The following is a 144,179-nucleotide window of genomic DNA, read 5'->3' on the forward strand; positions in this document are numbered from 1 at the left end:
GATTCCTTTAACTCAAATAAGAATTTACGCTATTGAGAATTAATTATTCTAAAAGTAAATATTATAGGTACTATAAATACTTTAATACAAAAAGGAGAAAATGAAACTTATGGAGCTAATTGTTAGTTTTCCTTAAATTAACTACCCATTACTAAAAACTAAATCCCACTAAATTCTCCTATAATTCATCTAAGCTAAGAGACAAATAAAATAAAGTGTTAGTCAAAACAACACAAGTTAAATGCAATAAATACAAAAATAAAATAAAAATAGAAGCCCAGGAAATGTAAATAAATGGGCTCAGCCCCATTTAAAGCTGCTTCGGTCTGTTTCGCTACTGTTGGGCCTCAGCCCAGCAGATTTTATAAACTGCTGCGGATGGGCTGGACATGAAGGAGATTTCGTTGGGCTTTTAGCCCAACATCAAATGTGGAAGAAGGACGAGTCCCTCGGACTCGTATGCGAATGGTCATGCACAAAAAGAAACAGAGAAAAGGATTAGTACAGATGAAGATTTACCAAAACCCACACTTCAAATAAAATGAAGGCAATGGCCGAAACAAACAATATGTATAAAAAATCATGTAACTAGTGAAACAGGATTGAACAAGCAGCACACAACAGGTCTCTTCGAAACACAATAGCATGCCTAAAGGAAAAAAGCTTTCCGCAACAAAAAGAATGTGCACTTGCTGGTTAAAAATAAACACGCTTAGTCTTCAAATTTCGAGATAATACAATGGAGTATTAATCAAAACAGATTGTGCCTTAATTAGCAGCTATCAAACATCAATAATACACCAAAATGACATAGTTAGTTAGCAAAAGGGAGGTCTTTCAATCTTGCATTAACATTACTTGACCCTTTCCAAATTGACAAGTCACTCGTAGTTGACCACTAAACAGAGAGAGCATCCTTTGTTCTTTATCAAAATTGACAAGCTACCCATGACCAAATACTAAACAAAGAGCACAAATATGAATTCCACAAAAATAAAAAAATGAATCCTTCAAACCACCTAAGGGATAGTGACTCAAACATGGAAGAACCTAATTCTTTTAGGCAGAAATTAAGTTTAAACCAACTCCTAATATAAAGATATAAACAACAATCTTCTTTAGTTCATCAAATGCTAAGCTTTTGTTTGAGGAATCAGAGTGCAACGCTAATCGAGCCATACTCCTTATAGGCTTAGATGATCAAAACCAATCTAGAGGGGGGGCTAAGAGACTGATCACTTATAGCATTTGGCTTACTAGATTACTTTTGAACCTTAAAATCAGCTAATTCCCCAAATTGCATATATTAATAAGCCTATATTGTCGAAGCCGTTACAGGTCTTATAACTGAATGGTATCGCTTAGCATACAGTTATAACTGAATGGTATCGTAAATGATGCACACTTCTCGATTCGCATACCAAAACTGCGTAATACTTATCAAATCAACCAAAACATGCTGAACTTTAAACAGGTAGCAAACAAAACTAAAAATTGATTGAAACTGTCAGGATAGCAACAGAACTGGAAACAGACAGGAAATGCAAAATACTACACCCAGATAAGGCTGAACATAAAGGGAGGAGGAGGAAAATTTATTTTATTCAAATAACACATCGTTTGAGAATCCTAAAGGACATGGCCTCTGTTCGTTGCAGTCCGACATATTCAGCAGAATAGCGTATATTGCACATTACCGGTGAAACAGTTTTCTTATAAAAATGTAAACAACATGCTACATCCGAAACATATTCCCACAAGTCATAAGCATTCTTTAAACTAGTAAAGAAAGAACACCCATCTACTAGGCTACTAACCTATTAGGCGTATTCAACTAAAATCAAACTGAACTAAGGCTAATACACAAGCATATTTCGCTGCATTAAACTGCTAAACCTGCTTATTTAAACAAATAAACTCAACTTGACATAGGAACATGCTTAAACACATAGACTAACTAAATTAAACACGACATGATTAATACAACTAGATAAACTGCAGACAGACTAAAACACGACTAAGCAGACAGATCACATAAACAATTCAGGGCAGATGCCATCTTCTATAAACACTAATAGCGAAGTGAAAATGGAGATTCTTTACTATTTTCTTCTAGCCACACTTTAACAGGACTCGGTCAAAGAAGGGACCCTTTAAATCCTTTAAGACAACATTTGACTAGTAAACATCCCGATTTATGTTTCAAACTAGTTCTCAAGCAAAGAAGGCAGGCCACCAACAGAAACACTTAAACTATATTTTAGAATGGTCAAAACTTCATGGCAGCCCAAGTAATCAACATAGAATGCTTACTCATCATAGATACTGACCCAGATGACATTTTAAGGTAGTTAATCTAACAGGCTGGACCAACAACCAATTCAAATCTTAATATAACAGGTTGTTACAGGGAATAAGCTAGGCATTATATGAACAGCACATTAAACTGGACGATGTTAATATCAACAAGTAACTGACCTAAAAATCAATAGCTAAAAATACCTACTCATGCTGAGCTACTAACATTCATAAGTCTGTTAATAGCAATAACTAATGTCTATTAATCGTGCTTAAATCATTGCTAACAGAAGATAACTAGAAATAGCAACTAATGCTCATTAATTATGCTTAAACTATTATTAGCTGGAAATTAAATCAAACAGCAACCAAGCATACAACAACTAAGGCATGACAGAAATTAACAATTAAGACTAAAATAGGAGGAGAAACAACTAAGGAAGATTTACCGACCTTCTTCGGGTGCAGCGAAGTGAGGCGCGGGGTTTCCAATCTAACTCGAAGAATACCAAATCCGAGCTTGCGATGCTCGGATTCCAAGAGACACCAAGACAAACGAAAACAAGAATTGATTTGGTAATTTTTGACTCGATATTAGAACAACATTACAACTGCTAACAGAAATTGTATTTTAGGGGATTCTATGCGGTTAAAAGGACTTCTTTTCCAGGGGAATTTTTGTGCAGCTCTAGAACTTGTATTTTTGCCAGGAATTTTTGGGGTTTTCAAAACCTTGTGATCCCTTTTAGGGGATTTTTGCCGCTCCAAACAACAACAAAAAAAACTACAAAATAGGGGGGTTTTGGGGTCCAAGAACTGTCTTTTCTTTTCTTCTTTTTTCTGCGATTCTAACCCTGCTATTTATGGGGATTTGGGGGGTTCTTTTGTGTTGAAGAAAAACAGGGGGAGAGGAGCGGGGGAAAAAGGAAGAGGAGCGTGGTGGGGTAGCGGTGTGGGGGTCGTCGGCGAGGTGGGGACGAGGTGATGAAAAGGAGCGGCGGTGGTGGGGTAAAGGGAACGGCGGGGTGGGGGATGGAGATGATGAAGATGATGAAGATGATGAATGAGAAGAGAGAAAGAGGAAGGGAGCGGCGGAGGAAAAAAAAATGAAGGGGAACCCTTTTAGGGGTTTCCCTTATTTCGTCTGAAAATGGGTCGGACCCAGTCCATAAATGGACTGGGTTGATTTTTTAGACCGGATATTAAAAGAATGGGTTAGTGAATTAAACATGGATTGATCAAAAATTGAGATAAGAAATATGGTTTAGTCTAAAAAAAACATTAGGAATTAATCGGACTTTGATTTGGGGTCCGGTAAGTCAAAATACGGACCGAGTGCAAGAAATAGTTTGGCTTCTAAATTTGAATAAGAGACCTATTTAAATAACTTGTGTTAAAATATTGCTCAACATGAAATATGCAAACATTAATGCTCAGATAAAAATGGCGTCGTAATAGTCGTGCAATAATATTTCAAAAATCCACAGTAAGATAAATACTATTATTTAATTATGCAAAGATAAATGTGATGCGTGTGCGTAAGCTGGTAAAGTACTGAAATGATAAAAATTGTGAACTGTAATAATAATAATAATAATAATAATAATAATAATAATAATAATAATAAGAGTAACTGCAACAGAATAATAAAGTGCCGGTATTGATGAGAAGTTGATAATTTAGTAAAAAATGACTATATATATATTTTAATTTTTCTAAAAATATTAGAGGCGTAAATAGGTATTTTGGAAGAGAGGCGGGACAAAATTGGGTGTCAACAATACCAACCTAAGAATATTCATCCCAACTTCATGCCCGACATCCCAACTTCGTACCCGAAGGCTTAACATGCTTTCTCCGTCAATAACTAACTCTACATATGCTTCGCTAACTAGAGTCTAACCAAAAGGTAAGCCGTAACCTACCTCGCTATCGAGCTGGTACCACGATAGGCTATCCAAGATCGCGATAGGCTCTTCCTCATAAGACAGATTCTCATCAAGCAACACGGAGTCCCAACGAATGATATAAGAACCGTCTGAATGCTTCTTCAACATGGAAACATAGAATACCGGATAAACACCTGATAGGCCTAGTGGCAAAGCTAAATCATAAGCCACTTCACCAACACAACGAAGAATATCAAATGGACCAATTACCTCAGGGTCAACTTTCCCTTCTTCCCAAATCGCATGACACCTTTCATGGGTGAATTCTTTAGAAGAACCTACTCACCCTCCATAAACTCCAAATCTCAAACCTTCCGGTCCGCATACACCTTTTACCTACCCCGAGCTGCCAGAAGCTTTTCTTGAATCGACTTCACCTTGTCCAAAGACTCCCTCAGAAAATCTGTACCTCGAGGTCTCACCTCAAAAGCATCAAACCATCTAATTGGAGGACGACACCTCCTACCATATAAAGCCTTAAATGGCGCCATATCAATATTCGAATGGTAGTTATTGTTGTACGCAAACTCTGCCAATGGTAAGAATTGGTCCCAATGACCACCAAAATCAATAACGCAACCCCTCAATATATCCTCAACTACCTGAATGGTCCTCTCAAACTGACCATCGGTTTGCGGATGAAACGTTGTGCTAAGATCTAACTGATTACCCAACTCACTCTACAAAGTCTTCCAGAAATGGGAGGTAAACTGAGTACCTCGGTCAAAAATAATGGAAAGAGGAACCTCATGCAATCGCACAATCTCTCGGATGTAAATCCTGGCCAACTTTACATTGTGTAGAATTGATGGAAGAAAGCATGATTAGGCCTTCAGATATGATGTCTGGTTGGATATTACCTAGGTTGGTATGACTTATGACTATGTGGGCTTGTCGCCGTTATTTACGCATTGTGATGGTGTATTTGTATTCGTACTGTGGTGATTTGGGATGGTATTCTATTAGGTTGGTTGATTGTGGGTTGTTGCCCTGTTATTGTGATTAGGCTTATTGCCTTAATTGTTGTGTTGTGATACGTGTTGCACTCATTTCTCTCTTGTCATGTCATTTATCATCGGAGAAACGAAGGATGATGAGATTAGGCCTGAATCGTGTTGTATAAAAATGATAATATCATGCATGGCATACATTCTCATTTCACATGTATATTGATATATTGAATTATGACTTGGTACTGATGATGATACATGAGAAAATGGAGCACTTTGGTGACATAAGACTTAGTTGTAAGGTGTAATTCTTATATTTGGAAGTAAAGGGTGTCATAGACTCTTTATGTTGATTGAGATGGTTTGTATGATTCATTCCATGGTTGAGCTGATTTATCTAAGTCCTGATATGACTTATGGCATTGTGACTCGTACTTTCATTAGCATTTGATTTCATTGATTTATCATGCTTACTTTTGAGTTGGTGTTTCGTATTGGGGTTCTAGACTTGAACCACATTTTGAATACTCATCTTGCATACAATATATGTATATGAGGCAAATCTGACAGGGGATGAGGATATGGCCTATATATATATAGGCCACATATATGTATGTATGTATGTATGTATGTATGTATATATAAGGCACATTTGACAGAGGGTGAGGATGTGGCCTATTTGTGAACTCGTGATCCGAGATCTGTTTCGGAGTGAGTGGACTCGTGATCCGAGGTATATTCTGGAGCGAGAGGTGTATGGACTTCATGGGTCCCCCATGGGTCATGACTATTGGGCTAACAATGCCTTTAGCATGTGTGTACAGGTTTGAGGTATTTGGCCAGTGCATTGCATTGCAGAACATTGCATTGTATTGTGCATCATCATATGGCTTTTCACGTCTGATTTGGTATGGTCTGTTCGTATCATTGTGGTGGCATAGATTGGATTATGGACTGGGTCAGATTTCGGAGTAGTGACTCTGCCTAGGTTCAGAACTTGGTTTGTGATTATCGCTTGAGATTATTGAGACTCAACAGACTTGTGGTTTAAAAGTTTCATCTTAGGTTGTGATTCGGTTATGGGACATTCTGTGACCTTGGTTTGGGTATTATGTGTCTATCTGCTTATCTTGTTGATTTTTTGCTTATATGCCTAAAGTAGTCTTAGTCGGCCTATGATGTTTACTTAGTACCTATTGTTTGTACTGATGCTACTCTTGTTGTACTCTTCTTTTGAGTGCAGAGTCTGTTACAGGTTCTATTTCTGATCCTCGAGAGTGTTTCCCGAGACAGTGTTGTTGGAGACTTAGGGTGAGTTACTAAGTCAGGAGCCAAAATGGCTTATTTTTGCAGCTATTAGCCCAAAATAGTATGTGTTTTTAGACCAAAATGGATATTTCGTTGGATAACCAACGAAATACCCACACTCACACAGCGAAATGCAATAATTTTTTTTTTTTTTTGCAATTCGTGAAACTAATGAAAAAATTTGTTTTTTTTTTTGCATTTCGTTGTGCAATTCACGAAATATGCTTTTTTTTTTGCAATTCGTGAAACTAATGATTTGTTTTTTTTGAATTTCGTGAATTGATCAACAAAAAAATAATTTGTTGCCTTCCAAAAAAACAGTTTGGCCGAAAAAAGAGATTTTCTAAAACAAAAACAGTTTCTTTCATTTATATAAATAACATACTTGGCGAAATACAAATTTTTTTAATTTTTAATTTTTTTTTTTTTTGTATTTCGCTAGGTTACTAGCGAAATGTAATTTATTTTTTCCTTTTTTTTTAAATCCACTTTTTCGTGTGTTGTTTTTTTAAGTTTCCTAAAATAAAATTATGAAAATATAATTTTTTTAACTTTATAAAAAGTTATGATAATTTATAAGTGGATTTTTTTAAAACAAGCGTGTTTATTTTATTTTTCTAAAATAAAATTATGTTTTGATTAAAAAGTAACACGCTTGTTTTGTTTGAAAACTTTAGGTTTAAGTGTTTTATTTTTTAATCAAAACATAACTTTATTTTGAATATAAATCTAATTCAATTAGATAAAAACATAGTTAAAAAATATAGAAGAAAGAGTAGTTGTAAATTGGTGAAAGAGTAGTTGTAAATTGGTGAAACTTTAAACAGTCATAACTTTGCGCTCGGATATCCGATTTATGCAATTTTTTTTATTTTGCATATTTTTCCGAGATCTAGTAGCGCAAGCTGCCGTAGCCGGACTGATTTTCTAGAAAACCTCTTTTTTCCCTTCCAATTTTAATTTTCCCCCAAATTGGCGGGAAATTTTTAGTTTTCTTTACTTATAATATGATGATGCGCAATAGACTTCAACATAAAAATTTCGGTGTAATGTAGCTGTGAATATCAATTTCACTTATGTGGTTTCAATTTTAGAAAATAAAGCTGACTAATTTTCTCGACATATAGGATAAAACTAATTTTTTTATATTATTTCATTTTTTAATACACGAAATGCAAAAAATAAATAAATTATAATTTCCTATTTCGTTGGTATATCAACGAAATACAAATATATATATATATATATATATATATATATATATATATATATATATATATATATATATATATATATATATTTCCAATTTCGTTTTTAGATGAACGAAATAAAATAAAAAAAACTATTTCGAAAAAACTATTTCGTTCATTGATTCACGAAATGCAAAAAAAAAAAGCCTATTTTGTTGATCAATTCACGAAATGAAAAAAAAAACAATTTTTTTCATTAGTTTCACGAATTGCAAAAAAAAAAAACATATTTCGTGAATTGCACAACGAAATGCAAAAAAAAAAAAAAACAGTTTCTTTCACGAAATGCAAAAAAAAAAAAAAAAACAGTTTCTTTCACGAATTGCAAAAAAAAAAAAAAAATGTTGCATTTCGCTACATGTGTAGCGAAATGCAAGAATTCATTCGGCACCGGAACAGTGTGAGTGTGGGTATTTCGTTGGTTATCCAACGAAATATCCATTTTGGTCTAAAAAAAAAAAGCATACTATTTTGGGCTAATGGCTGCAAAAATAAGTCATTTTGGCTCCGGACTCGTGAGTTACTGCCAGATCAGCAGCTCGATTTTCGATTCTTCGTATACTTGTCATCTATTTCCAAACAGTATTCTCTTTGATGTTATGAGACTTGTATGGCAACATTCAGACAGTTCTTGTTATATATTCAGACCTATGTGTTTATTAGTAGCTCTTGTGCTGACTTAGACCAGATGTCTTGGGTAGAAGATGTATTCCGCACTTATTCTCCTTTAATTGATATTGAGATTTATTATTATTACATTGTTCTTCCGCATTGATAGATTGCAGCGAAGGGTTCGCCTACTAAGGTGGGAAATGGTAGGTGCCTGCACGGCTAAGTGATTTTGGGTAGTGACAGAAAGTTATGATTGTTGAATAAGAGATGGTGCCGCCTCTAGAATACTGACCCTATTATTCAAAGTTCAGAGTTAAATTTGGATCATTTTGCATAGTGCAAAAGCAAATTTCGCCATTTTCCCTTGTTAAAAAAGGATCAAGTTTTGGGAAGCTTCTTCTATTAGTCAGTAAAGGTAATATCTAACCCCTTTTAGTAAAGACGGGTAAATTTGACCACAAACTATTGACGTAGGACAAATCTACACTATTTCACATTTTTAAAGGGCAAATATAACCTTTTCCTATTATAAGCATTACTTCATAGAAAAAGATAATAAAAATCAATAATTGAGCCACGAAATTTTATCCAAACTGACTCTCAAATTGGAGCACCAATCTAAACGAATAGAACATTCAGCCACGTACTACCACATATTTAAGTTCAGCCACGTACTACCACATATTTAAGACTGATAGTAGTACTAATTTTAAGTCTTCTGTCAAAGTGGAAGCGTATTGAAATAGAAAAAATGAGGTGTTTAAAGAAGATACATTAATGCATTTGCTTGGTTGCTACTTGCTACGTATGTTGTTCGGACTCGGTGTCAAGTGTCGGATATGAGTACGGATCTAGAGGTCGGATTCGGCATAATCTAAATTTTAAGATTCGGGGGTACGGATCTAGGTGCGGGGATTCGGCTAAAATAATTCAAAATTATAAGAAAAATAACTAAATCTATGCCTAGAAATAAAAAACAAAAATAATTTTTTATAGTTATGTTTCATTTATAATTAAATTTTAATTTTTAATTAACTTGAAACTCTTCTAGATACAATAAGTGTCCACTCTTCAAGAGCTCTCCGTTTCTTTCAATTTAGCCTCAAATTTTTTCTCAGATTGGTCCATGGATTTGGTCAAAGTATCCAATGTCGTTTGACCAGATCCGACACGAATCCGGTGTCGGTGTCGTGTTGTGTCGTGTCGTGTCGGACACGAGTACGGCAGCAAAAGTGAAAGGTCCGAGCAACATAGGTTGCTACTCACTCTGTCTCATTTTAAATGTCATTTTAGCTCTTTTCAAGCTCATTAAGATACAAGGTACTCTCTCCGGATAAAAAAAAGTGTCCACTTAGCCATTTACACAACCCTTAAGAAAATACTAATTCCTAGACAAAAATAGGTAATTTGACTAAACTGTCCCTAATTAAATAGGTATTGAAATTTGATCACATAGCACTCAATAGGGCAAACCTGAAAAGATAAGGTTAATTATTTATTGATTTGATAAGTAGATACTCTTTTTGACCCAAAAAAAAGGCTAAGTGGGCACTCTTTTTATCCGGAGGAGTATAGTTTACTAAGTGACTCATATTTAATTAAGGTAGATTGATTGCTCCTCTTAAATATTATGCATACTTCTTTAATGTTAAGGATATAGTTGGAAACAATTGTCAACTTTAGCTTTGAGTTCCTTAAGTGAGAATTATTTTGGACAAACTTTATGAGCTAATACAACAGTCTATAGGGGACGGAGGAAGTACAACACATGCATCCCTGTTTTTACCTCTATAAAAGAAGACTAGAACTCAAGGGAGAACTACCACATAAAATTCTTCAATATAGTAAAGCAAAAAACAGAGAACCAAAGTTGAGAGATGGCAGACGTGAAGTTGCTTGGTCTATGGTATAGCCCATTTACTCACAGAGTTGAGTGGGCTCTAAAGATTAAGTGTGTGGAATATGAATATATAAATGAAAATCTAAGAAAAAAGAGCCCTCTGCTTCTTGAATCCAACCCTATCCACAGGAAAGTCCCTGTTCTCATTCACAATGGCAAGCCTATTTTTGAATCTATGGTTATTGTTGAATACATTGATGAGACATTTGAAGGCCCTTCCATCTTGCCTAAAGATCCTTATGACCGTGCTTTAGCTCGTTTCTGGGCTAAGTTCCTTGATGATAAGGTACTATGCTATATATTCCGAGTAGTTGAGAATACTGAATGATTTTTTAAGGATTTTTATCCATTCAGAGATTTATATACTAGTAGAAAATTTCAAGAAATTAGAAATTATAGTACTTTTATAAGATTGGTTTAGGATGATCTCCAATGTAGCGACACAGTTAGTGCAGATTTATATAATCGATCCTAACTTGCTTGAAGTTGAGATATAGTGATAGTCAGTGACGGGCTAGGATTTTTACTAAAGGGTGTCAAAATATAAAAAAGTAAATATACGACGAAATTAAGAGGGTTTAACACATAGTATATATACATAAAAAGTTTTTTTTACATATTTACACAGTGTGATGTTTTGGCGAAAGGGTGTCGGTTGACACGCCTTGGATGCATGTGGCTCCACCACTGGTGATTGTTGTTGTATATAGGATCTGCAGAATTGCGTAAAATTTTGTATTGAAATTTATGTTTTGAGTGTAATTTGCAGGCGGAAGCGGTGATTAATTCTTTCTTTCGCAAAAAAGGAGAGGAGCAAGAGAAATGTAAAGAGGAAGTTTGTGAAATGCTGAAAGTTATTGGCAACGAGCTCAAGAATAGAAAGTTCTTTGTGAGTGACAAATTTGGATTTGCTGATATTGCTGCAAATGTTGTGGGACTTTGGCTAGGAGTTTTTGAAGAAGTCTCTAGAGTGGTTTTGGTTACAAGAGAAAAATTCCCAAATTTTTGTGCTTGGAGGGATGAATACATTAACTGCACACAAAATAAGAAATATCTACCTCCAAGAGATGAATTATTAATTCCGCATCTCAAACCTCGCTTTCAAGCTGCAACTGCTCCCAAACGACCACCTGCTTAATCATCTTTTCAAGTTTCGACATTTTTGTGTGTCAACTGTTGGGTATATACCATTAACTATGCGTTTAGACATGGTATATTATAATAATTGTCATGGTTAAAAGTCTAAGAGGGAGGTTGTTGGATATATACTATTAATCATGTGTTTGGATATAGTATTTATTATAAGACAAATATTTATTCATTGTTTAATAAAGAATTAAATAGATCATGTACTAGTATGTGTGTCCTTTACTTATATAGTAGATGATTTAGTGTATAGAGTTTACCTTATACACGGAAGATTAAATCATCGGTTCTTATAAGTATAAAATTTATGTTCACAATCTAAGATGGAAATTAGACAAAGCTATGATTGTAGCCCAAGATTAATATAATGTATCTTCATTATGAGAACGGTATAGTTCCGTCTTCTTGTGCTAGTACATTTTGTATGTATTGAACGGACCAAGTAGAGATAAGTGTTTTTGCACTGAATATATAAAACAAATTATCTAGTTCATTAAATGTACTTATACTCTTAATCTTGATATAATTATTATGATCAATGTGATTTGTTCATTATTTTGATTTATTAAAAGGTACGACTCAATTGCGGGTCTATGTATTCCTGGTGAATTGGATAATGGCAAATTACATTTGTGAAATAATAATTAGTTGATAAAATCCATGTCTCGACTTTGAGATTGATGATACCCCTTTATGGATACTTATAAGTCTCATGTGAAAACCTTACCGTATGAATCTCCATAACAGCATATGAGCATTATTTTATTTTAATAATATTGTGCTTCCTGACATGTGTTTTAGTTGTACATATATTGAGAACTTATGATTGATTAATTGATATCATCAAAATGGTCTATTAATTTTGGATGATTGAAAAAGTTTTTAATATTTTAAACACGTGATTTTATATCCCACATTGATTACATGAGTATTATTATCTCCTCATAAGTGTATAATCTTGTATAAATAAGAATTTTATGATAAATAAATAGTGATTTTCGAGTTGGTCTATTTATTTGAGATTATTGAAATTTTTTAAAGCTTTATACATATGAGATTATATTGATATATGAATTGAGAATTATGATTTCTATATAGGATTGACTGATGTGATTTATTTATTTGAGTCATTCGATATTCTCATGTATTGTGAAGAATTGTCCTGAATAAGTGTATACTAGTGGTGGTGTTTTATCTACAGATAGAAGATGTGTCTTTAGATACTAGTAACACTTAATTAAATCATGAGAAGAGATATTGAGGTTTTCATTCAAAATGAGGAAACATAATATTTTGGATTCTTAAGTGTATTAATCGAGAGGACAATTTGTTGTAAGAAGGTCTTGTGTGCCTTACCTAGAAGAAGGGACACATTGTATGCCTTCAACTCGTGGGATAATTATAAAAGGAGAATAGAAACTTGAATCAGATTATTTAATCCTTAGTTATGCCTAAAACGGTTATTTTGATGAATTTGGTTAGTTGTGGAGATCAAGAATTTCACGAACTCTTAATTATTCACCTGAAATTTGGTGTGTTCATTGGAAACGCCCAGTAAGGAATAATCTTTGAGGCTGTTTAGATGGGTTTTATGTTGTTCTTTCGGATTAAAACGAGTATGAAAAACTACTCTTCATGTCAGTTTTGTTTATTTTAAATCTAGAACATGAATACACGTGATGATTTAATATGAATTGATATATGATAAGAATGTAGGTCATATTGTTTAATTCTTAAAGATGCTTGAATTGTTTTGAATCTGATTTTGGTTATAGCTTTGGAGATGAATTATTTTGCAGACTTCAATTAGCCTGAAATTTAATAGATTCATCGGAAATGACCCATTAAACAATACTCACTGTTATGATTTGGGATTGTTTAAATGGTGTTTTAGGCATTTTTTCTATTTCTTGAAAATTATTTTAAGGAAAAATAACTCGGTTATGATCTAATGATGATAGAGATTCTTCCTTATGTTTTTCATGTCTAAATACTAGTGAAATAATAAATTTATGTGTTGACTTTTGGTCTTCCTCCCCATCGGATGGATTTATTATGGGTTGTCACTAGGTATAATCACTAGTTATTGATAATTTGTATTAACTCTCCATCTGAGTTACATGTTGGGTCAATGAAACTAGAGATAATAATAATGATATTCACTTGGCTTAAATTAGCAGCATACTCTTCGTTTGAGTTAGCTCTGGTTTTAAATTTATGGAGTGAATATCTTGCATCACATGTATATGTTGTGTGAATTGTTCTCATATATTGAAATTTGTTGTTCAAGATGCATGGATATCTATGTGGTGTGTTTTGAATTTTATATTTAATGATTACATAAACATGTTAATTTCGAGAAAGCAACACGAAAATTATGTAAACATTTTTGAAAATTTGTTCGTTGTTCTTGATTCATGTATATTAGCATGCTAATGATGATATGTGATAAGAACTACTGAACAAATGTATATGTTTTTTAAATTCTATTTTGGCTAAAAAAAGATTTTTTTTTTAATCCAAATTGGTCATGGTTTCGGAATTCTGATTTTTGACGAACTCCGATTGACTCGAAATTTGGTAGGTTCATCGGAAACGACCCACTGAGCAATACTCACTAGCTTTACTTGTGAATTGGGCCCTTTTTGTCCATCCGGGGTCGTTTACATGGGTTTTTTGGTCGTTTTTCTATTTTCTGGAAATTTTTTGTTAAATAAAAATTTTATTTCTTCAAACAGTGGTGGTAGGGTTCATTCTCTATGATCTCCATTGTATATAACAGTGATATAATGAGTTTACATGTTGACGTAGGTCTTCTTCCCCATCGAATAGATTCATTATGGTAAATTATTGTGCTTCAATCCCTAGTTAATTGATAGCTTGTCTTGACTCTCCAACTGAGTTACACGTTGGTTCAATGGAACTAGGGTTATATTTACCTAACTTAAATTAGCAGTTTACTCTCCATCTGAGCTGGTCCTGTTTTAATTTATGGGGTGAATTATCTGACATGACTCATATAGTTTGCATGAATAGTTAAGTTTCCCTATCGAATCTAGCTATTCAGTATGCATGGTTGTATGTGTGATGTGTGTTTTGAATTTTATTATTCTTACTACATAACTAATGATCTATTTAATGATTATATCTCAAATTCTCAATAGACTTTATCCAGCCCACTTACGACTAATAAGGAATTTCTTCTGATAGAGATAAGACATTAATTAAAGAATGCATTATATGTAACTTCTGTTAGAAAGAATTTATTTTCAGTTTCTAACCAAACAAGAGATAGGTAGTTAGTTTATTTTTCTTGTAACTCTTGTGTTATTAAGTTTGATAAACATTTTATCTCTTGTGGTACATTGATGCGTGGACACTTTAAATTAATATCTCTTCTGAACTGAATAATGTTAATTTGTCTCACAAGAGATTTTTTTTTTCTTCTTTTGGGAATTGAATGAGCTTATCTGCTAGCACTTGTGTCTAGGTCATTTTAATCTGGAATGAATTCAAAGTTGGTCAAAGGATGAACTTTCAATGTTCATTGAAAGTGGAGGCACTACCAACTTGTGAGTCCTATTTAGAAGGAAAAATGACTAAGAGATCTTTTCTCTTAAAAGGAAATAAAGTTAATGATAAGTTAAGTCAATTCATTCTGATTTGTGTGGTATAATGAACTTCAAGGCAAGAGGTGATTTTGAGTATTCTGTGCCATTCATAGAAGATTACTCATGATATGAATATGTTTATTTGATGCTCTGTAGGTCCGAATGCTTTGAAAATTTCAAGGTATTTAAGGTGAAAATGAAAAGCATCAGGGAAAATATATTAAGTCACTGCGATTTGATCGTAGTGGCGAGTACCTTTTTGTAAAGTTCATTAGTTACTTATTAGATAGAGGGACTGCATTTTCAATTGTCAACACCAAGTATTCTACAATAGATTGTTGTGGAAGAGAAAAGAAATATGACTCTTTTAAAGGTGTTAAGATTAATGATTGACTTATTTATATTTGCTTTTTCGTTTTGGAATATGTCTTAGAAACTGCGAGTTACATTCTTAATTTAATTCCTTCTAAGTTAGTACCTTAGACACCCATAGAACAGTGGATTGGATGTAAGCCAAATATGCAACATATTCGGATATGAGGTTGTCTAGCACATGTGTTCAAAGGGAAAACAAATAAGTGGGAATCAAGAACGGATGTACGCATGTTTATTAGATATCCAAAGGGAAGGAAAGGAGGTTTATTTACTGTCCTAAAAGAAAAAAAAGGTAATTGTTAATACAATTGCTAGATTTTTAGAAAAGGACTATTTAATAAACCAGGTTCCTAGAAGTAAACTAGTTTTACAAGAACCGAGTAAAAAAATTGCAAATGAGTCACCTAAAAAAATTTAGAAGTTCAAGAACATCTAACCGACAAGTCAGGATTGACGTTCCATTGCATTTAAGTAGTTAGAGAAACGTTAATAGGCGTAAGGAAATTCACTACTTTTAAGTAGTGGGAGTGATGTTGAGCAAATAACGCTATATGAAGTCGTTAATATTTCAATACCGAAAGGCAATGAAGATAATATTAAGACTCAGGAATATGATAGTGTGACTATAGTAGTTGTAGTACTTAGTCGTAGTGGGAGAATAATAACCAAGATCGGTTCGGTGTATACTCTTGGGAGAATTTCATGATAGGATTCCTTAAAAGAAATACATTTTTTTTGGAGAGTTTCATGATAGGATCCCTGAAGATCTTAATACAGAACCGGTCAGTTACGACGAAGCATTACTAGACGAAGTTGTATCAAAAAACAACTTGGTAAATTAATTTTTGCAAGGAGCTTAGTCACTAAGACTTTTGGTAGTCGTGTAAAAGGAATACATGTGAAAGTTATAAATGCATGGTTAAAAGTCTAAGTGGGAGATTCTTGGGGTATATACCATTAACCATGCGTTTAGACATGGTATATTATAACAATTGTCGTGGTTAAAAGTCTAAGTGGGACATTGTTAGGATATATACTATTAACCATGTGTTTGGATATAGTATTTATTATAGGACAAATATTTATTCATTGTTTAATAAAAAATTAAATAGATCATGTACTAGTATGTGTGCCCTTTACTTATATAGTAGATGATTTAGTGTATAGAGTTTAGTTTATACACGGAAGATTAAATCATCGGTTCTTATAAGTATAAAATTTATGTTCACAATCTAAGATGGAAATTGGACAAAGTCATCGGTATGATTAAAGCCCAAGATTAATATAATGTATCTTCATTATGGGAACGGTATAGTTCCGTCTTCTTGTGCTAGTACATTTTGTATGTATTGAACGGACCAAGTAGAGATAAGTGTTTTTGTACTGAATATATAAAACAAATTCTCTAGTTCATTAAATGTACTTATACTCTTAATCTTGATATAATTATTATGATCAATGTGATTTGTTCATTATTTTGATTTATTAAAAGGCACGACTCAATTTCGAGTCTATGTATTCCTGGTGAATTGGATAATGACAAATTACATTTGTGAAATAATAATTAGTTGATAGAATCCATGTCTCGACTTTGAGATTAATGATACCCCTTTATGGATGCTTATAAGTCTAATGTGAAAACTCTGCAGGTGGATTTTGTATCCGTCACATGATATAAGTTAAGCGGAAATATAAAGGATTCAATTAATCAATGAATTAAATTGTCAGTAATTTAATTTAATTAATTGGTATCTGTAATCTTAACATGGGGAGTTAAATAAGTTTTAATGTATGATTTCGAAATTGAACTGAGGAGTGGAGTACAATTTTTTGTGCAATAATTCGTAATTTATTATGGTAGGATTAATTCAGATATTTTGAATTAATTCCATAATAGGAAGCCTCGTTAATTAAATTCTGTGGTCCCTGCTGTGCCCGAATAATAAAGATTTAAATGGAATATTATTTCTTGGCGGAAAATAAAGACCCAACAGATTTTGAAAAAAGGGAAAAACCCTAAAATCTATAGTTATAAAATAGGGGTCTTATTCCATAAGAAGACAAAGGGTTTTAGAAGTTTCTTCAACTTTTTCATAGAAATTCGCCCATATGAATTTCGCATATTCTGGTATTATTCGGGTTACACAGTAGAAGACTGTGGAACTGAATAATGAACACGTGGGCGGGGTGTGTTCGTGGTTGAAGATTTGATTTGCAGCCGCGGTTACGCTCCAAGAGATACGTATCAATTTTATGTTTGATTAAAATCTTTGATTATGTGTTGTCTATATTACATGCAAGTTCGATCCTGGCTATTTGCTTCCGCTGCGTATGCCTGTATTCCATCACCAACAAAAACAGAGATGGAAGGATGATTCCGTTTATCAAACCTCGCTTTCAGGAGATAAATTATTCCAATGAATACATTAACTGCACCCAAAACAAAAAATGTCTACCTCCAAGAGATAAATTATTGATTCCGTTTATCAGATCTCGCTTTCAGGCTGCAACTGCACGTTTATCGAGACTAGTAAAAAAAATTGTCTATAAATATACTAGTACCATTTTCATAGAGAAGTACAAGTTCGATTTCTGCTTCGCTTAATTAGAACAAGATTGTAACAAGGCTTAACATAGATGTCTTTGATAATTTTATTTTAGATCTGTATGGGTCCTAATGAGTTAAATTGCGAGTCACAATCCAATCCACCCAAATTAAAATTATCAAAGATAGGAATAATAGGATAATTTAATTTGTTAAACTATTTGTTGTCTTTTGATCTACCAGTAATTCCCACATGGATTACACTTAAAACAAAATTTGAACTCAAATTGCAGACATCTGTTTCTTAATAAAATATTTATTACTTAAAAACCAAATACAATTGTATGTATAATACCCAAATTCACGAACATCAAACAAAATTCCAAAATCAATTTTTTTATTTCAAACAACTTCATGAAAACAATTGTACTATGAGAAAGAATAACAACATCAACTAGGAAATTACCCATTTCACCAAAATAATTTAAGGATAGAGCTTACAGAAAGCAAAGTAGTAGACCCGCTAGAGTTTTTCACCTTCTCTGAAGATGAACATTGTTACTTTGCTATTCAGTACAAGGGTTGATTATTGACCCATCAACTATCCCAAAACGACCCGTATAGAAGACGGACCAGCTTGGGTTACAACTCAATTAAACCCGTCAAGAAGATATCATTGACTCAACCCATTAAATTCCGAATGGGATGGGTCAAATTTGAGAGTTCGGAGCCTAAAGGGTATAAAAATACACGGTATAAACCAAAAAGGCATCATCAAAATTTTATATACCAAAAGGGGTATAACGTGGGCTGATTCACGTTATACCCCAAAAAACTTTTTCCGTTGTCAGATGCCATCAACGAAAAATTAAAAAATAAATAAATTGTATAACGTGGATCAGTCCACGTTATACAATTTATATTTATAACGTGGACTGTCCACGACTCTTCATCTTTATGCCCTAAAATTTTCAGTCTCCTCCGCCGCTTCCTCCATTAAAAAAATTTACAGAACCTCTACCTCTCCATCTCCTTCTCATTTTCCTTCTCCTCCATTTATTTTCTTTTTAAACCCTGCATTACAATCTAATTTTTGGAGCAACTTCTTCATCTTTATCTTTTATTGCTATTTAAATTAAGGTATTTTTTCTAACTCATATAATATTGTATATTTATAGTAGATGTAGATCTGTTTGTCTTATATATCTTAATTGTTATTTTTTTTTTGTGTTATTTTAATACGTTTGTGTTATTTTAATAAGATATATGTTTGTATTATTTGTGTTATTTTAATTTGAACTTAAGATATGATTGTTAGAAGCATTATTATATAAAAAGTATGATTTGTTTAGTAGCACTTTTGAAGAAATTTGTTGTTATGTTGCTGTTATTTTTGTGGATTGTTATATAAAAGATCTGAATAACTAAACAATATATTTTGTTATGGATTGTTATGTTACTGTTATTTTTGTGGATATTTGTAAAACGTGGACTGATCCACGTTATACAAAATATATTGTATAACGTGGATCAGTCCACGTTTTACAATATATAATTGTGAAACGTGGACAGTTCCACGTTATACAAATATATTTTGTTATGAATCGTTATACAATATATTTTGTTATGGATTGTTATATTTTGTTATGGATTGTTATACAATATATTTTGTTATGGATTGTTATACAATATATTTCATTGTACCTTTAATGTGATATTTATATAGCCAGAAAAGTGAAACTTAATTGATGCCTCAGTAGCCCAAAAAAAAATACTTAAAATGTCATGATAATGCTTTATTATATGGGACCTAAGTCTAAGTGGGTGGACAATTATTTTGTCTATACCTTATAGGTATTAATGTGGTCTACTATCAGTGATTTCTAAATAAGGCGTATGGAAGTTGGCTTTATCTAGCCAGTGCATATTTGTTCTGCTAAAATTGGAATAATATATTTTTTTTAATAGTGAGTTACTCCAAATATCTTGATCTGGACTTAATTTTTTTTTTATATAAGGTATGGAGTTTCCACGGGTATGCGTACATCCGGGGCCAGAAGTGTACGATGTGTTAACACTCCAGGAGAAGCATCGATCAGAGGCTATGTGGGATGTTTCCTTGAGAGGACCGACCGGATGCCTGTTTCCTCACCGCGCGGATATCGAATTTTGAAAACACGTGAGGCGTCATCCTTTTCATCCTCGCATCCTTGACTACTTTGGCCTGTGTGGATTTAGGGGAGTGGTGGAGGTAGGATGTGTATCATATGATTGGGCAGTCATCACTGCACTTATAGAGAGATGGCGTCCTGAGACGCACACCTTTCATCTACGTACAGGTGAGGCGACCATCACATTACAAGATATTGAGGTCATGTTTGGCTTGGTTGTTGATGGTAATCCCTTGAATGATCTTAATGCTAGAAATATAGATATTGTTGGGTGGCAACAATTGATCCATGAGCTTACTGGTTGGGCACCCGGTCTGGATTGTTTTAATGCTGTTAGTAGGTTAGAAGTACATAAATTAATTGAATATATTAGAGGCTTAGATGACATTACAGATCAGACCCCAGAAATTGATGTGCAACAGCGGGTTAGGTTGTACTTGCTATGGCTTTGTGGCGGCACGATATTTCCGGATAAGTCCGGTGACTTACTTAATTTAGACTATTTGCTTGACATGCGTGACCTTAGCGCAATGAGTAGACAAGCTTGGGGAGCGGCTGCATTGTCATATTTGTATACTTGTTTATGCCGCGCTTCGTTGAGGAAAGCCAAGGATGTGTGTGGATTCATTTCCTTATTGCAGGTACGTGACCTTTAAAATTATATAATTTTATTTGATTGTCCTATTTGATAGTTATATGGTTATTATGTATTTATTTTAATTTTTTAATATAGGTATGGGCTTGGGAGCGCATTATACCAATGCAGCCACCATGCAGGGCTCTTCTGCCACACACGGCTCTTGCACGAAAGTGGACTCATCGTAAATCCCGCGAAAATGAGGCACGTGATGTGCTACCCATATGTAGGGATGTATTGGACAACCTAATAGATGGCCAGGTATTTTGTCATAATTATGGTTGTTAATGGCGTTTTGATATAATAGTTATGCTTATGTGTAATTTATTTATTTTATTATCATGTAATTTTATGTTCTTTCTATCGTAGTTTGTGTGGCAGCCTTATTCAGAGGCCATCATTAATAGACTCCCTGAGTGGTGTCTGCGTCGCCGAGATATTTGGATGGCGCAGGTTCCCCTTATTTGTGGGATCTATCGAAAGTGGCACATGGTAGACCGCGTTCTCAGACAGTTCGGTAGGAAGCAACATATTCCGGGTCCATGTGCTGAGATTGATCCTTTTCATTACAAACGTGACAAGCGGTATGCTATAAAAGTGGAGGATCACCAAAATTTTACAGAAACAGACTTTTTGTGGGAAAATCATCGACAAAAGGTAATTCTGGCCGAGTATGAAACTCAAGACCCAGAGTCATTATCAGAGTATTTTTGTTGGTATCGACGTCACTCCCGCACATTCATAGGAAATCCTACGCATAAAGTGGATAGAGGATACCAACACATGGCAGAAAGGCATGAGGCACTGGTACGTACATTACATTTCATTAGATGTTTGATGTCTTTATATGTGTCTTAGACCACTATCAAATCTTGCAAATTTTTTTTAGGCTTTAGGACATCAAGAATCGTACAGGTTGGCTCAGCAGACTATCCAAGATCCAACCAAGTCTGATGAAGTGAAGGAAATAGCAGAGATGTTTAGCCACAATAATACAGAGTCCATGGCTGCTGCCTCTCTGGGGACGATGTTGAGTTTCGCTCCCAATTATACACCACCGGCAGAGTATGTTGAGCCGCCTACAGTGCAAGTGCCTCGTCATCAACGTCCTAATGTACCAAGACCTGCGGCGCGTGGTAGAGGACGCCAATCAGGTAACAGACTGGGTCGAGGTCCCGTGGATCACCAGTTGGTTGATGAGGAAGAGGTTCGTTTTTATCAAGATATGCCCAGCTCAACGATGCCTGCAGTTGATGATGCATATTACCCAATAATAGCTTTTATGTCCAGCTCATCGACGTTTGCTCCCGAGGTTCAATCACCAGCGGTAATCAGAAGTGAGGGGCCTTTTCAGGCATGCGCATCGTCTGAGCCTATTAGCCTCGCAGTTATGGCCCAACAGTTTGGTGTTCAGACAAGTAGCTCTTATGGGATGACTGAGGGGCCTTTACCTGCATTCACTGGACAGAGCTCTTCAATTGGGAGGAGACTGAGTTTTACCGACGTGAGTATTCTAACCACTCAAATAGCTTGTATCTTGTTTAATGTAATGGCTACCTTATGTGTCTATATTATTTATTTTGCATAGTCTCCCATGGCATTTGATGCTGGATCCTCACACATTCCTGTGCCGGATGTACAAACTTTAGAGCCACAGGTTAGCTTTTAATTCAAAGTTTTTGGAGACTTGTGGTTGTTATGTGGTGTTTTGTCTTGGTTGCTTTGGTTATTTGTGTTGGTATATGGTATTGGAGGAAGTCCTTGTTACAGGGGAGATGCTGCCCGATTTTACGTACACAATCAAAGTAATTGCTAAGAAAATTTATCATACAAAAATAACTTCTATTTTTTATGGCATTTACAGGATGCAGGTGCGATACAAGAGGAGGTTCACCAACGTAGATCAAAACGAGAGCGCCGGCAAACTCGGTGTGGCACGGGGGGGGGGGGGGAGGGACACTGTACAAATTAAAGTTTTATTGTATAGTGGGTAACTTCATGTTGAAGTATTAGTATTTAAACTTTATTCAATTGGAAAAAGATGGACATGTTTCTGTTTTTATTTGTCAAGTGTCTTTTTGCTACTGTGGATGAATTGTGAAAAAGTTGGTTTGATGATGCTGGGCTCCACCTGTTTGATAAACCAAAGTCATAACTCATTAGTTCTTGGCATTTTCTGACTGTATAGAATCAGGTTCATTTCATTTTTGTATATTTTACTCTGCTAATGTATAACTAGAGACTACATTTTTTTAATATGTGTCATTATTTTGTTGCAAAAACGTTGGCGGCCAACGTTTTTCCTCCAAAATATGAATTGTTGTAAAACGTTGGCGGCCAACGTTTTTCCTCCAAAATATGAATTGTTGATTGGTAATTGATTCTTGCAATAATAGATTCTTGAAAAAAAATTTACGCCAGAGAATCGTTGCAGTCGTCAAATCACACATGCAGCTGTAAAAGCAAAAACGATCAATAATTTGAAAAAATTTTGGTGTAAAATCGTAGAATGCATGCAGTCGTCGAATCTGTCATGCAATCGTCAAATCAAGCGTGCTTTGCGTAAAATCAAACAGTAAATATATTTTTTCAACATCAGCATTATGACATTCAAAGGTCCGTGAATGATTTGTTTTATATACTAGTTAAGATTTGTATTCTGCATATTTCCCTGAATTCTCCACTTCTCTATTGTAGACATCATTTTTGACGAATTCTCAACTTCTCTCTTGCACTCTCCATTAATTTTTACTTTTGTATTCTGTTGAAAATAATATGGCGAAAAATTATGTAAGAGTTAATTTATATTGGGGTGGTGAAGTTGTGTACGAAGAAGGTTCAGTGAGATATAATCGTCGTCCGGGAACCGTACAAAGGTTTCCAATTTCCCTCAAATACGATCGTCTACAACGTGTTTTCATAAGCAAAATGGCCATATCTGATCCTAACCTTTCAGTGGTTATCACTGGACGATATCCAACATCAATTACGGCTAGGGGATTTCCCATTTACGAGGAAACTCTTATTTCGGACGATGACTCCTTATCGTTATTTCTTCGAAGTCCTGATATATTTAGCAATCATATCAGTATAGCGACACTTGACATGTATGCAACTGTTGGACGCTCTACTAATGTTGAAGCACCCACTGACGATGAGTTTGATATTCGGGGTACTACGTATCTTCCCGCTATGAATATTGGGCTTCAAAGAGGTACACTTCAACAGGAAACAATGGTAGGAGTTGGTAGCCAGTCACATAACTTTGGTTGGACTATGCAGAGCTGTGATATTCCTGGACCGAGTAGTGCTCCAGATATAAGTGAATTAGGTGGCGGGAGTATATTTCGATATCGCCCTACTCAAGTGGAGTCATTTACAGAAAGGTAAATATAACGATGTTTTTTTCGCTTAAACTAGGAGATTTCTAACTAATTGTTTCTGAGATTTGAACCCCTTGAATTTTCCTATATTTGTAGGTGTAACGATTTTGAAGAAAACCCCGTATTAACTCAGCTCACACAAATTGTGAGCAATAATGATGTAGCTAATGATCACTCCCATGAGTCAGATAGTGACATCCCATTAGATCACACAGAAACAGACAATGATCAGTCATCTGATGGTGATGGTCATTCTTATGAAGACATTACTACTCCAAGTGATGGTAAAGTTAGCTACCATTCTAATGCGATTCCATATTTGGACAACACAGAAGAAGGCCCGGATGATTTTTCCTTCATGAGAGATGACGGTCCAGTTCAATCTGCACTTTGGGATTGTAAAAAACCTGAATTTATCAGATCAGGTTAGTATGGTGGCAATGAATATTCTTTTTATTTGTTGGCCCATTTTTAAGGGGTTGATAATTTTTCTTGTATTATGCAATTAGGTATGTTATTTCAGAACAAGCAGGAAATGAAAGGCGTAGTGAGACAATATTGTCTCAAAGTAAAAGAGTTCATTTGTGATCAGTCCAAAGGTAAATTTTTTAGGGTTATTTGTAAGCATCATATGTTGGGATGTGAGTGGATGATCCGTTTCAGAGAAATTTCAAGTGGTATGTGGAAGGCAGGCAAAGCGGTTTTCCACCACAGTTGTCTCACGGATGATTACAGAAAGGATCATTCCAATTTGAACAGTCACCTAATTGCTACTACGTTGATACCATATGTTATGGTCGATCCATACATCAGTATTAAGTCAGTTCAACAAAAAATAAAAGGATTGCATTTGTTTACTCCTAGTTATAGTAAAGCACAAAAGGGGCGTAAGAAAGTTATTGAAATGGTATTTGGTGATTTTGAAACCTCTTTCAAGACATTGCCCCGATACATGGCTGCCTTAAAATATTTCAATCCGGGGACCGTCGTTGAGTGGGAGCACCAATTAACTACAATGCAAGGTGAACACATCTTCAAGTTTCTGTTCTGGGCTTATAAACCAAGCATCGATGGATTCAAAAGTTGCAGGTCTGTCATCTCAATAGACGGTACTCATCTGTACGGTAAGTATGAGATGAAACTGCTAATTGTTGTTGGAATTGATGCGAACAATAACATTTTTCCACTTGCATATGCTATTGTTGCACGTGAGAGCTTTGAGTCCTGAACGTGGTTCCTTGTGTTGTTGTGGAGACATATTATTCGTGAGAGACAAGGAATTGGACTTATTTCTGACCGTCATCAGGGCATCTTGCAATGTGTCCAAACACATGATTGGTTACAACCACCATCCACACACCATAGGTTTTGCGTTCGGCATTTGAAAAGCAACTTCAATAAAAAGTTCCTCAGCAGTGACCTTGAGAAGCTAATGTAGTTGGCGGCTACAGAGCACCAGAAGAAGAAGTATAAAATGAGGATGGAACAAATCAAAACAATGTCACCTCCAGCGTATCTGTGGTTAAAAGCTCTTCTGGAGGAGAAATGGACATTGCATAAGGACAACGGTCATAGGTGGGGGGCTATTACAACGAATGTCTCCGAGTCTTACAACGGTTTATTGAAGAAAGCTCGTGGATTGCCCGTTACTGCCATGGTCCGTTATACATTTAAAAATCTTGTTGATCGGTTTGTTGAGAGAAGCACCCTTGCTGATTTGTTGATTGCGGATAAAAAGTTTTGGCCGCGCGCTGTTGAAAAGAAGTTTGATGAATACTGGGAGAGGTCCCTAAAGCATACTGACATGCAGCAATACAATGCAACTGAAGGGGTCTTTGAGATTCTGACATTTGCACACCAAGGTAAGGGCGGAAATATCTATAAAGTCTTTGCCGAAGGGAAAAAGTGTTCGTGTGGAAAGTGGAGAAACTACCATATGCCATGTTCACATGCAATTAAATTTTGTGATATTCGCGGAATTCAACCAAAGACCTATGTTAGCAAGTACTACAGTTGCAGGTTTTACAAGCAAACGTACAGTGAAAATTTTTCACCGTTGGGTGATGAGGCATATTGGCCACCTTCTCCCTTCAGTTTAATTGCAAACACTGAATACGAGCGAACTTCAGGAGCGCAGAGTTCAACTGGAAGGAGAAATGAAATGGATATAGCTCCTGCTCGCATGGCTAGAAAGTGTAGTACGTGCAAGCAAACAGGTCATAACAAGAATCGCTGCCCCGACAGAAATCAGTAGTTGTTGTTGCTTGTTGGTTTTTATGTTTTTTCTTAAGTTGTACGATTGTTGTTTCCTTATGTAATCTTCCAAGAATATATAACATGTCTTGTGCCATTTAATAGTTAGTATGTAATTTAACATTTACTACTCAGTTAATGTGTGACGTTTATTTAACTTATATTTTATTTTTTATTTTTGTTCGCATATATAACACATTTAATTATTGCATGTGTTAAAATATTTATTTGAGTTAATCACTGAAATTAACTATATGCTTTAAAAATTAAAAAAATCAATAATTTTTTTTTATTAAAAACACAACCGAATATGATTTAAATAGAGGCAACGTCTTACCAAGTATTTGTAAAACGGAAAAAAAAAATTGTATAACGTGGACTGATCCACGTTATACAATTTTTATTTTTTTTAATTTTTCGTTGATGGCATCTGACAACGGAAAAAGTTTTTGGGGTATAACGTGAATCAGCCCACGTTATTTCCCTTTTGGTATATAAATTTTTGATGATGTCCTTTTGGTTTATACCGTATATTTTTATACCCTTTAGGCTCCGGACTCTCAAATTTGACATCTCTACCTATTATACATATAAAAACAAGGGAAAATTTCATAAAATGACTAACTTGGAAGCCTTATTTATGTTTTAGCTACATTTTGCCTATTTACATGACATAACAAACATATAGCAAAACTCAGCACTTGTTACTTATTGTATTCGCGTCGCTGTATTCATGAATACAGTTATTAAAATTTACTGAATTTTGTATTCAATTTAAATGTATTCAACTCAACTGTATTCATTGTAGCTACTTTTACCCTCACTTTATTCACTTTATTATATTTAATCGGTTGTATACGAAACACAAAATTTTGCACTAAAAAAATTAACGAATTCACTCAAAAACTGAATACAAGAAATAAATTTAACTCTATTCATTTGTATATGATTAAAAATTGCCTGTATACATTTGTATACAAGAAATAAAATTAACGAATGTACACCCAATGCTAAAAAATCAATGAATACACTGAATTGTATGCTAAAAAATTAATGAATACACTAAAAAAGAAACACGATTTTTCAGATCCGACATCAGAATCTGACCGGAAAAGCCACCGTCGGCCAGATCTGATGAATACACAGATCTGACCGTCGTCATCGTCATCAACATTGGATACGCAGTCCGTCGTCACCGCCATCGTCATCAACACCGGCGAACAACAACAACAACACAACATCTTCGGATCTGTTTCCAGATCCGGCACTGCCGTTCAGATCTGATATGGCAGATTTGTTTTTCAGAATTTTTTGTCCTACAATGTAATTCCATTGCAATTTTTAGTCTTGTGAATCTGATTCTTAGATTTTTCTGCTAAGCGATGATTCAAATTTCACTAATGTTTACCTGCATCCGAAAAGACATAGTGGACTTGAAGAACATTGAACATTTTTCATGGAAGAGAGAGAGAGAGGGAGAAAAACTGAATAATTAATATGTGGTGGTTCGTCGGAGACGGCGCTCCGGCGTCTCCGGTGGTGAAAGACAGAAGTGAGAGGAAGAGGAGAGAAAGAGAGATGAGAGGGTTGGGTTGGAAGTAAATAATGTGATGTTGGGTATATATATATAGCTATAAGTTGTATTTAACATATTATTGTTAGCTATGAGATGTAATTATTTTAAATTATAGCTACTAAATATAAATATATAGTAGAGTTAGTTATGCCATGTAGTTATTCCTAAAAACAATCAATTCAAAAAATATTTAGTGCGTGAAACTCAAACGCGGATGATACCTTATTTATCAACTATAGTCTGCTCATTCGGTAAGACTGTATGAGAGTTGAGGAAGTTTTGATAGTTTTCACCAATTGTGAAATTTTCATGTTTATGAGAAAAAATTGAAGTTAAGAAATTCAAATTGTCTATCGAAACAAAATTTCAACTTCAAATCAACATGATTTCAAATTATGTCGAAACATGCCCTTATAATACAGTTGTCACTATTAATACCCAAAAGAAACATGTGCTGCCAAATGTAGCTGTTAGAAACTTAGATTTTGTCCACACTTCCGGCATTAGTTGGACCACCAATATTAACAATCTACCAGCTTTTGCCTTGTAGTTCTAGCTAACTTTGTTCCACCAACGAAAAAACCTCAAAACTCTCCGTTAGTGAATGAGAGAGACTGATATAGTGAAAAGTGGAGCCACGTCCCACGTGAAAAATTATACTACACAAATAATTAAAAAAAATCTATAAATATACTATTATTGTAAAATGAAGTTAAAAGAGTCACAATATTAATGGATGAAAACCATAGAAATAGAATGACAAAAGAGGAGAGATTTTTACTATTCTTCCAAAATGTTTTTACAAGTGTATCTCATATGAAAATTTATACCTCTATTTATAGTGATACATATGTATTTAATATATGAAATGGTGGAAGAAAATGGGAGAGCCATTAACATGGTGGAAGAAAAAGGAAGAACCATTAACATGGTGGAAGGAGCATTATATTTGAGAAATGGACATTCATAATTTCATAACACTCCCCCTTGGATGTCCATAGATGATGTGCATCGTTAAAAACCTTATTGGGAAAAACCCTGTGGGAAAAAGCCTCAATGAAGGAAATAGAGTACACATATCTAGTAATACGCTTTGAGAGTTGCCTCATTAAAAACCTTACCAAGAAAACCCAATGAGACAAAACTTGATTAAGGGAAAAAGAGTACAACGCGTATTTTCACTCCCCCTGACGAAGACCAAGATTCAGATGTCGGAGTCTTCGCATTCCAATCTTAAATATCATCTTCTCAAGAGTTGAAGTTGGCAAAGATTTGGTGAACAAATCTGCGGGATTGTCACTTGAACGAATCTGTTGTACATCAATATCACCATTCTTCTGGAGATCATGTGTGAAAAATAACTTTGGTGAAATGTACTTCGTTCTATCTCCTTTTATAAATCCTCCCTTTAATTGAGCTATGCATGCAGCATTATCTTCATATAATACTGTGGGTATTTTTGTATCATACTTTAAGCCACATCTTTCTCTGATGAAATGTATCACTGATCTCAACCACACACATTCTCTACTTGCTTCATGAATAGCTATTATCTCAGCATGATTCGAAGAAGTAGCAACAATGGACTGCTTTGTGGATCGCCATGATATAGCAGTACCTCCGCATGTAAACAAATAGCCTGTTTGAGATCGAGCTTTATGTGGATAAGATAAATAACCTGCATCTGCATAACCAACAAGATCTGTACTACCTTTGTTAGTATAAAACAGACCCATATCGCTAGTTCCCTTCAGATATCGCAATATATGCTTAACTCCGTTCCAATGTCTTCGTGTAGGAGAAGAGCTATATCTTGCTAGCAAATTAACAGAGAACGCTATGTCAGGTCTTGTAGCGTTAGCAAGATACATAAGTGCACCAATTGCACTAAGATATGCTACTTCAGGACCAAGAAGCTCTTCATTTTCTTCTTGAGGTCGGAACGGATCTTTGCTCACTTCAAGTGATCGAACAACCATTGGAGTACTTAAAGGATGCGCATTGTCCATGTAAAATCGTTTTAAAACCTTTTCGGTATAAGCAGATTGATGGATAAGGATCCCATCTGTCAAATGTTCAATCTGCAAACCAAGACAAAGTTTTGCTTTTCCCAGATCTTTCATCTCAAATTCTTTCTTTAAATATTCAATCGCCTTTCTTCTGGAGTTCCAATTAGGTTTATGTCATCAACATAAACAGCGATTATAACGAACTCTGATTTTGCTTTCTTAATAAAAACACATGGAAAAATGACATCATTTATATAACCTTCTTTTACCAAGTACTCACTGAGGCGATTGTACCACATGCGCCCTGATTGTTTTAGACCATACAATGATCTTTGTAATCCGATTGAATACATCTCCCGAGACTTTGATTGAATTGCTTCAGGCATTTTAAATCCTTCAGGAATTTTCATATAGACTTCATTATCAAGTGATCCATAAAGGTATGCTGTAACCACATCCATCAGATGTATTTCAAGGTTTTCATGTACAGCTAAACTGATGAGATATCGAAATGTTATGCCATCCATAACGGGTGAATATGTTTCTTCATAGTCGATACCGGGTCGTTGAGAGAATCCTTGTGCAACAAGGCGTGCCTTGTATCTCACAATTTCATTTCTCTCATTCCTTTTTCGCACAAAAACCCATTTATGGCCAATTGGTTTTACACCATTAGGCGTTTGGACTACAGGTCCAAAAACCTCACGTTTGGCAAGTGAATTCAATTCTGATTGAACTGCCTCTTGCCATTTTGGCCAATCATATCTTCGTCGACATTCTTCGACAGATTGGGGTTCCTGATCGTCAATGTCTTTCATAATATTTAGTGCAACATTATATGCAAAAACATCATCCACCATAATCTTCGATCGATTCAAATTTATCCCATCACTAGAAGAACTCAATGATAGTTCTTTATTTACTTGAGTCTCGGGTTCCCTAATATCTTCAGGAGTATCGGGATTAGTCAGATCTTGAATATCTTCATGATATTCTTTCGTAGTGTCATTTTGATCATTTTTCGTGTTTCTTTTTCTAGGATTTTTATCCTTAGAGCCCAATGGCCTACCACGCTTCAGGCGCGTATGAGATTCAGAGGCTATGACACTAGTAGATTGTCCCTTTGGGACATCAATTCGGATAGGCACATTCTCTGCTGGGATATGTGACTTAGTTATCCTTTTCAAATCAGTAAATGCGTCTGGCATTTGATTTGCTATTTTTTGCAAGTGAATGATCTTTTGGATCTCCTGTTCACATATGGGGGCACGTGGATCAAAATGAGATAGTGATGGAACTTTCCACGCAATTTCTCTTTTAATTTCTTTTTTCTCTCCCCCTAATTGTGGGAAATTTGTTTCATCAAATCGACAATCTGCAAATCGGGCAGTAAATAAATCTCCCGTCAATGGCTCAAGATAGCGAATAATAGAGGGTGATTCAAACCCAACATATATACCTAACCTTCTTTGGGGGCCCATCTTAATACGATGTGGTGGTGCTACAGGCACATATACAGCACAACCAAAGATTCGGAGATGAGCAATATTTGGTTCATAACCAAATACTAATTGTGATGGGGAGTATTTATTATAATGAGTCGGTCTGAGACGAATAAGAGATGCTGCATGTAAGATAGCATGTCCCCAGACGGTAGTGGGCAACCTTGTTTTCATAAGCAGTGGTCTTGCTATCAATTGTAGTCTTTTAATAAATGACTCAGCAAGGCCATTTTGGGTATGAACATGTGCTACAGGATGTTCAACTTTTATCCCAACTGATAAACAATAATCATCAAAAGATTGAGACGTAAATTCTCCGGCATTATCGAGGCGTATAGACTTAATGGGATGGTCTGGACACTGTGCCCTTAAGCGTATTATCTGTGCTAATAATTTCGCAAACGCCAGGTTGCGAGAAGATAGGAGGCACACATGAGACCATCTTGAAGATGCGTCTATTAGGACCATAAAATATCTAAATGACCCACAAGGTGGATGAATAGGTCCACATATATCCCCATGTATACGTTCTAGAAAAGCAAGAGATTCAATGTCAACTTTCATTTGTGATGGCTTAGCTATCAATTTACCCTGATAACAAGCAACACATGAAAATTCACCACTTTCAAGAATCTTCAGGTTCTTAAGTGGATGCCCATTTGAATTTTCAATAATTCGTCTCATCATTATTGATCCAGGGTGACCTATTCGGTCATGCCAAAGCAAAAAATTACTTGAATCATTAAACTTCTGGTTTACGATCGAGTGTGCTTCAATTGTACTAATTTTTGCATAATACAGTCCAAAAGACAAAGTTGGCAATTTCTCCAAAACATATTTCTGGCCGGAGACATTCTTTGTAATAGCAATATATTCATCATTTATTTTGTTTAATGTCTCAGCGTGATACCCATTACGGCGGATATCTTTGAAACTCAACAAGTTTCTTGGGGATTTAGAAGAGAATAATGCATCTTCTATAACAAGTTTCGTCCCCTTAGGCAGAAATATAGTAGCTCTTCCGGAGCCTTCAATCAATTTCGAATTGCCAGAAATTGTATTAATATTTCCCCTTTTTCTACGCAAGTTAGAAAAGTATTTCTCATCTTTGAATATGGCATGCGTTGTTCCACTATCAATCACACAAATATCTTCATGATTGGTCATTGATCCAAATAAAATTTGAGGAATTTCCATAGATTCTTCAAAAATGAAATAATAAATAAAGTGAACATCGAAGTAGATATTATGATTAGACAAAGTATTACACACATTTTATTATATAAATATGAAAACATAACCACATACAAATGACACTTATAAAATATCTAAGTTTTCACAGATCCATCATCGATCAAATGATCTATTTTCCTTTCAGGGAGTTCAAAGAAATCTGCCACATCTAGATGCATGCGCTCAATATTATCTTCAGAAATAAAATTTGCTTCAGCATCTTTTTCTGCCTTTTTGAGAGAGGCTTGATACAGATCAACTAGGTGCTTTGGCGTACGACATGTACGTGACCAGTGCCCCTTTCCTCCACATCGGTAGCATTTATTTTCTGAGTTTTTCTTTTGCACAGCTTTATGCTTTTCATCTTTCTTTTTTACACTGCTGGTGGTGAAAGATATTATTTGGTGCAAAACGAGAATCATGATTAAAATTTCTTCCTCGACCACGACCATGACCACGACTGGGGCCACAATCTCTTCCACGCCTAGAATGGCGAAAATTTGCCTCATTCACTTCAGGGAATGGGGCAGTACCAGTGGGTCGGCTTTCATGATTTTTCATTAATAATTCATTATGTTGTTCAGCCACTAGAAGATCAGAATATTTCTTGAACTTCATTTCTCGGTATTGCTGCTGCAGGAGCATACTCGAGGCAGGAAAAGTGGAGAATGTTTTCTCCAGCATATCATGATCAGTGATATTTTCACCACATAATTTCAACTGAGAAATAATTTTAAACATGGCAGAATTATATGCTTTAATAGATTTAAAATCTTGTAGCCTTAAATGGAGTCAATCAAAACGTGTTTGTGGAAGTATGACCATCTTCAGGTGGTCATATCTATCTTTTAAATTATTCCACAGAGTAAGAGGATCTTTAACAGTGAGATATTCCATTTTCAAGTCCTCATCAAGGTGATGGCGAAGGAATATCATTGCCTTGGCACGGTCTTGGTTTGATGCCTCATTTTTATCTTTGATGGTGTCTGCCAGACCCATCGCATTAAGGTGAATTTCGGCGTCAAGAATCCAAGACATATAGGTATTGCCGGATATATCTAAAGCTACAAATTCACGTTTGGTAAGATTTTCCATTAGTAAAGAAAAATAGAAAATCAATACCTTCGAGGCTTTAAAGTATTTTCTCGGAACGGCAGAGTCTCGTGCTGATAACATGTTGTAAAATGAAGCTAAAAGAGTCACAACATTAATGGATGAAAACCATAGAAATAGAATGACAAAAGAGGAGAGATTTTTACTATTCTTCCAAAATGTTTTACAAGTGTATCTCATATGAAAATTTATGCCTCTATTTATAGTGATACATATGTATTTAATATATGAAATGGTGGAAGAAAATGGGAGAGCCATTAACATGGTGGAAGAAAAAGGAAGAACCATTAACATGGTGGAAGGAGCATTATATTTGAGAAATGGACATTCATAATTTCATAACAACTATTACCATTCTCGTAGAGAAGTACACAGGTTCAATTTCTGCTCCGCTTAATTAGAACAAGATTGTAACAAGGCTTAACATAGATATCTTTGATAATTTTATGTTAGATCTGTATGGCTCATAACGAGTTAAATTTCGGGTCATAATCTAACCCACCCGAATTAAAATTATCAAAGACAAGATAATTCAATTTGTTAAACTACTTTGTTTTCTTTTGATCTACCACTAATTCCCACGTGGATTTCACTTAAAACAAAAGTAGAACTCAAATTGCAGACATCTATTTGTTAATAAATATTTATTTACTTATAAAACAAATAAAATTGTATCCATAATACCCAAATTCACGAATATAAAAAAAATCCCAAAATCAATTTTATATTACGAACAATTTCACGAAAATAATTGTACGATATGAAAGAATAACAACATCAAAATCAACTTGGAAATTACCTATTTCACCAATAATATAAGGATAGAGCTTACTGAAAGCAAAGTAGTAGACCCGCTAGAGTTTTTCACCTTCTCTGAAGCTGAACGTTGTTACTCTACTATTCAGTTCAAGGGTGACCCATCAGTTATCCCAAAATGACCCGTATAGAAGATGGGGTCAGTATGAGTTGCAACCCAATTTAACCTGTCGAGAAAATATCATTTACCCAACCTATTAAATTCTGAACGGGTTGGGCGGGTTACACAGTTATGGGTCAAATTTGACACGTCTACCTATTATTCATATAAAAACAATCAATTCAAAAAAATATGGTGCGTGAAACTCAGGCGCGGATGATGTGGCTGAGAGGTGAACGAACGTTGAAATGGGGCATTTGAAGGGGAAATACATAGATTGCACCATGTAGTTATTAGCAATGTTTTCAGGGCGAGCCCCAGGGCGGGGCGTACCAAAAATGTTTCGGGGCGCAAATGAAAAGCGTAGATCCATAGGGCGTATGCCCTAAAATTTGGGGCGTAAGTCCCAGGTGCAAAAGCGTAAGCCCTGGGCGTAAAGGCGTACGCCCGGGCCTTAAATTTGATTTTTATTATTTTAAAAGTATTTTTGCTAAAAATTATATAATCGTATAATGATATTTATACTTTATGTTATTATGTTGTAATGATTTTTCCTAAAATATATAAATAAAGAAAGCAACTCTCAAAAAAAATAACACTGTCATAAATTGCTTTTTTTTAATGATTATGCCTGAAATAGATATGATAGAAATTTCATAGCACTATGTTACTGAAGCAACTTTATCCATTTTTTGTCATTGCTTACACTTTTTGCCCTTCTCCTTCTTTGAATATATAAATAAAAGTCGGTGCAAATATGAGTTGAGGTCCGGAAGGACTAACAAATCTAGAGATTGATGATGAAGTAAATGAAGATTTCATTTTGAAGACTATCTAGGCTATTATCATTTTTTGTGTTGTTACCTTTCTCAAATAATATTCATAATAATCTTTTTAAAATGTTATTGGTGATTTATTTAAATTTATTTGCAAAAATTTAATGAAAACTTTACTTTCGCTTATTTTTTAGTAATAAAATTATAAAATTGAAGATACATGAGACATATGTCTTGTAGATCCATGGGACTTACGCCCCGTGTCTCGGGGCTTACCCCTTTCCCCGTGCTGCATAAAACGCCTCGCGTCGCACCCTCGCCTCTTAAAACACTGGTTGTTAGAAAAAGTAATTTACACATTTAAAATAACCTAGCGGCCTAACAACCCCTATCATTGTTCAAAGTGAAATTAACACCACCTCAAAGGCTGATATGTCAAAATAATTATTATTTTTTAAAAAAGGAAAAAAAGGCGTAGGAGTCAGATTAAAACCAAAAAAATATATATTCACCCCTTCTCTTCTCCATCGACAACCCTGCTCTCTTCTTCTTTTTCTTCATCTCATCCCACTTCTTTTCTCCTTTTCTTTTTTTTCAAAATTACAACCACCTTATTTCTTTAATTTATTTTTGTGAGTTCAATTTAATAATTGATTTTAACTCGAGTTATGTATTCGTAAGCAAAAACTATTTAAAATGTGTGCTTGCTTGATCACCCTTATTCAAAACTTATAAGTCTACAGAGATCCTAGATTGCTAATGAATAAAATTATTCCTTCTGTTTTATTGTATGTGATGCCATTAATATTTAGAGTCAAAAGAATTGTTTTGAACGTTATTTTTCTGTATATTTTCTAAATGTTTTGAATTATTAGTTATTGAGACTTATAGTATTTTTATATAATTTTAAAATATATAAATTTTATTTAAAAATTTTATGTTTGAATTTACGTCGAAAATTAAATAATTGTTCTTCTAGCCGAATCCTTTAAATAAATGCTCATCAACCCTCTAATTTGAATAATCAGCATTTATTTCCTCACCAATCTCCTTTATTGCTATCCTCTACGTTGACTAGTAATGGTCCCCAAAATGCTGACACATGCTCAAAATCGAAACGCACATACTGAAGAATGCGTAAACCCAATTTGACAAATCTTGCGAATCAAATTGAACAAGCAAAGATAGGAGTCTTGGATATATTTTGCAAGAAAAAAGGCATATAAATTTTAAATTTTGCAAAAAGAAACGCACGTTAGACGTGAAGAGATTGTATATACTATGTGGAAGGATTATATCAAAGAATAGCTAGCTATTAGGATAAATTTCATAAATGATTACTTAACTATCATTTTTTTTTTCATAAAAGTCACTTAACTATAGTTTCTAATACAAAAGTCATTTAACTTTGAGTATACTAACACAAAAGTCACTAAACCACTTTCCAGTGTCATTAAACCACTTTACGGTGAATAACTCATCTTTTACTCTTTCTTTTTTTAAAAAAAAAATCTATAAATAAAAATTAACTAAAAAGGTTCAACCCGACCCGGCCCAAAATTAATTATTACTCCATGTGTCCCAATTTATGTGACACGGTTCGGATTTTGAGAGTCAAAACAATTTAATTTTGACCGTGAATTTGGGCATGTAATCTTTAAGTTTTTTGAAATAAAATATTTGGAAACTCCGTAAAAAGTTCTATAAGTCACGATAATAGACAATTCAAAATATTTAAAAGATATATGAAAAAAGTACGATCAAAGAAATACTTGTTTGAATCTCAAAATCTGAAAGCTGTCACATAAATTGGGACGGAGGGAGTAGTTGCTTTGGGTCGAATTGAATCTTTTTAATTAATTTTTTATTTATTAGATTTTTCTTTTAAAAAAAGAGTAGAAAATGAGTTATTCACCGTAAAATGGTTTAGTGACACCTGAAAGTAGTTTAGTGACTTTTGTGTTAGTATACTCAAAGTTAAGTGAATCTTTGTAAAATTATGTGTATATAAAAGTTTGTAACAACATGTGATCGCAAGATTTATTTATAAAGGAATATAGAGTTTGGTGATTTATTAATGTGGTGCCATAAGATAGTTTGATACCTTGTTTATCAACTATAGTATGCTCTTTCGGTAAGATTGTATAAGAGTTGATGAAATTTTGATACTTTTCACAAATTGTATGATTTTCATGTTTATAAGAAAAAATTTAAGTTAAGAAATTCAAATTGCAGATCAAAACATAATTTCAAATTCATATAAACATGATTTTAAATCATGTCTAAACGGCCCTTATAATACAATTGTCAATATTAATACCCAGAAGAAACATGTGCGGCCAAATGTAGCTGTTAGAAAATAGAAATTTAGATTTTATTCACACTTTTTGCATGAGTTGGACCACCAACATTAACAATCTGCCAGCTTTTGCCTTTAGTTCTAGCTAATTTTGTTCCACCAACGGAAAAACCTCAAAACTCTCCGTTAGTGAATGAGAGAGACTGATATTAATAAGTGGAGCCACGTGCGATGATGGAGAATCACTTAAATTATTTTCAGTGAAAAATTATAGTAATATACAAATAATAATAATAAAATACCTATAAATATACTAGAATCATTCTCAGAATCCGTGACTTTTGTAGGACAAAAAAAAAAGTTGAACCAAACTAACACAAAAAAAAAAAACATAAGTAGATTTCACGCACTAATTTAGTGTGCGAAAGGACCAAACTGCAAAAATAAAAGTGTGTGAATGAGGCCAACAAAAAGTCATGCGTGAATAGTGTACTACCCCTGCTTTGGCAGCATTTGGCTTTAATCTTTGGTCCTTTTCTGAATAGTGAATAGTGTACTACTCCTGCTTGGGCCCATCATAATTGGTGTGCATTGTATTTTGTTCAAGGATTTCTTCTTGACCTTTACGTACATTAGATTCATTTTTTTGCGCGAATTGCCCTGCTTTTGGCATGGTCTTTAGATTTTGCCCCTTATATTTGTGGTATTTAAGTTGTACCCTTTGGCAGAAAGCAAGATTCAATAGTCTAACACTCTTACGTCTAAAATCTATTCGGGTAAAACCTGTTTTACCCTTCGCGTAGACGTAACAATGCTAGACTGTAGGCTGTAGGTGGAAGCTAACTCAAAATGCAGTGGCTCTGAATAGATTTTAGATGTAAGAGTGTTAGACTATTGAATCTTGCTTTCTGCCAAAGGGTAAAACTTAAAGACCACAAATATAAGGGGCAAAATCTAAAGACCACGCCGAAAGCAAGGCAATTCACGCAAAAAATGAATCTAATGTACGTAAAGGCCAAGAAGAAATCCTTGAACAAAATACAATGCACACCAATTATGATGGGCCCAAGCAGGAGTAGTACACTATTCACTATTCACTATTCAGAAAAGGACCAAAGATTAAAGTCAATTGCTGCCAGAGCAGGAGTAGCACACTATTCACGCATGACTTTTTGTTGGCCTCATTCACACACGAATTTCGTGCGTGAAAGGCCAAACTTTTATTTTTGCAGTTTGGTCCTTTCACGCATTAAATTAGTGCGTGAAACCTACTTATGTTTTTTTTTTTTTTTGTTAGTTTGGTTCAACTTTTTTTTTGTCCTATAAAAGTCGCGGATTCACCATTCTCATAGAGAAGTACAGGTTCAATTTCTGCATCGCTTAATTAGAATAAGATTGTAACAAGGCTTACCATAGATATCTTTTACAATTTTATGTTAAATCTGTATGGGTCATAACGAGTTAAATTGCGAGTCTTAATCCAACTCACCCGAATTAAAATTATCAAAGATAGGAAAAATAGGATAATTCAATTTGTTAAACTACTTTGTTCTCTTTTCATCTACCACTAATTCTCACATGGATTTCACTTAACACAAAATTATAACTCAAATTGCAGACATCTATTTCTTAATAAAATATTTATACACTTGAAAACCAAATAAAATTGTATCTATAATACCCAAATTCACGAACATCAAACAAAATCCCAAAATCAATTTTTTTATTTGGAACAATTTCATGAAAATAATTGTACTATGTGAAAGAATAACAACATCAACTAGGAAATTACCCATTTCACCAAAATTATATAAGGATAGAGCTTACAGAAAGCAAAGTAGTAGACCCGCTAGAGTTTTTCACCTTCTCTGAAGCTGAAAATTGTTACTTTACTATTCGGTTCAAGGGTTGATTATTGACCCATCAACTATCCCAAAATGACCCCTATAGAAGATGGTTCAGCTTGGGTTACAACCCAATTTAACCCGTCAAGAAAATATCATTGACTCAACCGATTAAATTTCGAATGGGTTGGGCGGGTTACACATTTATGGGTCAAATTTAACACCTCTACATATTATACATATAAAAACAATCAATTCAAAAAAATATGGTGCGTGAAACTCAGACGCGGATGATGTGGATGAGGGACAATGAATGTTGACATGTGGTATTTGAAGGGAAAATACATAGATTGAACCATGTAGTTGTCAGAAAAAGTCATTTACATACATAAACTAATCGAGCGATCTAATACCCCTATCATTTTTTAAGTGGAATTAACACCACCCCAGAAGCCGATGTGGCAGAATAATTAAAAATAAAAGAAAAAAATGCATAGGAGTCAAATTAAAAAAAAAATAGAAATACATTCACCCCTTGTCTTCTCCATTGACAACCCTTCCCTCTTCTTCTTTTTCTTCATCTCATTCCGTAAAATAATGGATCTTAGGCCTAATTCAAACTCAAAAACTAGCTCATGAAGGGAGAATTGCTTAAGCAATATTAAAGAGACCACCCTTTAAAGGGCCAATGTGGGATTCTTAACACCATCCCTCACGCCCAGGATTGGACATCTGATGTATGGATAATTTAATATGGGTGTCCAACACGTAAATGAAGATTGGATGAGCCATGTTCTGATACAATGTAAAGTAATAAATCTTGAACCTAACTCAACCCAAAAACTAGCTCATGAGGGGAGGATTTGTCAAAGCCATAATGAAGAAGTGATTTTTTTTTTAAAAAAATCTGACCTAATAATTAATGTGGCAATGACATGACGATGATGTGCGGGCAGCGTAAAACACCTCCAATTATGTGACTGGTTATGCATGTGTTAGGGGGATGGGCTACTGTTAATTACACTTGAAATAATGATTAAGGCGTATTAAGTCGCCCGATTAGTTTAAGTGTGTTAATGATTTGTTGACAACTACAGGATGGAATCTAGTATTTTCCTAACATTTGAATCCAAATAATTACTAAAACTGAATTTTGAAATTTTTTCAAAAACGGCAAAGGGCCAGATCTGCCCTTGGACTATATGATATTACACGCATATGCCCCTATTTTAAACGTTGTCCCAGACGTGTCCTTACCGTTATGTTTTGCACTCGGTACCCTTGATTTAACGAAAATATATTGGAGGGCATATTTGTTCAGTTTCGTATAGTATAAGGGCATGTCTAATTTATTGAAATTCCTGAATATTATGGCACAAAAATAACAATAAGGCACAAAATATCATTGCATTCCAAAACATAAAAAATATTTGCAATTACAATCCATCCACCATTACATTACATCTAAATTATACAACTAAAAGATCAAATGCAATTCTTTTAAAGATTGTTTTCACAAATATGAACACCAGTTTCCCTTTTCAAAAGTTTTTTTTTTTACTAATGATAACATCCTTTTTATCTTTCATCTAGTGAATTTATCTGCGCTTCGCGCGAAAGTAATAAGATTTATTAAATTTTAAAATTAAATTTTTTGTAGTTTAAAAGTATAGAAGATAAAATTTTCCTATAAAGCATACAACCTATAAGTTGGATAAATCACTAATATAAGTATTTTTCAATCTACTGCAACATCCTCCATATCATTTAGTCTTTTTTTTTACTGCATCCGGTGTCAGATATCAGCATTGAGGCCCTGCAAATATTTATCAAAGGTAACTCTATCAAATACACAACAACCACTGAACTAAAAGGGTGAGAAAATTGTGGCTTAAGACAGAAAACTCGATCTTGTAAATCAACCGTTACTGGTAAGAAAGTTTTGAACTTTTTAATCATTTATATTGACTTTTCCAACACATATAGTCACTAACATATTTGTATCTGTTTATGATATATATAATCTAATTGATTCGAGTGAACCCAATAGTTTTTACATTTGAATTTGCCACCCTTATTGTAGATTCCTATTGGTAATGTTTTTTCATATGGAAGAAGCAACTTATCAGTAAAGAAACTCAAACAATGTAACATGAAGGAAATTGGAAAGGAGAGTAGAAAATACCCATAAAATTTAACAGAAGAAATACTCCTCCTTACTTCCAAACTTGAATTCAATGGTCACTCTCGGACCATGTTGGCATGTTCTATCCTCTTTTCTTTTTAGAAAGACTCCTCTTTTCTTTTTAGAAAGACTCCTTCATGCTGCTAACAATGTTTACGGTGAGAATATAAGGACCAAGAATTTAGTATTCATGTTTTTGTCTTTTCAAATTCACCAACGCATATTGGCCAAATTATATCTATGAATTGGTTTCTTAGAATAAGCTGCAATAGGTAATTATATAAAAGATATATTTTACAATGACCTTAAGTACGGAAGGAGTGAAGAACCCACTTCGTTAGAGATTTTTGGCTTATAGTCATTTTTGCAACGAATGGATATCATTTTGTCTGATAAAGGTCATCTTTTAATTGCATTTGTCACGACCCAAATCACTAGTCGCGCGGGCACCTACCCTTTCCCACCTAGTAGGCGAACCCATCCCTTAATCATTAATCCAAACAACAATTATAATAAATAGAAGCAGTAGTAGTCTAAATCATAAATAAATATAAGTGCGGAATCTAAATACAACCCCCAGCTCTGGTCTGAATCATACAAGAGCATCTAAGTAAATGTCTAGAAATACAAGTCCAAAAGTGAAAAATATTTGTCTGAATGGAAGTAAGTAAAGACAGAGATAGATGAGTCTCCGGGCAGCGCGTTCGTCAGATGCTCACCCTGGACACTCGAATGCTGGCCTCGGGATCACTCATGAGGGGTCGAAGTAGAGCTTGTCACGAACTCTACATTCAGAAAAAAAGTACAACAAGGTAGTATCAGTACAAACACTATGTACTAGTAGGTATCATAGACCGACAACAGTTAGATAACATATATAAAGAAAGAATCTAAAGAGTAGACATGTTTGCAATCAAGCACAACCACAACATAGTCCAACAACAAATACCACATGATAGGAATATCAAGTCAGAATCAGTATGATGTATGAATGAAGTAATGAGTGCATATGCAATGCAATGATATGCACTGGCCAAATGTCTGTCTCCATACACACATGCTACGGACGGAATACCTCCACTTGTCGATAGTCATTACCTATGGAGGACCCGCGAAGTCCATGTACTAGTCACTCCGCACACGGTCCAGAGATAGACTTCACAACACCAACCACTCTGCACACAGCCCAGAGGTGGTTCCATATCACTAGCCATTCTGCACACAGCCTAGAGATTGCTACAAAATCATGTCCAAAGAATCTCAGATGTTTCCTTTTCACTTATCATCATCAGTACCAATCACATGTAATATCTATGTATCATGGAAATGAGGATGAATGCAATGCATAATAACAATATCAAGTGAAATCATATCAATCTCAATCGTGCCACACATGGACACATATCACAATATCAATATCAAATCAAGCTTTTTCCTCTATCCATGATAATGTCAAAATAAGTGAGAGACAACCGTATCACAACCACAATATGGAAACTATGAAATGAGTCAAAGATCGCACAAATGGCAACAAGTCAATACACAACAAAGAGGCGACAAGCCCACAAATCAACAACTATAACAATCCTAAGTAATCCATCCCAACTTCATACCTGAAGGCGTAGCATTCTTTCTCCAACAATAACTTACTCTACATATGTTTCGCTAACCGGAGTCTAACCAAAAGGTAAGACGTAACCTACCTCGCTACCTCGCTGGAGCCACGAATAATCAAATCTAAGCCTTGCCATTCTGAACAACCTCCAAACACCCAAAGTCTAGCCATTATTGAATTCTAAGTTAAAAACGGGAAACAACGATACCCATATTGCTATACATTCCTTTGAATCAAAATCAACTAAGTAAATGAGGGAAACGAGCCCACAAGGGTAAAACGGGTATTTCAAAGATAGAATTGGTAACCCAATGTTCTAGAAGTTTAATTATACTCTCCAATTGCTAATTTATCTCAAGTATTGGTCAATTTCATCATTCAAGGCAAAACCCCCAATTTGGGTATAAACCCTACCTTTCAACATTTCAATTTCTCAACTAGAATGGAAGATTTAAGCCTATTGGTTACTAATTCAAGAAATTCCATGCTTAGATTAGTCAAATCCATCAATTAATCTCATATTGGAAGACAACAAAGTACAGGTCAATAATCATCTTCTTTCTTTAGTTCTATAGACTTTCCACCGTTGATTCAAGCTTAGAAAGGGTAAATAAAGGAAAGCAAGGTTGGAAACTTACCCCAAGAATAATCCACCTGAAACCTTTTCAAATCGCCTTGAAGACACTTAGGAGAATTAATTTTAGGGAGGGTTACATTTAGCATTAAATACTTTCTGAATCGGCGTTTTCCGCCGCAGCAGAAATGGTATGCTACAGCGGATCTGATCCAGCGGTTCACACTCACTATAGCACATCCGCTCCAGCGGAATACCGTCCGCTGGAGCGAATTCCTCAAGAAACCAAAGATCACGCGCCGGCGGACCAGGCGTCATCGAGGCTAGTCTGCTGTGGCGCACGATGTCTCGCTGGAGCAGGACATGACATACTAGTAACTTGCTGGTTTTTCACCAGTTTCTTCCCAAAACCCGACAATCACCCGAGACCTTCCAGATGCAAACCAGACATGTAAACATACATAAAAATACGCTATGGACTCACTCGTGATCTCGGAATTCCCAACGGAGGTCTATTTGACCGGGTCAACACCCAATGGACAAAAACTAACTTTCCAACCAATAACCCAAAACGCTCTTGAGTGCCTCGGGAACCGAACTGAACATCCCACCAAGTCATAATCAACCCTTTGGACCTCTCGAAATCGACAGATTTTCGAAAAAAATCCATTTACCCAAAAGTCAACTATCAGTCAACCATTTTTCACTTTAAGGCTCTACCTTTAAGTCATCATAAATCTCGCCCATTACCTCGAGAACAGTGTCACCCATCTCCGCGGGTCAAAATCGTACTAACAGGGCTCGAGGAAGGGTCAACGGGGGTAAATAGGTCAAAAGCATTATAAGGATTGTTATACCCTATTTTAACCTAAGTCAAAATAGTTTATAACATTTCGGTAATTCCGGGGTTATTTAAAGTTAAGAGTCGCCACCTAATTACTTATGGTGAATTAGAACACCTAAGTTTAATTAAAGTAATTATCTAAAGTTGATTTGTTTTAAAGTCTACGAAACCAAATGATTCTATGTACGGGTTCAACTAATCCAGAGGGAAGGTATTAGGCATCCTCTAAATTCCATTAACAATGGTTAACCGACCGGACTTAGGTGAATTAATTAGGCTAAGTGTAAAGTATAGATATATATAGACGCTAGATATCGAATTGATATTTAGTTATGAAAATCCAGTTTTAGTAAAGACCTGAAATGATTTTACAAGCCCACAAAAACTCCTCTGTTAAATATAGCCTCACGTTATTGACCTGAAAAATCATTTATATTTGGAGTTGATGACCAAAATAAAACGTTTATATTTGAAAAGAAAGAAAACTGATTTTGTTAGCAAGAAAGACGACTGATTTATAAAATATGTTTTCTTGGCATAAACACTTAGACTCGACTTAAGGGATAAAGTTAACAGAACATGCCATCGGCCGACTGCCTGCTCAAACTTATCATCTTTTATCTAAATGTCGTGTGTTCCATTTAGAAAGGGGGATAACCGATTGATATCTAAGGCAAACTCAGATGAAGCTTAGTCTTAAATTGTAGCAGCTTAAATCTCAGCAAATAATCATACAAACAGATGTTAGTCACACCAAACATATAAACAAAATATCGGAGAACGAAAATGAAATGATGAAGATGATATAAAGGTTAAAAGCCATTTTTTGACTTTCACAAGAGATTGAGATGTTCTGTGATTTTCGGTTCAAGCAAGATTGGGACGCAGACAGTGAACGATACACAGACTTCATAAGCGGTGTCGTTGAGTTTCGAAGTGACACTCTTCGGCCCCGGTTGCACATGCGAAAAATAATAGAAGAATAGAGTAACGATATGATTCTTTTATAAAATAAATAAACAAAGTAACACTATCGTTCAATTTACAACTCATAAATTCAAGAAAAAGTCATATACTCGAATGAGAACTTTAAAGACGTGAACAATTAATCAAATTTCCACATCAAATAAACTAAGAAACGGGCTCTATGGGAAGTTGCAAATGCATAAGTAATCTTATGAATTCATTAAACTTTTGGTGAATCTAACATTTATGCGTTGCTCTCATGTTGGCCAATACCCAAACAGAATGCCCATAAAACTGAAAAGATAATATCTCTTAACTGACACTCATCAGGACTCTAACGAAATCCATGTGTTTAAAGAGCGTTATCTTAGCTTTGTCTCGAGTGGCTTAAAAATGAACATTACTACAATCCAAGGTCTACAGCCATGGTGTTTGCTAATTTTGATTATACCTACTGCCTGCTTTGGGAAGATTGACCTCAAAATTAGGGAAAGGGAAGCACAACCCAAACCAAAAACATTCCAGAGTCCAACTAAAGCTAGATACTCAAAAATTCAATCAAGAGATCTGAACTGAGATCTGACCGAAGCAGGATACAAAGCCAAACATTTACGACATCAAACAGACGCAGGACCAAAGCTGAAGATGACAGGACGGGATCAACATAAGATTTCGGGATTTTTCAGCTTATAACATCTATTACTCATATACAATCAAGCCGGATCTACTTATATGAATTCAGGGGATGATTTAAAGTAATTAAAACAGACCAACACAGCAAAACACAACAAGCTATACTATGCAGAGAACCTCAACAACTCTTATCACCAAAACAGTTCCATGGACATAACAGTCGAAGCTAACTAGCTAAGTCAAGTTCATCGTTATTTCGAATAAGCAAATAGTCATACGATATGCATTGGATATTTGTCATTTCTTTTTTAATTTTAAACAGCCACAAGCAATGCAAGACGTGTTAATAGCTACTGTTAACCACATAGAGGGGATGAACAAGTTCTGTGGGCAGTTCATTGGCTTGAACCATGCAGAGGCAGCCGCATAGAGGGGATAAACAGACTGAAACTTGACTGAACCTAATAACCATGCTAGTCCGGGCATAAATTCTATGCTAAACAAGTGATAAGATTAAATCATACTAAGCATGATCACTAAACTAAACAAAGCCTGAATACTACGCACATAACTGAACTAATCTATTAATGAAATGAACATGATAAAACAGAATTGAGCACACAAAACACAAAGTACACAGGGGAAAGTAAAAAAAATGCAGAAGACATAAAAGGGAATAGAGTATTAGACAACACAAAGCATATGAACACTCTCAAATGTTTGTCGAACACTCATACCTTAGCCGATACACAGCCCGACAAGACGATCTTAATTTAAACGAATAAATATGACTTTACAACATCCGAGAATACAAATCCCGTAGGCAAAATTTCCTCGTAACATTTCGACAACATGGTTCAAACATAGCAAGAAACCAGATTCCAAATTAACCAAACTAAAACAAAACAGTAATCACGTTTCAACTATCATTCACTTCATTTTGCCACGATTCGGACTGAAGACATAACGGATAAATGGATTGTATTTACCTCTCGTGGGTGCAGTGAACTGAGGTGCGGGATCACGGATCTTCGCTCGATCACGACGAACCCGAACTCAACAAAACAGAAAAAAACGTAGACTAAATGTAGACTCAATGGAAGTCGCAACTGAAAATTGGATTTTGTTGAAACCCAGTTATATTTTGTAAAAACCTCAATATTTTAAATGCATATCACCGAGATAATAGTGATGAGAAATATAGAAATTTCAAGGCGGCTCTAGGCGGCTGAAAAGAGCTCCCTTTGTTGAATCAAAACGTGGGTATTTATAGGATGATTTAGGGTTTTGTCCTTCAAAAAAAATGAGCGGGATTTCAAGTGATATATCCGTTTGAATTTCGATTAAATCGCTGTCTCTTACCAATCGATTTTCAGAAAGGCATTTCGTCTCTTTGTGTTGACTCGATTGCTGAAGAGAGCAGACTTGTATAGAAAGGGAGTAGCAGGTCTGTGAGGGTGAAAACAATCTGTGAATTTTGCCAAGTTTGTCGGGTAGAGAGAGAGTGAAGGAGAGAGAAGGCTACGTTGCACGAAAATGGATAGGCAAAATCTGCCATTGCTAAAGGGAGAGTAGGTTTCAACTTAAAATGGAAATGGGGGATAGGAGAGAGGGGAGAGACGCGTGAAGAGAGAGGTAAGAGAAAGAGCTCAGGCGGCGTTAAGTTGAAGGGGAAAAGGGACTGATCGGTTCACTTAGGTTTAGGGGGGACGAAATAAAAGACTGGGCCGGGTCGGGTAGAGAAAATGGGTAATGGGCTGGTCTGTTTTGGGCTGGTTAGTTCGGATAGCAGGGGAAATGGGCTGGTACCGAATGGAAATAGTAGTGGACTGATTTGGGCTCAAATGTTGATCCAAACATATTGATCTTTTCTCCTCTATTTAATTATTCTTGGGCTTTTAACTTAATAATTAGTAATTAGTACAATATATATAATATGAAGATAAATAGTAATTAATGTATATAAATTAAAAATTAATTTAACGAGTACGAATCCTAAAACGAAAGAACGGCGAACCGTTTAAAATTCGTGATAAAGTAATATTAGTAAAAATAGTGAAAATGAAGGTAACGGTATTAATAGTAGTAGAAATAAGAATAGTAGTGAAAATAAAATATTTAGCTCGTTAATAAATTTAAAAGCCCAAGGAAATAAATTGGAATAAAGGAGGGACAAAATTGGGTGTCAACAAGGATACCAATTAAACAATTGTCCGTCCTCGAATGACAAAGGAAAGGAACAGGGAAAAGTACTTGAGTCGGTAAATAACTGGGGATATCTGGTACGTATATCAGACTCGGTCTCCTACGTGGCCTCCTCAATAGGACGATGCTTGTATTGCACCTTAATTAAAGCCATCTCTTTTGACCTCAATTTTCTCACCTGCCTATCCAAGATCACTATAGGATCCTCATCATAAGGCAGATTCTCATCAAGCAACACGGAGTCCCAACGAATGATATAAGAGCCGTCTGAATAGTACCTCTTCAACATGGAAACATGAAATACCGGATGAACACCTGACAGGCCTGGTGGCAAAGCTAACTCATAAGCCATTACGCTAACACAACGGAGAATCTCAAATGGACCAATGTACCTCGGGCTCAACTTTCCCCTCTTCCCAAATCGTATGACACCCTTCACGGGTGAAATCTTCAAAAAAACTTGCTCACCCTCCATAAACTCCAAATCTTGAACCTTCCGGTCTGCATACACCTTTTGCCGACTTTGAGCTACCAGAAACATTTCCTGAATTAGCTTCACCTTGTCCAAAGACTCTCTCAGAAAATCTGTACCCTAAGGTCTCACCTCAAAAACATCAATCCACCCAATAGGAGAACGACACCTCCTACCATATAAAGCTCGAATAATGTCATATCAATACTCGAATGGTAGCTATTGTTGTACGCGAACTCTGCCGAGGGTAAGAACTGGTCCCGATGACTACCAAAATCAATAACACAGGCTCTCAACATATCCTTAAGCACCTGAATAGTCCTCTCAGACTGACCATCAATCTGTGGATGAAACGCGGTGCTAAGATCTAACTGAGTACCCAACTTACTCTGCAAAGTCCTCCAGAAATGGGAGGTAAACTGAGTACCTCGGTCTGAAATAATGAAAATAGGAACCCCGTGCAATCGCAATATCTCTCGGATGTAAATCCTAGCCAACTTCTCTGCATTATAAGTAATCTGAACTAGGATGAAATGAGCAGACTTAGTTTCTACCATTGATTCAAGCTTATGAAAGGTAAATAAAGAAAAGCAAGGTTAGAGAGACTTATCCCATGAAGAACCCACCTAGAACCTCTTCAAATCACCTTAAAGACACTTAGAAGAATTAATTTTAGGAATGGGAAATGAAGGGTTACACTTAGCATTAAATACTTTATGAATCAGCGTTTCCCGCCGCAGCGGAAATGGTCTGCTACTGCGGATCTGCTCCAGCGGTTCACACCTGCTATAGTGCATCCGCTCGAACGGAATACCATCCGCTGGAGCTGATTCCTCAAGAATCCAAAGATCACGCGCCGGCAGACCAGGCCTCACCGAGGTGGGTCCGCTGGGGCGGGACATCAGACACCAGTAACTTACTAGTTTTCACCAATTTCTTCCCAAAACCCAACAATCACCCTAGACCTTCCAGATGCACACCAGACATAAAAACATACACAAAAAGATGTTACGGACTCACTTGTGGTCTCGGAATTCCCAACGGAAGTCTATTTGACCGGGTCAATACCCAATGGCCAAAAACCAACTTTCCAACCAATAACCCAAAACGCTCCTGAGTGCCTCGGGAACCGAACTGAACATCCCACCAAGTCATAATTGACCCTCTGGACCTCTCGGAATCGACAGATTTTCAAAAAAGGTTCGTTTACCCAAAAGTCAACTATAGGTCAACCATTTTTCACTTTAAGGCTCTATCTCTCATAAGTCATCATAAATCTCGCCCGATTACCTCAGGAACAGTGCCACCCATCTCCCCGAGTCAAAATCGTACTGACAGGGCTCGGGGAATGGTCAACGGGGGTAAATGGGTCAAAAGCACTATAACGACCAAACGGGTCGTTACAACATTAATGGAGAACTTGAAACTTTACGACAATAAACGTATAATTATAGATATGAGGATCAGAAAACTTTTAAGTGTTTTTTTAACATAGTACATAAATGGGGGAAATTGCCAAAAAAAAAAAACAAAGGAGAAAAAAGATAATTGTGTTTCTTGGCCAAAGAGAGCTGCTACATCACTCTTTTATTGCCTAACTTTATTATATATATATATTTAGAGAGAGAGAGAAATAGATAGATAGATAGATAGATAGATAGATAGATAGATATAACAATGTGGTTTTTCTTTATATATTTAATATATTTATATAAGTATCTAATTGTATGAATCTCTTTTGTAATTCTGTCTTATTTTTTCCCTTTTTCTTTTCCCCCTTTTAACCTTTTTATCTTTACCTTTTTCTTTTTTTCCCTTTCTTACTTCCCTACACAATCGCACACTTTTACACTATATAGAAGCACGGGTGAGATCACTTTTCGTTGTCCGTTGGTGAGATCACTTTTCGTCGTCCGTTTCAAAAATAAAAAATTATGGGCCCCAAAAAAGTTGAGGGCCCCATATATATTATTAAACAATAATTAATAATTAAAAAAAATGCCCCATATATATTAAACAATAACTAATATTAAAAAAAAAATTGGGCCCATATTAAACACCAACCAGTAATAAAAAAAAAAGAGAAGAAAAAAAAAGTGAATCCCATATTAACAAAATCAAGCAATATTAAAAAAAGAGAAGTGAATCCCATATTAAAAAAATAAACAATGCTAAAAAAAAAGTGCTTAGAAAATCAAACAATTAAATCAATAATGATGAATTCATTGCCACATGCGTATCAACCCATTAGAGGGAGCAAATGAAATTATTGTGCAGCAACATACTTAAAATACAAAAGTGCTTAGAAAATCAAACAATTAAATCAATAATGATAGATTTATTGCCGCATGCGTATCAACCGATTAGTGGGAGCAAATGAAATTATTGTACGGCAACATACTTAAAATACTTATATATTAAAATAAGATAGAATTTAATTACTTTTTCATATATCAAATGAATAATTCTAATTCACATTTTCTTAAAAAAACCATGCAAAAGACAACGTGACAAGTAAAATGAGCTAAACCGAGAATATTTACCAAAAATTAAAAAATAGCATTTCTTCGTTTAAATAGAAAATCAATTTCTAATTTGTTTTGTTTTAAACTTGTAAAATTAATTTAATAATTAGAATTAGAATTATCCAAATTAAAAGTTGATAAAAAATAATAAGTACTTTACACCTTTAAATTAATTGAATTAAAATTGAAAGTATCAACCAATGCTTAAATATTGCTATTATTTTATCTCAAAGAGAGGAAAATAGTTTTCTTTTAAACAAGTCTTCTCTTTTAAAAAGTATTAATAAATTTTCGTAACAAACACGAATATAATAAAGTTTTAGATACGGAGCACAAACTATAATGTTATTTTAATCGTATTTTGAACATAGTATGTGTGTGTGTATATATATATATATATATATATATATATATATATATATATATATATATATATATATATATATATATATATATATTATATTATATTATCACTATCTAAACACAACTACATATACATAGATACACTATAATCCGAAGTGTTGGGCCCGTGTGCAGCACGGGTATAGGCCATCTAGTTCTTTTTAGAAAATGTCAAATCTGTTTTGTCGTTTTTCTTTAGTTTTCTAATAATAAAGACAAATAATATTAGCAAATTTCATCATAAATTATAAGAGTAGATATTTAAAAAATATTGTACAAAAGCATAATTAATGCGTAATTATCTATGCTTCTTTATATCCTATACTAGTTATGGCAGGCCCGTGCTAAGCCCGGACCCAAACTCAAAATATAAGAATTTATCGCACTTTTTTCGGCAGACAAAACTATAGGCATAAAACAATATGAGTTTAACCCGCAAGGATTTTGAGTAAACATTCTAAAAAAGTTACTATTTCTTTTTTAGAAGGTAAACAACTATTATGCCTTATTACCGTTACCTAATGTACAACAATCGTCAAAAGAGACAATTCCATTGCACAATTTCTCATTTATCCTGTTGACACTCAATTTTGTCTCACCTCTCCTCCGAAATACCTATTTACGCTTCTAACATTTTTGAAAAAATTAAGAAATATATATTGTACTTTTACTGTAATTATCAGCTTTATTAATACAAGCATTTCATTACTCTTACTACCGTTATCATTATTATTATTATCATTATTATTATTATTATTATCATTATTAATTATTATTATTATCATTATTATTAATTATTATTATTATCATTATTAATTATTATTATTATTATTATCAAATTATTACTATTATTATTACTAACTGTTATTAATTATTATTATTCTTATTATTACCATTATCATCGTCATTATTATTATTTTCATTATTATTATTATTATTATTATTATTATTATTATTATTATTATTATTATTATTAGCATTTATTACCGCTATTCGTTACTGCTATTTATTATTAGTGTTGTTATAATTTGCGTTTCAGCATTTACCACCTTCTGCATACGCATCGCGTTTTTTATTTCGCACTGTTAAATGATAGCGTTTATTTATTGTTAAAATATTATTGCACGGCTATTACAGCATCATATAATTTTATTATCTGAGCCCTAATAATTACATATTTTGTATCATGTAATATTTTGTCACACTCAGTATATGGTTAATTAAAATGGGTCTTTATTTAAATTTAGAAGCCAAATTATTTCTTGCACTCAGTCCGTATTTTTGATTTATCTGACCCAAATCAAAGCCCAATCAACTCATAAACATCTTGGACCAGCCCATATTTTGATTCAATTTTTTCAGACCAGTCCATGTTAATTTACCAGCCCAAATTTTAGCCAACCCGGTCCATTAAATTAGTCGGACCCGACCCGATTTCTTTCAGAATAAAGGAAACCCCTCCTGTTCTCTCTCTCTCCCTTCTCTCCTCCATCTCCCTCACCCGCCCCATCTTCCTTTGTCCCCTCTGTCTTCTCCACCTCTCCTTGTCTCCCACGCTCACTGCCATCCCCATCCCCCTATTCCCCACGCGTATATTTCAACACAACACAAAGAAAAATCCTATAAAGGGTGGCGTTTTGAATCGGTCTAGAGGGTTTTTTTTTTGGGGATTCGGAGAAATAACAGAAATCCCCCATAGACAATATTAGTTCTTTAGCAGTATCGTTTGATATTGAGTCAAAATCTACATCATTTTTTGTTCTGTTTTACCCTTGGCATCTGTTGGATTCGAGGGTATATAAATTCGGGATTCGTAGCGTTTCAAAGAGATTTGAAGTGTTCGAGGTTATATCGAAACCCGTGCCTCACTTCGCTGCACCCGAAGAAGGTAATTTCCCCTTTCCCTTTTACTTTCTGTTTTATCTGTGTTTTTTTCTTAATCGCTATGTAGGTTTAAAACAGGCTGATTAGTTAGATTAGTTTGGTTAAATGGATAGTCTGTTTGTGTGTTGATATTAATCCGGACTTAATTAGTTTGTATGATGGTTTAATTATCGAGTTTGTCTCTGTTTGTGTAATTACATGTATTAGGTGTGATAACTTGGCTTTAATTGATTCAAATGTGTGAGTTTAATCATGCTAGTGGGTTTAAGTTGCGTGTTTTTATACAAATTTGGTTAATTAGTCAGTAGGATATTCGAACTTGTTTAAGGGTTGTTGTTAGGTCATGCATGATTAGTAGTCGAATCTGTGGCTGATTTCTGTTTGCTTCTGATTATAACACAGAACTGTTTAATGTTATTTAGTAATGACATAGTAATATGGAGGGCTGAAATTGTAACAGAGAGAAAGCATATCCAGTTTGTACTATGACAAAAACATCAGTGATGGTTTAAGATGTCGATGTGTGTTTTGCCTAAACTATTAAGCATATGTTTGAGTAGTCCCTAAGTTTGAATATAAGGCATGTCTTTGTGTGCCGAAATTGGTCATGCCCTTTTCTTTATCTTTTGTGTCCATGGTCTATCTAATGCTAGCTTGTGTGTGCCGGCATGTATTCGTATGTGTGTTCAAATTATCCTATTTAAAGGAAAATGAACCTGCTGGTTTCTCTTGTTTGAATGTCATTAATATATTTAAACTGAATAAGTATGAGGCCCTATGTTAGTCTAGGATGCAACACTGGCATGAGCATATCAAGAGTGCATGTTTGTTTGAGTAAAGCCTCTTCCTTTTGGTATAGTTTTTAATAATATCTGGTTTTATATGTCTGTATAATGATTATGTGTAATTATGTTGTTGGTTTGCCAGTTTAGCCTTGTTGTTAGTCTAAGGATTAGGAGTTTTTGCTTTGTTTAAATTCAGCATGATGTTTAAGTATTTATATATGGGTCGATGATATAATGAGGTCATTTTGCTTTAAGTTAGCAACAGTTTAGTGCCAGTGTCAGTCTTGTATTAGTATATCTGGTCAGTTGCTAAGTATGTTTAGTTCTGAAATTGCATGTACGTGTCCAATGTTCATGATGTTCCTTAATAATCTTAGCTTAAGCACTCATGTATGTTTAATGATGAATCAGTTTAGTTTTAAGACATAATTATTTGTGTAGGTACCTTATGCCTCTATTGCTAAGTAGCTTCAATATTAGTTTAAATACCTCCTAACTTAGCTTAATCATTTGGTTATTGGCAGTGCGTTTATCTTAGTGTTGATGATTGTCATCTTATCCTTTGGGGTTACACATCCAAATAAAAGGGGATTAGAAAGCATATAGGAATATGATCCTTAAAGCATTAAGTTCTAAGTCTTTTGATATTGGGTGCTACTGCTAGCTTAGATATTATTTTCCATCTATATCTAAGGACCAATGTAATAAATGATTAGTTTTAAAATGCTTTCCATTAGTTGATCCTAACCAAAGCATTGGTCAAATCTGAGCCAAATCTACTAAGTTGGTGTCTTTACATGTTAAAAAATAAACTTGAAATGGTTTGGGAAATATTTAGTATATTTTATTTGGGCTTGACTTCATTTAACTTGACAAGAATTATTGCAACAGTCCTGTATTGAGTCAACATGCTTTATTACAGTCCTCTGAATGAATATTACAGCCATGCCTAGGATTTATGGAAATTCCTTAGAAATTGTGCAACATTGGGAAGACAGGAGCAAAACCTTCCAATATTAGCCTTCTATACATCTTTAAGAATGTGTATACATAAGATATACCAAATATACATGACATATCCATAATTTTTTAATTTGTTTTTTTTTTTAGTTATACTTTTTTTACATGTTTAATCTTATTTGTCGATTAGATACTAATCCTTTTCTTTCCATTTTTTATGCATGACCATCGCGTACGAGTCCGAGGGACTCGTCATCTTCCGCATTCGGTGTTGGGCCAAAGCCCAACGAAACGTTATCCCTTTCTCGTCCAGCTCCTGTCCACAACAAAAAAAAAAAAGAAATAGAAATCAGATTCTGGGCCAAGCCCAATAGCGTGAACAGTCTCAATAGTCTTAGAAATGGGCTGAGCCCATACCCATACAGCAGCAGCCAATCCGCAACCGCAACATATAAGATTTATTGGGCCAAAGCCCAATGGCATGAATAGTTTCGCAGCAGTTGGGCCTGAAAAAATGGGCCAGATCCATTCAATCTTCTTCCCTCTACCTTATTCTATTGTTGTGTATTTTTTTTATTTTCTTTGTATGACTAACCTTACCTTATTTTATTTTCTTAACTTAGATGAATCTTAATGAATTAGTAGGTTTAGTTTTAGTAATGGGTAGTCAATCTAAGAAAAACTAATAATTAGTTCCGTAAGTTTCATTTTCTTCTTTTATATTAAAGTTATTTGTAGTATTTATAATATTTACTTTTTTAGGATAATTGATTTTCAATAGCATGAAATTCATATTTTTTAGTCAAAGGGATCATATTTTATTATCTTGGGAATTTTAAAACGCCACTAAAGAATATTTCGTAAACATCTTTTAAGGTTTATCCCAAATTATGCATATTTCAGTCAAATGTAGTTAATGAAACATAATCTTGTTTGTACTTCTAAAATGCAAAGCCAATTAATACATCATCGTTAGAGTTGCTTCAAATATTTATTAAAATATTTCACAAACTCGCATTTTTCTTCTACTTATATATTATATGTAAACCTTATTTCAAAGAGTGTTATTATTTAAAGCCTTAGCTACATTTATAAGTTTATTTTAAATGACATTTGAAGTTTCCTTTCATGCAAATTATTACATTTTTACAAATCTTATTCTAAATAGCATTTTTTATTTAAAGCCTTAGCAACTTTATAAGTTTTATTTTAAATGGCATTTAAAATCTTCTTTTTTTTGCAAATTGTTATATTTAAATCCTATCTTGAGCAACATTCTTGTATTTTCCGTAAAACCTTAACAACCTTTCTTAGCCTTTTTTTTCTTAAAATTTCAAAACGTCTTATTTAGCATTAATTAATTAATCTAAGTTTGGCCGGATAGCCGTAGTTAACGGATTCTAAAGGATGCCTAACCCCTTCCCTTTAGGATAATATAGAACCCTTATCTAGAATCACACTGGTTAAGCAGACTATTAACGGAGGTTTAGTTAGCTTTACCTTAGTTAATAATTAGGTGCCCTAATTCACCTTAAAATCAATTAGGTGGCGACTCCTTAAAACAAAACAATTTAGGAATCACCAATATGTTGTACTCTAATTTAACCCGTTTAAAATGGGGTATGACAGCTTGACGACTCCGCTGGGGACTATAGGTTCTAACCATAACAAACTTAGGTTAATAATTAATTTGTTGGATGTTTGGTTGTTTTTCGTTATTTTTGCCTTTATTGTTGCTTTATTTGTTTCTCTTATGTTCTTTTAAGTGATTGTTTTATTATGTGAAATTTTCTATGTAATAATATGTTACTGCATTCCGTTCATATTTCCTCCATTCCTGGAAAATTCACACAAATTCACACACTTAAAGCGGTTTCGCGGTTCGTGGCCGTGCACTACTAAATTACCCTTTAGTTGGATCGATCTGGTGGATTTAGTCGATCGGCGGTGCAGTCGATGGCCACGGACTTTCCACCCCCAAGTTGTCCGCTTGGGTGGAACCTTGCGTCATAGGAAGCCAACTCCTAGTCAGCCTAAGATAGAGCTAAACCAAAACCCTTTTAAGGACATGCACGAGCCTAGGAGGCTTAATACCCAAGGTGTATTAAGTCCATTAGTCAGCCTTGTCCAAATGTCCGAGTGGGTCTATGATCCCAAGCGACGGTCATCATGTTATATGTATTGATTTGAAGGATAAACATGTGTGTTATATGGACCGTGTGCTATTTAGGTAGAACTAACCATTTGTGAACGCAGGTAGCCATGAGTCAACACAACATTTACCCGATGTTTAGCATGGTTTTGAGCGTTCCTCCTCAACTAAAAGCATGGTGGATCGAATTGGGTGACTACAGACAACGGGTAGTACGTGGAGCGTTGGGGCATTTACTGTCTTTGATGGATATCCCACCGTGTAGAGACATCATCGAGGCAGCAACTGTGTTTTGGGACGAGAAAAGGGCCGTGTTTAGGTTTGGCAATAATGAAATGGCTCCATTGTTAGAAGAAATAGGGGGTATGTAGAAAATGCTGCTTTGTTACGTAAGAAGAAAAAATGGCAAAATTGTGGCATGATTATTCCAAAAGAGCCTTCACCAAAAGAATTGGTTGACATGTTCGGATTTAGGAAGGGTAAAGGCGTATAATGCTTACAAGGGTCTGCAATACCGCTTGATTACTTGTATCATAGATTTGGCCATCAACGGAGTTTCACCCATCATCAAGATGAATTCTTCTCGCATGACTCTTGGGAACAAAAACGATGCTTTGCCTTCGCAGTATGTTTTTTGGGCACTATGGTATTCCCTAAAGGGACAACAAGAGATATTCACACCCGACTCATTACCGTAACGGAAGCTCTATTTAGTGGCATTGAAGGGAAGTACTACACAGTGGTCCCCATGGTCGTGGCAGATATCTACCGAGCATTAGGACGTTGCAAGCACGGCTACAAGCATTTTGAGGGATGCAACTTGCTTTTACAGATTTGGTTGATGGAACATCTTCAAAAGGTTGACAGAAGTCTAGCACTTCGAAAGCCGACAGGTGAAAATCACATTCTGGGACATGTTCCAGGCGCAATTGTGACTAATAGAACATTCGAAAAGCCAAATTGTGTAGAAGGGTGGGTAAGATTTCTCAGCCATTTGAACGATGATTCAATTCAATGGATGTTCAGTTGGTTTCCATCTGAGGGTTTGGTATTTCGTGTGAAGATCGTGCCGTTTTTAGTTTTGATAGGACTTCGGGGCTTGCAACCTTACACCCCACTGAGAATTTTAAGGCAATCTGGAAGAAAGCAAAACATACCTTTAGTGGCAGACATGGATCATTATCGAGCCGACTACAAGGAAGGAAAAATTCCTTTTGCAAAAGAGGTTATCAGCATGTGGAAATCAAGGGCAACTATGAAAGTAGATTCAATCGAGCCAAATAGATACCAAGCTGGATGCGAGGATAACTATCTGGAGTGGCTCAAGAGCAACGAAGGGCCTTCCTCATTTTAATTAGATTATGAAAGTCAAGTAGTAATTGTAATAATTTCTTTACATTGAGATTTCAAATTCTAAACACTGTATGTTTTGGGGCCTTCAATTAATAGCACATTGGGATGACATATAATTGCATATTTTATCCTTCAAATCCGCGTTAGGCCCACCTCTGGCACAAAAGAGGTCCTTTGCATAATAGGTCGCCCTGTATCTTCTTTTATCATGTGATTTGTTTGCTACGCAGTATGTGTTTTGTTTGCTATGTAATATGTGCTTCTTTCAACGTTGTTTGCTAAATGTTCACATTATTTTAAGCAACAATCATTCGCACCATACTAACACAGTTTTTTTTTCTTTTTATTCTTTGAAGGTTTTATTTTACTTTTATTATTCCCCCAAGGTTGATTCGTGTTGACTGCGAACTGGCAGACCACCCATACTTCACGAGATCAAAAGCACGAGCATCCGGCGATATGAATGATTCAGGGGCATCCGAACAAACTGGCTTAGGACTCGTCGCCCTTCCAAGAGACGAACCTGAGGCTTCAGGAGGGGGAAATGATGAACTCAATGCCCAATTGTTGCAGCAAATGGCCAATATGCAAACCGAAATTGAGCGACTGCGAAATCTCACCAACATGTCCATCACCCTGAACGCTCCTCACCCGGAACACAGAACAAACACAACAATTCCACCGTCCTTTTCGCCCGTCGATTCACCCGCTCCTCAGCCCTCTCCCTCAAACCCTCCACTTTACACAGTCCATCCAAATACTACCAACCCCCAACCAACTAACCAGCAACAATCCACCTCGCAACAATCGAACCCACAACAAGCCATTCCACCCCAGATCCATTCGCAACCAACCATCCCGCAACAAACCATCCAGCAGCAAACCACCCCGCAACAAACCAACATACAACAAACTACCTCACAGCCAAACGACCCGCAACAAGTCAATCTCCAGCAAACTAACTTTCAACAAACTAATTCGCAACCTTTCACTACTCCCTACATTCCTCAACCTGCAGTTACCCAAACTAACCCATATACTCAAAACTACCAAGCAGCTCAACACACACCACTAGCACACATTGCTAGCCATAACACGCGGTATGTGCCAGAAGCTCAGCCTTTCACTACCCAGGTACAGAACTTGCAGCATCCAGAGGTTGACCCTTATGAGGAGTTGGAAAGGGAAGCCAGGGCAAGAGCGGACGAGGATGTGGCAAAAGAGCTTCGCAGTCTGAGGGAAGCAGTCAGAAATATTCAAACCAACAGAGGATGTGAAGGACTTGAGTATGAAGATCTGTGCATTCATCTCGACATCGAGTTACCTACCGGATATAAAGTACCGAAGTTTGACATATTTGATGGGAAGGGAAACCCTCGGGCTCATTTGAGATCATATTGCGACAAGCTTGTCGGAGTGGGTAAAGACCAAGCTATCAGAATGAAACTATTTATAAGAAGTCTAACGGGAGAGGCACTTGATTGGTACACATACCAAGACCCGCAAAGATGGCACAATTGGGGAGAGATGGCTCAGGAATTCATGGACAGGTTCCGGTTCAACACCGAGACTGTCCCGGACTGATTTTTTTTTATGAAGCTGGAGAGAAAATCAACAGAAACCTTCCGAGAATACGCTATGCGTTGGAGAGAGGAAGCCGCAAAAGTCCAGCCTCCAATGGCAGAGAGTGAGATGACGATGCTTTTTGTACAATCTCTAAAAGATCCCACGTACTACGAGAAAATATTAAGCGTCATCGGACAGAAATTTTCTGAAGTCATCAGGATGGGGGATTTCATTGAAGAAGAAATTAAAACAGGAAGAGTTACAAATCTTGCGGCCTTGCAGGATACAAGTAAGGCTATTCAGGCAGATCCTTCTAAAAAGAAGAGGGACGGAGTGTCCCCAGTCATGGCTATCCAGGATCGAAGTCCAAACCAAAAATTAACTCACCAATACCCTTCACCCCAGCCTTCATACTACAGCCAATACACCCAAACACCTCAGCCTTATTACTAACCTCCACCTACTCCCCTTCTTGTTTACCATACTCAACCTGCATACTACTCACCTCGAGCCCCTTCCTATCAAAGCCCATCACAATACCGGCCAACCTACTCACCACAACCCCAAAACCAATCACCAAATCGCCCAAAATATGCACCCAGACCGCGCCCAAATGTCGAAAGAAAACCAACCAAGACTTACACACCGTTAGCTGAACCCTTAGCCCAACTGTACGAAAGGTTGAGAATTGCAGGGATACTCCTGCCGATCCAGGGAAGAATTCCTAATCCCCTTCCTGGGTGGTATGACGGGACCAAACATTGTGCATACCACTCAGGAGTTACTGGGCACGATACCGGAAATTGCCTTGCTCTCAAGGACAAAGTTGAAGCTTTGATCAAGGAAGGGGTCATACAGCTTAAAGAAGCTCCCCCAAATATAAACGACAATCCGCTGCCCAATCATGGCGATGCAAATGTGCACATGATTACCATTGACGAAGATTGCAATTTGGAGGGGACTATCGTGTCGGTTAAAGGAAGGGAGAAGGTTGAATCGTCGGCTTGTGTTGCTCCAGTAATCACGGTTCAAACGAGGGCCCCATTTGAAGTGCTCACTCCAAGGCCTAGGATCACGACCTTAGTTGCTCCAGCACCTCCTCGCAACACCAAAGCGGTCCCTTGGGTTTATCAGTCCGATGAAAGGGACAAAGCGAAAGGAAGATTGGTGGTGGAAACCGTTGCGGCCGGAATGACTAGGTCTGGACGGTGCTATGCTCCCGAAGAGGTAGCACGAGGGGCGCCAAGCAAGGAAAATGGCCTGAAGAAGACTGTTACCGAGGCCGAAGTCGAAGAATTCTGGAGGAAAATTCCAACCAAAGAATACTCTGTTGTGGAACAATTGAAGAAAACGCCAGCCCAGATTTCCTTATTGGCATTGTTGATGAATTCTGAAGCTCATAGGAGTGCTCTAGCGAAAGTACTGACGAGTTGCCACCCGAGACTTCCAGCGAGAAACTGACAGCTATAGTGGGGGAAATCCTTGAAGCCCACCGGGTTTCTTTTCATAATGACGAGTTGCCACCCGAAGGTTTGGGGCATAACAAAGCATTGAACATCACCATCAGATGCAGGGATAAGTTCATCTCCAAGGTGTTGATTGACGGAGGTTCAGCTGTGAATATATGTCCTGTTACTACTCTACGAGCCTTAGGGATTGATGTCGGGAAACTCCGCGACAGTCAGGTCAGAGTCAAAGGTTTTGACGGAGCCCAAAGAGACGTTGTTGGAGAGATCGACTTGGCTCTGGAGATTGGGCCTGTGGAGTTCATGGTGGAGTTCCAAGTAATGGACATATCTACTAGTTACAACCTGCTGATAGGAAGGCCATGGATCCACATGGCTGGCGCGGTTCCCTCCACCTTGCATCAGAGTCTGAAGTTTGTTTGGAATCATCAAGAAGTGGTGATCCATGGAGAAGGCAGCAATTCCCTCTACCCGGAAAGCTCAGTTCCTCTTATTGAAAGTGTAGAAAGGCTAGACGGATCTGTTTTCCATATCAAGGAAAATACGTGTGTTGCTCAAGCAAAAAAGGTGAAACTGCCACAGGTGCTTATGATGGTGGCATGGGAGATGCTGAAGAATGGCTTCCGACCCGGTCGAGGCCTCGGTTTGAACTTGAATGGAATTGTGGAACCAATTCAGCTGCCTGGGCAGAAATATACGTTCGGTCTCGGATATGAGCCCACTCCCGAAGAGATTGCACTGGCTAGTCTCAAAAGAAGAAGTGACGTTCCTTTGCCAAAGCCTGTTCCTCTCCTGAATCAGTCAGTTCTCAAAGCATCCGCTGCCCAAGCATCAGAGGGAAAACTTGAAGACAGCCTCCTGGAAAGTTTTAAGGGTCTATTCATTGCCAAGGAGGGAGCTGAATGCAACATGATTTCGGATGGGTGCTTTGAAGACCCGACTATCTAGGATGCAGAGCCTGGATGCCGTTTGAACAATTGGACTTGTACCCCGCTCCCGTTTCTTCGGGAATCTTGGTAGACAAATTGTATTCAATATTTAATGAAACAAACACGATTCGAAATTGAGGCCTGAATCGTGCCAATGCTTTTGTTATTTTGCCTCCAAAACTTTTGAAAGCTCAAATGCGAATTTCAAGCCCTGCTTTTACTTATATTTTCCGTCTTTGTTTAATTAATTTTTTTCTTATTTTTCAGTAATCAAATTAATAAATCTTCCGATACTGTGAATGTGACACATAATGAAATAAGCGAGCCCGTAGTAAATGCCGAGCAAGACTCTGAAGAGTATGAAGAGGATATGCAACCGGAAGGATTAACTAAGGATTTTGAATATTTTGAAAACAAGCCAAAGACAAATTTGGATGAAACGGAAATTATAAATTTGAGTAATTCAAAAATCATGATGGAAGTGAGAATCAGTGTCCACTTGACCCCGTCGCAGAGGGAAAAATTGATCAACCTTTTGAGAGAATATATAGATGTGTTCGCTTGGTCTTACGATGATATGCCAGGTTTAAGCACTGACATTGTTTCGCATAAGTTGCCTCTCGATCCATCCTGTCCTCCGGTGAAACAAAAGAAGAGAAACATTAAATCAAATTTGAGTTTAAAAATCAAAGAAGAGATCTCCAAACAATTTGATGCAAAGGTTATTCGCACTACAATGTACCCCACTTGGCTAGCCAATGTCGTGCCCGTACCAAAGAAGGATGGCAAAGTTAGAGTATGCGTAGATTATCGGGATCTCAACAAGGCTAGTCCGAAAGATGACTTTCCCCTCCCGAATATCCACATGCTCATTGATAATTGTACGAAGCATGAGTTGCAGTCTTTCGTGGATTGCTACGCGGGATATCACCAAATCCTAATGGACGAGGAAGATGCTGAGAAAACAGCATTCATCACACCTTGGGGAGTGTACTATTATCGGGTGATGCCTTTTGGGCTCAAGAACGCAGGTGCTACCTATATGAGAGTCATGACCACTATTTTCCATGATATGATCCATAAAGAGATTGAAGTCTATGTGGATGATATCATCATCAAGTCACGAAAGAGCTCAGATCATCTGGCGGATTTGAGAAAGTTCTTCGACAGGTTGAGACGATACAATCTGAAGTTAAACCCTGCAAAATGTGCATTTGGTGTTCCTGCAGGGAAGCTGTTGGGTTTTATCGTGAGCAGGAGAGGTATAGAGTTGGACCCCTCGAAGATAAAGGCTATTCAAGAATTGCTTGCCCCAAAGAGTCGAAAGGATGTGATGAGTTTCCTCGGTCGACTCAATTATATTAGTCGATTCATAGCACAATCGACGGTGATATGCGAGCCAATAATCAAGTTGTTGAGGAAGGATGCTGCTACCAAATGGACTGAAGATTACCAAAAAGCTTTTGACAGAATCAAGGAGTATTTGTCCAATCCACCTGTTTTGGTACCTCCAGAAGCCGGAAGACCTTTGTTGTTGTATTTGTCTATATCGGCGAACGCATTTGGATGTGTGTTGGGACAGCATGATGAGACGGGGAAGAAAGAGCAAGCAATATACTATTTAAGCAAGAAGTTCACACCTTACGAGGCGAGATATACTTTATTGGAACGCACTTGTTGTGCCTTGACTTGGGTAGCACAGAAGTTGAGACATTATTTACTTCAAATCAAATGTGGAGCCAGAATTTGACATTTATAACTTATGTATCCTAATTTTCTGAAGTAATTTAGTTATAAATAAATAATCTATACATAGTTAATGAACTTTTAAGACAAATAGATAATTTAACTTGTGCAGCGGATGAAGCTGCTCCTCTCTTAATTAGGGATTAGGGGGTTCGAACATGGATATGGAAAAAATCTTTGGAGGAAGCGCTCCCCCCGAATAGGCACGATACAGTGCGAATTATCTGGATTAATTGGGCTCAAATGCGGATATCGAGCACCAACCAGAAAACAAAAGAACATGAAAAATGAGGTAGGAGGTTCGATAGCTTTCAAAAGTAGACCTTAAAAACAAAAAAATAAAAAAATTGACTTAAATAAATAAGATTAGGACCTAAAAGTAATTAATTAAAAAGTTTTAAAAAATTTTGGAAATTATTGTGAGGACTATAAAAGTCCCAGGTTCGATAGTTTTGAAAAGTGGACCTTAAAAACAAAAAACAAAAAAAATGACTTAAATAAATAAGATTAGGACCTAAAAGTAATTAATTAAAAAGTTTTTAAAAAATTGGGAAATTATTGTGAGGACTACAAAAGTCCCCACATTTGCTCTTATATATAATAGTAATTATGCTATTGAATAATTAATGCGTAACTATCTATGCTTCTTTATATCCTATATTATGCTTTTGTACAATATTTTTTAATATCTACTTTTATAATTTCTATTTTTATCTAGGAGCTAGTATTTTCTTAAGGAGTGTACAAATGGTTAAGTGGACTCTTTTTTTGATCCGGAGGAAGTATTAGTTAGGAATAGGAAAGAACGGACAATTTAACTGAAGAACAAAATTATTAGGAGTACAAAAGAATCAACAAAATATTATAAATTAATATTGTTTATGTTTTATCATTAAATAGTCAAATATAACAGATTTCCTTAAAATCTTAATGTTAATATCTTTTATAATTTTTGTTTTACCACGAGTTCTTGGTCCTTTTAGTTGTTATGCATATTCTCGAGTTTTGAAGGTTGCAGTTATTTCTAATTTTTAAAAATTGATTGTAGACAAATTTCTCGATCATAAAGGAAAAAGACAACAAAATATATATCACAACACTACATTGCATCCGTAGCCATATGCCTAACCAGATTTTAAAAATCAAGAATTTAGAGAGTGACAATAATTACTTTGGAAGAAATACATTCAACGTTAAGATAGATACCACTGAGTATAGCAGGCTCCTTGATGCAGATAACATATAGCACAAATTATCAAAATTCAGCAAATATTGGGTAAGTAGTAATTATTGAACTTGAAAGAGTAAATATCCAATGGCATACCTGGAAAGAAATTGATCCATTTGAATATGCTGGAAAGATGACACATACAAATAAGTTCAACCAAAATATTATGGGAAAATAGCTACAGTGCACCCTATCGTTTGGTCGGATTATTTATAACACACTCAACCTTTACGCCCCCCTGGTCATATTTTTTGTGTATTTTAGACACCATTATCAGGTGATTACTAAGTAATCCCGAATTTTTTCCACTTAAGTGCGACACACGCGCCTTCAATACCAAATTCTTCTTCCATTTCCTTCTTCAAAGCAACTTCTTCTTCGATTTTCTTCTTCAAAGCAACTTGTTCTTCCATTTTCTTCACCAATTTGTAAATAATGAACTTAGATCTTTGATCAATAGGATCATCTCTCTACTCGAAGAAATTGCATTTCGTCACCTAAACAAAAGTTCAACCAATCAAATTCACTGTAATGCATTTTGAAAATAACGAAACATAAAAAAATAAAAAATAAAATCGTACACCATAGAAGGGGCATGACCAAAAATTTCTTCCAGTAATACCCCGTGATGACATCGTACCTTAAGCTTCATCTTTGGACTTCATTATCAATACAGAGCTTATTCAACTCTGATTTCACCTCTTTCATGAAGAACCCTAGACAGAAACTTCAGTGAAATTAGAAGAAATTTCAGTGAAATATAAGATATAAATAAAAGAGGATGTCAAAATTTACATAAAGATTAGCTTACCACTTGAATCCATTAAGTTAATTTGAAGGTTTTTTTATTGAAGTTCTAAGAAAAAATGGAGTCCAAATCGGGTCAATAAAGGGCAAATGAAAAGGAATTTATTTTTTTACTGTTATTTGCGCCACGTTCCAAAGAATTAGAGGTTGAGGTCAGTTCAATATACTTATCACGCGCTCATCGGTCGTGTTCTTACGTTCCATGCCACATCACCTGATAATGGTGTCTAAAATACACAAAAAACTATGACTAGAGGGTAATAGACCCCCGTAAAGATTGAGTATGTTATAAATAATCCGGCCAAACATTAAGGTGTACTGTAGCTATTTTCCTAAATATTATATATCCACTGAGACATAAATCTCACAAGATAAATTATGATTCTGAAAAGTACAAAAAACTAAAAATATAGTGAACCTTTTGCTGGAGAATATGCCAGTGCAATGTTGTAGCCTTTTTCTCTGGGTATGATTGTTGAAGCTAAAATAAATTGCTCATATAGCTCGGCAACATAGGGCTTGGTTACAGTTACATTCTTGACTTTTAATTTCCTATCAAATACAGTAATACACATTAATATAAATTAATTAGAGGAAAGTGGAGAGAAGAAGCATAAACGTTTAGGCAACTACAGATTATTAGGCATTCTAATTTAAGCTAAATTAATAGGATGGAAGTCACCTTTTTCTGTGCGTAATTTTATATATAAATTAATTTAAAATGAGAAAAAATTTAAAAAAGGAGAAAAAAGATAAATGCCTTTCTAGGCCTTAGAGAGGTGCCACATCATCTTGTCTATGCTTAGCTTTATATTATACTAGATGGCGTATGCCCGTGCTGTGCAAGGGCCCAACACTTTGAATTATAGTGTATCTATGTGTATGTAGTTGTGTTTGGGTAGTGATAATATATATATATATATTTTATATTGCTAATAAACATACATAAGTTTGCACTGTTTTTATGCATATATATATATATATATATATATATATACACACACACTATGTTCAAAACACGATTAATATAACATTGTAGTTTGTGCTCCGTATCCAAAACTTTATTATATTAGTGTTTGCTACGAATGCAAAGTTGACAAAAATTTATTAATACTTTTTAAAAGAGAAGACTTGTTTAAAAGGAAACTATTTTCCTCTCTTTGAAATAAAACAATAACAATATTTAAACATCAATTGATACTTTGAATTTTAATTTGATTAATTTAAAGATGTAAAATATTCTATTGTTAATGTATGTAGATTGGACCTAAACAATACTTATTATTTTTTATCAAATTTTAATTTGGATAAGACCCAAATAAACTTTTTACTCCTTAGGAAGGACGATAAAGGTCTGTGAAAAGACTGTAACGTCATTCCGAGCGACTATCTTACAACCCGACATAAGCTCTTAGTGATGAATTTAGGGATCAAGATGACGAGGAAGAAGAGGGTCGTGAATGACCGACCTAGGATCAGATGGGGGAGTTTGACCAAGACTAGTGTCGTGGAGATGGGAGAGAAATTGAAGGTTATGGGGCCCTGGGATAGTAGTGAGGATGCGACAAGTATGTGGGATAGGACGGCTAGTTGTGTCACGACCCAACCCCGTAGGCCGTGACTGGCGCCCTACTTGGGCACCCTGACATACCTATCCATATTTGATCACACACAAATAGCATATACGGCCATAATTACTATATGCCGTCTCAAACTATATCAAACTGTTCAAACACATCTCAACGCAACCGTATGCGGATATATATGTATAGATGTCAAAAAGCCGGCAAGGCTATCAAATATGTCAAAAGCCGACAAGGCTGTCAAATGGCACAACGGCCCAAAACGCATATACAAATGCACGCCGACAAGGCTGCCACAACATATACAAAATGCACGCCGACGAGGCTGTCATAACGAATAGAGTCATGCAAACACATCCGTACAGAAGTAGGCACGCACACCCACAAATACGTCTACAGACCTCTAAACAGACAAACCGAATCATATGGCGGGACAGGGCCCCGCCGTGCCCCTGAACAAATACATATATACATAGCGAACGAATATATACCAAAATGTGTGCTCTGAAATGAGAAGAGCACTCCAAACAGCAGAAGAGGGTGTCCTAAATGGGTAGATCACCAAACTGTGCGTCTGTACCTGCGGGCATGAAACGCAGCCCCCCCCCCCCCCCCCCCCCCCCGAAGAAAGGGGGTCAGTACGAAATATGTACTGAGTATGCAAAGCAGAATATACAGAAAGCAATTCTGAGACATAAACGAAATGGAAGTACCAAACATAAGTACCAATCCAACATATCAAAATGTTTACTTTCAAAATATAAGTCATGCATAAGGTACAGAAGAATATGGTCGCCCACCCGTCGATGGCGCCATAACACAGCATAACACCAGAAAGTTTCAAATCTCCGTATCCCCGTCACATATCACATCACAACATAACTCCATACACAGCATAACACCAATTATATGTGGAACCCGACCCTCGTTTGCGAGTAGCTCGGAGAACCATAAACACAGCATAACTTCGGAGTATATCAAAGCGCGCACGATAACAGAACCGGCCCGGGAACCGGTGAAAGATATAACAGAACGCACGAGCAGAGTCATGAGTAACCATATGCATAAAATCATTATCATAGACTCAAATATAAGTAAATGACCATACTTGAAATTCGAAATGATAATCATACCAAATTCTTTCAAAAGTCGTCCGAATTACATAAAGAAAAGTCGCGGGACCCACAGACGGGCATTGACCCGAATCGGGCCCGCCTATGAAAAATATACTCATTATATGCCATATAAACTTCTACAAAAATATTGAAGCAATCCGAGCCTTTCGGTGAAAGATATGGCGTTCACAAATTACGAAATTCTTTAAAGTGAAACCTTTTTATGCAAAGTTCGGAAAGCGATTATTTCAAAGACATAATGGTTCATATTTCATCAAATCATACATAAGAGTGCCAAGGAATATTTATAAGGCTCATAACATGCTCGGATTTCGAATCTTAGAAGTTTCCTCAAGGTTTATAATCTAGCCTATTGAAAACTAAGGCATGCCAAAAGAAAGAAGGGTTGCGCTTTACATACCTCGTACGCGCTCCAAGTTTTCCCAACTAAAATTAATCCCAACCTACGCCTCGGGCTCCCCAAGGCCTATGAATACGCCAACGAATATCAAACATTAGCCATAGGTACTTAAGTCATTTATTCCAACTAATTCTAAATTCTACAGAAAATTCGGCAGCACTTCCCCTGTAAATAGGCTAACCCGAGAATTTAACTCGCTCAAAATCAGCAACAACAACCACAATAACCAACCTAGCAACATCGATAATCAATTCGAAAGGCAAAATAACATTAATAACTCTTTTTTACACCATACGACAACTTTCCAAATATTCAATTCAACGGTTTACCTCAAAGCCAACATCAACACTTATACATTCAAATACTAACCCAAACCCATACTAACAACATCCAAGAACATTCTAAACAATTCACATAATATTTCCAACAATCCACAATTTTTCCATCTATGGCCGAAAACAGCCCCCTAGCGTAGAGCAGCCCCCTTTTCACTTCTTATACCGTATTTCATGCAATCTTTTCAGCAAATTTAATGAAATACTGCAGCAGCTGTCACACCCCGTTTTAACCGGGATCGATTTAGGGGTTTTGACGTATTGGTGATTCCTGTTTATTTTGTTTTAAGGAGTCGCCACCTAATTAATTTAACGGTGAATTAGGACACCTAATTTATTAACTAAGGTAAAGCTAACTAAACCTCTGTTAATAGTCTGCTTAACCAGTGTGATTCTAGGTAAAAGCTCTATATTATCCTAAAGGGAAGGGGTTAGGCATCCTTTAGAATCCGTTAACTTACGGTTATCCGACCAAACTTAGGTTAATTAATTAAGACTAAAGATGTAAATATAATATTTAAATTTAAAGAAAATAGCTTGTAAATACTGCTAGAGTTTTAATATAAAATATTGCTTAAGATAAGATTTAGGGAAAATATAATAATTTGCATAAAAGGATTTCAAATACCATTTAAAACGAAATTGATAGAAATTGATAAAACTTTAAATAAAAAATGCTATTTGGAATGAGATTTGTAGAAAACGTGATGATTTGCATAAAAGGAAATTTCAAATGCCATTTAAAATAAACTTATAAATGTTGATATGATTTGGAATACTAATGCTATTCTTTGCAATAAAACCTGCAAAGATAATTTATATATGAATAGACGAAAATACGAGCTTATGCGACGCTTTCCCGAGATACTTGAAATAATTTAAATGGTGAGATGTTTATTGATTTTTAGGAACAAAATACAAAGTAGCTATTGAAAGTTTTCTTGATCCTTTCCATCACTTTTATTAACTATGCTTAGCTAAAAATATATATATGATTGATTCAAAACTTGAAGAGTTGTTTAAAATATATTTGAATTTATGTTTGCATATTAATGATGTTTTGAAATTAAGACAATAAGAATGTGACTCCTTTAATTCGTAAAATATGGATTTTATACTATCAATTATTCTAGAAGTAAATATTACGAATACTATAAATACTTTAATATAAAAAAGAATGGAATTTGTAGAATTGATTATTGGTCTTCTATAAACTAACTCCCATTACTAGACTAAATCTATTAACTCACTAAGGTTTATGTAAACCAAATAAGAACAAACAAACGGTTAGTATACAAATTAAATGCACAGAATAAGTAAAGAAGAGATAATTTAAAATGGGCTCAACCCATATTTTAAGAAGGGCTGCTATTAAATGGGTCTGGCCTATTTGGGCCACTAGCCCAGCAGATTTCTTTTATATGCTGCTGCGGATTGGCTGTTGCTGTGTGGGCTTTGGCCCAATGACAATTTTTATATGCCGTTGCGGATGGACTGATGGGGAATGACTCGAGAGGATTTTGTTGGGTTTTAGCCCAACATCGAATGTGGAAAGGGACGAGTCCCTCGGACTCGCACGCAGTAGTCATGCATAAAATGAGAAGGAAAAGGATTAGAATATAATCAAATGAATAAGATTTAAACATATAAAATATAAACTCGAAGAAACAGATCAGTTTCAATATTCAAGACAAACAAATGAAGGCCCAACAAGTAACAATTTAAAGCAGCAACAAGCCCAAAATTCAAGAACGAACATAACATCAGTTTAAGTAGTCAAAATTCAGGTCATGATAGGTTACTGCTTAGTTATAAATCTAATGACAAAGGGAACAAACCTTCCTGATGTTCAAATCTAAAAGAGAAAGAAAGGAAGGGTTGATATGGGATGTCTTAATCTTGGGAACACATAGACAATTTCAAACACAAAAATATACGCAACTAGACACTAAATCAGTTCAGACTCATATGCACTAACTGAGCCTTTGACTCCACTACAGCTCCTATAAAGGTCAAAGATTGAAGAGAAGAGAGAGGCGCAGACCGTGACCATTAAAATTTCTCCTCTATCGTCAAGAAGAGGACTAGACAGAGAAGTGGAACAAATACTTTCTGGTAGTTGAAAAATTATACACTTACAGATGCTTTCTAGTGCGAAATCTGTATAAGTATGCATTGTGGACATGTATATGATAGGATATACTTGACACTTATTTAAATCGTCCAATCAAAGAGATTTCAAGAAGTATGCATAGACTTGAACATGCATATTTCCTCTTATAGCAAGCACATCATTAGCTTGAATAAGCCTTAATCTCAACGCGTTATAATACTGTAGTCATTAAACCATTTCAGGCATAAGCAACATTTACAAAGATACTGCATACTATTATAAGCGAGTAAAGTTGAACTCAGGTTGTAAAATTGAACTCAAGCCTCTACTGGTCATGTTTAAACTTAAACAACAACAACTGAAATGGTCCTAGCAGTTCAAACTAGTACATAAACTCAACTAAGGGTATAAGCAAAATGCAGTGCCTGTATTTAGGCTCAAATATTCACAATCCCATCCAGACACATTAAAGTAGAGAAGGTGAAACTCATCTGTAAGCAGCTGATGAACTCATATAACAGCTAAACGAAACAGAGGACCAAAAGATTGTTTCCATATTTCATACCCATACCATAGCCAATGCAAAACTTAAACATCCATGAAATTTAATTAACTGACCATATGCTAATTCAAACATTCAACTGTCGTTATTGTTGTTATCGTATTGCCTGATGCTAATTTTGAACAAACAGAAACAGGGCTGGAAAACTACACACAAACATTAAAATATAATGTAACCATAGCTAGCTTATTTGATCACATGTATCAATTAAACGAGTGAGGAATCAGTACAACCAGCCACAGGGGAACTAGAAAAAGGACTGAAATAAAACTAAACTAAGTCAACACATAAGCATATAGCCACTGTTAACTACTAAGCAAGATTAAGACATAAGCATTTTATCAAATACCACCAGCATATCACATGCTTCATAACCCATAAACTGAATTAATATAAGACTGTTAAATCATGAAGACAATATAACACATGAACATTCCTCTTTTAGGACAGTAATCATAGACCCAAGCAAGATAAAATGACGGGGACTTGATACCCTTATTCTAATACAAGAATAGATAAGACCAAACACACAGACCACGATGACTTGAAAACTTAACTTGAGCAGATACAGACATGTCTCAGATATTCCAAAATCAATTGGCACACTACTAAAAAACAAAGAGTTGAGTATGCTAGTCCTGATGTCAAATAGAACAGTTTATGCATAATCTAATGTATCTTTAACCATGCCGATCAAATCCAACACCCATTAATCCATATTTGACATAAAACAGTTAATAGGCTGTCCAATCATAAACAAATTTAAGCCACATAGGCAGGATTAGTAGAATTCTGGGTCATAACTGAATATAAAAACTCATCAGATGTTATAGCAGTGAACCAACAAACCCAAATTTTGAGTACAAGCGAAGATTAACATCACTCTTCTAAACAGTACATGGAGGCAAATCAAATAGGCATGATAATAGTTCCTGTTAGATCCTGATCAGACGAGATTCAGAGTAACTAATCATGGAAGAAGGCTAATGCATACAAACACGATTAATAGGTCGCCTAATTTAAACCAACACATGATTAATCCAATGACATACCAGTCGACAAATATAGGCTTAAAGCACCAGGTTAATTCTAAACTTGCATATAAAATTAACGCAATCACAGAACTGAACTAAACAGGGTCAAATATGTTTAATACGACTAAAATAACTGCTAACGAAATTGAAATACAACTAAGCAAACAAACCCATAAGCAGTTTCAGACATTACAACAAATACCAAAAGTAACTTAAGGGAAGGAAATTTACCTTCTTCGGGTGCAGCGAAGTGGGGCGAAGGTTTCGATATTTACCTCGAACACTTTGAAATTAGAGGTTGCGATGCTTGAATTCACAGCCACAAACAAAACAGACGAAAACGGGAAAACAAATATTCTAATGTTTTGACTCGATACTTTGGATTATCACAACTACTACAAGCTCAATATTTCGGGGATTTCTGCGGCTAAAACAAACTGTTCTTCGGGAATCTTATGAATCGAAAAATCCTCTTTTTTCAGAATTTTTGGGTTTTTTAGATCTGGTCTTGTAAGGGGATTTTCTGGGTTTTCAATCCGTATTTTTTGAGGGAAAAGGGTGGGGGTTTTTCCTATCCGTCCAAAAAAATCCCTCCCATTTATTGACTTGGACCACGATTATATATAGGGCGATCTTGGGTTTGAGCTAGGGTTTTCGTTTGAAAGGAAGAGAGAGAGGAGCGTGGGGGACAAGATGGAATGGGGGACAGAGGGAAGTGGGAGCGGCAGTGGCGTGGGTGGGGGGGAACAGGAAATAGTGGGAGGGAGCGGAGAAGAGGGAGAGACGAAGAAGGAGAAGGGAAAGGGGGGGTGCGAAGGGAGCGGGAGAGGGAGGCGGCGGAGGTGTGAAAATGAAGGAAACCCTTATCCTTTGTTTAATGAAAACGGGTCGGGTCAAATGAGTACTGGGTCGGGTATGGTTTAAACAATGGGCTGGTTATTTTAAAATGTTGGGCTGACTGTTTTAAAATGTTGGGCTGACTGTTTTAAAATGTTGGGCTGACTGTTTTAAAATGTTGGGCCGGGGTAAATTAAATTGGGCTGGTAAATTAAAATGATGCCAGGTGAATTAAAAATGTGGACTCGTTTTGTGCATTGGTCCGAAAATAGTATGAGTTGATTGGGCTACTACATTTAAATAAAAGACCTATTTAAATAACTTGTGTTAAAATATTACTTAATATAAAATATGCAATTATTAGTGCTCAGATAAAAATGGCGTCGTAATAGCCATGCAATAGTATTTCGAAAATTCACAGTAAATAAACACTATTATTTAATTATGCAAAAATAAATGCGATGCGTTTGCGTAAGCTGGCAAAAAATGCGCTGAAATGATAAAATGTGAGATATAATGATATTAATAATAAATAATAATAATAATAATAATAATAATAATAATAATAATAATAATAATAATAATCAGTATTGTAATAGGATAGTGAAACGCCGGCATTGATAAAAGGCTAATAATTATAGTAAAATATAATATATATATTTTTAAAATTTTCCAAAAATGTTAGAAGCATAAATAGGTATTTCGGAGGAGAGGCGGGACAAAATTGGGTGTCAACAGCAGCTACACCACAACTACATCATCTATCCATATGCAAGTAAACCACATTATTATCATTATAATCCTTATAACAACCCACAACAAATTTAACTCCAACTCTAACCATTAAATTCCTTCATTCTCATCACATAATCCATGATAACAACAACAATAATCATATGAGCATAATCATACCCTTAATCCTTTCAATTCAGCAAGGATAACAACATGTCCATAAAACAACACAACTTTAAATTTAACCATTTAATTCCTCCATAATGCTACTAAAATCAATTCATCATTCTTACTCAAAACACCCCCCCTTACACGGCTCAATTTATAATTCAACATCAACATACATAACCCGTTTGTATTCAACACACATCTACCAAGCTATACAAGTCTAAACTACCTCCAAAACATGTAGAAAAGAATTAAATCTTACCTTAGAGACAAGCTCTAATTTTTCACCATGAAATGTCTTCAAGAAAGCCATGGCTACCATGAGCTCCATCTTTTTCCTCCTCTTAATCTTCAAATCTCTCCAATTAATTGTGTAGAAGGGGGCAAAAATGGGCTGGCCGTGAACAGTGGCGGCGTGAACAGTAGCGCCGCCGTGAATAGTAACGCCGCTCGTGAATAGTAGCTCCGCCGTGAACAGTGGCCGGAACAGTACCCGCAATCTTTTCTCTCTCTCTAGGCTTGAGAGCCCCTCTCTCTAAGACCTAATTTGCAAGACTAATTTGTGGTATAAGTGATGACTTAGTCTTCCACTTATGCCTATATATTTTATCTTTACAAAGTGGACATGTGTCAATTTTTCATGACATGTGTCCATCTTTATTCAAGTCCAACCAAATCTCGCCACGTGTCGTAGGGCCCCCTTTTCGATAATTAGATTAATTAATCACTAATCCCCACTTAATAATCTAATCATGGTAAATTAATCCCAACTTTCCATTAATATTTTTACACTAAGTAAAATTCATAAGCAATTCATTTTCTAATAGAGACCGAAAATTAAAGATTTTTGTTTCGTGCCGAAAATGATCCCGTCTTTAACTTGAGTCGATTCTCTTGCGAATAACTCGACGTATAAAATTACGGGGTATAACAAGTTGCATTAGGGCGGTAGCAAGGGAAGTGTTGGGGGTCTCGACAGGTAGTCGTGGCCAGCATCGAGGGGACTGGTGGTGGAATGGAGAAGTTCAAGGGAAGGTGGAAGCAAAGAAGGTGGCGTATGCGAAGTTGATAGAAAGCAAGGATGAGGTGGAGCAGTGGACGAATAGAGAACTTTATAAGATGGCGAGGAAGGAGGCGAAGTTGGCAGTTTCGACGGCAAAAATGGCAGCTTTTGAACGCCTTTATGCTGAACTAGAAGAGAAATGAGGGGATCAGAAATTATTCAGGCTAGCCAAGGCGAGGGAGAGAAAGGCACGTGATGCGGTCCAAGTGAAGTGCATCAAGGAAGAACATGGAAAAGTATTGGTAGAGGATACTCTCATTAGACGGAGATGTCAGTCATACTTCTCCAAACTCTTAAATGAAGAAGGGGACAGAGACATTGTGTTGGGAGATTTAGAACATACAGGAAGGCGTCACGATTGTGGGTATTGCAGGAGTATTAAGGTTGAGGAGGTTAAGGGTGCTGTTCGTAGGATACGCAGGGGAAGAGCGACCGGACCTGACGAGATTCCTGGGGAATTTTGAAAGAGTGCGGGCCCGGCAGGTTTGAAGTGGCTGACTAGGTTATTTAATGTCATCTTTAAGACGACAATGATGCCTGAAGAATGGAGGTCGAGTGTAATGGTCCCTCTATACAAGAACAAGGGAGATATCCAGAGTTGCAACAACTATAGAGGTATCAAGCTGCTAAGACATACTATGAAAGTGTGGGAAAGGGTGGTGGAGATGAGGGTGAGGAAAGGCGTGTCTATTTCAGAGAATCAGTTCGCATTCATGCCGGGACGCTCAACTACAGAAGCCATCCATCTTGTGAGGAGACTGGTGGAGCAGTATAGGGAGAGGAAGAGGGACTTACACATGGTATTCATCGACCTAGAAAAGGCTTACGACAAAGTTCCAAGAGAGATCCTATGGAGATGCTTGGAGGCTAAAGGTGTACCTGTGGCGTACATTAGGGTGATCAAGGACATGTTTAAGGGAGCCAAAACCAGGGTAAGGACAGTAAGAGGAGACTCAGAGCACTTTCCAGTTGTGATGGGGTTGCATCAAGGATCAGCTCTTAGTCCGTTTTTATTTGCCTTGGTGATGGATGGATTGACGCGGCAAATTCAAGGTGAGGTGCCATGGTGTATGCTTTTCGCGAATGACATAGTCCTGATCGACGAGACTCGTAGCGGAGTTAACGCTAAGCTGGAGGATTGGAGACAAACTCTGGAGTCTAAAGGGTTTAAGCTGAGTAGGACCAAGACAGAGTACTTAGAGTGTAAGTTTAGTGAAACACCTCAGGAGGCTGGCTTGGAAGTGAGGCTTGGTACCCAAGCCATCCAGAAGAAAAGTAGTTTCAAGTATCTTGGGTCTATTATGCAAGGCAGCGGGGAGATTGACGATGATGTCACACATCGTATTAGGGCAGGGTAGATGAAATTGAGGCTTGCTTCCAGAGTGCTATGTGACAAGAAGGTGCCACCACAACTTAAGGGCAAGTTCTACAAAGTGGTGGTTAGACCGACTATGATGTACGGGGTGGAGTGTTGGCCAGTTAAGATTTCTCACGTTCAAAAGATGAAAGTTGCTGAGATGAGAATGTTGAGATGGATGTGTGGCCACACCAGGAGTGACATGATTAGGAATGAGGATATTCGGGACAAGGTGGGAGTGGCCTCGGTGGAAGACAAGATGCGAGAAGCGAGATTGAGATGGTTTGGGCATGTGAAGAGAAGAGACACAGATGCCCCAGTGCGGAGGTGTGAGAGGTTGGCCATGGATGGCTTCAGACGAGGTAGGGGTAGGCCAAAGAAGTATTGGGGACAGGTAATTAGACACGACATGGCGCAGTTACAGCTTACCGAGGACATGACCTTAGATAGGAGGGTTTGGAGGACCCACATTAGGGTAGAAGGCTAGTAGATAGTCTCATTATCCTGTCTTATTAGTAGTCGCATTTTCGTAGTATAATTTCTTGTGCTCTGATTTATGCTATTATCTGTTATTTCCTGTGCTTTGATTATTCTATGTTATCTGTGTCGCTTGCATTACTTCATTTCCATATCGCTTTGAATCTCTTAGCCTTATCTGACCTCTTTTTATGTTTTCTTATTGAGCCGAGGGTCTTTCGGAAACAGCCGTCCTACCTTGGTAGGAGTAAGGTCTGCGTACACTCTACCCTCCCCAGACCCCACGTTGTGGGATTTCACTGGGTTGTTGTTGTTGTTTGATTTGGATAATTCTAATTCAAATTATTAAATTAATTTTACATGTTTAAAACGAAATAAAGTAGAAATTTGATTTTCTATTTAAAGGAAGAACTACTATTTTTTAATTTTTTATTAATATTCTTGATTTAGCTCATTTTACATTTGATTTTCTATTTAAACGAAGAACTACTATTTTTTAATTTTTGATAAATATTCTTGGTTTAGCTCATTTTATTTGTCATGTTGTCTTTTGCACGGTTTTTTTAAGGAAACGTCAATTAGAATTAGAATTTGACTAATTTACCTTATTAATTATTTGATCTCCATTTAATATTATTTTTTCTTTTATGACATTAATCTCTTTTAACATTTATTAGAGTAAGAATAAAAATGAAAAAGTAATTAAATTCTATCTTCTTTTTTTTTTTTTTTAATATTTCTTGGTGTTTTTAGTATGGGGCTCACCTTACATATTTTTTTTTAAAGAGGACTGATGACGAAGCATGGGGAAACCCATGCTTCTATATAGTTGTAATATAGACTAGTAAACTTATCCGTGCTTCGCGCGGTCATAAAAATCTTCATCGAATAGATAAAGAAAATTAAAAATTAGTTTAACACTTAATCTTTTTCTCTAATTAAAATTTTGTAATCTTCTAGAGATACTTGAATTTTGAATAATCCATAAGGGTTAAACTTCAATAGCAAACCTTTCTTGATCCGTTCAACCTTTCTTGCTTTAGTTACCCTTCGAGTTAATGACATATTTGTAGTATTCAACAGTTAAAAAAGAGCACAGAAGAATTAGAGAATAACTATTGAAATCAAGTATGGTCATTTATTTCCCAAATTTGTTTTAAGAGAATAAGACCAACACATTCTTTTTTGTTAGTAAAACCAAGACATACCAATACCTTTTTTTTTTTTTCGGTTTTCCACCCGGTGTTCGGTACCCACATTGAAGTCCGATTATATCCGGATTTGCACCGCGTAAGGCCCCATTTGAGAGGAAGCGCTCCCTACCAAGGATTTTTCCATACCCAAAGCTCGAACCCGAGACCTTGGTTATGGGGAAGTGATATACCAATACCTTTTTATGCATAACCTTTGGTGATATACCAATACCTTTTTATGCATAAGTTATCATTGTAAGTTGTTCAAAATTCAATCTTATTTATTTGTAGAACATAATTTGATGTGAATACAATTTTATATTAAAGTAAACCTAAATAATTAAAAGCGAAATTTTTAACTAAAAAGTTTAAAAATACATGAAAGTATTAAAAAAAGTTTTTACATCTTAACATATTATAAATTCTTGTAAAGAGATTCCATTGAATAGTACACATTGATAGGAAGAGCATCGCGTTTGTGTTGACCTTGCATAGATTTGCCGCTCCAAAAAGTAATATGACATTGCATCATGATCATCCTTGCCAGTATAACCCCAATCTCTAATCAACTTAATTTACTCTATATATAAAGGGTGACTATATCAAACTAAAATTCCGTTTTTTTTTTTCGGTTTAAGTTGAATTCATGTAGCTTGATTTTCCTTTTCAATTTTTCTTCTTCTTGTTTTCATAAGTGGAATTGTGTCTTTACTTTTTTCTTTGTATTTTTTTTTATCAGGATAGATAAGGTACATAAAACCATCACCATTTCAAAAAAACAAAAAGGCAAAATAAAGCCAAATACCATAGCAGCTGACGTTACACAAGTAAAATATGCATAAAGCGTAAAATGATGAATTTGTCACCTACGTATGACTTTCAAGATAGAGTTTTTCTTTTTCTTTTTTGTCTAAGTTAGATAATGAACAATGTAACGTCAGTAGAAATGTTCAAGATATATAAATTTAAAGGACAATTACCGGCGTGCATCGCCTAGTCCAACAAAATTTAACTAGAATAATTAACATAGTAGAAGTTGTAAAATATAGAAAACTGAGAACGAATTTAGAGCCTGTTTGGATGGACTTATGCCTATAAGCTGCAAACAACTTATAATCTAAAAAAAGTAAGTTGGGGTAGTCTAACTTATTTTTTGCTGCTTTAGATAAGCTAAGTCAAATGGCCCAATTATTTTTTTGAGCTTATTTTAAGCACAAAATGACGGGCAATTCGTAGAATTGCCCTTCTTTTGGGGTGGTCTTTTTGCCCCTCATAGTTGAAATCTTTAAATTTTGCCCTTCGGCTAAAACACATGGGTTCCAAGTTTGAACCCACACATAGTCAAAATTAAAAAAAAAAAAAAATCGCAAGACAGAGTTTAAATTTCGCTATGCCCCCACCGGCATACACTTGTGAAGGAATTACCAAAGTTATGCCGGACCCGGCATACTTATGCCTTATGGGCAAACTTGGCATAAGTATGCGGGGTCCGGCATAACTTTGATAATTCCTTCACAAGTTTATGTCGGGTCCGGCATAAAAGTTTGCCCATTAAAAGTATGCCCCCACCGGCATAAACTTATGAAGGAATTACTAAAGTTATGCCGGAGAGGGCATAACTTTTCCTCAAGGCATAGTTTAGTTATGCCTTATGGGGAAAAACTTTTCCTTAAGGAACTATGCCTTATGGGGCAGACTTTTAATTAAGGCATAACCAAAAGTATGCCTCATAAGGCAGAACTTTTCCTTAAGACAAACTTTTAGTTATGCCTTAAGGAAAGTTCCGCCTTATGGGGCATACTTTTAGTTATATTTTATGGGGCACACTTTTAGTTAAGGCATAACTAAAAGTATGCCCCATAAGGCGGAACTCTTCCTTAAGGCATAATTAAAAGTTTGCCTTGAAAAGTAAAAAAAAATAAAAAAAAATATATATGTCTCAAGGCAAAGTCTGCCTCCTCCGGCATAACTTTAGTTTTTCCTTAAGGATTGTATGCCGAATCCGGCATACACTCTCCCCAACCCTGCCTTGCGATTTTTTTATTTTATTTTATTTTATGCCTGAGCAGGGATTCAAACCCAGAACCTCAGGTATCCAAGCGAAGGGAAAAACTTAAAGAACACAAATATGAGGGGCAAAATTTAAAGACCACCCCAAAAGAAGGGCAATCCGTGCAAAAAAAATGCAAAATGACTTTAAGCTGGCCAGCCAAACACTCAAAAAAACTGAAAACAGCTTATAAGTCAATCCAAACGAGCTCTTACATGTTTCTCATCATTGCTTCTAGAATCGTTGAGAGACTCAAGAAAAAACAATTAGAAAAGTAGAATGGATATTCTAGGAAGAAAAATAGAGTAGAAGCTGTCACCCCACCCCCCCCCCCCTTTCCACCCCTGCGTTGAACAAAGATTTTGATTATTAAAGGATTTTTCCATTTAAAGTGACGTTTTGAATAAGGATTATTTTATTTAATAGAATCACCACTAGGAATTGAGTTTTGGTGTTCCAAGTCACCTCATGAATCCCTAATCAAAAGGAAATGACTCTTTTATTATTGGTCCGCGAAAATAAAAGGCCAGTTAAAGAATTCTGTTGACCAGGGAGAAGGTGTTAGGCATTCCCCGAGTCCCATAGTTCTAGCACGATCGCTTTACCGACTTATACTTAGCTTAATATAGTTTTTTGGATAAATTATGTTACAAGCCTTGATTTGCTCGTGCCTTCTATTATTGAACTTTTATTAGTCTCAACTGTTATATCCCGCATTTTATGCAATCGGATAATTCAAGACAATCGCGGGAAGACAGTAACCAAGGCCATATTTTTACTTTGCTTGGCATATAAGTTGTTATGAAAATTTTGAAGTGGAAATAATGAGAAAGGTCAAGGGCATAAAGGGAAAATTGCAATACGACTCGTGGGATTATGGAGGAAGACGAAGGGCAAATTTGGAATTTGGAAAAATTTAATTTTTCATGAAGTGCAAAATAAGACACAAAAAAAAAAAAAAGTGGGCTTATGTTTTGGGCCATGTTGGCCGACCCACTTGGAGTGGGCTTAGCCCACTTAGGAGTCTTATGGATTAATAAAAGATGACCAAGTCATCTTTTCATACCACACTCTAGAAAATTCAAGACTTGGAAAGAAAAAGGGAGAGAGGAAACCCCTACAAGGCCATTTCGGCCAAGAGCAAAAATTGCCAAGAAAAATTGATAAAATTTCTCCAAAAATCATTTTCTACCAAGTAGGGGGTGCACAACAAGGTGGAGTTGTTGTTGGAACAAGAAAGGTTCAAAATCATACAAGTTACCAAGAGTTAGGCAAGTGAGAAGTTGAAGAAGAAAGGTAAATTCTAATCTTGTTTTATGTGTTATACATGGTTTATATGTGTTGTAGTATGCTAAAATGGATGAAATTCATGGAGGAGAGGAAATTAGTATGTGGCCGTGCATGTTCATATATGAATAAGAATCATATTTCAATTATTTCGTTTAGTGTTTGGTTGTTATGGTTGTGAATGATATGTGGAAGATGGAAGTTGAATAAATTTGGAGAGAATGTAGTTGTGCATTCATGAAGTGTGGCCGTGAGTGTTGTGTGTGTGTGGCCGTGAGGTTGTGGTATAGTATGGAAGTGAATGAGTTAATTTTATGTAGTGTTTTGGTTGTTGTTATATTGTGAATCCTATGTTGCTAATGAATGTCTAGGAACCTTAGTTGAGTTGTGAAAGTTGGAGACTTATTTTAGAAATCATGCATATTGAATGTGATGTTCTTACGCGTATGAAAGACAATGATATTGGTATGGGGTCGTTGTAATATATATATATATATATATATATATATATATATATATATATATATATATTAGAAGATTGCATTGTTTTATTGGAGTTGGAAGGTTTTGAAGAAAGTAGTAAATTGATATCATGTATCTTGAATTGAATGTATGGATCGCTAGTGTGATTGTTGAATTCATGTTGATAGTTTGGCCGGGTTTGAATTCCCGGATTGTGTTTGATGAGAATTTGACTAAATTAAATGTCGAGGATGGTATATTTACAGAGGAAATGCTGCCGAAATTTCGGTAGCCAAGTATTACCTTAAGATTTCAACTCTAAGTATACTAATGAGAATTTTGGTAAAAACGACCAATTTGCAGATTTTGACGAAATTGTGACGTGAATTTGGAATAGCAAAAGGAGCGGAAGGAGGTATGTAAGGCTTCACCCTTCTTTCTATGGCATGTCTTAGCAGAAATAAGCTGGGTACGAGCCTCGGGGACAACTCTGTTCCCCGGAATCCGCACCTAAAGTTTTCTACCTTTTGTTCAATAGAATTGAACTAGAAAGTGTGCCAATGGTCGGAAAAACCTCCTAGACCCCTATAACTTGCATAAATGGGACCCGATTACCCTAGAACACTCACAAGTAATGACACGACATGTAACATATGCAACTAGTACACGCTACTTCATCCGGCCTGAGGTGGGCCCATTACTCTCGGATTTTCCTATAGCCTTGGTTGACTTACTTGAAGTAAATCCAAGGGGGACTTTTGATCCCGACCTCATTACCGAATGATAAGTACTATAACTACTCTAACGAGAATGTTTCTATGGGGATAATGATAATGACAATGTTAGACAAGAGAATGTACCTATGACAAGTACGACCGGAACGATTCTACGACTAAGATTTTTAAGCTAAGGGTCCAATGTGAATATGAAATTGATAAACTAATTTTTGAATCGTATTTATATTCCCTAGCTATAACTTTATTTTCTAAGACTCCAAAGCCTATGACTGTCATCTATGATGCCCACGATTTCATTCTACGGTTACTGTAATACTACTCTCCGTTGATAGTCTCGCCTTAAAATACTCGTCCCTTCAAGGTGAGACAAAGCGATCACAAATACTCCATAATGTAATCGGAGGCTACCGACTTTACGTCACTCCGATGGGCGTAACTTTCCTTGGACTCCCGTGCATGCTAGTTATGTGCTACAAGTGGATGTGTATGGGTTTGTATATATATAAGGTAAGTACTTGTATATGGGACATGTGTATGTATAAGGGAAAAGTAAATGTACATGTATATGTATATGGGGAAAGGGGAAGGGCCACTATTATATTACCACCTGATTCAGCTGGATTCCATCCTGGACGCGGGATGCCCGGACGCGGGATATGGGAGAGCCGTACGCGGCGTTTGTATATATATAATGTATGCTACCTATATATGATGTAATGTGTTGGGACACCGTTGGGGAGGGGGCTTGGGAGAGCCGATGTATTCGGCGTCTGTAAATGTGAATCAAAGATACTGTTCACTGAATTGTACCATTTTCTGTATACGAGAATAAGGGACACCGTGGGGGTGGAGCCGATTGTATTCGGCGTCTGTAAATGTGAGCAAAAGGTACCGTTACTGAAATGTACTGTTTTCTGTACACGAGAATAAGTAATATATAAATGTTAATTCCTATGCCTATGAAAAGAAACGTCTCAAAGGTGAAAAGACAAGCCTACATGACAGCCGACCTGAAAAGGGGCCTTCCCACGTACAGGTTACTTTCCTGCCTCGTTATATGTCCTATAACTCCATGATATTGTTAATCGTACTCTAGGTTACTGGTTATATTATCTTTTATGCCTTACATACTCGGTACACTATTCGTACTGACGTCCCTTCTTGTGGACGCTGCGTTTCATGCCGCGCAGGTCAGCAGACAGGTGGACGTGATTCTTAGGAGCTCTACCAGCGGTATTCTACAGTGCTCCAGTTGTTCCGGAGCCTCACTCCCGCGGTACTATTTTGTGTGTATGTATATTCGGGCACGACAGTGTTCGGCCCTTTCTATGTATAAGTGTACTATGTCTAGAGGCTCGTAGATAGATATGTATAATCAGTCAGGTATAGATAGATGTATGGTGTCTCGGCATGATTGTTGTATAAAGTAACAACGGAGTTTACTAGTTTATGTTCAGAATGACGCTGCTAATGTTAATGTTCAGAAAGAAAAAAAAAATATATGGCTCTGTTACACGGCTTGCCATGAAGTAAAGGTAATATGACAGATAAGGAGTGCTCGGTACAAGTATCGGGTACTCGTCACGGCCCCTAATCGGGTCGTGACATCAACCCAGATGAGTAACTCCATTCTAGATCTTGACATACATCGGCTTAGAAGCGTAATCGCTTTCTTTGCTCGTATGTATCGCAATTAAATGTCTCTGTCTACAAGTCTTGATTTGAATTAATGGAATTTAATTATTAGAACCATTTTTTCCAAGGTGCGTAACTGCATCCTTGAGTTTCTTTTAAGCGTCTCAAAATAAGATGCTTAACCGCATTCTTAATCGAAATGAAATTAATTATTAAAAAAAAAATGAATTGGCCTAGATGCGTAACCGCATCCTTGAGTTGTTTAAGCGTCTCAAATTAAGATGCGTAACTTCATTCTTAATCGAGACAAATATTTTAAAACGTTCCTAGAGCTCGTATAACATTAAAAGCAATTATTCGTCTCTAAATTCCGAGACTATTATTATTGGTTAATTTTTCAGTTTTTTTACAACGGGTTTTGAATAAATTCGCACCCATCTCACTCCCTTACATTTGATTTTCCACTCTTTTCTTTTCACTTGGTGCAACGAGATTTGAAATAAATTCGCATCTCATATCGCTCATCCCACAATGAATTAACTAGTTTAACGGGCCTTAAACATTGGTCTAGGCCCCGAAGGTCTACTGTATGAGGTTTTGCTTGCGATTCAATCCATATCCAATTCACTAATTCACTCATGACAGCACTTTAGTAAGGGACAACTACGTATATATACATCTTAAGGAGAAATATTTACGAAACGTGACGATGGTTTTATATTTACAAAACATAAAATTACAACCCCTATACAAAACAAGTTTTTTTTTTTTAAAATATTTTTTTCGCTCAAAAATTGATGTATGAAATGTGTAGATCTCGCTCAAGGATTAAAAAGTTCGCTCAAAATTTAGTGTATGAAAACGGTATAAAAATGTATGAAATATGTATATCTTGTTCAAGGCTTAAAAAATCCTCTCAAAATTGTGTGTATGAAAACAGTATGAAATTTGTATCTGGATCAAGTCTTAAATTTTCGCTCACATTTTTGTGTATAAAGTTCATGTTAGATTTCTGTAGAATTAATACAACTACAACTACAACAACATTGTATACAACTTTGATACAACATTCAAGACATAAAATAATCGCTCAAATTTTTGTGCATGAAATGTGTATATCTTGCTCAAGGCTTAAAAAGCTCGATCAAATTTTATGTATGAAGAACGTATGAAATGTGTATATCTTGATGAAGGCTTAAACATTGCGCTCAAAATTTTATGCATGAGAATGGTATGAAATGTGTATATTTCGCTCAAGACTTAGAATTTCATTCACATTTTTTGTATATAAAGTTCATATTAGGTTTCTAGAAAATTAATACAACTACAACAACATTGTAACAACATTCATACAATATTCAAGGCTTAAAGTTTTCACTCACAATTTTGTGTATGAAATTATATTAAAAATTTCGCTCACATATACACATTTTATACATTTTTCATACACAAAAATTTGAGGTAATTTTTTAAACCTTTGACCAAATTTTTTTAAAAAAAATATATATTTTTTTAAAATTAAAAATTATCTTTTTTTTTAATTTTTTTTTAATTTTTTTAAAATATATATTTTCTGGAAAAAAATAAAAAAACGAAAAATATATGAAAATCCGTCATGTTTCGTAACATATCGTTATGTTTTGCAAATAAGGAAAACTATCTATATATTTTGTAATAAAGAGTCTTAAGTAGGTATCTTATGTATTTTCATATAGGACATAATCGACAACCATGAAAATTACATTTTTTTTGCGCGGAATACCTTTCAAAGGCACTGGTCTTTAATTTTTGCCCCTCAAATTATTGGTCTGTAATTTTTGCCCTTCGTCTAAAAACCTATAGGTTCCGGGTTCGAACCCCCGCTCAATAAAATATTAAAAAAAAAATCGCAAGGTAGAGTTTTGGATTTAAGGTAGAGTTTGCACCTTATAAGGCAGAGTTTGGGCAAAAGTTCAGCTTAAAGTAATTTTTGTTTTTTAAAGAAACTAAATTCAAACTTTTTTGGATTTTTGGTTTTTATTTATATCTAACTATATTTAATTTAATTTAATTTATTTATTAATTTAATTTAATTTAATTTAATTTATTTAAACTATTAATAAGTGAAGCTTGCAGGTACGACGAAGGGTACTTTTGGAATATTGATAATATTTTACGGCCATTTTGTATTTATGTTTCACTGACAGCCCTCTCATTTCATCTGTTCTTTCGTTACACGTGTATTAACTTTTGGGACAACTGGCTTCAATTCCTTTTCTTACCCGTCCCACATGGCTTTACCTTCAAGCTGCTGATTTCCACTGTTCTCTCGCCTTCTTCACTCCTCATTCTCAACTCATTGGTTTGATTATATTCTGGTGGAATCTGCATGTTGCCGGTAAGTTTTTCCCCTACTACTTTTGTCTTTTTTTGGGGGGGATATTTGCCTTGCTTGTGTTTTTGGGTGGTTGGCGTATATGTGTATGTAGTTGTCAGTATTCTTTTTTTCCTTTCCTGTATTCGGGAGTTCTATTTTACATGTTTATTGCTCTAATTTCTTGATGCAAGTTGGTTTTGTTGTCTAATCATGTATCTTCTTTTTTAAGGGAAATTTTGTACTTTTTTGGTTTTTATAAAAAGATTCTAATGTTCTTAATTGTTATTCCATTACTATTTCAGGTTTCCAAATTTGGGTGTTGTGTGGAATTTCTTTTTCCTCTTAATTTAATAGTTTTTCTCTATTTTCCTTTAGCGTGCATGTTGGATTATTGAGTTAAACTAATCTGGTTCCTCTTTCTTTATTTTTTTTGTAGGTAGCTTTTGTATATGCATGTGATTATTCTTTCTGAATATTCAATGGAAGCATTCTGAATTACCATTAGGAAAAAACTGATAATGAAAGGTGAAGAACTTTGTTGTAGCAAAGGTACTTGTCAGTATGCCTGAAAGTATTGAATATTTTTATTCCATTCTTTTTTCACAGCGGTTCTATAATAGTGTTCAAGAAAGAGGAGAACCCAGATTAGTTTAAATCAGATATTCAAAGTGTAGATGCTTACTTATTCTTTAGTAGTTATATGCATTTTATTATGAACTTTTAATTTCTATGAATCAAATACCCCATCGAATGCTAATTTTTCTCAAGTACATGTCCAAATGTTTCAAGTATTGTCTAAAGTGTAATTCAACTAGCTTTGCAGTCATTGGGGCCAGCCTCATTCGTCTCCAGTGACTTATATTTGTTAATTGATAGTGATGTGACGCTTCACTTTCGTTGGATAATAACGCTACAACAAATATAGTGAGTGAGAAAGATGCAGCTCTTTATGCAAATTCCAGAGGAGGTTTCAATGTTGTTGACAACATTAAAACTATTGTTGAGAGTTCTTGCTTTGGTGTTGTCTCCTGTGATGACATTCTTGCTCTTGCTACAGAATGTCTGTTTCTCCGGTATAAAAAATTGTAGACTAATTAGTTTTTTTAAAGACAGACTTTAAAAAGTTTTTGCTTTCCTTCATCAAATATTTAAGAGGAAAGATTGACCTTATTTGTGAATCAATTCTTTTATCATCTCAATGGAGATGATCCAGGTGGTCCTTCATGAAATGTTTAATTAGGGAAAAGAGACAGCAGAACAGCGAATCGGGCAGGAGCTAATGCTTCTGCATGTGGAAATATTTGTTTCGCATGTCCGTCATAAATGTGAGCGTTTTTTGTTTAGTATGGAAAATCTAGGAGATTGAACAGCTTGTTTGCGTGCACTGTTTCATCTGAGAAGGAAACATAAAGGTAAACCTGTAGCCAACAAATTAATTACACTTCCATTTTTTATTTTTTTTCAAAGTTTCAGTTCCTGGTAGCTCATCTGTGTATCCCTGATTTTAGTGAGCTTTATCTAACTCTATTAGGCAAGGGAATGATGCAATTGTGTGCTTGTTCTTGACTTGATACTCAAGGTTCAAAAACATAATTTTAATTTTTTTTTGACTTAAATTAGTGTAAAAGTTGACAATTAGGATGATATTAATTTTGGTGGCAAGGACATTAGGAATCTATGTTCTTTTTGCGTCTTCTCGCGTTTGCAAGTTTGGAACTGTCTAGAAATTGAAACATGTAGCTTTTTGTTTTGAGCTGAACATTAGGTGGACAAACAATGTGATGGAATTGTCCAAATATTCCTTGATTCCCTCTATAGCTAACAAAGATTATTTCCAATTTGCATATTTCTAATCTCCATTACAAACATTGACTCACCTTCAGGAAAATTTAACAATGCTTTAATTAGGATGTGAGTTCCTCCTATCCATTCATAATTTGAAACACAGTTACTCTGGAATAAGGTCTGCTCTTACTCAACTTATGCAGTATCTTTTCTTCTTTCACTCTAGGAGAAAATCGTTTTTCAATAGGAGTCTCTATTTTAACCGAAAAATTTAATAAGTTAGTGTAAACTTCAAGTGGTACGTTTTTGAAAGTTTTTTGGATGTCATAAGATTCTACAAACGGAATAAAAGCTAAAGAAGCAGTCAGCAGTATATGATGTGTTGCGTGCATTTGAACGTCCTCAATATGCTAAAAGTTGTTGTTCATCCTACATTGATGTGCTTGTAATTTTCCTGTCGCAACCTGCCTTTGTTCAGTTGAAATATGAAACATATTCTTGTAGCTATGTACAACTATAAAGTATATTTGTGTTCACCTGGTAATGAGATATTTCTATTCCATTCAAGTTTAGCCTATACAGTTCTCTTGTTTCAGTTTTCTCTTTTTGGTTATTACAGGGTTGAAAGCCATGGAAAAGGGATCTTAGAACCTCAAGGTTTTGGCTGAATTGGAAGCCAAGATGTCAAAAAGAAACTACATGATCATGCTTTTCCTGAAATCCACTCAGGTAATTGGGTTTTGTGTTTCTTAAAAGCCTATCTGTGGGGATACTACTATGATTTGTCATAATAGGAAGGGATTGTTACCCCCGCGTTGCACTTGCCATTTGTAGCCTGTGTCGGGTAATGAGTTTGTATGTGAAGATTTTACAATTGATTGTCAGCATCCTGGCATCATTACAGAAATAGGACATTTTAGCTATATGTGTCATTCTAACCAAAAATTAGTTTATTGGGTTTTCTTCTATTTAGTGTATGAAACATGTAGCAACTAAAACAAATTTTGTGCGAAGAACATGTTGATGTAGGAGAGGACCCTAAATGCTTTTATGATTTAGCACCAGTTCATAAGATATTAATTCTCAAGGTAATTTTCGTTCCTTCACTGCTTGCAAGGTTGGCTGACCTTTCCAAAGCACTTTCTATGATTGATAGAAGAAATTATTTGTTGCACGCAATGAGTTCTGAATTTGATGCTTCTGTCCAAAATAAAACTTGGACTTTGGTGCCGCCTCCTCCAAATGCAAATATTATTGGCAACAAATGGGTAATTCAGATTAAGTTTTGTGCAAATGGTTATGTTGAAAGATATAAAGTTCGTTTAAGGCTGAAACTTCGGATCCTGCTTGGACGAAACGAAAGATATTGTCAATAAATAGAAGTACGTTACATGCATTAGCTATGCAGATGCACAAACTATCATGGCCTATTAGACTTGACGTCCTCCCCAATGGCCAGTATTTTATTCAAGGGGTACTGCAATGGGAGAAAACATGCTCCTATGGTCCGTTGCTTTATTTTCGTCCAGTGGTGGAAGCTAAGCAGCTCCGGGTATATTAAAATCAGATATTACTGGGCGCCGGATTCAATCTACTTGCAGCTTGCAATCCCCTGCTTCATAAATTTAGTGTAAAGGTGGTGGTGGAAGTCTCATTTTCCTCTTAATTTGAATATAGGTACTCAAGACTTATTTGGCTCTGATTAGCTTGGATCTCAATTTTTTTTTTTTTTTTTGGATAAAGCCTTGTTAAGATTTTACCTATGGTTTACCAGTACTACATATGCTCTTCTGTAAAAGTTGATTAATCTGGTGAAAAATCTTAAAGATTGGATATTGTCGTTATTTGGAGTTGGTACATTTTTGTTTCTGACTGCAGATTACTTGATTACCATTGAAAACCATCTAACTGGAAGGTGGATTATGCAATATTCACATTATATAAGTATATTTCAGATCTATTATCTTTGAGAATAATTCATTCGGAAGAAAGATGCTTTACTAATTGAATCTAATGTTATAATTTGTGCTTTTATAGCAGAACAACTTGGGACAAGATAATTCCTCATGTAGTATCATGGTTTACTGGTGAGGCTGCTGAATATGATAAATCTGAAGATTTGGAAGATGTTATCAAAGAAGATGGAGATGAAGATGAAGACAAGTGGTGATGGAAAGTTAGGATTTGTTATGCCTGCTTTTACAAAGTCATTTACAAATCTCCACTTATCTGAGTGGAGATGTTTTAGCGAAAAAGGGTTCTTGGATTTCACACTCTATTTTCAAGGTAAAAATTAATGTGTTGTCTAAATTCGGGATGTAAGAGGTGCTAATTGGCAATAAAGCATTAAAGCACGATTAACAATTTATGATACTGCAGTTGTAAGTAAAGAAGCTACTTATCTTTATATACCTATTTCTGCTTTAATATTTTTCTTTTACTGGCAAGTAAGCGTACATTGCACTTCTTAATTTTTGTATTGAGATATTAGCTCAAAATGGCAGCAAGTTCTTTTGGATTTAGGTGCTACAAAGTAAACATTGCCCATTCGCTCTGTTTCAGCTGCCCATTAACAAAAGAGTCATCATCGACGTAGTGCTGATTCTTTGTTTACCAAATCCAGAAAAGAGAGCTTTCTAACTTCAACCTAATAAGAAGTCTTATATATGGTTCTCGCACTAGCATCTCTAGGGTCTGGAGGTACACGTGTTACAATTGGATCCATGCGATCATATCACTTTACAGCCAAAACATCAAGGAACATTCTTTAACTGGTACGCATTTACATTATATACATCCATTGTTGTAAGTTCCGCAGCTATTGTCTACATTGAGGACAATATTAGTTGGATTTGGGAGTTTCCCATCTCTTTAGCCCTTAACATCCTTGCCTTAGTGATATTTCTATCTGGGTGATTCTATTGCATATTAAAGAACAAGAAGGCAGCCCTCTTATCAGCATGGCTCGTGTCACTGTTGCAGCCATTCGAAAAAAGGAAAATCCCCTCTTCGAGAAAAGTCATCAGTACTACCTTCAGGTAAAACCTCTATACTAATTCTTTCTTGTGTTTGAGTTAATACTCATCCCCAGGGGGCGGATCTAAGACATGCTATATGGATTCAACTGAACTTATTGTTGACGACTCAACCTATGTACACACAGCTATGATCACAATCATCATAAATCCACCGACTCCAACTCTTCATTCACCTCTCCTCATACTCATTTGCTTGAAGCTCTCTTATATAGGTTCCTCAATCGTGAGGCCTTCATCACTGGGGGAGACAATAAATCAGATGGCTCTATTGAGAATATACATGGAGACTCTACAGTCCAACAAGTAGAAGACTTGAAAAGCTTGATCAAGCTTGTCCCTTTGTGGAGTAGTGAACTATACTTACAATAGTTTCAACAGATTTTGGAAATTTGTTCCTCGATGCATGAGAACTTTATGAAGTGTTAATATATGTTGTAAACATTAATCAACTTGACAGATGCTTCTTTTTTCAGTTATTTTTATTCTTTCTATTAATCTTGTGGTGTGCAAATAAGAAAAACAACTGTGACGGGCATCCAAAAAAAAAAAAAAAAAAACGTGAGTTTCTATACAGTAGCAGTAGCAAAACAAGATCGTCGTCCGTTCCAAAAAAAAAAAAAAAAGTGGTCCCCATATTAAATAACTAGACGATCTATGTCCGTGCGCAACACTTTAGATTACAGTGCATTTATGTGTATGTAGTTATTTTTGCCCATGTTGCGCACAGGCACAACACTTTGGGTTATAGTGTATCTATATGTATGTACTTGTGTTTGGATAGTGATATATATATATATATATATACTCCATCCGTTTCAATTTATATGAACCCATTTGACTGGGCACGACTCTCAGGCTAATATAAAAAAAAAATTGTATGGTTTGACTACTTAACCTTTTGAAGAAAAGCAATTTCATGGATTGACACGCACGTGGTAATGAATTCATCATTATTGACTTAATGAGATACATTGAAAATTACATGAATATTGTTTGATTTTTTAATAGGGGGTGCACTTTTTTTTGGACATTATTAATTTGCACTATTTTTATGCATATATATACTATGTTATAAACACGATTAATATAACATTGTAGTTTGTACTCCGTATCTAAAACCTTATTATATTAGTGTTTACTACGAATACAAAATCTGCACTTTTTTTTTTACATTATTTTTTTTAATATAGGGTTCACTTTTTTTTTTTGATATTACTTGATTTTGTTAATATGGGGTCCACTTTTTTTACCGTGAGTTTCGAGATGGTTGCTTGATGTCGTTTAGTATGGGGTGCACTTTTTTTTTTGACATTATTAGTTTGTACTATTTTTATGCATATAATATATATACATATACTATGTTCAAAACACGATTAATATAACATTGTAGTTTGTGCTCCGTATCTAAAACTTTATTATATTAGTGTTTGCTACGAATATAAAGTCTGCACTTTTTTTTAACATTATATTTTTTTTAATATGGGGTTCACTTTTTTTTTGATATTGCTTGATTTTGATAATATGGGGTCCACTTTGTTTTCCATGAGTTTGGAGATGGTGAGTTTCATTTTTTTCTTCCTTTTTTTTATTGCTCGGTGTTATTTAGTATGGGGCCCACAATTTTTAAAAAAAATATTAGTAGTTGTTTAAAATATGTGGGCCCATAATATTTTTTTGGGCCCACAAATAGACGACCAAAAAGTGCACAAACGAACGACCAAAAGGTGACCAACTCGTGCTTCTAATAAGTAGTAAAGTGTGATCCCCATATTAAACACCAACTAATATTAAAAAATAAAAAAAACACCAACCAATATTAAAAAAAAAAGTAAAAAAAAGTTAAACTCACCATCTCTAAACTCACGGTAAAAAAAAAGTGAACCCCATATTAACAAAATCAAGCAATATAAAAGAAAAGGTGAATCCCATATTAAAAAAATAAATAATGTAAAAAAAAAAGTGCAGACTTTGTATTCATAGCAAACACTAATATAAAAGTTTTAGATACCGAGCATAAACTACAATATTATATTAATCGTGTTTTGAACATAGTATCCCATATTGACAAATCAAGCAATATAAAAAATAAAAAAAAGTGAATCCCATATTAAAAAAAAAAACAAACAATGTAAAAAAAAAAAAAGTGCAGACTTTGTATTCGTAGCAAACACTAATATAATAAAGTTTTAGATACGGAGCACAAACTACAACGTTATATTAATCGTGTTTTGAACATAATGTATATATATATATATATATATATATATATATATGCCTAAAAATAGTGCAAACTAATAATGTCTAAAAGGGTGGGCCCCATACTAAACAAATCCAAGCAATATAAAAAATAAAACATAATAAAAACTATATAAAGCATGGGTTTAGACCCATGCATCGTCGTCCGTTGTGCCTTAAAAAAAATAAAAAAAAAGGGGTGGGCCCCATACTAAATAACACCGAGCAAAAAAAAAAAGGGAAGAAAAAAAAAGTGGAACTCACCATCTCCAAACTCATGGGAAAAAAAAAAGTGGACCCCATATTAACAAAATCAAGCAATATAAAAAAAAGTTAACCCCATATTAAAAAAAAATATAATGTTAAAAAAAAAGTGCAGAATTTGTATTCGTAGCAAATACTAATATAATAAAGTTTTAGATACGGACCACAAACTATAATGTTATATTAATCGTATTTTGAACATAGTATATGTATATATATTATATACATAAAAATAGTGCAAACTAATAATGTCCAAAAAACAAAAAGTGCACCCCATAAAGGGTAGACCCCATACTAAATAACATCAAGCAATATAAAAAATAAAAAAAAAGTGGAACCCACCATTTCCAAGCTCACGGTAAAAAAAAGTAGACCCCATATTAACAAAATCAAGCAATATCAAAAAGAAAAAAAAAGTGAACCCCATATTAAAAAAAAAATGCAGACTTTGTATTCGTAGTAAACACTAATATAATAAAGTTTTAGATACGGAGTACAAACTACAATGTTATATTAATTGTGTTTTGAACATAATATATATATATATATATATATATATATATATATATATATATATATATATATATATATATATATATGCATAAAAATGGTGCAAATTAATAATGTCAAAAAAAAAGTGCACCCCATATTAAAAAATTAAATAAATTAATGTAACTTCCAAAGTATCTCATTAAGTCAATAATGATGGATTCATTGCCACGTGTGTATCAATCCATTAGTGGGAGCAAATGAAATTTCTTTTCTTCAAAAGGTTAAGTAGTCAAACCATACAATTTTTTTTTATATTAGCCTGAGATCTAATCTAGATATTAAACTGTTGTATTTGCTATTCCATCTTAGCCCATGCTTCGTCGTCCGTTAAGCATTAAAAAAAAAAAAGTGTGGTCCTCATATTAAACACCAACCAATATTAAAAAAAAAAAAAAAAACACCAACTTGTATTTAAAAAAAAAAGTAAAAAAGTGGAACCCACCATCTCCAAACTCACGAAAAAAAAAGTGGACCCCATATTAACAAAATCAAGCAATATAAAAAAAAAGTGAATCCCATATTAAAAAAACAAATAATGTCAAAAGAAAACGTGCAGACTTTGTATTCGTAGCAAACACTAATATAATAAAGTTTTAGATACGGAGCACAAACTACATTGTTATATTAATCGTGTTTTGAACATAGTATCTCATATTGACAAAATCAAGCAATATAAAAAAAAAAAAAAGTGAATCCCATATTAAAAAAACAAACAATGTAAAAAAAAAAGTGCAGACTTTGTATTCGTAGCAAACACCAATATAATATAGTTTTAGATACGGAGCACAAACTACAATGCTATATTAATCGTGTTTTGAACATAGTATATATATATATATGCATAAAAATAGTGCAAACTAATAATGTCCAAAAGGGTGGGCCTCATACTAAACAACACCAAGAAATATAAAAAAAAAAAAAAAAAACTATATAAAGCATGAGTTTAGACCCATGCTTCGTCGTCCGTTGTCCCTTAAAAAAAAAAAAAGAGGTGAGCACCATACTAAATAACACCGAGCAATACCAAAAAAAAAAAAAAAAAAAAATGGAACTCACCATCTCCAAACTCATAAGAAAAAAAAAAAGTGAACCCCATATTAAAAAAAAATATAATGTTACAAAAAAAAAGTGCAGACTTTGTATTCGTAGCAAACACTAATATAATAAAGTTTTAGATACGGAGCACAAACCACAACGTTATATTAATCGTGTTTTGAATATAATATATGTATATATATATTATATGCATAAAAATAGAGCATACTAATAATGTCAAAAAAAAATAATACACCCCATAAAGAGTGGACCCCAATCCCCAGCTTGAAGTAAAGTAAGCCAAGGAAAAGGAACACTTCCTATTCTTTGGGACACGAAAAATCCGGAAAGTCGTGTTTTGCTAGGCAAAGGTAATGTCATTTTTTAACATATTGGCCATACTAAACAACATCAAGTAATATTAAAAAAAAAAAAAGTGAACTCATTATCTCCAAACTCACGGTAAAAAAAAGTAGACCACATATTAACAAAATCAAGCAATATAAAAAAAAAAAAGTGAACCACATATTAAAAAAAAAATGTAAAAAAAAAGTGCCGACTTTGTATTCGTAGTAAACACTAATATGATAAAGTTTTAAATACGGAGTACAAACTACAATGTTATATTAATCGTGTTTTGAACATATATATATATATATATATATATATATATATATATATATATATGCATAAAAATAGTGCAAATTAATAATGTCAAAAAAAAAGTGCACCCCATATTAAAAAATCAAACAATATTCATGTAATTTTCAAAGTATCTCATTAAGTCAATAATGATGGATTCATTGCCACGTGCGTATCAATCCATTAGTGGGAGCAAATGAAATTGCTTTTCTTCAAAAAGTTAAGTAGTCAAACCATACAATTTCTTTCTTTTTTTATATTAGCCAGAGATCTAATCTAGATATTAAACTGTTGTATTTGCTATTCCGCCATGTCATTTATTTGTTGTGTTTATTAAAATAAATATACTTAAAATATTTATATTTTAAAATAAGATAGAATTTAATTACTTTTTTATTTTTATTCTTACTCTAATAAATGTGAAAAGAGATTAATGTCGTAAAAAAAAAAAAATCAAATGGAGATCAAATAATGAATAAAGTAAATTAATCAAATTATAATTCTAATCGACATTTTCTTAAAAAATCATGCAAAAGACAACATGACAAGTAAAATGAGCTAAACCGAGAATATTTATCAAAACTTAAAAAATAGTATTTGTTCGTTTAAATAGAAAATCAATTTCTACTTTGTTTTGCTTTAAACATGTAAAATTAATTTAATAATTTTAATTAGAATTATTCAAATCAAAATTTGATAAAAAATAATAAGTATTTTACACTTTTAAATTAATCGAATTAAAATTGAAAGTATCAACTGATGCTTAAATATTGCTATTGTTTTATCTCAAAGAGAGGAAAATGGTTTTCTTTTAAACAGGTCTTCTCTTTTAAAAAATATTAATAAATTTGCCGATTTTGTATTCGTAGCAAACATTAATATAATAAAGTTTTAGATACGGAGCACAAACTACAATGTTATATTAATCGTGTTTTGAACATAATATATATATATATATAATCACTATTCAAAGACAACTACATACACATAAATGCACTATAATCTAAAGTGTTGGGCCTGTGCTGCCGTCTAGTATGTAGCTAATGTATCAGTATCTTTCTGTTCAAACTTGTTTAGAAAAGCAACAAAGTGATTTAACTGTTACATGTATTAATTTACTTAACTCAAAGGTATATTTTTCAAACCAAGGGGCTTTTTAGTGAAGGACAAAAGTTAAAGGTCACCAATTTGAGGGTCAAAAATTAAAGACCAGTCTTTTTAAAGGGCATTTCGCGCAAAAAATCCATTAAAGTATTACTTTATCTTGAGTGAGTGGGTTTGGAGGCAGGATCGTCGACATGCCCGTGCGCTTCTATGACATTAAATTCAACTCTGAGGTGCATCTTTGGAATTTGATAGTTTGTCTGTTTTAGACTGTACTCAATATCATTATGTGTGTACTTTTTCCTATTTGGACGAAAATACTGGACCATTTTAATTTGTTTGTCCGTATCCTCTTTAAAGAATTGTAGTCAGGTACATCGTTCAAGAAATGTGGGTCCCAGAATTTTCGTCTTCCATGGTTACTTCTAAAAACGGAGTATTGTGGCCTCTAAGCAATACTGTAGATTCCTATTTATTTTTAGTTTAAAGAATTATTACACACTATTATGGTATCCACTTTCTCATACCAATTCACTAATTTATTATATTTTACACATGATATCTTTATAATTACGGGGGGAAGTCTATACAAATACAACATTTTAAAAACTAAATGCATCTATTTATTACATTTTAGTCGATCAATTTTTGTTTGGGGAAGAAAGGAGTTTTGTATTAAGCTGACATCAGAAGATCTAACACATGTTATCTATAAATTTCTAAAAATAAAAGATGGAATATCCAATAAAACCGTTAGAAAAACAATGCAATAAGAGAAAGTGAATACTTTGATCTACCAACAAAAAGATCTTCATGTGTGCTCATGTGATATTCCCTCCATTTCAAAATAAGTGGTGCTTTTAGCATGGTTACATCCTTTACAAAATTACTCATTCCTAAAAAGTAAAATGTATTTTTACTAACTTACCCTTAAATACCTTGAAAAAGATGTAGCTCTTTAGTTTTAAATGAGTGTAAAATTGAAAGAACATCATTAATGCCTTCTTGATTATGTGAAATACCACTTATTTTGAAACAAAATGAAAAGATTAAAACATCGCTTATTTTGAAATGAAGAGAATATCATTGGGCCCGTGCATCTAGTTATTACTATATATAAGCATGGGTTGGGGGATGGATCGTCGTCCGTCCCCAACTCATGTTTTTTTTTTAAAAAAAAAAAGAGTGGACCCCATGTTAAAAAGATTAAAAAATATATAAAAAAAAAATCCTCCAAACTCATGTAAAAAAAAAAGTGGATCTCATATTAAAAAAATTAAGCAATATCAAAAAAAAAAAAAAAAACGTGCACCCCATATTAAAAAATCAAACAATATTCATGTAATTCCCAAAGTATTCCCATTAAATCAATAATGGTGAATTCATTGTCACATGCGTATCAACCCATTAGTGGGAGCAAATGAAATTATTGTACATCAAAAAACATGGACCCCATATTATTGTTTTTCTTCAAAAGATTAAGTAGTCAAACCATACAATTTCCTTTCTTTTCTTATATTAACCTGAGATCTAATCTAGATATTTAACTGTTGTATTTTCTATTCCGCCATGTCATTTATTTGTTATGTTTGCTAAAATAAATATACTTAAAATATTTATATTTTTATTTTTATTCTTACTCTAACAAATGTGAAAAGAGATTAACGTCGTAAAAGAAAAAATAATGGAGATCAAATAATAAATAAGGTAAATTAGTCAAATTATAATTCTAATTGACATTTCCTAAAAAAAAAAGTGCAAAAGACAACATGACAAATAAAATGAGCTAAACCAAGAATATTCACCAAAAATTAAAAAATAGTAGTTCTTCGTTTAAATAGAAAATCAAATTTCTACTTTGTTTCGTTTAAACATGTAAAATTAATTTAATAATTTGAATTAGAATTATCCAAATCAAAATTTGATAAAAAATAATAAGTATTGTTTAGGTCCTATCTACATACATTAACAATAGAATATTTTACATTTTTAAATTAATCGAATTAAAATTTAAAGTTTCAAGTGATGCTTAAATATTGCTATTATTTTATCTGAAAGAGAGGAAAATAGTTTCGTTTTAAACAAGTCTTCTCTTTTAAAAAGTATTAATAAATTTTTGCAGACTTTGTATTCGTTGCAAACACTAATATAATAAAGTTTTGGATACGGAGCACAAACTACAATGTTATATTAATCGCGTTTTGAACATACTGTGTGTGTGTATATATTTATATATATCTGTGTGTGCGTGTGTGTGCGTGTGTTTATTAGCAATATAATATATATATTATCACTACCCAAACAAAATTACATACACAAAGATACACTACAATCCAAAGTGTTAGGCACGTGCCCAACACGGGCGTTGGAGGTGGTATCGTCGTCCACCTCCAACTCATGTTAAAAAATAAAAAAAAAAGAAAAAAAAGTGGACCTCATATTAAAAAAAAAAAGCAATAAAAAAAATAGACCCCATATTAAAAAATCAAGTAATATCAAAAAACAACTACACACATAAATACACTATAATCTAAAATATCGTGCATACGCCATCTAGTTTAAATTTATTTATTTAATTTAATTTATATATATATATATAATATAATATATATATATATAAATATATAAACTATTAATAAGTGAAAGTGTTTGGTACGACACAGGGCATTTTACGAAAATACAACAAAAAGTGAGGGCAGATTCTAACCCATATATTCCCACTTCCACGTGTTAGTGGTATGCAGGCCCACCTAAAAGTTGGCTTCTTTGTAAATTGGTCTCATTTTTAGTTCTCTCTCTTTTCTAAAGATTTTCTCTTGCTCAGCTCTGCAGTTCTTTCTCTCTCCGGTGGGTTCTTTTTCTTCATTTTTCCTTTCTGTTTAGTTTATTCTTTTCAATAGTTTACTTTCTTTTTGTTTTAGTTTTATTTTGTATTCTCTGTTTTTCGTTTTCCTTCTGGATTTTTCTGGTGACTTTTTAGTTTCATGAGACAAAGATCGAGTGTTTTTGTGTTCGTTCCTTTCCTCATGCATCTTAGACATGTTCTCTGCTTTTCTCTTTGATTTTTCAACACATGCACAACGATTCTCATCAATTCCTCATATTATTAAGTTTGTGGAAATTATTTTATAGTTGTTGGTGTGGATTTTGCTGGTTAATTGTTATGATTTGGACTTTGGTGAAACTAAAGATATAGAATGAATAGTAAGAAAGAAGGTTAATATGGTCAGAGGGTAAGTTTCTTGGTTAGTAAGACATGTATAAGCTTGAGGGTAGAGTTGAAATCTTGTTGTAGAAAGAAATTGACTGGTGTTATGACTGGGGTTATAGAGTGTATTTCGCGAATTTGTATTTTATTTAATCCATTACATTATATAAAATCACCTACTTTTTTCATCCATTTAATTGGCATATAATGGTCCTACAATTTTGATTGCGCAGAGTTTGGAAAGTGAAGTTGCTTCAGGGGCACAGAGGAACACTGTTGCGATTTAAAAGTAATTTTGCCTTTGGTTTCACATTATTATTAAATTATAAATGATTTTCCATGTCTGTGTGTTTCAACTCGCGTTCTTTCATATTGAAAAATACATGCCAATTTCCTGGAAATGTTGTTGGATTATTGAGTGGAGAAGCTGGATTTTGAAAAACTTCCATCTGTTTATGCATGCTGATTTTGGGTGAGTCTCCTATTTGATTGATATGAGTTGGCTTCTTCATTTGATGTTTCCCTCTGAAAAATGGCCTGTTTTTGCTTCTCTGTGCTGGTGGTGTGTTCGCCGGTTATTTCTATATGTGGTATAGGAATAAATATTTAAACTTACAAATTAGACTTTAATAAATAACTTTATAAAGCACTTGAAAATTTGATATCTAATAATGAAAGAAAGGTGGATATTCAACACTAGAATTGGATTGCTTAAAAGTCTTTCGGGACTTAAATATGTAAAACGTACAGATTCTCATGAAACCAACTATTTTCAAAGAATCTATAGGACTGTAAAGAGCAACTTCTGAGTACCAAAATGGACCATTTGTAATAGCTCTGGAACAATGAATCATTATCTTTCTGTCTATTTATTTAGTTTGTTTATGTTATCCAAGCCCCTTTTCCAAACAAGTTATAGCATCATTTACCCGTAAGTACAATATAGTGTGTCTTTTTCCTGGTATCATGTAATTCTATAATTCTGATCATTTTGTTCTATTGTTATGTAGTATGAGGATAGTGTACAACTTGAACACCTGGAAAATTGCGGAGGATTCCTTTGGGGACAGCATTGGCTCATGCCAAAGAAAACTCTCCTATTAACTTGGAGCCAATCTAGAAGAAATTTTAGAGAGCCATACTTACAGCTTTGTTTATCCCTTCATCCATGAGGGATCCAATACTCGCTACATGCTTGTTTCGAGAATCGGAGAAAATAAGATACCAGTTTTTTGCGGTTCCATGGTCTTGGCAAAACCAAGATTACTTCATTTGTGAAATAGGACTCAAAATGTTATCTTGTGAATTGCTTACAAGTTAAGACAATGAGAAGTTTTGCCCATTGCTAACAAGAAAAATAAAATCAGAAATTTGAATTAATTTTAGCATTTTATATTCCGTCTGTCATAGTTCAAATTCATAAACTTTTAGCCTGATTGTTCTTCTTTTATTCCTTACAGATACATTGTTGTCAGGAAATAATTATTTATGTATAATTTCCTTTTATATTAATAATAAAACTTATGCTCCGTGATTGTTAAGGGGGAACCAACTTGAAGTTGAATTAAAGAAATTTTACTATGCACACGCTCATTATGGAAGAAGTTATTTAGCTTGCATTTACAGCTTCTCATTAAATCTCAAGATCTCATGTCTCTTCTAAGACTTAGGAAGAAGTGTTCCTTTCTCCTTGGTTTCTTGGTTTTGATAAAATTCCATTTAAGTTAGAGAGGAATTGAAAGTGAAAATATGAAAAAGGAGTGGATAAGAAGTTTTTTTTTTTTTTTTTTTTTTTTTTTAAAAAGAGCATTCTGGCACTAGTGTCGCTCTCTAGTCTCTGAATTCGAAAAGATAAACTCAGGCACAAAATTTCTGTAACCATTCTTCTCAAACACTACTAAAAAACTGGTAAAAACCAATGGATATCCGTCGGTTTTTTTCAATAATTTTCTTAAATCTTTTTTTTTTTTAAGAAAACCGACGAACTGTGTCGGTTATTTTTTGCACAAAAATGCGCGAAAAAATGTAATTGTTTTCTAAAATAAACCAATGGAGTCCGTTGATTTTTTTTTTATATATAAAAAAACTGACGGAGACGGACTCCGTCGGTTTTTAGAGCGAAAAACAGTAAAAATTAAATCAATGTAAGTATATGAACAAAAAATATCAGTGTTCTAGTGGTAAAGCCCTTTAATGCCAAGGAACATACCCGAGTTCGATTCCAAGTTCCTACATTTCATTCTTTAATTTTCAAAAAAACAAAAACCGACGTGAGATCGTCGGTTTTTTTTTTTTTTTTAATTTTTTGTTTTTTTTAACAAAACCGATGGACTAGGTCGGTTTTAACCGATGCAGTCTGTCGGTTACGAAACGCGAGAGAGAACTTGAGGAAAAAAGTTGAGGTTAAAGAATGAACTTGAGGAAAAAAAAGCAGGGAGAGAGAATATAGGTCTAAGTAATGGTTTAACGATTAATCTCACGAAGGTTTATGAGTTTGTACGCTGTTTGTATAAAAAAATAGACGGAGACCAAATTTGATAAGTTTTTGAATAGTTAAAGGACTAAAATCGGTAAGTGTATAGTTAAGGGACCATTTTAGACCTACTCTCATAGATAAGAGACTATTTATGACCTTTTCTCTAAAAAACAACATGACAAGTAAAATGAGTTAAACAAAAAATATTTATTAAAAATTAAAAAAATAGAAGTTCTTCATGGACACATATTAAACACCAACCAGTATTAAAAAAAAAAAACCAACCACTATTAAAAAAAAAAGTAAAAAAAGTGGAACCCACCATCTCTAAACTCTCGGGAAAAAAAAAGTGGACCCCATATTAACAAAATCAAGCAATATAAAAAAAAAGTAAATTCCATATTAAAAAAACAAACAATGTCAAAAAAAAAAAAAAGTGCAGACTTTGTATTCGTAGCAAACACTAATATAATAAAGTTTTAAATATGAAGAACAAACTACAATGTTATATTAATCGTGTTTTGAACATAGTATCCCATATTGACAAAATAAAGCAATAAAAAAAAAGTGAATCCCATATTAAAAAAACAAACAATGTCAAACAAAAAAAGTGCAGACTTTGTATTCGTAGCAAACACTAATATAATAAAGTTTTAGATACGGAGCACAAACTACAATGTTATATTAATCGTGTTTTGAACATAGTATCCTATATTGACAAAATCAAACAATATAAAAAAAAAAGTGAATCCCATATTAAAAAAACAAACAATGTCAAAAAAAAAAAAGTGCAAACTTTGTATTCGTAGCAAACACTAATATAATAAAGTTTTAGATACGGAGCACAAACTACAATGTTATATTAATCGTGTTTTGAACATATATATATATATATATATATATATTATGCATAAAAATAGTGCAAACTAATAATGTCCAAAAGGGTGGGCCCCATACTAAACAACACCAAGCAATATAAAGAAAAAAAAAAAAGAACAAGCTATATAAAGCATGGATTTAGACCCATGCTTCGTCGTCCGTTGTCCCTTAAAAAAAAAGGGACGGGCCCATACTAAATAACACCGAGCAATAAAAAAAAGGAAGAAAAAAAAGTGGAACTCATCATCTTCAAACTCATGGGAAAAAAAGTGGACCCCATATTATCAAAATCAAGCAATATAAAAAAAAAGTGAATCCCATATTAAAAAAAATATAATGTTAAAACAAAAAAGTGCAGACTTTGTATTCGTAGCAAACACTAATATAATAAAGTTTTAGATATGGAGCACAAACTACAATGTTATATTAATCGTGTTTTGAACATAGTATATGTATATATATTATATGCATAAAAATAGTGCAAACTAATAATGTCAAAAAACAAAAGTGCACCCATAAAGGGTGGACCCCATACTAAACAACATCAAGCAATATAAAAAAAAAAGTGGACCCACCATCTCCAAACTCATGGTAAAAAAAAGTGGACCTCATATTAACAAAATCAAGCAATATAAAAAAAAAAGTGAACCCCATATTAAAAAAAATAATGTAAAAAAAAATGTAGACTTTGTATTCGTAGTAAACACTAATATAATAAAGTTTTAGATACGGAGTACAATCTACAATATTATATTAATCGTGTTTTAAACATAGTATATATGCATAAAAATAGTGCAAATTAATAATGTCAAAAAAAAAGTGCACCCCATATTAAAAAATCAAACAATATTCATATAATCTCCAAAGTATCTCATTAAGTCAATAATGATGGATTCATTGCCACGTGCGTATCAATCCATTAGTGGGAGCAAATAAAATTGCTTTTCTTCAAAAGGTTAAGTAGTCAAACCATACAATTTTTTTTTCTTTTTTTATATTATCCTGAGATCTAATCTAGATATTAAACTGTTATATTTGCTATTCCGTCATGTCATTTATTTGTTATGTTTACTAAAATAAATATACTTAAAATATTTATATTTTAAAATAAGATAGAATTTAATTAATTTTTTATTTTTATTCTTACTCTAATAAATGTGAAAAGAGATTAATGTCGTAAAAAAAAATATATCAAATGGAGATCAAATAATGAATAAGGTAAATTAGTCAAATTATAATTTTAATCGACGTTTTCTTAAAAAACCATGCAAAAGACAACATGACAAGTAAAATGAAATAAACTGAGAATATTTACCCAAAATTAAAAAATAGTATTTCTTCGTTTAAATAGAAAATCAATTTCTACTTTATTTCGTTTTAAACATGTAAAATTAATTTAATAATTTTAATTAGAATTATCCAAATCAAAATTTGATAAAAAATAATAAGTATTTTACACCTTTAAATTAATCGAATTAAAATTGAAAGTATCAACTGATGCTTAAATATTGCTATTGTTTTATCTCAAAGAGAGGAAAATAGTTTCCTTTTAAACAAGTCTTCTCTTTTAAAAAATATTAATAAATTTGCCAATTTTGTATTCGTAGCAAACATTAATATAATAAAGTTTTAGATACGGAGCACAAATTACAATATTGTATTAATCGTGTTTTGAACATATAATCACTATTTAAAGATAACTACATACACATAGATGCACTATAATATAAAGTGTAAGGCCCGTGCGCACACGGGCATAGGCCATCTAGTTTATGTACAAGAGTGAAGACCTAGGACGACCAAGGGCAATTTCATCAATCTAGACTAGAAAAAAGCCAATCTTTAAGCAGTTTTACATTGTGCTGTGGGAGTATGAGATTCACAAAAAAACCAAGCCTCAATGATTTAATTCCTAGGACAGATGTCCCCTGCTAGCTGCGATAGTCCCAATTCTTTATGTCAGAGCAACAGAATAGAGGGGGCCCACATGTCCTATCTTGAAATGTTTTCAACTCATATTTCAAATTTTCCCCCGGTGCACTTACGTAAGCATTGTTATTCCCATTGCCATTCAACTGTACTTTTTCTTTTCATAATATCAACATTTTTTAAAACTAAAAATAGCAATAAATTTCAAATCATTGTTTTTTAAGATATAAATGTACTTTCTAACGCAAATTTCACTATCTCGTGATGTAAATAAAAATATGAATTAGAATGTGATAAAATGTAACGTGATAGTTTGTGTTTACCAGATTGGAAATGATGTTCAATGATGATGTTGAGTTTTAAAGAAAATATGATATTCACATGTTAAAAAAGCTAATAATATTAAGATATAAAGCTAGAGAAATTATATTGCAAATAACTTACACAATGCTAATTTTTTTTAAGGGAAACATATCTAAAGTAATAAACACCAAATTAAAAGTAATTCCATTCCATTAAGATAAGTATATTTTATTTTAAATAATATATAAACTATTAGTTTTGAAACAACATTATTCCAAAATTTCAACAATTAAACACCATAAGATGTTCTACTCCAAAACGTATAAAAGAATTTTACTTCAATTTAAAAAGGATATATTGTATGATTACTTCATGTTTTTGCTTAAAAATAAGAGCAAAGTATTTCTTTAAGTTTAAAATACTATAATTTATTCTTAAACAAATCTTTCTTATTAGAAAATGTTCGAATACTGGTAAACAAGTGTATGTGGAAAAAAAAAATCTAATTTTTTTACATATAAAATAATGAATTAATGAGAAATACGTTTAGATTACATTTGAAAAACATTACTCCCTCCGTTCATTTTTACTTGTCAATTTTTGACTTTGCACGTCCCTTGAAAATTAATAAAGGAAGTATATATTTTACCATAATACTCATATTAATTAGTGTATAATCTCAGTAGACTTTGAACATTAATTGAAAATGAGTAATTAATGTTAAGGGTAAAACAAGAAAAAAAGTTTGTCTTTCTCTTGAAAGGTGAAAATTTATTTTTAGTATAATTGACATGTAAAAGTGAACGGAGCGAGTAGATAAAAGTAAGTTTAGTTGAAGTTGAAGTTAAAGTCCGACAAAAAATTAAAAAATTAAGCTTTTAATTTAAGAAAGAAATTTTTGAAGCTTTGCTTGAATGTAGTAAGCATTTACTCTTTCAAAATTTGATGTGAAGAGTTGAGAAGGAGCTTGCAGCTGCATGTATTTTAAAATTATTGTTAAAAAAAATGAACAAACTAATTAAGAGTTATGACTTCAAAAAGAAAGATATAAGTTTTCATATAGATCACTTTAGATTACATGCATCATGTGTTGGGCCCGTGCCTATAGCTAATCTAGTATTGATACAAAGTTCAAACATAACTTAGAGCAGTATTCTTTTGTAGCCTGTTTTACACCTGCTGTAACATCAGACAAGCCATTGGAAAATAAGATTACATAGTCCTCTAACTGTTTCACCTTGGTGATGTAGTCGTTCATAGCTTCCTCCGTGGATTTTCCTTTAACAGCCTTCCATCAAGGGGTGGCAAATGGACGGGTTGAGTCAAAATTGGGCGGGTCAAAATGAGTTAATGAAATAATTGGGTCATGACCCAACCCGCCCAAAGGTTCCTAGGGTCAAAATGGGTTGGGTCAAGATGAGTGAAGTAACGGGTATAACGCAACCCGCCCAAATTTGCCTTTGTAGGAAATATTTTCCCATGTTTCCTTTCATTCCTTGACTTGGTTTATATAAAAAATATTCTAACCTAAAATAGGAGATTACAAAATATTCTAACCTATATTTACATAATCTATCACACCCCCGCAGTCGAAACGGGAGGTTTACAAACGCTGAGACTGTCCCGATCGTCAAATAAGACTTGTGGTAGTCCCTTGGTGAAAATATCGGCAATCTGATAACGGGATGGAACATGAAGGACACGAACCTGTCCTCGCGCAACCTTCTCGCGAACAAAGTGGATGTCCATTTCAATGTGCTTGGTGCGCTGATGTTGCACTGGATTTCCTGAAAGATAAATGGCACTCACATTGTCACAATACACCATAGTAGCCTTATGAATAGGACAATGTAATTCCAACAGAAGATTGCGAATCCAGCATGACTCGGAGACAACATTAGCAACCCCCCTATACTCCGCCTCAGCACTTGAACGAGAGAGGGTAGGTTGGCGTTTCGAAGACCAAGATATCAAGTTATCTCCAAGGAAGACACAATAACCAGACGTTGACCGACGTGTGTCAGGGCAGCTCCCCCAATCCGCATCAGTGTAGGAAAGGAGGTCAGTAACTGAGGATGGATAAAGATGCAAACCATAATCAAGTGTACCCTGAAGGTAACAGATGATGCACTTAAGAGCATGCATATGAACCTCTCTCGGAGCATGCATGTGTAAGCATACCTGTTGAACAGCATGAGAAATATCCGGCCTCGTGAAGGTAAGATACTGAAGTGCACCTGCGAGACTGCGATAGTGAGTCGGGTCATCATATGGCGCACCCGATGTGCTGCTCACCTTCGGTTTAGTATCAACCGGAGTAGAAGTAGCCTTACAAGAAGACATCCTAGCTCGATCAATGATTTCTTTGGCATACTTGCGTTGCGAAAAAAACATGCCATCCTTATGGCGATTGACATGAATTCCAAGGAAATAATTCAAAGGACCCAGATCCTTCATAGCAAATTCCGAGGCAAGGAGAGCCATAATGGAGCATCAGAGAGAATCTGAGGAAGCAGTAAGAATAATATCATCAACATAAAGTAAAATGTATGCCATATCGGACCTCTTTTTGTAGATGAATAAAAAATTGTCAGATCTGCTGTTTGAAAAAACAAGAGAAGAGATATAATCTGCAAAACGCTTGTACCATGCCCTCGGGGCCTGCTTAAGTCCATATAAGGACTTACGGAGTAAACATACATAATCCGGATGAGTGGGATCTCTGAAACCCAGAGGTTGATGCATATACACTGTTTCCTTGAGCTTACCGTGTAAGAAAGCATTCTTAACATCTAGCTGATGAATAGGCCACTTCTTTGATAATGAAAGGCTGAGAACAGTACGGATCGTAGCCGGCTTGACCACCGGACTGAAGGTCTCACCACAATCAATGCCAACCCGTTGAGTCTTTCCATCACCTACAAGACGGGCTTTATGCCTCTCAAAATCAATATTAGACTTTTCTTTATGAGTGAAAATCCACATAGAACGAATAACATTCACATTATGTGGACGGGGCACCAACTCCCACGTCTTATTTTTAATAAGAGCATCAAATTCATCATCCATAGCCATTTTCCAATTCGGGTCACGAAGGGCGGTCACAGGGTTACGAGGGAGAGGGGATTTCGTAACCATGGTATTCAAGTTAAACATACGTTTTGGCTTAAAAATACCATGTTGACTCCGGGTCACCATTCGGGTCGGATTGGTAGAGTGGGGCGGCAGGGGAGGCGGCTGGCCCATGCGCCGCCAACGGAGCGGAGGCGGCAGGACTCGGCACGGTGGGAGGGGGGTAGTCGGCTGGGTCACGGGTGCAGCAGGGGTGGGCTGGGCCGATTATCCAGATTAGTGGCCATATGATGCAACCAAAATGGGGAAATCCCATCATCTAAAAAATCATAAGTAGTTGAAGTGGGAGAATGTGAATTGGAAAATGGGAAAACATTCTCATCAAAAATCACGTGACGACAAATAATGATTTTGTTAGACGATAAATCATAACACTTATACCCTCTATGATTCGTAGGATACCCCAAAAATACACACGCTGTAGACCGGGCTTGCAATTTGCGGATGGTCGGATATCATAAACACCCAAAAACCCGAAGATGAGAGTAAGATGGCTTTCTTTGGTATAGCACTTGAAGAGGAGAGACATGACCCAATAATTTGATTGGTAAAATATTAAGAAGATATGTTGCCATTTATAAGGCGTGATGCCAAAACGAAGGGGGAAGAGAGGCATGAGCAAGGAGAGTCCGTGTGATATTATTGATAGATCGGATTTTTCTTTCAGCTTTCCCATTTTGTGATGACGTATGTGGACAAGAAAGACGAAAGGACATCCCATTAGACTTACAAAATTTCCGAATTGTCCATTATCATATTCCCTCCCATTATCACATTGGACATTTTTAATATAAGGTTCAAATTGGGTATGAATGTGGGCTTTTAAAGCTAAGAATTTCGCATAAACATCGGATTTCTTAGCTAAAGGAAAAGTCCATAAAAACTTCGAAAAATCATCCAAAAAAAGTACATAATACCGATGACCCAATGAACTTAACACGGGAGAGGTCCACAAATCACTATGAATAATATCAAATGGCATCAAAGTTTCGGAAATAGAAGAATCAAACGACAACTTAACATGTTTACCAAGAACGCAAGAACGACAAATACTAGAATGACTAGATTTATTACATTCAATGCTTTTAATAAGCCTAAGACAATCTAAAATAGAATTTCCCGGGTGACCCAAACGATCATGCCAAAAGGGAGAGGACAACGCCGCAAAGGTTGATGGAGTGGTGGTTGGATATTTGATGGTGGTGATTGGATAAAGATCTCCCCGACTATCACACCGCATTAGTGCCATCCCCGTCTGAAAATCCTTCACAGAAAACCCATACGGATCAAAATCAACAGACACATAATTATCAGTAGTAAACTTCCGTACTGACATTAAATTCTTAATGAGTTTAGGCGCATGTAAGACATTCCGTAAGGATAAAAGGGGGTTTGGGGGAGGCAAACTAGTATGACCACAACCACGAATTAGAATCGAATGACCATTTCCCACAACAATACCATTCTTTTGATTGCTCAAATTAAAATAAGACGAGAGATTACTGTCCGAGGATGTCATATGAGAAGTGGCCCCGGTATCCATGTACCAATTTTGATCAGGCGAGTTCAAGGTCATGGTGTGTATTGCGAACTCGATGTCAGTTGGAACATTCGACCCATGAGGTGCCACTGCTGCGTGTAGAGCTGCTGGGCTGGAGGAGGGCCCAATATACCCTGCTGCCGTGGCGGGCCAGGCGGAGGACGAGCCTAAGAAGTCGTCGGGTACGGGCAGGGGGGAGGGGCAGCCACCCAGCGAGGCTGCGGTACCCACCGCCAGTGACTAAACTGGCCGGCAGTCCACTGCTGGGAAGAGGAGCCCGCTGGCTGCTGACTGCCGCCGCTACGGCAAGAACCACCGCGTCCGCCGGAGGTGAATTTTTCGCCGCCCGAGCCGCGGCCAGAACCACTGTTACGGCCAGTCCCAGAATTTTGGCGGTGGGAATTTTTGGTTTTCCCTCGGCGTAAGCGTGTGTTTTCAGAGGGCAGTGCCGCGTCGTCGACTGCGGCTACCATAGCCGAACCAGACCCGTGAGACACCATTGCTGCAAGTTCACGTTCTTCCAAAACAAGGGAAGACCGAGCCTCTGTGAATGGGGGGGAGAGGCTTAGCATGGCGAATTTGTGTCCCAACCCCTTTGTACGCTTCAGTGAGACCCGAAAATAATTGAAGGACAAGGCGGCTATTCGTTACGGGAGCCCCGTCATTCTTCAGTTGACCCGGAAGGCTCTTTAGACGTTGACAATAGGTGGAGGCATTGGGAAAATCCTCCATACGAGTCGTCATGAATTCTTGTTCGAGAGTCACCGCACGAGAGGTTTGATGATCTTGGAATATATCACGCAAGTGAACCCAATCGTCCATGGCAGTAGCGTCTGGTTCGATGATGGTGTTTAACAGATCATTCGAAATTGTCGAATATATCCATTGAAGCACGGTGGCGTCAATGGTCATCCATAATTCGACTTCCTCATCTGTTTTGGGAGCCGACTTCTCCTTACCTTTGGGTGGAGGAATGATGTGATGAAGGACCTTGTGAGAACGAGCATGAATTTTGAAAAGCTCGGCCCATGTTCCGTATTATGAGTTCTCCATCTCAAGAGTAACGGAGATGCGATTCTTGATATTCGAGACCGTGAGGGCCGATGGAACGAGGACTTAACCGGAGTGAGTGTTGCATCAGTCATGGCGGATGTAGTAGAGAAAGAAGGTGGCGGAAAAGAGGAAGAAGAAAGAGGGACTAGGGCGTAGCGGAAGGAGGAAGAAGAAAGAAACCCTAATCTGATACCATGTAGGAAATATTTTTTTGTGTTTCCTTTCATTCCTTGACTTGGTTTATATACAAAATATTCTAACCTAAAATAGGAGATTACAAAATATTCTAACCTAAAATAAGAGATTACAAAATATTCTAAATAATATTTAGATAATCTATCAGCCTTTCTATACCAAGCTGTTCTTTAGAATATAAAACCAAATAAAACGTCCGGTATTAGTAGCACTGTATCATTTGGCTAGTTGAATTATGTAGTTCCTTGATACAATTTGCTCAAGGAACTCTAAATATTTTGAAAGGAAAAGGAATCATAGTTATTCACTGTTTGCTTCATTTCACTAATGTTGGGTTGATCATTTCTTTTTTTCTTTTCTTCATAGTTTCGGCGTAGTTGAGTCACGATTGTTTTCCAGGTATTTTGATTTTCTAATTGATCTCTTAATTTACTCATCATTCATCTTATTTCTTTTAATAGTTTTCTTTTCAGAATAGATATACATTATAAGTGTTTGATGTTTCTAATATATGAGTTTCATCATTATATGTAACTATTTCTTACATACTTAATCCTTGACATATTACACAGTAATTATCATTATTAACGAAATTGCCAGTTAGATACGTGTGGTTAAAAATGGAGTACTGTTCAATATTCTAGTAGCATATAAACTTATAGCACATGATGAGAATTGGGAAGTAAAAGAAATCGTTTGGTACCTCCTGAAAATCAGTGTTTTTTTTTTTTTTTTTTTTGGATAAGTTCAACGGGACTTAAGAAGTTCATTAAAATTAATTTGATACTTTTCATAATTTTGTAAGAGAAACAAAAAATTTAATGAAGCATTTAACAAATTTCCTTTTCCAAATCATACAGCAGTCAATTAATTCCAGATAAATAAAGGGACTTCGTGAATCACCTAAATAATTTATTACTTATTGGGAAATGTTCTATGACATTAAGCTATAGGCTCTTGAACTCTCCGCCAGACATAATTTATTTGCTTTATGAACAACTTCCACCCATTGGCTTGGGTTGTCATTCAACCCGCTGGGTTACATCTCTATGACCCATCCTAACCCGCTCTCCCCGCGGGTTAGTCGGGTCAGGTTCAGAATTGGCCCATTTTATTTTCCGTCGTTAGAATTGCCACCTCTACTTCCATGCATCCCACTTTGCTCTGTTCCTCATGTTGAACATACCAGGACGGCTTGTGTTGACATTGCCAACAATGGCTTGCTCGTAAAGCCCATAAAAGTTTGCCTTAAGGCAAATCTCTGCTTTATGGCCTAATTTTTGTCCAAATAGGTTTAATTTTCGGCAAAAGTTAAGCCTTAAGGCAGAGGTTTGTCTAAAGCCTAATTTTGGGTAAAAGCTTGAGGCCTAATTTTTGCCCGAATAGGCCTAATTTTGCTACAAATCTCTAACTTGCGATTTATTTTTTTACTGAACAGAGATTCGAACCCAGAACCTTGAGGTATTAGGCGAAGGGTAAAAATTAAGGACCAACAATTTTAGGGACAAAAATTAGAGACCACTGCCTCTGAAGGCCAATCGTGCAAATGACCCTGAAAATTAAGACATGCTAAAACAATAATTGAATTAAACTAACTGATTTGGCTGCGATTATAACGACCCGCTCGGTCGTTATAGTCCTTTTGGCACTTTTTGACCTTTCCCCGAGCTTGTTAGCTCACTTTTGACCCGAGGGGACCGTTGACACGCTTCCTGAGGTGTTCAGAGATAATTTGGATGACTTTTCGGGAAAATTGAGATTCAAGCGAAAAAGAGTTGACTCAAAGTTGACTTTTGGGTAAACAGAGTTGACTCAAAGTTGACTTTTGGGTAAACAGACCTTTTTCGGAAATTCGCCGATTCCGAGAGGTCCGGATGGTCATTTAGAACTTGTTTGCATATTTGGTTCGGTTCTCAATGCACTCGGGTGCATTTCGGGACTTGGGTTGGGAAATCGAATTTGAGGTATCGGGATTTGACTTGGTCAACGAGACCTCCGTTGGGAATTTCGAGGCCACGAGTGCTTTCGTAGCTTGTTTTTATATATGTCGGCATATTTGGTATGTGAGCAGGCCTCGAGAGATAGTCGGAATTCGGGTTGAAAGTTTGAAACTTGGAACTTTTCTGGTGTCTGGTGCTCGCTTTGGCGGCACCAGCACCGCGACAGCGTTGCCGCTATAGCGGTCACCCTACCGCTGCAGCGGCCAGAGCCATTTGGGCAGCGGTCATGGGACCGTTGTAGCGGTAAGCTAGTTGTGGAAGCGGGCGTCGGGCAGTTAATTCATAAATGAAGTGTTAAATGCCCTAAGTCCCTCATTTATTACTATTCTGAAATCTGAGCTATTGGGGGCAATTCTAGGATATTCTTGGAGGAAATTCTTGGTGGTAAGTCCCTCTAATTCCTTTACTATTCCATTGTCCACTACTAAAAAATCAGCGTTTACTGACGGAATATTAGAGACAGACCATATTCTGTCGCTAATTAATGACGGATTAGCTACGGATTTCTCATTTTGTCGCGAGAAAAGCAACTAAAATTTTATCTCATTATATAGTGACGGATTAGCAACGAAAACTGAGTTTCGTCACTAATAATTAGCGCGAATTTTTGGCGCCTTAAATTTCACTACAGATTTAGCAAAAGAAGAGGCGCGACAAATTTTATTTTTCATTAGCGACGGATTCAGCAACGAAAAATCCGTCGCTAGGCCTTTAATTTTTCTCGAAAAAAATATATATTTGCAGCAACGGAAAAATTTGTCGCAATATTAATTATTAAAAGAAATCAATATATTATTCAGCGACGGATTATAAAATCCATCGCTAGTCCGTCGTTAAATGTAAAAAAAGATATCTCCTAGCTAGGGCACACATTATTTCATTTCAGTTCAAACACAGTAGCCAACACAAATAGAGAGAGAGAGTGTGTGCGAAATTGCTAACATAGAGAGAGAGAGAGAGAGCACAACATAGATCAAAATAATGTGAATCTAGGGTTTCTATTGTGTTTTTCTCTTCTTCTACTGCAACTTTTATCTAAAGGAAAGGTATGTTTTGATTTTTCTATGTTTTATGGGCAGTTTCTTTATTCTTTATCTCCTTCTTTGTGTTTTCTGACATTAAATCTAAAACGAAATTAAGATATATGTGTTTTCTTGCTTATTATCTAAAGGACAGAGTGTCTTTAAGTTTTTTTTTTTTGGCTAAAATCAAAGTTGGGTGTCTTGAAAACTATTGGGTTTATAATTTATTTGAAGGTTAAGTGTTGGGAATCTCTATTTCGGCCAAAATCTGATGAAAATGGAAATTCGACCTTTGTTTGTGCTAAATCTTGTAGGATTATATTATTTGGTGGTTAAAGTTTGATTTAATTTGTTGCATGTCGAGAAAAAGCTTGAAGAACTCAACATTCTTTATATTCTGTGATTTGAAATCAGTGTTAGTGAACTGGGTTTCTTACTCAATTTTTTTTTGTTTCAGTTTCAGTTTGTCATTTTTTTTAACTAAAAGGTGAATGATATTTTCTGTTTCACTAAGTTATTTCAGCTTGTTCTTCCATTTAGAGGTCATTCAGTTGTATTAATGATATGAAGACAGAACTTCTGGCTGCGTTGCCTTTTGCTGCTGCTCTGAGTGTTTCAATGATGCATCCTGGTTGAAATGTTACTGCATCTTTAGAAGCTGAAATAAGTGTCAGGTTGCTGATTGTTTTTTAGGCAAGCAACTGCTATAGTGGAGACATATTTTGTGCCTTACTTTGCTATTTGATGAACTGCTACTACATTTGAATGAGTTTTGTATCTGCACTTTGAGAGTTGTTTACTGTGTTTGAATGATTGCATTTACAACAAACATATGTGGTCTTTGAGATAGAAACTCCTATACTTGATTGGTGCCTACTTTTGCCAAACAAGAATTGATGCTACATTGCGAAAATCCTGAATAAAAATTGCTGCACTTTTAGTCATTTTGCTGTTGTATGTTGGGGTAAAACTGTTGCTCTTAATATATAGTTGTGCATTTGATAGAAGCTGTTACACTTGACATGATTGTTGTCTTTTAGAAGGAAAAGAAATGACTGCATTTTGTTAAAACACAGAAGATGATATACTTTTTTTAAATGACATTTATTGAGACTGCAAGATCTGCGTAGTTCCTAGATCTCCTTCCGTTATTTTGTTATTAAAATGTTCATGCTGTATTGTGGAGAACTAGTACGATTACTTGAGATAAGACGATTACTCATGTCAAAATTCAATTATTATTGACAAAACGGTGAGAATGATTTCTGCTGAGTCTATTTGGGGTGTTTCGGCATTTCTTGCTCTTTTTGTATTGTAGCTATGTGTGCAGGCATAGATTGACATCATGCCAAGTTTATGTTTCTGTGCTTTACTGATTCTACTTGCGGAGTATAATATGCCCTTTGCTATTTGGTGATTTATAACACTATGAAGTTGTAGTTGCAAGACTATAGCAGCCAACCGATAATTAATGATTCTAGCACTTTCTTGTTGGACAGGTGGTGTGGAGTATTATTTGCTCCCTTGGAATATGGAAACTGAAGCTTCTTTTGGTATTTGTAATTTCTTAAGGCAATTCAGCAGTTCCACTGCTGCTAGAAAAGTTGATTTTACAAACCTTACATAAGAATTGTATCTCATTTCTTGTTTACTGCATGAAAGTATATAGGAACCTTTTTGTTTGTACATATTAAAAGATAAAAAAAAGTATATCATCTACTGTTGTACTATGATTTTTCTACTGTAATCGATTTCAAATTGCAGTCATCCGCATAAATGGTATCCGCAAATTGCAGTCATATTTATGCATTGGAGGTGATTTTCTTTAGCATCACTGTGGTTAGTCTTTGTGTATCTTTTATTATATGGATACTTCCATATTAATGGACTAATTATTTCGTCCTGTTTCTAATGTCCGTAAGAAGATTTTGACCTGATGAATGTTGAAGGAGTTACAAGAGGGAATGTGGCAAGCCATCTCCAGGTATATTTATATATATTTTCATATGTTTCCTTTAATCTGCTTTATATTTTTACAAATGGTATATATGTATGCTTTTTGTTACTGCTCAGATATATGTATGCTCAGATATATGTATGCTTTTGTTACAAATGGGATATAAAGCTGCATTGCTGTTGATGTTCTATGTTGTTACTGGTGTCCTTTTAGTACAATATTTTTAGCATTTTTGTACTGCTAATGCTAATGAAATGCAGTGCAAAAATGCTAGTTTTTCAGCATTTCTGCACTGCCTTTCAGCATTTCTGCACAATTTTTCAGCATTTCTGCACAGCGTTTCAGCATTTCTGCAATGCGTTTCAGCATTTCTGCACAGTTTTTCAGCATCTCTGCACTGCGTTTCAGCATTTCTGCACAGTTTTTCAGCATTTCTGCATTGCGTTTCAGCATTTCTGCACAACGTTTCAGCATTTCTGCACAGTTTTTCAGCATTTTTGCACTGCGTTTTCAGCATTTCTGCACTACGTTTCAGTATTTCTGCACTGCGTTTCAGCATTTCTGAAATGCAGTGCAAAAATGCTAAAAATACTGTACTAAAATGCTAAAACTTAGTACAGAAATGCTGAAAAACCTATGCAGAAATGCGAAAAATGCAATGCAAAAATACAAATACGCAGTGCAAAAAAAAATCACTGCTGAAGCACAACACTAAAAAAATACTGAAACGCAGTTTAGAAAATCGTGCAGAAATGCTGAAACGCAGTGCAGAAATGCTGAAAAACTGTGCAGAAATGCTGAAACGCAGTGCAGAAATGCTGAAACGCTGAAAAATTGTGCAGAAATGCTGAAACGCAGTACAGAAATGCTGAAAACGCAGTGCAGAAATGCTGAAAAACAGTGCAGAAATGCTGAAACGCTGTGCAGAAATGCTGAAAACTTGTGCAGAAATGCTGAAAAACTGGCAGAAATGCAGACCATATCTCACCATATCTCCAATAGTTCCTTTGGAGGATCACAAGATCTTCAAATTATTGAGAAGTGCTATCCCATGCAGAAAAGTATATTCTTGACGTTGACAAATGAGCAGGTTTATTCTTAACTTTCTAATATATAGGTGTTGATCGTGTTCGTTTCCTTTGAACTTGAATGCCAATAAAGATGGCTGAATACAATCTATGAATTACCAATGTCGTTTCATGGTTTTCAATTACTGTTTATTAACTTGTCTATAAGAATGATTTGCTTGGAATAAGAAATACGTTTTAGTAGGAAAATTGCAATGTAAATTGGCTACTTCGATTGAGTCTTTGTATATGTAAAACCATTATTCTAAGAAGTTACATTTTGCATAACTTGGGGGCTTATCGAAATCCCTAATTTGCTGCTAAACTTGAAATGGAGTGACTGCTGCCTGCTGTTGGTTTTTCGAGCCACATTTGGAGTTGGGTTTGTTGGTAAGAAACTGCTGCATTTTGGATCATTTGGCTGCTGAACTTCAGGTAAGCTATTACTGCATATTTTTGGTTAACCGTTACTGCATAGTAGTTGGTGTGTGAATATGGATGGATCTAGTGTTGTAGCCGTTATTTTGCCAAAATCTTCCATAATCCACATTCCTCTGTCAACTCATGGTCCGATTCTTTAAAAGGTAAAAAGTTATTGTTTCAAGTTATTTTTGGAGTAGCTAGGGAGAAAAGATGTAAAGATAGCATAGAAATTTCTTAGAACTCAAAATATGGAAGAACTTAACCAACTCAAATAAACTAGTAACTGATACTTTCATCTGAAATTTACATCCTTAACAAGATATATGCTGATTTTTCTTTGAGATTGGAAAGAAAGTTTACCGCTTCACTGCTATATTAGTGCCACTTTTACTTTGTTTTAGAATAAAATAATACATGTGATGTGAATGTAGAATAATTCTACTTACTTCATGCCCATTGGTACTATAATTGCAGTTACACTTCCCTTGCATTTATTAAATCTTTGTTCACATCTCTCATGTGATTTGCATTGTGTTTCTTTATGGATTGCTGTATGGCCAACTAATTCTTCATATACATGCATGTGCTTTGGTTCCTTTTGCCTTTTTTTTTTTTTAAGTTCTGCCTGTATTAGTGTTTTAAGCTAGTAATTTCTCCCACTGAATACAATTTAAATTTTTATGCAGAGGCAACCCCCTGATTGCATACTAAAGGACGCAAAAAACACAAGCAAGCTAAGTTATTCAAGTTTGCTTGGGAGCATTAATCCTATGAGCAGATCTAGAGTTTATCAAGCTTTGGCAGAAGAAGATATTGAAGCTGTAAGTAGATGAAATTCAAAACTAATGAATTATGAAATAGGGTCACTGGAAATCATACCTTTCTTATACTTGAACATTTGGATACTTTTCTCCATGTTACTTATAGTTTTGGTGTAAAGGGTTCTAGCTATGACGTGTAGATAATTGGGATATTTTGTTAAAATGGATGTGGTTGAACAACACAAGCATAGTGTATTGTATACATTTTCCAACCATCTAAGTGCTATTAATGCAATTGATTAAACTTATCAGTAAAACAGAAAGGAAAATATGAGCAGAAGGTGTAAACTTGTGGTATATGATATTAGCTTAGTGCTAGCAGCCAATTAACTTGTGGTATATGGTATTAGCTTAGTGCTAGCAGCCAATTAACTTGTGATATATGCATTTTGTGGGGCTTGTTTTGGTTTCTTTATAGTCTAAAGTTTTGGTTTCAAGTCTGTTTTGATGTTGATAAGTAATGAAACATTATTGATTGAGAGTAGTTCTTTCTCAGGATTATACGGCTTAATCTATAACCGTGACAAGATATCGGATGGCTAAAGCTCTTTTAATTTTTGCAGGATGCCAAGGGCAATGATGTTGATCTCAGTCTGATATTGATCAATGTGAAGCATATTACGAAGCTGCTAGGGGAACAAGGAAGAGAAGAATATATGGTCTTGGATCTCAAGCACAAAGTTATCTGCTTTTTGTTGGAAAGAACAAAATTATGCACTAATAATACTTGATGGATGTGTGGGTTCTTTTGGTAGTTGACAACTTGGTGTTGTCGGTGTTTTGGACTTAACGATTAGGATTTCGCTATCTATTTTGAATCTTTTTTATAAATATTATTTTATGTGAATGTCAGTTATTTTTAAGGGTATTTATTACTTTGTATTTAGTATGTGTTAACAGGTGTATTTAAAATAAAATTAAAAATTGGAAGAAAAATATTTGTGACAGATTTGCGACGGATTTTGGTCGTTGCTAGAGGGAAAACAGTAGGCTACAGACTGCGACAAACATTGTATTGTCGCTAAATGCAGGCACAAATAATTCAAAGATTTTGCGACGGATTAGCGACAATAGTTTTCGTCGCTAATTTACTAAAACGACGAAATGAAATATGAAATTAGTCACGGAATTCATAACAATAGCAACAAAATAATCCGTTGCTATAATGTGGAACGGATTTCATACGTCGCTACTCTGTCGCTAAGTTTGCTACGGATTTCATTTTTCCGTCGCTAATAGGTTAGCAACGCGCAAAATCGCAACAGACGACATTCCGTCGCTAATCCGTCGCAACACATGTTTAGCAACAGATATATGCTGATTAGTGACGGAATACGTCCGTCACTAAACGCTGTTTTTTTAGTAGTGGTCCTTAATCACCTTAGAATTCCTTTATCTTGATAGTTCATTAAGTGATTGAAGATTAAAAGAGGGTTCCATGAGTTCTTCTTTCTAGGCTTCTAAATCATGATTTGTTGGTTGGGTTAGCTCTATTAAGCATGGAATTGATGATTAGAATCCTTTATTTCATAATTTCTTCCTAATTAGTGGCTAAATTGTGGAATTGGAAGTTAGGGTTTATACCAAAATTTGGGGGTTTTGCCTAAAATTCGAATTTGAGTAAATTGTTGATTCTTCTAGCTTGATATTGATGGGAATTGATCACCTAGAGCTTTAATTTCATGTTAGAACCTTTAGATTCCTAATTTCACCCATTTAGTTCATAAAACCCATTCTATAGGTTGGGGATTTGAGTCTTGAATAGAAGTAGGGTGCGTTTGGTGTTCTTCTTGATTCTAATTTCTTGATTCGAATGTGCCTAGACTTTCTTTACCTCGAGACTCAAAGGAAAGGGAAGTCTAAGGAGTAATTGTTGGTGATATTGTTGTTCGGCCTTTCAGGTAGGTTACAATTTACACTATGGTGAGACTTTGTTTAGCGAAACATATATTTAGATGATATTGTCGGAGAAAGCATGTAAAACCTTCGGGTATGAAGTTGGGTTGGATATTGTCTTAGGTTGGGCCCTGTTGTGTGTTTGGGGTTAGCCACCCCGTTGTGTTGTGACTTATCTTGTTCTATTGTTGTTCGTTTGATGCCACGTGGAGATAGTAGATATTGGAGGCTATTGATATATCTTGATCATGATATTGTAGTATCTTACTTGTTGACGTTTGATACGAGGATAGCGTTCTATTATGGCTTATTGTGTAGCCTTTTCATGATATTGTTGGTGTGCCCATGCGTGGTACTTGTGATATTGATTTGATTATTGACATTGAACTCATACATTGCACGCATTTTCATCCTTCATGATATATTGTTGATACATTGATGATACTTGAGGAAATATTGTTACGAACTGGGCTCAGTTGGATGAGAGTAACGTGAGGACCGATGTCCGATGTTTATCCTGGAATCGAGGTATGAGTGTAGCGATTGCAGAGGTTGTTTCCGGAATCGTGAGGTAGCGGTTGCCAAGGTTGTTTTCCGGAACCGTGAGGTACATGGACTTCGCGGGTCCCCCATGGGTTGTTGTAACACTCCGTAAATTGGGGTTAGGTGTGAATATGTAAAAATCTAGTGTTAAGATGATATTATATCTATATGAATCCATTCTTGATGAATTAGGGTGGAAGATGGTCGTTTCGAAGTCAAACCAACAATTGAAGTTCTTAAGGGCTCTTAAATTCGCCTAAGTTTTGGTAGGTTTGTCTTCTGGGCGATTTTCATGAAAATGTGTTGCTAATTTGGAAAAGATTCCTTGATGAAAGTTGTAAATCTTTGAAATATCTTTCCAATGGCAGGTCGCCCAGCCCGAGCAAAGTTATGTACAAAAAGTTATGACCGTTTTACTGAAGGGCGCAAAAGCTGGAGATTTCGCCCAAAGGACGCCCAAAAAGTACGGGACGTCCTTTTTGGACGTACTTCTTCCGTTTCTGGCAGAAAATTGTGTTTAAAATGGATATGGTCTTATTTTGTTTCCATTTTCTTTCATCCTTCCAAACCCTAAGGACGAAAATCATCCCTCTAAGTCATCAAATCAAAGGTAAGAACACCCTTAACATTACTAATCTATTCTAACATCAAACCCATGATTCTTAACATGACTCTTGTAATCAAAACCTAGAGTTTAACAGCATAATTCTTCCCAAAGTGATTCAAGATAGGGTTTGTGTATTCTTCATTACAAAAGTGAATTGTTAAACTTTGTTTAACGTATTAAGGTATGTCTCTTTTAAAAATCATTTTTTTTTACTATAAAGATGATTTGTATGTCTCTCTTTTGAAAACTTATTTTGAATGAAAATCACTTTTGAACCTATTGTTGGAAGTATAAATTTTTATTCAAGATTCTTTAACGAATGAAAGGAAAAGTAATATTTTCATGTTTCTTGAACTCTAATTCATGTCTAAATAGTGGTTAATGTGTGTGAGGGGACAAACCCGTATTAAACCTAGTTTGTAACAAACCCTAGTATTTTGCTGTAGAATTTCCTCCGACCAGCCATATTAAATTGACGTTTCCCGCTAATATAATTGTTGGATCGAGCCCAAATTTTAACTGAGTTTTCCCAACATATAGGTCTTAAATGTGAACGGTGAAGATCAGATTTCGAGGTCTGTAACCGTGCGTTTCAAGCTATGAACAGTAGCTGCGAATTTGGTGAATATCTATAGTTTATTGGTCATACAAACCTCAATTAGATGTAGAATGATTCTTTGAAGCATGGAGCTTACGTTTGGGATATTTTAACGGGATTTAAGATATGTCTCTTTAAAAATAAAATCCTTTTTGAATATAAAGGTAATTTATATGTCTCTTTTGCAAACTCTCTTGAAAGATTGATTCTTTATAAAAGCATGTTTTGAATGATATGATGAATTGGTTTTACACTCTTGAAATCTATTACATGTTTTGATTAATGGTTAATGTGTGTGAAGGGACAAGCCCACATTAAACCTTGATTGTATTATCCTCTGTATACGTATATGAAATCATAATCATTTTCTTCTATAAGAGATAATCAGTGATGATGGTTAATTGTTGGTATTGATTATTTTACAAAGGAATCTTGTTTAAAGAAGTGGAAACGTTTTCAAGATTATCTATGAAATTATGGATTTTCGTAACGGCATAATGAACTTTAATGCTATTTGATGGTGTGACTACTTTGAGACAAATTGTGAATCAGCTTCTATGCTATGAACTTTGTTGTTGTGTTTGGCCTAGCTACTCGGGGGGGGGGGGGGGGGGGAAGATAGTCACTATGGATCCTAGTGTGGTAATTGCCTAGCCATTCGGGAGGAAGAGTAGCCACTACCCGGTTCGCTACCCGGAGTGTGGTTTATGCCTAGCTATTCGGGAGAAAGGATAGCCACCAAGAATTACATGTTCCGGTGTGGTGCGCTGTGCTTAGGGAGCCTCTACGGTCATCCCTTCGATGTGATTGATTCTTGGGCCTGTATTGGCATGTGTGATATTCTTATTCTCTCATGGGAATTGTTGTTGACAATCGTGATCAATTTGAAAGGCATAATTGAAAGTTGCAACTTAACAAAAGGCTTTATAATCAGTTTTGATAATTCTTATTGAGATACACAAGCTGAATACATGTTTTTATATTGATTAAGGGCTTTGTAAACTGTTTAACAAATGATATTAAGAATCATAAAGTGGAATGACTGTTTTTATAATATCTTTTCAGAATCGATTTCTTTATGTATTATTATATTTTATTTTTATATTACTTGTTGTCCCCGAGGCACTCACTGAGTACGAAAGTACTCAGGCATACCATTGTTGTTTTTGATGGGTATGTTAGGTAACAGAGAAGAGCAGGTTCGTGATACTCTCGACGCTTAGGAGAACTTGCTGCTGCTGTTGATTTGGTGAGCCCACATCCTTGTTCGTGGGACACTTCCCGTTTCATTTATTATTCTAGATTTCCGTGCTGTGTCCTGAAGTTAGATGATTGTTGTGTCTCTTAGAAGCTCCATAGATAGTTGTCAGAATTGTGGGTAGATTGTCAAAGTCTCGTACGACTTAATGGGTGTTTGCCACGTCTATGACTATTTACTTATATCAGACTTCCGCTGATCTTATTTCATAATTGTGATCCTGATATATGCAGTTACTTATAACTTTGTTTAATTTAATAAGGAAATATTATTAAAAAGGAACTTGATACTACATTTATTTTGTAAATTGTTGGAGGCGAATATTGAACCTGGCAGGTTCAAGTGTTATTATTGTGTCGTTTAGGTTCTTCCGATATTGTTCATGATGTCGGATGCCGGTCACGTCTAGGGTGGGTTTTGGGGCATGACAGTTGTGCTGCCGAGATGTGATTTTCCATCATCGGAGTACATATGTACGGTGCATATGCATTGCATTCACATTTCATACATTATTGCATTGCATTGTACTATGGCTTCTATTGTGATGTACTTGTGATATACGGATTCAGATTGAGTATTTTGAGACTTGACACATTTGGGTTTAGATGCTAAACATAGGTGATGACGTGTCTGGCTCGTGCTTGACTTATACTTGTTGATTTACCTGTTTATCTTACTTTATTGCCTTGATATGTGTTAGCTAAACTTAGTCTGCCTATGATACCTACTAGTACTTGTTGTTTGTATTGACCTGCACTTGCTGCATTCTTTTATGAATGCAGAGTTCCAGGTGGGTTCGACCTCTGCTTCTCGTGGTTGAACGAGAGTTGCTGTTTAGACTCTTACAGGGTGAGCACGAGGATGTCCGCCGCCTTGAAGATTCTTCCTTTATTTATGTCTTACTTGATATTCCGAGGCATATTCAGAGTACTGATGTATTATTGTTATTTGCAGACTTGTAGATTCTAGTTAGAGGCTCTTGTATGGTTAGACAGATTCTGGGGTGGTTTTGATGTATTTCAGCATTATTTATCTATTATTATGTCAGACTAACGTATTTATATCTCTTCCGCTTATTTACTTATTATTTCATGTATCTTGAGATTGTTGGGATAAGGGTTCGTCTACTGGGGTGGGAAAGGTAGGTGCCCGCGCGACTAGCGAAATTGGGTCGTGACAGCGATACTCATCAATCTGTAAGAATGAAATCAATTAGCCAAAGATGCAAGAAATGGACCACAATAGAGTAAAATTCCTTCACTGTAAACACTTCCTTAGCTAACTTACAAGATTATTATACTTATACTAAAGAAACAAGACCAAGATAATATATGCTTACAAAAAAATGAAAATACCAACGCATCTGTTAAACCAAACCAAATTAAACATGCTCATGTCATGCTTCAACTCATTAGAACCTTGCGAGTTTTCAAATCTCAATTATGTTACTAAACAGTACTATATGGACTTCAAATAATTTAAAGAGCTAAACTTCTTTCAAGTCATTATCTTTAAGTCTATACGGCGATTATATTCATGCACGTAAAGCAAATCTCATCAGAATAACTCAATCACCCAGCAACTTAGAAAGAAATATATGTGACATTAGCCAATATTAACTAAGACAGCAAATTTGATCATATTGAAACGAAAACAGTAACTGAAATTAGCAAAGATTAAAAACAGGGACCTTTTTACAGAAGAACTAGAGCTTATATTATACATTAGCTTCTCAACGATTGGCCATGTATGCGGGTATAAACACCCGAGGGTATTTAGGAACGGTGAGTCCGGAGACTTCGGGTCTCGAAATATAAAGAGAAAGCATGCTTGGGGGACTCAAAGCGTAAGCGAGAAGTTTCTGGAGTCGCAAAAGTCTCAAACGATCTAAACGGCTGCCTTCCACCCCAACAACTCCATCCCTATCATATCCATGACATATTCCATTCTTCCCAAAAAGTCCTTGCATATTCTTATCTCCAAAATGGAATATGCCATGTATATGATAGGGATGAAGTTTGCCATGTGGTGGGCCATCATTGGTTCAATTTTTGTTTTTCTTTTCCATTAAAATGATATATAAAAATACCAAGATAAATATATTAATCAACTACTTTTAAACCAAAAAACTTAAGGAAAAAGTAAAAAAAAAATAAAAAAAAATTAGCTAAAAAAGCTAAATTAAAAGAAACCATTTTTTTAATTTTTCTTTCTTCGAAACACAAAACTTGTACTCTAAAAATAGTGAATATCTTTTGTACTTTTTTCATTTCACAAACAAACCTACTAAATTAAAAATAAAAGTCAAAAATGTCAAAGATTAGACCAAAAAGCAAAATTACACTAAGACAGTGAAAAAGTCATGGGAGGTTCAAAAATCACGTGTCTACAGAAGAATACATGTGATAGAAATATATATCGTTCGGAAAACATACTTAAAAAATGTTTTAAGGATATTTGAATGATGAGTTAGTGTATCATGTTTACCAATTTTCTTATTGTTACCGTCTTAGAACTACGCAACTGTTGGATGGAATGTCTTCTTTCTACTCTGTCTGCGGTCAATTGCTTCATCACTATGACAAAATTGCATACTTCAATTTGCAGTTTTTCCCAAGGAATTGAACCAAGATCATGATTTGTGACGATTTCTTCAAATACATCATAAACCCAAAGAGCTCTAGCAAAAATTACGCTCCACTACTTTAGAAGTAACAATGAATAAAAACACTTCCCCTACAACTCTATCCTACCCAAAAAAAAAAAAAAGGAAGGGTAATAAACCTGTCACGACCCAAATCACTGATCATGCGGGCACCCACACTAACCCTCCCTGGTGGGCGACCCCTTCAGGTAACTACCTTAATTTGATACAACATGCGGAATAAATACTTTTATTATAAGAAATTCCCAAAAGCTGGTCTAGACTCATACAAGAGCTTCTAAGAAGTTTACAATTTGAAGTAGATAACAGACTCAAACTGGATACGACTTTTGTTTAAGGATGGAGAACAACAGAAATCTAAGGAGAGACTCTGGGTTGCAAGATCTCAAATAGCTCACCCAAACGCCTTTGACGAATGCCTCGAAACGGTCGTGAGACTCCGAACACTACCTGAAAATAACTCTACACTCCACAAAGAGTGTAGCAAGAGTAGTATGAGCACAACACAAGGCTCGTAGGTATCAAAGGCCGACAATGGTTAGTTCACGCATATAAACAAGAAGCAACTAACAAGTAAACAGATAAGTAATCAAACACAGTCCCAACTCTAGCACATATAAAAGTCTAGCGATACGATAGTCACAAGGGATTTCAAATCTCAGGTTATAAGCCTAGGGGAAAATATCCAAACCTCGAGTCCATCAAGTCTCTAAAATAATTACTTACAACAACAACTCAATAATTCACAAATTAAAATCAATCAGAGAATGTGCCATGCAATGACATGAATAGCAATTCAAATGGAGTGCCTTGCAATGCAATGTCGTGCTGTGTAAATGTTATGCAATGCAGTAGTCACCTCTCACGCTCCACTCTCGTACACACATGCTATGACAATGCCTCATAGTCATGACCCATGGGGGACCCGCGAAGTCCATGTACCACTCGTGCTCTCCGGCAGAAACCTCGGAGGCTGTCAATTTCTCTCAATCTCCGACAAAGACCTCAGAGTCTCTTTGTCACTCTCAATCTCCGACAAATACCTCGGAGTCTCTCTGTCACTCTCAATCTCCGGCAAAGACCTCAGAGTCTCTCAATCACGCTCCTCACCATTAGGAAAACATAAAAGTAATATGGAAGCATGTCATGCATGATATCAGTCTCAACTATATCACCAATATGCAATAAACAAGTACAAGCCATATTATTGTCCATGGCTCAATAATCAATATTACCCTTCCCTTTCATAAGGTGAGTGAGCTAGTATGTGATAAAGATACAACTAGGTGATAATTACATCAAATAACACATAAAATATGGGATGCATGCCTCGCATGAAATCAACCTCAATAATCACCGCAGTCATAGGTTTCATAGATTCATACTAGGAAGTGTAATTCAATATTCAGTTTCTCAGTAATAACCTTCCTCTTCCATATGACCAGTGAGATCACAAGAGAGAGGAAATTATATCAAGTACATGAAATCACAATACAGTGATAAGCTCATATAATGATATCGCAATAATGGCGACAAGCCCACGTAACAGCTGACATTATCAACCTAGATGAAATTGACCTCCACACCATGCCTGAAGACCTATCATGCTTTCCCCGTCAATCACTACTATCTACATACGTTTTGCTAACTAGAGTCTAGACATAAAGTAAACCGTAACCTACCTCAATGCCGAACAGGTGTCACGAACTTTCACGCCAAAGCTTTTTCCTTCTGAAGTGCTTCCGAACGGACAAGGTCTATCAAATATATAATCTACGTTAGAATACGAATCTAAATGCGCCCATATTGCTATACCTATATTTGAAATCCAAAAACGCACTCCAAAAAGTGGCCTTGGGCCCACAAAGGCATATTTGAAATTTTATTGAAAAATAATTTCACCCATTATCTAAGGATCATATAATTCGGGCGGCATCTCCTCTAAATAATTCACCCCATGCGAACTCCAAATTAGTTCCAAATCACAACAACAACATCAACAACCTTATGTACATCTAATACTACAATACCACCTATAACACTGCAATCAATAGTCTGTTATATGCGTCTAATACTACAATACCAATTGCCTTATTTTTATTTTCATCGCCACCATGTGTTTGTGTATTTTTCTATTTATAACTCGTGTGTTATATAACTCAACTATAATGTTGCATTATTATGTGTTCACCGTGTTAAGCTCATTTACTACAATTTCCAACCATCACCCATTTCTATAGTTAGTATATTCACTTTACTTCTGTCATTGATTCAACTGTTTCGTGTACATCGTTGTATTTTGTTTCTACATCACAATTATACAGATATATTGTTTTAACTTTCCACTCTTGTATATTGATAAAGTACTATTTGTTTGTTCTATTATGTCATTCTTACTACATAGTAATCAGTGTATACTTGCCCTATGTTACAATTATTATCATGCACATTATGAATATTAACACAATTTTCAAATGACAAATAAATATGTTTTAGCTGTTCATGTCATTATTGATTTTACCTACTTATGTCCTATTCGATTTTATCTTGATTATTTCTTTATGTATTCAGTTATTTATTACGCCTTGCATTCAGATTCTTATTGTAGTCTATCATACTTCCATTTATCACAATGCCTATTTCTTTTGTATGTATCTCTTTTTGTCATCATTGTTAGTAATATCATTTTAATGTTATATCATGTACATCATATTGTAATTTGTCTCCCTAACATTTACTACATAACCTTTCTTCTTTCATATTTTCATCAATTCCCACAATTTAGCAATGACCTAGATGAATTTGAATATATTTAGGAGAGGAGGATTCTTACCTTATGTGCCAAGAAATATTCTTCTTTCACCTTACTTCACTTCGAAGAAAGCCCGAACTCAACAACACGACAAAACAAATGATGAGATCAAAGCGGTGAGCGAAACCCGTCATAAAATTATATAACGTTGCTGCTTGCTTAATCTTTTAAGTACCGAGCCTAATGTTTATGGAGTAGTACGTTGCTGCTCACTTCTTTTTCATTTGCTACTCAAGAGAAAGAAAATTGAAATAAAGTCACTGCCTATTTTCTAGTGTGGCCGACGTTAGAATGTTTGGAAAAGAAAGTTGCAGCATATTTCCTTCTCAAATCTTTGGTTTAGCCAAAGTGAGATATATGTGTATATTTTCTATTAATGGGTAGTGGGAACCGCACATGTGAAACATAATTAGTTTCCCCCAAGGTTCCACACAAGACTAATAATGATCCTAGTCAAAAGTTGTCTCATTTTTATTTAAATGGTGCTACTCTTTTTTTTTAATTGTTTATTCCTCCACTCTTAGTACTACTAAATATTTAAACAACTTCCTCTGCCTTCTCTGGAAAAGCAAACACCAGAATCCACATTCCTCTACTCAATAATCCTCTTACCAATGAATTTGAAGGACCATGAAAGAGATGACTTGTCTCTAATCTTTTGCTAGCCACCAAAGCAACGGTGCACCTACACTAAAATCATTATCCAAAATAATCTTTTTACTCAACCATTTTGTTTTATTCAAAAATTATCCACTCCGTCAAATATCATATTTACCCACTTACGCCTTATATGTGTGCAAATAATATTTCTATGAATAAACTATTCTCACACATTAAATACATATGTTCTAGAATTTACTCGTCAATTAAATAACCGAATCACCCGTTATCGCAAGCTATAGACAACAAGATTAGACCACGAAAAGGGTGTTTTAGGGATATTAGGCCTAAAAGTGCTAAACGACCAAATGGGTCGTTACATCAGATACCAATTAAACAATCGCTCGTCCTCGAGCGACAAGAGAGAATGAACGCTGATGGTAACTAAAGAATCTTTAATAGGACAATGCGGGAAACCTCTACGGAATGCATCATAAACATTTCTCTCTCGCCTTACTAGCCGGAACTCCCTCTGACTTAGATAAAAGATCTAATTTTCATATTTCCAAATTTAAATTTTCCCCCATCCTCGGTTTTCGAATATAAGCACTGCTTTTGTCAAAATGTTCTAATCCTATATAAACAAACCTATGAACGTTATCGATAGGCCCCACAATTTTCCTTAGAACCACATCAACCTTAGACTAAGACACAAACCTTGCCCACTCTGAACTGGTAAAGTATTCTCATTCCACTAACCCTTCTTTCATGGATAAACCCCAATTACATATGTTTTGAAACCTGTATAGGTATCTATATATAAATACCAACGTGCAGCACCCATGTTTTTCCTAGAAGTAGAAAGAAAAGAAAATGAATTCTTGAAAAAGAGAAAGAGCAGGGACGTTAGTTGCTGCTATGGGAAATTGGCTTGGTAGGTCATATTAATTTTTTCCCTATAGATAGAAATATATCATTCAACCATGTATATATTTTTTTTTGCTGCTCTCCTTTACCTTAGTAGAAAGTGGTCCCCATTTGTGGAACTTTGTTCCATTAAAATAAAGACAAAACGTTGCTGCATATTCCTTTCATAAGTAAATGACCTTTCTTTTATAAATATGAATCCTTTCATAGTGGACCTTGGGGTCCACTTCCATAATTTACTTCAATAATAACCCTCTCATCTAAATATGTCACCTACATGAATATGACATATATGCCACTAGTTGATGCCACCAGATTCGTACATATATATGAGTCATTTGTCATCCTACTACAATTATTAAATAATTCTTTGTTCACAATCTCTGAAATTATGATCACTTAAGGCTGCCAACAAAACACAACAACAAGTTGTGGCTCTTTTTTTTTTTTAAATACAAGCTGGCCACTTTTCCTCTCATTATGCCTAAAAAGTGGAAATAAGCTAATGATGGAATCCACTTTACATTTGGCTTTATTTGGCTCATGTCCACCACTTAGTCAATTACTCAATCAAAATGGTAAATTAGAACACTTATTTTATGTCATTCATGGAAATATGAAAGTTGACCTGTAGCACATGACGTAATTACAAAATGAAAAATTCTACCAAGGCTTAATACTATATTAATAGTTATATGAAAAGATAAATGGACAAGAAAAGGGAGTTATCCGCTTTGCCAAGAAAAGCTATGAACAGATGCTGCAATTCTCCATATTCATAAAAAGCAAATTGAACCCACAATCATTACTAATATCATCTTTGACATGAACACTATAACCTAACCACTAAGCACATGGAGGATTAATTACATTACACCAAGAATCAATCATTGGAAGAAATCCTTACTTGCACAGTTGAGTTCCTAGAATTCTTGTTGGAACGTTTCTGCTCTAAAAAAAAAAATATTCCAAAGCTAAAGATGTTGCCAACATATTGCTTTTCAATTTCATTCTCAAAGTTAAAGTTGTTGCCAACATTTCTACTCCTCTTAAAATAAATAACTCCCATTTGTTAGATAAAGAATTGGACTCCATATAATGGACCATGAGCTGTACATCATAGCCATTACTTTACTATACTCTATTCCTATCCTAATGATGCCTACTTGTATATATTTACATAATGACTTGTAATCACTGCCACCACACCACTATAAGTACATAGTCCCACTTTGTTGCCCATTTCCTATAATTTCACGTGTAGGTGTGGTTGACAACAAGTCACCATTCTAGTTATAATTATTTAAGTTCCTTCTACTTTTTCATCTTTCTTTTGGAACATAACGTGCACAAAACAAGGGGTAGTGAGCTTGGCCCACTTACTTACTCCACTAATTCATACACAATTTCATATATTAAATCCTTAATTAAATTTCCATACGTTGCAGTTAATCTCTAAGAAGATAAAACAATGTTGCCTTAAATATAGATATATAAGAACTGTACGTTTTCCTTGGTATTCTTTGTTTTGTTTGCTGAAAATTATTCATCATCCATAGTGATATGTATCCCAAAGTTCAATAAAGTGTAGTGGCCAACCTCTTCCTTTTTACACGTGAACATCATAGGGAGACACACTTATACTTGTCCATATAATGCCAAGAACTACTCCTCCCTTCACACGTTGAGAAGGGAGTAGATATATATATATATATATATATATATAAAACGTGGCTGCTTACTCAATTAAAGCTACTGCCCAACTTCTTATAATGTTTCATCCACTAATTGTTGTCCAACAATTTAGAATTAATTTGTTTGTTAAATGACCACTCCACTACATCTATACCCTATTCCCACCTTTTCATAATTATGTTCCACTACCACCAACCTTTAGAAAGGAAAAGTCATAGCACTAATCCATTAATCAAATTATTTTTATCCTTTATCCCCACTACAATCCAACATTAATAACAAAAATGCCCAGCTGTTCCGTCTCGTTTCTCATGCCAACTGATCCCAAAACTCGCTTTTGATGCTTCCAACGGATTCCTTGTGAAATTTCACTCAAGTTAGGCTTTTGAATCACTCAATTTGACCTTATAATGAATGAGATATGGTGGTTTCAAGTTTTGGAAAGAATGTAGATTTTTAATACGAATTTCAGTAGCCATTTCGCAAATTTTAAGCAAAATTACACCAGAAAAAAAAAAACCAGCAATGAATTCTTTTAGTAAGATTGTCATATCTCCCTCATATGATGGCGAAACGCGAGGAGACTTGCTGCTACAGCTCCGAAATTACGATACGGATCTAACGGTTCAGTCGAAACACGTTTCCCCAAAATAAATAATTTATCCAAAATACCATAAGAACTCTTACTTTGCTATACGCTTCCCAAAACCGATCATATCATCGAACAAATATCTCTTATTAAGCCATAAATGCACTCTTGCCCCTTCCGAGAAAACCCAATACTATAAATATGGAGATCCTATGACCCTATGAATCGCCTCTCCCATCTCTTCAACCAACCTCACAATAACGAGCCTAATCACGACTCCACACAGCTGAAACCTCAAGTCATAGCTAGAAACCGAACTTAGTTACGTATCTAAATTAGGACAACACAGCTCGTACCCTACCACAACATGTCGTAAACAACCGTTCGCGCAAGAATTTAAGGACGAGCTCCCATCATCCGGGAGAAGGTAAAACAAAGAAGTTCAGATACCAATTGGGATCAACTAGATACCAATTTGAATGAAGTAGCACGAAATAATGAAAGAATCTAAAGTTTCCTAGATGTCCCATAGCCTCCCAATTATAAGTGTGGCGCGCAACACACCCATAAGTAGGACTCTACTAGACATTGCTCTTGTACTTATAGACCGGGTAACCTAAGCTCTGATACCAACTTGTCACGACCCAAATCATTGATCATGCGGGCACCCACACTAACCCTCCCTGGTGGGCGAACTCTTCAGGTAACTACCTTAATTTGATACAACATGCGGAATAAATACTTTTATTATAAGAAATTCCCAAAAGCTGGTCTAGACTCATACAAGAGCTTCTAAGAAGTTTACAATTTGAAGTAGATAACAGACTCAAACTGGATACGACTTCTGTTTAAGGATGGAGAACAACAGAAATCTAAGGAGAGACTCTGGGTTGCAAGATCTCAAATAGCTCACCCAAACGCCTTTGACGAATGCCTCGAAACGGTCGTGAGACTCCGAACACTACCTGAAAATAACTCTACACTCCACAAAGAGTGTAGCAAGAGTAGTATGAGCACAACACAAGGCTCGTAGGTATCATAGGCCGACAATGGTTAGTTCACGCATATAAACAAGAAGCAACTAACAAGTAAGCAGATAAGTAATCAAACACAGTCCCAACTCTAGCACATATAAAAGTCTAGCGGTACGATAGTCACAAGGGATTTCAAATCTCAGGTTATAAGCCTAGGGGAAAATATCCAAACCTCGAGTCCATCAAGTCTCTAAAATAATTACTTACAACAACAACTCAATAATTCACAAATTAAAATCAATCAGAGAATGTGCCATGCAATGACATGAATAGCAATTCAAATGGAGTGCCTTGCAATGCAATGTCGTGCTAAGTAAATGTTATGCAATGCAGTAGTCACCTCTCACGCTCCACTCTCGTACACACATGCTATGGCAATGCCTCATAGTCATGACCCATGGGGGACCCGCGAAGTCCATGTACCACTCGTGCTCTCCGGCAGAAACCTCGGAGGCTATCAATTTCTCTCAATCTCCGACAAAGACCTCGGAGTCTCTCAATCATATTCAATCTCCGGCAAAGACCTCGGAGTCCCTCAATCATATTCAATCTCCGGCAAAGACCTCGGAGTCTCTCTGTCACTCTCAATCTCCGACAAATACCTCGGAGTCTCTCTGTCACTCTCAATCTCCGGCAAAGACCTCAGAGTCTCTCAATCACGCTCCTCACCATTAGGAAATCATAAAAGTAATATGGAAGCATGTCATGCATGATATCAGTCTCAACTATATCACCAATATGCAATAAACAAGTACAAGCCATATTATTGTCCATGGCTCAATAATCAATATTACCCTTCCCTTTCATAAGGTGAGTGAGCTAGTATGTGATAAAGATACAACTAGGTGATAATTACATCAAATAACACATAAAATATGGGATGCATGCCTCGCATGAAATCAACCTCAATAATCACCGCAGTCATAGGTTTCATAGATTCATACTAGGAAGTGTAATTCAATATTCAGTTTCTCAGTAACAACCTTCCTCTTCCATATGACCAGTGAGATCACAAGAGAGAGGAAATTATATCAAGTACATGAAATCACAATACAGTGATAAGCTCATATAACGATATCACAATAATGGCGACAAGCCCACGTAACAGCTGACATTATCAACCTAGATGAAATTGACCTCCACACCATGCCTGAAGACCTATCATGCTTTCCCCGTCAATCACTACTATCTACATACGTTTTGCTAACCAGAGTCTAGACATAAAGTAAACCGTAACCTACCTCAATGCCGAACAGGTGTCACGAACTTTCACGCCAAAGCGTTTTCCTTCTGAAGTGCTTCCGAACGGACAAGGTCTATCAAATATATAATCTACGTTAGAATACGAATCTAATAGCGCCCATATTGCTATACCTATATTTGAAATCCAAAAACGCACTCCAAAAAGTGGCCTTGGGCCCACAAAGGCATATTTGAAATTTTATTGAAAAATAATTTCACCCATTATCTAAGGATCATATAATTCGGGCGGCATCTCCTCTAAATAATTCACCCCATGCGAACTCCAAATTAGTTCCAAATCACAACAACAACATCAACAACCTTATGTACATCTAATACTACAATACCACCTATAACACTGCAATCAATAGTCTGTTATATGCGTCTAATACTACAATACCAATTGCCTTATTTTTATTTTCATCGCCACCATGTGTTTGTGTATTTTTCTATTTATAACTCGTGTGTTATATAACTCAACTATAATGCTGCATTATTATGTGTTCACCGTGTTAAGCTCATTTACTACAATTTCCAACCATCACCCATTTCTATAGTTAGTATATTCACTTTACTTCTGTCATTGATTCAACTGTTTCGTGTACATCATTGTATTTTGTTTCTACATCACAATTATACAGATATATTGTTTTAACTTTCCACTCTTGTATATTGATAAAGTACTATTTGTTTGTTCTATTATGTCATTCTTACTACATAGTAGTCAGTGTATACTTGCCCTATGTTACAATTATTATCATGCACATTATGAATATTAACACAATTTTCAAATGACAAATAAATATGTTTTAGCTGTTCATGTCATTATTGATTTTACCTACTTATGTCCTATTCGATTTTATCTTGATTATTTCTTTATGTATTCAGTTATTTATTACGCCTTGCATTCAGATTCTTATTGTAGTCTATCATACTTCCATTTATCACAATGCCTATTTCTTTTGTATGTATCTCTTTTTGTCATCATTGTTAGTAATATCATTTTAATGTTATATCATGTACATCATATTGTAATTTGTCTCCCTAACATTTACTACATAACCTTTCTTCTTTCATATTTTCATCAATTCCCACAATTTAGCAATGACCTAGATGAATTTGAATATATTTAGGAGAGGAGGATTCTTACCTTATGTGCCAAGAAATATTCTTCTTCCACCTTACTTCACTTCGAAGAAAGCCCGAACTCAACAACACGACAAAACAAATGATGAGATCAAAGCGGTGAGCGAAACCCGTCATAAAATTATATAACGTTGCTGCTTGCTTAATCTTTTAAGTACCGAGCCTAATGTTTATGGAGTAGTACGTTGCTGCTCACTTCTTTTTCATTTGCTACTCAAGAGAAAGAAAATTGAAATAAAGTCACTGCCTATTTTCTAGTGTGGCCGACGTTAGAATGTTTGGAAAAGGAAGTTGCAGCATATTTCCTTCTCAAATCTTTGGTTTAGCCAAAGTGAGATATATGTGTATATTTTCTATTAATGGGTAGTGGGAACCGCACATGTGAAACATAATTAGTTTCCCCCAAGGTTCCACACAAGACTAATAATGATCCTAGTCAAAAGTTGTCTCATTTTTATTTAAATGGTGCTACTCTTTTTTTTTTTAATTGTTTATTCCTCCACTCTTAGTACTACTAAATATTTAAACAACTTCCTTTGCCTTCTCTGGAAAAGCAAACACCAGAATCCACATTCCTCTACTCAATAATCCTCTTACCAATGAATTTGAAGGACCATGAAAGAGATGACTTGTCTCTAATCTTTTGCTAGCCACCAAAGCAACGGTGCACCTACACTAAAATCATTATCCAAAATAATCTTTTTACTCAACCATTTTGTTTTATTCAAAAATTATCCACTCCGTCAAATATCATATTTACCCACTTACGCCTTATATGTGTGCAAATAATATTTTTATGAATAAACTATTCTCACACATTAAATACATATGTTCTAGAATTTACTCGTCAATTAAATAACCGAATCACCCGTTATCGCAAGCTATAAACAGCAAGATTAGACCACGAAAAGGGTGTTTTAGGGATATTAGGTCTAAAAGTGCTAAACGACCAAATGGGTCGTTACAAAACCAATGGACAAAAGTACATTTGGAGGCATTAGTAACAGTATATCATTGATTAACTCAACAATTGTTGACAGAATTAGCAGCTCCTTCCCCGACTGCCCTTTTCTTTTTATCCCTCTCTGCCTCTTCTTTAGTGGAGTCACCCAGCCTCAGGCAAAATTGAATAAGATACTTGAAAGTGCTTATGATCTTTTGGTCCAACTATTGTCAAAATAGTCTCTTCCCCATCAGTTACCCAAATATAACCGTTATAGGAATTGAGAAAGCAAGGGATGGCCAACCATTAATGACAATTGAAATCGTGCTTGGATAAAAATTCAAAAATAAGCATAAACGTTAAAATATAACAATGGATAGAGGAGTAGTTATTGACACATTTATTCTTGTACAATAATAAGTATAGTAAATAAAAATATAGGAAAAATTACTTAAAAAAAATGAGAAAAAAGATAAATAAGATCCTTGGCCAAAGAGAGGTGTCACATCATCTCCTTATCCTAGTTTTATATTATATATAGATATAGATATAGATTATTTAGATGTTATTGTAATAATAAGTTGTGGGAGTAACGAAAACAAAGAATATGAATGAATGGTTAATTGACGTATTGCATAGAAAAAACAAAAAATAAAATAGCGATTTTTTTTTAAAGAAAAAAAAGAAGAGAAAAAAGATAAATAGGATCCTTGACCAAAGAGATGAGCCCAGGGGCGGAGCTAGCCCTTCGGGCGTGGGTTTGAACGATCTCAGTAGCTTTTGTCTGAACCATATATTTGTACTAAATTTTTTGTCAAATACGTACCAATTATTAATTAAGAACCCAATAACTTTAAAGAATTAGAATCCCGAACTCATAAGCTTAGAATCCTGGCTCCGCCTCTGGTCATGAGCCACACCACTCTTGTTTTGCTTAACTTTTCTTCTCCCTTTGATGCGTTTTAATTTGTATTTTGTTTCTAAATGTGAATTATTGGCATTTATGTTTCATATGATCGGTGTTTTCTCATTTCTTTCGAATAAACTTTTAAGAAATTTAAAATGGAAAGACATAAAAGAAACAAACAGATCAAAAAGATAATCAAATATCAGTTAAAACTCACATATAAGCTCCCTTTGAAGACCCATAGAAATTGCGTCTGCCTACTTGTTAAATACAATTCACATCTTTTTTCTCAGTTTCGCAAAACTTTTCAAAAGGGATAGTCTGATTCATAAAATGGCAAGAATTCAGTTTCTTCAAAATAGCAAAGTAAAAAAGTATCACTGAAATCACCATCATTACATAAAATACCGAAGAAATCATCATCTATTCAAATTTCTATATATGCGAACAAATTTTGTACCAAAACTTAGCATCTACCACATGTTGGAGAAGAAAAAAAATATCAAATGGATATCACTTAAAATTCACCGTGACAACAAATAAATAAATGATAAGTAAATAAGTAAAGAAAACTCAATAAAATATTCATCTTTCAAATTTCTCTTTCACATATGTGACATCCAAAATGAAATTCCATAACATGCCAGAGAAAAAATAAAAACATACTCATCATAGACCCAAAAAGTATTTATTTAACTCCTATGTTTTCTTATACATGCGGATTTCAGTATCCACAGCATGCTCTAAAGGAAAAAGAACTTATCCAACGGATATCAATCAAAATTTTCTATTATTACAAAGTACAAGAAAAAAAATTACGTACTTAAGTCCCTATATCTGCGTCCACTAACCATTTTTGCTCCCGAATGCATTGATCGATACTATGTGAGATGTCACACCCCTTTTTTTTCTGAAAAATAAAAATAAATTTATTTTGTTTTTATTTAAAAGGGTTTTTCCAATTAAAGTGACATTTTGAGAAGGGATTATTTATTTATTACAGAGTCGCCACTTGGAATTGAGTTTTGGTGTTCCAAGTCACCTTATTGAATCCCTAATCAAAAGGAAATGACTCTTTATTTTCGGTCTGCGAAAACAAAAGTCCGGGTAAGGAATTCTGTTGATCGGGGAGAAAGTATTAGGCATTCCTCAAGTCCCGTGATTCTAGCACGGTCGCTTTTACCGACTAATGTTAGGCTTAAACCAATCTTGGATAAAATCATGCTTGCCTTAATTCTAGTTTACCCGATTAATTCGCTTTGAACATGGTGACTTATGTTTTCGGCCATGCCTCACTCCCTCATACATATTCTTTCCACTCTTTTTATTTTTATTTTATGTGACAACGTGATTGAAATAAATTTGTATCCCATCTCGTTCTTTCTCACATTAAAGAAATTAATTGAACCTTAAATATTTATCTAGGCCTAAAATGTCCGGACAAAGTAAATAAATTTATAAGAATCGTCGAAGATAACCTTTTCTTTAAAACACATTTGAATAAACAAAGGAAAGATAAGCTAATAACATATATACATATGGTAACGGAATAGCAACCCAAACATCGTACATATAAGACAATTAAGTATCTGAATCCCTCATTATCTGAAACCACTTTTAGCCATCAAATGCTAATTAAGGAAAATGGTCAGTTCAAATATTCATAGCACTTTAGATACAAAAGATCTTTTAAGCACGGTAATTAAATAAAATCTTGGATAAATATAGAACACTTTAACTTATCAAAGAAAACTTCATAAGCATACTGTTTTTTTCTTAATTATTAGTCAAAAATCAAAACAAACGTGCTAAATATTTAAATCCATTCACGGCCCAAACTAATTTAGCTAAAAGTTCCGGTCGTTTTTCCTACTCAAAAAAATATAAACTGAAGAGTTAATATGCAAAAGTGAGAATTTAAACAAAAAAAAAAAACGGCAACGTCAACAAGGATTAAAAATTTATCAAGAACAAAAGTTGGTCTTTTCATAAAACTAATGGATTTTCTCACCGTTTTCAACTTATGTTGTTATATTCATTCTATCAGAATGATCAATTTCTTTGTTTGCTTTAGGACGGTGATTTAGCAAGCAACTAACAGTGATGGTAGTATTAATTTTCTCTCAATTATAATAAACTAAACCCATGTTATATCTAAACAACTTCATATTATAACATCAAGTGAATCATAGCCTCATATAGACGTAAACTATCACATGAAGGAATATTAAAAATACAACGAAAATTAACATGTTATAGGCAACACCTAGAATTTTTAACCTACTCGCCTTACTAAAACAATGATGATTATCTGTCCCTTTTCCACTCTTTTACAACGGGTTTTGAAATGAATTCGCAACCAACCTCACTCCCTTACCAATATTTTTACCACTCTTTTCTTTTCAAATTTGCAACGGGTCTTGATTTATATCCCAACTCCTCATAATTAATTTAGTTAAGCCTTAATATTGATCTTGGCCCGAAGCTGCCTTTAAAGTTAACTAACACCCGAATCATTAAAGACCCACCCACGGGTGTTTAAAACACAATGGTTTTCCGCATTCATAACCATTTTATATTATCGGCAGTTATTTTATTCATGTAATTAGGTTAATAACATTAATCTTTACTGAGAGCTTGACTAAAACCAAAAAAGAAACATGGGGCATTTTATTAAAAGAGACTTTTGAGTTACTTATTTAAGAATTTAGGACTCAAGTTTTAAAAATTAGGTAAAAGGGACTCTATCCCCCTAAGTTTTTTTAATTTACACAAAAACCCTTAAGTTTTTTCAATTTACACAAAAACCCAAAAATAAAAGCACTTTTTACCAAAAAATAAAAAAAAAACTGTACGTTTTTCTCTTAAAAAATACGCAAGCAACTATTGGTTGCTTAAACAACTCCTTGTTGCTTATACAATAACCTTGTATCTCATTAAAACTAGGTAAACAACTAGTAGTTGTTTAAATAAATAAAGGTTGCTTATAATAAATAACACGAAGTTGTTTAAGCAACTCATTATTGCTTATACATGAACTCAATTGGAAATTAATTGATTGATCACAAATGAAAATTAACTAATATAAAAACCTTGTTTCTTGTAAAAACTAGTCATTTGATGAGTGATTAAATCCAACTAATTAATTTTATCATCAATTAATTGTCTATACTAATAGTTTAAACAAAAATTTACTGATCCAGTGATAATGGAATCAATGTTGTTTGATTATATGAATATTAGAACATCAACTAATTGACTTGATAGCAATCAAGTGAATACGTTGATGTTCAACTATTCATATAATCAAACAACATTGATTCCATTATCACTAGATTAGTAAGTTATTGTTAAACTATTGGTAGAGTCAATCAATTTTGCGATCAATTGTGATATTATTAATAAGTTGGGTTTAATCACTCATTGGACGACTCGTTTGATATTTAATTGTTATCAAGTGAATACGTTGACGTTCAAATATTCATATAATCAAACAACATTGATTCCATTATCACTAGATCAATGAGTTATTGTTAAACTATTAGTAGAGTCAATCAATTTTGCGATCAATTGTGATATTATTAATA

The 144,179-nt window shown here is 35.0% G+C and overlaps 3 protein-coding genes and 4 long non-coding RNA genes across 21 annotated transcripts; 5 read left to right on the top strand and 2 right to left on the bottom strand.

Annotated features, from left to right (window-relative positions):
- The first annotated feature begins 10,179 nt into the window (after positions 1-10,179).
- Positions 10,180-11,805, top strand: LOC132633775 (probable glutathione S-transferase). The gene is made up of 2 exons (XM_060350245.1): positions 10,180-10,553; positions 11,037-11,805. The coding sequence occupies exons 1-2, from the start codon at positions 10,245-10,247 to the stop codon at positions 11,403-11,405; spliced, it is 678 nt and encodes a 225-aa protein (XP_060206228.1). The 5' UTR covers positions 10,180-10,244; the 3' UTR covers positions 11,406-11,805.
- A 30,565-nt stretch (positions 11,806-42,370) lies between these two features.
- On the bottom strand, positions 42,371-48,139 carry LOC132630560 (uncharacterized). Its single transcript, XR_009578611.1, has 2 exons — positions 47,463-48,139; positions 42,371-42,626 (listed from the first exon to the last, which is right to left on the bottom strand). It is a non-coding gene; the product is annotated as an uncharacterized LOC132630560 (long non-coding RNA).
- A 5,399-nt stretch (positions 48,140-53,538) lies between these two features.
- On the top strand, positions 53,539-59,396 carry LOC132630562 (uncharacterized). Its single transcript, XM_060346133.1, has 2 exons — positions 53,539-53,965; positions 57,963-59,396. Exon 2 carries the CDS (start codon positions 58,502-58,504, stop codon positions 59,210-59,212), a length of 711 nt encoding a protein of 236 aa, XP_060202116.1. The 5' UTR covers positions 53,539-53,965; positions 57,963-58,501; the 3' UTR covers positions 59,213-59,396.
- A 9,296-nt stretch (positions 59,397-68,692) lies between these two features.
- Positions 68,693-76,259, bottom strand: LOC132633776 (uncharacterized). The gene is made up of 2 exons (XR_009579801.1): positions 76,116-76,259; positions 68,693-69,116 (listed from the first exon to the last, which is right to left on the bottom strand). It is a non-coding gene; the product is annotated as an uncharacterized LOC132633776 (long non-coding RNA).
- An 11,926-nt stretch (positions 76,260-88,185) lies between these two features.
- LOC132630566 (uncharacterized) lies at positions 88,186-93,788 on the top strand. 15 transcript variants are annotated; one of them, XR_009578621.1, is made up of 7 exons: positions 88,188-88,491; positions 88,907-89,019; positions 90,875-90,984; positions 91,373-92,541; positions 92,818-93,029; positions 93,190-93,293; positions 93,419-93,788. It is a non-coding gene; the product is annotated as an uncharacterized LOC132630566 (long non-coding RNA). The 15 variants fall into 15 exon arrangements; XR_009578623.1 differs by having other exon boundaries at positions 88,189-88,491; positions 93,506-93,788; XR_009578624.1 differs by having other exon boundaries at positions 88,189-88,491; positions 93,238-93,293.
- Positions 93,789-101,888: 8,100 nt separating this feature from the next.
- LOC132633777 (uncharacterized) lies at positions 101,889-103,713 on the top strand. The gene is made up of 3 exons (XR_009579802.1): positions 101,889-101,972; positions 102,567-102,622; positions 103,344-103,713. It is a non-coding gene; the product is annotated as an uncharacterized LOC132633777 (long non-coding RNA).
- A 17,076-nt stretch (positions 103,714-120,789) lies between these two features.
- Positions 120,790-122,016, top strand: LOC132633778 (uncharacterized). The gene is made up of 2 exons (XM_060350246.1): positions 120,790-121,130; positions 121,694-122,016. The coding sequence occupies exons 1-2, from the start codon at positions 120,990-120,992 to the stop codon at positions 121,859-121,861; spliced, it is 309 nt and encodes a 102-aa protein (XP_060206229.1). The 5' UTR covers positions 120,790-120,989; the 3' UTR covers positions 121,862-122,016.
- Positions 122,017-144,179: the final 22,163 nt, after the last annotated feature.

This window comes from Lycium barbarum, chromosome 3, assembly GCF_019175385.1.
Source record: "Lycium barbarum isolate Lr01 chromosome 3, ASM1917538v2, whole genome shotgun sequence".
Lineage (NCBI taxonomy): Eukaryota > Viridiplantae > Streptophyta > Magnoliopsida > Solanales > Solanaceae > Lycium > Lycium barbarum.

What these genes read in the sequence shown, in the direction of transcription:
- LOC132633775 (XM_060350245.1), top strand. Translation starts at nt 10,245, where the DNA reads ATGGCAGACGTGAAGTTGCTTGGTCTATGGTATAGCCCATTTACTCAC. An exon ending in CTAAGTTCCTTGATGATAAG is followed by an intron (nt 10,554 to 11,036) that starts GTACTATGCTAT and finishes TGTAATTTGCAG; the next exon opens with GCGGAAGCGGTGATTAATTC.
- LOC132630562 (XM_060346133.1), top strand. Translation starts at nt 58,502, where the DNA reads ATGGTATTCCCTAAAGGGACAACAAGAGATATTCACACCCGACTCATT.
- LOC132633778 (XM_060350246.1), top strand. Translation starts at nt 120,990, where the DNA reads ATGCAGAGGCAACCCCCTGATTGCATACTAAAGGACGCAAAAAACACA. An exon ending in CAGAAGAAGATATTGAAGCT is followed by an intron (nt 121,131 to 121,693) that starts GTAAGTAGATGA and finishes TAATTTTTGCAG; the next exon opens with GATGCCAAGGGCAATGATGT.